At 38.2% G+C, this 144,179-nt stretch overlaps 5 protein-coding genes and 1 non-coding gene across 7 annotated transcripts; 5 read left to right on the top strand and 1 right to left on the bottom strand.

Moving 5' to 3' along the window:
- The first annotated feature begins 45,932 nt into the window (after positions 1 to 45,932).
- Positions 45,933 to 48,755, top strand: marcksl1a (MARCKS-like 1a). The gene is made up of 2 exons (XM_044141958.1): positions 45,933 to 46,270; positions 47,339 to 48,755. The coding sequence occupies exons 1-2, from the start codon at positions 46,187 to 46,189 to the stop codon at positions 47,873 to 47,875; spliced, it is 621 nt and encodes a 206-aa protein (XP_043997893.1). The 5' UTR covers positions 45,933 to 46,186; the 3' UTR covers positions 47,876 to 48,755.
- Positions 48,756 to 50,292: 1,537 nt separating this feature from the next.
- Positions 50,293 to 50,374, top strand: trnas-gcu. The gene has a single exon. It is a non-coding gene; the product is annotated as a tRNA-Ser (tRNA).
- Positions 50,375 to 52,122: 1,748 nt separating this feature from the next.
- Positions 52,123 to 60,885, top strand: LOC122845645 (kelch-like protein 10). Of its 2 annotated transcripts, XM_044141955.1 has the most exons (6): positions 52,296 to 52,384; positions 54,681 to 54,777; positions 55,100 to 55,583; positions 56,950 to 57,552; positions 58,341 to 58,490; positions 60,409 to 60,885. In XM_044141955.1, the coding sequence occupies exons 3-6, from the start codon at positions 55,167 to 55,169 to the stop codon at positions 60,802 to 60,804; spliced, it is 1,566 nt and encodes a 521-aa protein (XP_043997890.1). In that variant the 5' UTR covers positions 52,296 to 52,384; positions 54,681 to 54,777; positions 55,100 to 55,166; the 3' UTR covers positions 60,805 to 60,885. The 2 variants fall into 2 exon arrangements, with proteins under 2 accessions (XP_043997889.1, XP_043997890.1); XM_044141954.1 differs by lacking the exon at positions 54,681 to 54,777 and having other exon boundaries at positions 52,123 to 52,384.
- A 580-nt stretch (positions 60,886 to 61,465) lies between these two features.
- adi1 (acireductone dioxygenase 1) lies at positions 61,466 to 63,974 on the top strand. Its single transcript, XM_044141957.1, has 4 exons — positions 61,466 to 61,715; positions 61,868 to 61,987; positions 63,065 to 63,244; positions 63,625 to 63,974. The coding sequence occupies exons 1-4, from the start codon at positions 61,593 to 61,595 to the stop codon at positions 63,739 to 63,741; spliced, it is 540 nt and encodes a 179-aa protein (XP_043997892.1). The 5' UTR covers positions 61,466 to 61,592; the 3' UTR covers positions 63,742 to 63,974.
- A 33-nt stretch (positions 63,975 to 64,007) lies between these two features.
- trappc12 (trafficking protein particle complex subunit 12) lies at positions 64,008 to 93,099 on the bottom strand. Its single transcript, XM_044141953.1, has 12 exons — positions 93,019 to 93,099; positions 90,655 to 91,939; positions 90,087 to 90,203; positions 76,411 to 76,524; positions 75,898 to 76,036; positions 72,424 to 72,536; positions 70,635 to 70,707; positions 69,659 to 69,732; positions 68,213 to 68,311; positions 67,099 to 67,202; positions 65,941 to 66,028; positions 64,008 to 65,750 (listed from the first exon to the last, which is right to left on the bottom strand). The coding sequence occupies exons 1-12, from the start codon at positions 93,075 to 93,077 to the stop codon at positions 65,508 to 65,510; spliced, it is 2,508 nt and encodes an 835-aa protein (XP_043997888.1). The 5' UTR covers positions 93,078 to 93,099; the 3' UTR covers positions 64,008 to 65,507.
- An 82-nt stretch (positions 93,100 to 93,181) lies between these two features.
- eipr1 (EARP complex and GARP complex interacting protein 1) lies at positions 93,182 to 143,674 on the top strand. The gene is made up of 9 exons (XM_044141956.1): positions 93,182 to 93,349; positions 93,424 to 93,507; positions 101,587 to 101,719; positions 103,240 to 103,396; positions 114,576 to 114,675; positions 122,305 to 122,441; positions 137,295 to 137,462; positions 140,086 to 140,253; positions 143,364 to 143,674. Exons 1-9 carry the CDS (start codon positions 93,308 to 93,310, stop codon positions 143,536 to 143,538), a joined length of 1,164 nt encoding a protein of 387 aa, XP_043997891.1. The 5' UTR covers positions 93,182 to 93,307; the 3' UTR covers positions 143,539 to 143,674.
- The last annotated feature ends 505 nt before the right edge of the window (positions 143,675 to 144,179 follow it).

Genomic DNA, 144,179 nt, shown 5'->3' with positions numbered 1-144,179 from the left:
TGAAGTTTATCCTCATATTTTCAAAAATAATTACTTAGGAAATGCTTACAACAAGCATCTTTTTCCCAAATATGTGCTTTGAAATAGGTTTACATACATCATATTAAAAGTCTTCGATTAAAATTTGATTTTAACTGAATTCGATGAAACGTTTCCTGTTTTGTGTCAGTTAGAATCACCAACTTTATTTACAAATGCTAAATATCAGAATAATAATCGAGTTTTTGGATAATTGTTTGCTACTTGCTTCAAATTCAGAAGTTTCCACACATTACATTAGTATCTGTGAGCTTTGCCTTTGAACTGTATCATTTGGGTCAAATGATTCAGGTATTTTTCCAGAAGCTCTTTTGGAATTTAGGCCCATTCCTACTGACAGAATGCCTAACCATGGCATTGACTTCAAATATTAATTATTTCACTTTTCTTAGAAAATGTTCATGTTGAAACTGACATCATTACAGTTTCATTACAGTTTTTATTTCCGTAAATTGAGTAAAAACAAACGTGATGTTTCTGAATGATGGTCATTACATACATTTTGAAATTTTGTACAAGTTCATTAAACCACACCTATAAAGTTTAAAATGGTTCAAGCAGAGAATGGACAATATGCATAAGCAAACAAAAATCCCCAGAAAATAATCCAACATTTATATGAGACATATCCTAGGTATTCATCTCCTCACCCTTGATAGGCTCCAGCCTCCTGCGACCCTGCAAGGATAAGCTGATATCACCTAGGAATGGATGGACGTTTATATGTATAATTCAAATTTTAATTAGCTTCACCAATTTAATTAATATATTGAATAATAAATTAGACACTTTGAAATATTTTAAGAAGAATATTTATCTGTTTGATATTTTATTCAACTAATCACATACATCACTGCTAGTTTTCAATGGATGGAAAGTAATTTAGAATCTGTTCTAAGAAGAAACTTTTAAAAACTGAAATCTGGAGCAGGTAGGAGGGTGAATAATGGAAGAGAAGAGTAAGGGAAAAGATTAATCAAGTCGTTGAATGGTAAAAATTAAAACATTTTCTACTAGTTGTGGAACTAGGCCCAAACAAAGTAGGATTGGGTGAGCACAAATGGTGGGAATGCAGAGGTGAAAAATTGTTCTAATTGATTTCAGGGTATGAAATGTTGATTGGAAGACCCAAAGGCAGCACATGGGATTAAAAATGGGGTGAATTGACCTGAGGTCTTACTGACCAACAAGTTAGTCTGGTCTTAGATGTGCAACATTTTCAGATCTTTTCTTCTCAAAATTGTAAAACTCTTTCACAGAAAATCCCAGAAAAAAAATTCTATCAGAAGTGTTTCATAATTAGAGTGAAAGGTCTTTGTAGCTACACTGTGAATAATTTAAGAGCAGCTCGGACAATCAACACATTACTTTGTATCTGTGGAGTTTAAGTTGAACTGGTGCCGCACCAGCCTACACTGTGATTTCAAGAAGGCAACAGTGTTTCAAAAGTGTTTGACTGTGATGGAGAAGAGGGAAACAGGATTGAATGAGAGTAAAATGAGTGTTAAGGGGGGAGGTAAAAAGGAGTTAGGGGAGGCAGGTGGGTGTGGCAAGGATGAAGGAATCCTCTGCTGCTCAATGTCAAAGCAGGGAGGACTGCAGGGGAAGTAAGAGGATGGGGGAGGTTCGAAGGACAAGCTTATCAGTGTGTTTGTGATGATAGAGGGGAGCAAGCTGGATGTCTGAGCCACAACAGGACAGAAAAGCAATCCAAAGGGCAGGATTTCACGGAGACATTTAATGTGCGTCGCGCCTCCTGCCTCTCGAGTAGCACTGCAGAAAAGGCTCAGGGTGTATGGATATTTAATGAAACACCCCCACTCTCATCCTCCACCAAATCTGCTCACTAGCACCGGAGTCCAAAGGAGGAGGAAGAAGAAAGTAGGGCACGTCTGCAGATTTAATGAAGCAAGAAAAAGCTGCATGACAAGCTTATGTTTTCTCCTCCAGCAGAGCTACTCTTCTCAAAAGACAGTCTCCATTCTGGCCTGACATGCAGCCACAGAAATGCAGTATTATTAAGACCATCCCGTATGATTTCCTTCAATTGTGTAACATGGTGGATTTTGTGGGATACTTAACGGCGGGATGAAAGCCAGAGAAATGAGTCCCGTCCACAGCATGTCAACGCAATCACGTTTGATCGTTTTTAGAATGTAATCCCATTGAGAAGGCTTACGCTGCATTAAATCTCAAACCTCCCCTTCTCATTTCCGAACTGTACTGGGTCAAGTCACAATGCAATTTTCTTCAAAAATTATTCAGCTACTATTAATTCAAAAATGTATCTCTTATTTTTGGATAGCAAACAGGCAAAATGATATTATTATAATACATTTGTATGTAATGGAAGATATTTTAGATAAAGGCTAAGCTTGGGGAGAGATGAGCTTTAGGATTCTTAAATGGCTCTCTTTGATGGCTGGTATTTCTATTGATGCCTACTTCTCTTGAAGTGATTGCAGTAGTCTTTTTTATCTCACAGTGTGGATAAGATATCTTTTATCTCTAAGCTTTTTCAATACAATACAACCAGAATGAGACCTCGGTTTGACGGTATAGTATGCAGAGTTGCAGCGTGTCAACATGTGTAATTTCACAATATCAGAATACGGCTTGGGTGTGATAGTTGGTCCATTTCAATGGACATGCACTAATGCTCTACTTCTCCACATTAAAAAAATGCCATTTGAGGTTGAATGGGATTGCGAGAAGGACGTCTTCTGTTCATCTTCAGAAGAAACTACTTTTGACACAGGCTCCACTGGCCTTTCAGCAGACAGAACTGGCTGCAGAGATTTTGGCTTGCATAAGGCTCAGGAGCACCTTTGTGGTTTGAACTTTGAAAGATTAAGTGGGAGAGGAAAATGTAATTTTAAAAGTGTTATTTTGACTTTATTATCAGCAATATTTCCTTTTCCTGAAGAAGGTAATTTCACATTTTAGTGAGTTTGGAGGAAGATTGGGAGATGGTCAGTCAAAGCGAGCATTTAGCAATTTAAAACAACTCAAATGGGAAATGTTTACATTCACGGGATAAAATGCTAGACTTTCAAAAGAGACCTTTGCTATGTTTGTTTCCATTTACTCATCCCAGCAACATCTTTGTTACTATGATAAAGTTATATTAGCATTTTAATACAGTTAAAGCAACTTTAACCCTTCTGTGAAGTATTTCAACAAGGCTTAGGATTGTTTTTAAGATCATTTTTTTAAAATGTTTTTGATTCTAGAGTGCATTTGTGAGGTCAAACACTGGTGATGGGCAAGAAAGTTTCTGTTGTAATTCATCCCAAAACTCTTCTTCTGAGTTGGGGCATCTCAAAAACTGTTCGTTCAAAGCTGGGAACATAAAGGTCCAGCATGTTTTTTTTGTTGTTTTTTTTTTAATGCAGGAACATCAAGAGTTCATTTTAGAGGAAATAAGGGGTTGACCACAGCTCCAGAAAAAGAGTTCCACACAATAAATGCCTCTGCACACTGAATGGAGTCAGGCAAGTACTGTGCCTCTGGTAACTGCCAGAACAAAACACAATTATTGGATTTCAAAACAAATAGGGATGATTCATAATGCTAAACAAGTAGCATCTGCTCTAGAGTCCAGTGGTGGTCGTGTTAGATTTGCAAGAAGCTACTTGTCTATAGAAACCCATTATGTTGAAGCTTTTATATGCATGTCTGGTGACGTTTTCGCATTAGCATCTATTGACACAGGTCTTTGATTTCACGCGGCCTGCCACTGTGTAGTTGTGTTGCAGTCATTCCAAATATTTTCCATGAAACTGTTGAAGATTTAAAGATGAGGACGTTTCATGAATCGACTTACTGTAAAAGTCGTACCTTTACACAATACTACACTAGATTTCACTGAGCTCCTGGGAGTGAGTCATTCAATGTCTGTAGAAGCAGCTTGCTTGCCTGTGTATTGGATTCCATACAACTGTAAGGAAGGACATGACTTAAACACCCAAATTCAACACCTAAATTTGAATAAATTCAGTTATTGGAATGGGTGAGTGAATACTTATTGTAATATTATATATATTTCTCTATAGCTTTGCTATCTTTTTTTCTTTTCAAAATAAATTACAACTAATTTTTGGCTCAATTTGTCTTTTCTCAGGTATTTCTTTCTTTCCATTGATTTCATTCAGTTGTGCAAATTGCACAATCCTGAATATGCATCTATAGTTGGGCCAGAATGAAGACATATTACAATGTAACCAGATAGATGTTGTAACACTGTATGTAACACTGAGAAACATCTCAGTTTGAGGGAATAATTAAATCTGACGAAGATTCCTTACATTTGGGAGCAGATTCAATATTTTTGCTGGTGTTACACTAGTTTATTTTGTGTGTAATTGAGGAGATACTGTTTTGACAAGGGTTTAGTGAGTGACAACCCCAGTGAGCAGCAATGTGATTTGAAGTTTTCCCAAGAGGTTGACGAACTTTTGCAAACATTCTTGTGGCAGACTGAAGCGTATAACATTGTGGTTTGTGGTCAGTAACATTGGTTTAAAAAAGGAAGAGCAAGAAACATTTAGGCTGCTTTTAATTGTTTTTTCACAAAGAAATCTCATTGTCTGCCTCAGTTCCTACTTTAAATCAGTAGGTAAAATTGAACCTATTATAGTTTTACCTCCAACATGCTTGAAATTTAAGAGCAATGATTGTGTGTTCTCTCTCCAGCAGAGTCAGAAATAACTTTGATGAGAAAATGAAAGGTCTGACTCTTCAAAAGTTTGATGTTTAAGAAATTGGCTCTTCACAGAGTGTTGTTTCCAGGAATATTAATTAAAACAAAGGGAAAACTGTGGCTTTAAAAAAAATAGTAATGAATGGAGATACTTCTCAGTAAGATATTACTGAAAATTCTTCTCATTGTCATTTTGGCCTAAAACATGCAAAGCAGGTGAAAGAGGTGAAGAAAAGGAAAGGTGTGAATGAGGCTAAGCCCAAGGCCAAGCAATCTTCATGCTGCATTTAAAGGAAGGACATGCCACATTATCCCTAAGGGACCCCTTTGAAGTTACAGACTGTTTGTGGCTGCAGCCAACAGCTCACTACAATCACTAAAGGGCCATTGTAACAATATAACCTTACTCTGATCCAAATTACTGTCAGTTTTTGGTTGGCTAGTATGCAGTCATATCAATAGAAAGCCATTCCTCCTTCTTATGTATGCTTCTCACTTCTTATTCTTTTGCTCCTTTTGCAAACTCTAATGTTGCGTCCTTACTGTCTGCTTTATGACACATTCAGTGGGGGGTTAATGAGAGAGCGAAGATGATATCATTAAATTAATTTGATGTTGCGACAAGTCTGTAACGCTGGACAAGGTGAGAGTGAAACAAAAGTACAAAAATAAAAGGCTCAAGGTAAAAGCATTTACTTTGATCTTTATTTTTTGCCCCCTGAGTCATACCAGGACTCTTTGTTGCTTCCTGTGGTGCAAAAACTCTAGTACTGATGTTTTAATTTATCTCCTCACTGCTAGAGGGAATGAAATAGGTAAGGGCTGTCCCACACGGGTGCCCTTGGTTTTATGTCTGTGATTAAAAATTGGCCACACAGATAGGAAATGAGTACACTCAGTAGTGGTGTGGATATATTGATTTTCTGTCTGTTTCTCCATTCCTTTCTTTCCTCCACCTCCACTTCTTAATGAAGGAAGCCTCGACTGGGTCTGAGTCTGCACAAGTAGACAGGAGATGCCCAGTTGCTCTGCTCCACACAAGGAAAGTCAGACTGCCACTACTTGATATAAGTCACTGCCCAAAGTCTGTGTGCAAAGCTTTAAAGTGTATAGGCACAGTCACGGGAAAAATAGGAAATCCTTACAATTGTTGTTCAACAAAAAAAAAAAATCTTTGTTGGTGTCTCATCTTATTTTGTATCCAACTCTCAAAAGCAAGTGATTCAATTGCACTCATTAAACAAACAAAAAACAAAAAATATTAATAAAAATGTGTTTCATAGTGCAGGAAGTAGTCAAATAAGCTTAGGCTATAATAACTAGTGTTATCACTTTTGAATAATATAACTTGGTGAGATATTTCTTGTATCGCTCCACCAGTCTTTGACACCAATCTAAGGAAGATTTACCCACTTTTAACATCAGGTATAAGATGATTGAGGGGTTGCTTGCATGCACAGCTGGTTTCAAGTCAGCCCACAGTATCTGAAAAGGATAAATATCTTTGATTTGACTATGCTTAGAACTTTCCATTTTATTAGCTTTTAGTCAGTTCTTGGAGAATGTACTGGTATGTTTTGGGTCACTGTTACATAAGTTTCAGTTCTGCTTCAGATTTATTTCAAATTTATTTTTTATTTTTTACAATTTTCTCTCAACGAAGATGCTGGATTCCAAAAGAGTGAGTTGGTTAGATCCGGCTACTTTAAAACATTCCTAAACATCCCCAAACCCATGTGGGATGTTGTGGTATGAGATTGTTTTCTAGGAATAGTATATGTGGTTTATGCTAAACATGTCCTCTGTTGTGGTGTCCACATAACTCAGTTGTAGACTCATCTGTCCAAAGAACATTGTACCAGGATTATACTTAACTTTGCCTATATTCATGGATTTGTTTATAAGATTTTTAACTAAGGCTACCTCCTTCCACACTTCCAAATGTTAAACATGTGCAGTCAGATTTTACAGACATGTACTTTTACATTAACTGGAGACATACCCTATTATAGATCCTGCAATGACATTTAGGGCTTTTAGAGATTTTCTGTAGCATCTTGCATTCTCCTCTTGTGGTGAAACTGTGTAGGCATCCGCACCTGGCCATGTAGGCAGCTGTTTTGAATATACTCACATATTGGCTGTTTTCCACACAAGAAATATCTGAATTAAAATTCTTTAGAGACTCCTGATTTCAGCAATTTGAAAGGAAAATAAATTTGAGGATGTACAAATTTATTCCTCACAAGAAATTATGTTGTTTTTGTTAAATAACATTTTAGAAAGCAGTTTCTTCATTTTGATTTGCTTGGTTTCATTGGTGATATATATTGCTTAAATTTATATTAGAAAATTTATTAAACACACAATATCTTATAGGGTGTCCAGACTTTTTTCTCTGACTGTATGATATTGGCCAAAAGTGATCAAGACCACTTTCATAGATTATAACATCTGACTCGTTTAAATTTATATATAAATAAATTAAGTCTGGTTCAAAAGTTCAGTAGAGTATAGCTGTTGTCATATCAGTTTGGTTTCTACTGAATATGTTGTTCATAATGTTAGAACTTTTTGGTGATTGCAGAGATACAGGGATGTTGGGTCTACATGTATAAATTCCTTGTAGTCTTCCCCGAAAATACCAGCTTCTGATTTCTCAGAAGTACACTTCTTCCTCCATCAACCAAACAGCAGACGGTAGAAAGTGGACAGCATGTGTGGTGCTCTACTGCTTCGTCTTGCCTGCTTGTGAAGAGCATCTACTTAAATAGAATGATTGCTGTCAGCACTCTGGAAAAGCAGTCAACATGGCTAGCACTCAATCCGTACTTTGTTGATTTATCACAGGGCTCTTCTCATGCTGTCACCCAGCTTGTATGTCATCAAGGCCACGTGGCCACAGGACGGCTTTTAGCCCAGTCCAGAAGTCTGTATGAGGACTAGGTCACCTTTATTTCTCTAAACATCCTGTCTTTCTCATTTCATTCCACTGGTTTTGACATTTTAATGCCTCATAAAGGACTGGGACAACTTCTGCTGAGTGTCAGATTGGATAGGTGGTCCCAATGCTCAAGAAAAAAGACTGGAAAGTGTGGTGACTATTGAGGGATCACACTTTAAGACTCTAAGGGAAAGCACACCGTTTGTGTTTTGCTCAGAGGTTCTGGCAGCCTGTTGAACCTCAGACTTAGAAAGAGCAATGTGGCTGTTGATCTTAAACTTGACAGAGTTTAGTTGTGTTTTGTAGATGTGGAGAAGGCTTAAAAAGACGTCACTGGAAACTCAGGAGAAGCTGAAAAGATCCACAGCTTGGGTGTGACAAAAGACAACCTAAACATAAAGGCTGACCAACAAGGGAATAGTTTAGATTAAATCATATTCATCAGTTATTGTGTCTCAAAGTCTTGATCTGGACTTCAACCTTTCACTTTTAGTTGAAAAACTCTGAAAACCATGCAACTTCTTTCTTCCTCTTTGCCATCATGTACTTTGGATATATTATTCAAATGAAAAAAAACAAACAAACATTTGAACACAAATAAATCTGAAAGGGTTTAAGGTTCATGAATATTTTTAAGTCATGCTGCAGTTATTACTAGGTCAGTGAACCAGAAGTTATTGTTGTTTTCACAGACCTGACTTAACTTCCTGGATAAAGAAGAATCACACCTAAACAAAGCCTTGCAATGGCTGTACCTGAACAGTTTTTATATCTTAACTTTCTTACTGTAAAATGTATGTATATTGAAATAAATATTGTGCCAAAGCAGTAACTCCAAAAACAGCTAACATAAATATCCTCCACCCCTCCAGTTTCTCCCATACCACTACATATCCCTGTAGTTCCCAGGACTCCAGCCTAAATGGATTCACACAGCGATTGTCTCTTTGTGCCAGTAAATCATCTCAACGGGGTGGTTGTGACTCACTGGGTTTTCCCTAATACTGATGCAAGCCTGACAGTTACATTAGTTGGTATGAAAACAGATGAGAGGGCAGATAGTGGAGTTAAAGAAGATGTGATGGTACCAGAGAGCCCAGGAGGGGGCATAAAACAAGACAGTTGAAGGTCTTGAAGATTTCCACAGTAGGCCAAGATAAAACAAATAACAGCTAACACATGAGTAGATGTGGGGCTATGCAAGAACAATTTAAAGGTACAAATAATTCAGAAATACTTATTTGGATGAAAAACAAAATGTGGTGGTAAAAAAGGGGAAAAACTGAGCAAAAAGAGAGAAAAAGCCAAGGGGCTAATGGGCTTGTGGCTAATCAATCCTGACTGATGGCCACTTTAGAGTGGGCCCGGCTGACAGATGGAGACCATCCCTCTACTTTAGCTTTCCCCTGACTCCGAACTCACCACACCAGAAACACATCAACACCCAGCCCATCAACCCTCACCCCAACTCTCTGGAGAAAATCAGACATCATGCTCAGACAGGCTGGACCCAGTCAGCGCCTGTCAGATGAATCTTTCCATTTATCATGCTAGGAGAGCCACATCATACGTTTGTCCTGTCATCCCCGACACGGATGGGATTTAGTGAGTGCTGCATCAGTTGTAGATTGATTCTCTATAAGTACTGATTGGACTAAATGAGCATGAGTTCGATTGCACAGTGAATGAGTTACAACTCACTCAACCACGTGTTCTTTTCTACACTTTCTCTCAGCGGACAGAAAAAGCAAACAGTGGTGACTCTATTCTCCATAACTGTTTAAGTTAGTTAAGTGCCATCACTGCAAGGGAGAGACCCATTTTCCAAATTTGTGTACAAATCTGTAGAGGGTCACAAGCTTTTTACACAAAGTCATAGCATTTTGTTACTCAGTTGTACAAGTTATAAGTTGTAAAAATTAACAAAGAATTAGTAGTGGGACTTCTACATGAAAACGTGGGAGGTTTCTAAACACTTTTTAACTCAAAATCCAATATGGAAACCTTTCATTTAAAACTTTGTGATAAGTGAAGGAATGTTGACGATAAGTATCTTGCTAAATAACTCACAACTACACTTCTATGCTGTCATCTTTAGCTAAAAAAAAATTACCCAAGATCTAAGTTTGGACTTCAGAAGTATGTGGAACAAAGCAGCAGTGGTAGGAGGCAAATGTTCCATCTCTAGATTCGCCTGGTAAATCTCAGTATAAGTGTCACTGACACAATACAACCACTTACGTGATTTAAAAAGAGGATCTACTATGCTTTCATTCTGTGTACACAAATGTTTTTAATAAATATTTCTCACACAATACTATAATTGCAGTGTCGCTGTTTTCATCTGTAGTAACCGGTGTCAAATGCCAGCACCATCTTGTGATGTAATCAGAGAAGCCTAAACCTAGTTTACTTTGAAAATAAGTGAAACAAGCATTTATTCTGAGTACCACTAAAGGCAGCTAGAACCAAGGATCTATTAAAATATTTTTATTACAAATCCTGAAATTACAAAAGTTCATGCCATTGGTAGGAGTGAAAAACACAAATAAAAGCAGCCCATATCCAAAAAGGACTCACACATATAAATGCTTTTGTCTGCCTTGATACAGTGAGATCTGCGCAGCATACCAATTTGCATTTTCAAGAAGCCATCAGTTTTTCCAGTGAAGCAGGACCTGAACTTAATAGTAAACCAAAATGTTGTAGTAAACATTTTTAGATACATTTCTAGTTGCTCGGATGTGAAGCATAAACAATAGAGGGATGACTCAAGGCTCTTGTTTGTTTTGCCTCTTTAGTTTCTTCAGGAATGGCCATGAATTAAAGGATATGGTGAGCAACAATACTCGGCTATGGGTGGCACATTTAGTGATCAGTTGGTACTGAGGGGACAAATGGTTTTCAAAATATCATCCACACTATTATGTCACCATCCTGACCTGTTGATACATAAGCTGCAGGGATTTATGTTCTCATTCTGCTTATTACAATTTCAGACGATCTGAATGTGCTGCAGAAACTGAGACTCAGAGGGAAATGTTTTACAATCTCTTATTGTTAAGTTCTGGGAAATATGTGGCCTTAGTTACCTGCTCTTAGCTGACACGAGTGGCACTTGATGTGGTCTTCTGCTGTTGTAGTTCATCTGCTTCCCTGGTTGATGTGTTGTACATTTAGAGATGGTATTCCACAAACTCAGCGGAACATTTTCACTCACACAACCTGCAGGATTATTTTTTGGACCCTTTCTCAGTAAACTCAAGAGATGTTTGTGGCTAAAAGTACCAGCAGATCAGCAGTTTCTGAAATAATAAGAGCAGCCAGTCTGGCACCAAGTATGCTACATTCAAAGTCACTTAAATCCCCGTTCTGGTCCAGCAGTTTGTCTTTATCACGTATAGATGCACCTAATAAATTGCACTCAGGTGGACCTTTTAAACAGGATTAAGCAGAAGAAAGTATAATCCAGTGATGGTTTGCTTAGACAAGAGCAATTTACAATACCACAAGAGGGAGGAACGAAGGATAGAGAAAAGGTATTTGCTGGAAGATTTTCAGCAGACAGTCTTATTCTGAAGGAACACTGCCACTGGGTTATATTTGCAGACACACAAGCTTCTTATGCAGCAGTGTCAACAGCTGCAAACTCCAGCTGCTACTGTGTGCATACATACATTTGTCACCCTTATTTCTTTCTGCTCAGTAAATCAGCACAGGCTACAATCCTCTGCATTGTCCGTCCTGTCCTGTACCAATGCATTCGCAGGGAAATGACTCTGTTTTCCTCACCCAGCTGTCCGCTCAACAGCCAGTGTAGGTCAGCCAGTAAGGCAACGATGCAGTCCTTGCCCGAGACCTCAACAGAGTTTTGATTTTTCACTTCCTGAGCCACGGAAAAGGGTCAAAGCACAAGGCACAGATGGCAGAAGCCAGCCTGAGCTGCGGAGAAATCCAACTCTGCTGAGGGGTGGAGAGCTGAGGGGTCGAAAAGGCAGACAAAGAGAGAAAGAGGGAGAAAGGGACAAAGAGTGAGAGAAAGAGAGAGAGAGAGGGGAAAAAGAAATGGATCTGTTTGGAAATGGGAGTGAAAAATGCACAGAGCCAGGCTATTTCTCTCCACAATGCACTGGAACACATCCGTTGAGTTTTTCAGGGTTGGTGCTGCTTTACCGATTACAAACCATTCCTTCAAAACCAATTCCTTTTAAAACTTGTCCACAGACTTCAGGCTGAAACTCAAATATGGTTTTCTCTGAAACAATGGCTGGCACCATCATAAGTCTTCTGCAAGCATTCCATTGTTGTTAATAGGCAGTTCAATCGACTGACATTTATAAAGCGACTCACAGCCTCTTGAAGCTGGCTGAAAAATCATCTTCAGAGATTTGTAATTAAAATGGGCTTTCTGCTGATATTAACTCCCTTGAGAGGCTGATACAATTATTACTGAAATCTTTGGCAATCATGTTAGCAGATTAGGAAGCTGAGTCATAATTTACACCCCAAGAAATAATGTGAGGTTAGTCTTAATTTCTCTATAAACCTTTCTGAAATTGAAGTATTGATTAAGGTCTTGGGTGCGCTGACGAAACATGTTAAATACCGATATGCTTTGGTTTGGAGGAAGTATGTAGAAGTTTATGTTCTTGTGGGAAAAAGTAACTCTTTTAAGCTTCAGAAAGTATTTTTCTTTTGTTTCATTGTTGATATTCACCAAAAAACCTTAATCTTGGGGACGTGGAACATGTTTTCTTTCTGAGTGGTATGATGGCTAAACATTCTCATGATGAATGAGTTGATTTGCTGATTAACGTGGCCCCTGCAGGAATCTGGGAATTGTACCCAAAGATGAACCAGATTTGAGGTCCAAATTCTTTTCAAATATTCTGCCTGATTTCTTTTGTCCTTTTACTTTGACCCAAGATGTTGCTGTTAGTAACTCAAATGAATGGATTTTAACCCAGATAGAAGCCTATAAAGTCATTACATCACCTGGACTTCCCTAAGTAGTTTCACTGAATTTATATTTAAAAATAATAAAAGTTATCAGAAAACATTTCTCGTCATTCTGGCATTAGCAAATAGAAATAACATTGACAATCCTACAACAACTGGCCTGAAACACGACACATTTATTCTGATTTTGTGTAAGAATGTAGTGAAAAAGGTTTGCAATATTCTCTATTATGTGTCTCTGTTTAAGTTTAAAGATAGATGTTTGAGTAATGATAAACTCAATTCCGTTTATGGGTTAATAACTATTAACCACTCATTTTAGTGTAATTGTCCGGGAGGAAAAGAAATATTAATTACACATTTATGATAGATGACATGCTGAAGTTTTATTACATTTACCTTAAGGCTGACTGGATCAGAGACTATCGCTTCAATCTGACTTCATGCAGCAGCATTTTGCTCTTCAACTAAACTAATTACTTAATTTGCGAGAGCACTGCGAGACATAAGGTGGTCATTAAGGCTGCAGAAATCCGATAACTGGAGTGCTAATGTTTGACAAACATCCTTTTCGTCACACTCTCCACGTCGATCCGAGTGGAACGTCCAGTGAAAAACGATTTGAGTCGGCAGAAGGCGGTGTGCTGAACAGGTGACAACGCAGCCTCGTCCCACCCTGAGACAGCCACCCAGGCTCAGTTTACTGTAGAAAGTCTCACAGCAGATGGTGTCCAAGGAAGTGAATTAGCTACGTGTGGCCGTGTCCACACACACACACACACGCACGCACACAACAGATGGGGGTAGAAGACGAGACAAAGAAAGTGGGGGAGAAAAACAATACCATGAAGGCAGAACAGCCGAGGTGAAGAGGAGGGTGGGGTCTGGGTTAGTAGGGGCTTTGTTACTGGCTCATTAGTTTGTTTGCTTGTGCCTTTGTTTGGCTGTTGCAGAACCTTGGCCAAGTTCATGAGCTTGTCATCTGTGATTAAATGTGTTCAGGGAGTCACTTACCCTACAGATCTAAAGCATGAAACTCTTTTTTGAGGGAAATGTCATACAAAGCAAAGATGGACAAACATGCAAACTTGTGTTGTGTTTTGCATTTTTTAAGGAGGCGACATCACTTGCAAAATATGTGAAAGAAGGTGTCTAAGCTGCTGAAAAACTAGTAGGAAAACAAAGTCTCTTTAATCCAAAATTTGTCACCCAACATGTTTCTAATTGTTCTCCTTTTGGTGCCGTTCCAGAAACTCTCTTGTCCTCTGAGGGTAGTTTTGTAGATCTGTAATGGAGCTCTGACACTTGATAGGTATACACAATATGGGTGACAAATCACTCTATCAAAAACAGAAATTACTCGTCCACTTTGTGTAGGAGCTAGAAGGGAAAGAGCCAAGCTCTGGTCCAAGTAATCGCCCAGTGTCAGCGGTTCAAGAATGGGCTCTGGAATTTTAATAAGTCTGGGGAAAAAGGGCAACACAACTTAAATGCCACACAGATGTGGCCTATCAGTGACGCAATCTTACAAGAAAATGAGTTGTAGCACTTTCCAGCAGATTACTTTGTTGGAAGCTGTTACATATGGGCCATGTGCAAAGCTGCGAGTGGAAATGTAAAAATAAAGGTGCGCTGATACCTGACGCTGAAAGTGCTCCACTCTATCTCGTTTTTCCATCTCCTCATAACCCTGCCCATTTGGTTGTGATTAGTAGATGTAGTCTAATTCAGCACCCTCTCCCTTTTTGACACCTGTCAGTTTGTTGTTTTCCCTCATTGCCTTGTTTTTCTTTTGTCGCCTCTTGCTCTGAATTATATATTCTCTTTCAATTTTAGCTTCTTTGCCTTCTTGCTTGAGTGCTCCTGCATCTGTCATTGGTCGAACACTGAGAGTCTGTGTGGCACTCTGCCAACACTGACAGCTGGCAGAGAGAAAGATGGAGAAAAAAAATATGTGGCAGAGCAGCAAGGGCAGAGAGAAAGGCGGGGGCGAGGAGCGAGTGGTCGATAAATATCAGGTCGAGTCAGAAATCCTAATATCACCTTTGTGACAGCAACTAACATTGCAGAAGTTGTAAAGGAAATCAATAACAGTGTGGCGGGTAACAACATAATGCGGTGCAATATTAATAAGATAAAACTTGCATAAGAAAACAGGTGGAAGGGTTCTTTTTACCTGCCAGCCTTCATTCTCTTTGTGTGCCTACTTCTGAAATTGATAAGTCTTTCTTTGCTTTTGGTCAAATTGACAGTGATTTAAAGACTTTTCCAACCTCTTTGACTACTTTTCCATGTTTTTTTTCAGAAAATCCCTCTATAAAAACCTAACTTTATAGTGTTTTGTGGTGTTTGCTGTTGTTTTCCTATACTTATCTTGTTCTTATGCTTTATTTTAAGGTTTATATATTTAGTCTTTGTCATTTCTAGCCATCTCCTACTATGTGTTTCAGTTTATGCCCCCTTCACAGCTGCAGCTCATTCAGCTAATTAGACTCACCTGTTCATTGTTCAGATAATTGCTCCTCATAGAATACATTGACAAAGTATCTCAGTTGGTAACAATGGTTCAGCTTCCAAAACGTGGAAAGAAACATTGCAAAATAAGAGCGAGATTTTCTATCGAGAGTTTTTTCCCATCTGAACTTGCAACTTCTGCAGATGTACTTTGGGCTTCTTGACTGCCTCACTCTCCTTGAGCAGTCTGTCTGCTCAGGTGGACGGCCATATCTGGGCAGGTTTGTGATCGTGCCAAGAAGTGAAAAGTACAGGTTTGATTTCTTCTGAGGCCTGAAAAGGAGAAGTTTATGCGGTACTGGAGCAGGTCATGTCAGTATGAATCACACGTCAAAATGTAAGATGATACACTGCGTCCTGCTGAAAGACAGACCACAGCTGACCTTACTGGGCTTTCAGCACTTTAGGGTGGTCTGCAGTAAAGTATCAAGTTAAACACCCTTTTAACAAGCCATGCTTTGATGATGCTGAGTCCTAATGTGTTTACATTGGCTAATGCTCACAAAGAGAGAGTTGGTATTAAATTTTAACAAGTGTGAGAAAAAAAAGCCCCACTTCATACAAACTTGCAGCTCTGAAAAAGCAAAAGGCCCAGCATGCCAGCCCTTCAAAGGCGTTAGATTAGCAAATCGCCTACTCTCCCGATGCAGCATTATCATTCTTGAGATCCTGTTCAATCCTTGGTGCGATATCAAGCTGAAAGGCTGGATGACGCCATCTTATATTTTCTGGGTGTTTATTTGGCTGCACAACAATCGCCTGTGCTCACAGCGTTAAAACAACCACTCTATGTTTTTAGTGTAGACATGCTGATATATGAAAAACCCCAGTGGAAAAATATTCCTGTGTTTTCCAAGCTGGAATCTTAGGAATCACCAGGGTCCTTCCTGTAACAACATAGAGGAGGACTGAAGAGAGGATTTAGAGCAGAGAGAGAGAGAGAGAGAGAAACCAAAAAATCAGCATTCCAGCAATGAAAAAGGCTTGTTTCACTATTTTTTTTTCTTTTTTACAGTGTTTGATGGTAGAATGTGTTACAGTGAAAATAAATGAGCTGCTTCGAAAGAATAAAGAAGATTTATTAGAAAGATAGCCTCTGGGAAACAGTCATGGCTTGATTCTCCTGTACTTCTTCTGCAATGACTTAAACCGTTGGAAAAATGAAGCTTTTACTCTGAGCAGAATACAAAACAGTTCGCTCACGTTTAGGAATGAGCTGGCTCTACTAAGTCTGATTAAATGGTGGGGGAGGTGGGCAGGGAGAGAGTAAGAGAGAGAAAGGGGGGGGGGAGAGGACCGGAGTAAATCTCCAATTTTCCATCTGGAGAATGTATGTCAATGGGTTGCCCTACCCGCCTGCTCCACATCTAACTTTGTCAGTCTGATTCGTTGCAGCGCGGTACAGTAGTGTGTTGCCAATGTGGGCAATTTAAATTCAGAGCGCACGCTCTGCACTGTTGCAAGCTGCACTTTGCCATTGACTGGTTAATGGATGAATTGAAGAGCTGCATCGAGGCAGAGCATACTTTCATTATTACAGCTGTTCTACTGGATGAGCTATTTTTCATGCACTTGAGCAGTAGATATGCAGCAAATGTAAAGTAAATCAATAATATAAGCAACAATAAATGCAAAATGTTTTGATTTCTAGATTTTCATCCATACATTAATTGCTCTCCATTTGAGTTGAGCTTTTTTGCTGCAATCCTTGACTCACAAAATCTACAGCAAGCAAGAATCCGTGCTTTCACATGGCTTCCATTGTGTGTTCTTTGTTTTGGGAGGATTTCTTACTTTATTCTCGTTCTTTGCAGGTAAAAAAAAATGCAGCAGTCTAAACATTGTCCACGCAAGTCTACGACTCAATTCATTTTAATGTCACCCAGATTCCGTTAAATGTTTTAAAGATTCTGTAAATGTAAAGAAAAATGTCTCGTCGGTTAATAATTTTAGAGAAGGTTCTATATGAGTTGGCAGGAAAAACAGATCAACAAAAGTGAATATATGCACAATTTTCCAGGAGTTCCTAAATGTCTAGTAATTTCAACTGAAAGGGACTTAGGTAATGGAAAACTTAATTGTGCTTAACTATTGAGAGGGCACAACATGTACACAGGAGCTTTTCACCCTAAGTGTAAAAAATCCAGATGGCCTCGTTTCAGCAATTACTCTTTGGTAATTTGGTTTTGACCATGTGACTGCGGAAGCTTTCACCAGCCTAAACAGTCCTTTGTTGAAGGGTGAACTTCCTTAAATGTGGTGCTGCAAGAGGAAGTCAGAGGAAAATCATAGCATTATCTCTTGCAGCATTGAATATTGGCTTCCAAATGTATTTATGATGTATTTTCCTTTGACCTAGGAATTTACAAGAAAACTTTGAATAGAGCTGCCCTCCGAAAATGTTAAAATATTACCTGAGAAGACACAAGTACTGTCTCAATTCTAATAAACTATGAAATATTGTTTCTTTTTTTAAAACTTTGACTTTAGTTCTCATTGTACTAATCTACTTCTATCTCTTATCATATGGTATTTTAAATTAGAAAACTGTTCCAATGCTTCATTTGCTCAGTGAGGAAAATTATCTTGTTTTTTACAATTCATCACAAACAAGCCAAAAAAAAAAGCATAAACAATTTGAAATGTCTTAAAGAGTCTTCAGCAACAATTTATACCTGAAACTATGTGCCCCTGTCAGTACAAAGGTACCACAATATCTTTATGTGCTGCAATTGGCAGTCAGAAACATCTTGGAGAGCTTTGCTTTTACATGTATATGCTTTTGGCCTAAACAGAGAGCCTCTGAAAATTAGGAATCCAGGAACTAACAATTTAAACACAAATGATATTAGTGATATATAAACATTTCTTTGCACATGAGCTCTTTTCAACAAGAATGCTTAAAAGAAAACCTAAATGTTCATTGCAGTCACAGAGGAATCAATCTGCCTTTATCACATCCTGCTGAGCGATGGCACGCCATTCCTAGTTAACTTTAACCATCGTGGCGTCTGCCTAATCAATAAGGACCTGGAATGCATTTCCTAAGGAGGTAATGATATTACAAACTTTTTAGATTATCAGCAGCATGTGGGGAAGCATCCCCTCCACCAAAAACTCAATTATACCCATGAACTAGTTGCACCTGAACTTCTCTGCCTCTGTTTCTCAAATGGAATAGCAGCTTTAATGAAGAGGATGTTCAGCTCACAAAGTCTAACCCAGAGCACAAGGGCAAAGACGGTTCGATAGAAAGGAGCCACCTCTGCTTATTCCCTCAGCACAACATCAACTACATACATTTGCTACTCTGGTTCCTGTGTGCGCAGGTTAAACAGAGTGAAAAGTGTTCGCTCTCATTTGTTGTGACTCATGTGCCAACAGCTGCAAGGGAAGTAAGAGGGTGTTTGTGGGTTCAGTGCTTGTGAGTGGTGTGTTTGTGCACCGAATGTGTGTGAATGTGCATGGGCTCTTCCTCCGCACTCTGCTGGGACTGCTCTATTTCCTGGTTGCAGGTGCTGTAATGAGATCATTTCCTGCCGGCTCCCCCTGCTACGTTTCTGTCCCTGTGTTCCGGCCTTTTCCTGTCAATGGGGAAGAGGAACATATAGGAAACAGGATGAGTATCCCGGGCAGGAGTGGTCACTGAAGGTTGGGAGAGGTGAAAGGAGGGTGAGATGACCCTGGAAATGGAGGAAAGGACCATGGATACACAGATATTGTTTTTTGCACTTTGTTTTAGACGAACTGGACCCACTTGTGATATTATTTATTCACAATAAGAAGTGTCAATGTGGGTGGAGCGTCTATCATGTCATTTTACATACTGTCCCTTATATTGCAACATGACAATATGAAAATAATGTAGGAAACTCAATTGGTTCAAGACATTGGCTGTGAACTGGCACTACAGAAACTATATAGATTTGAATGTGTGTGTCCTTCCCTGAATATTTTTGAAAACCTTAACGGCATGCCACGCTGTCAAAGATGATTTTACTTTTGGCCAGTTTGATAAAGAACTATTTGTCACATTAATATCGGGCTAAAACACAGTAAAGAATCTAAATCATGGGCAATGTAACCCACACCTCCAAAATCTTAGTATTAGAGCCACTCAAAGCTATATTATCTCCAGCTAGCAGCATGCACACAATTTTCCAAGCAAGTAGGAGTCATGGTTTAACTATCCTGCATAATCACAGCATCTGGCTTTACCACAAAAGAAGAGGGCATGGAAAAAGGCTGACCATTGCAATGATAAGAAAATCCAACCCTCATTGGAAGGTCCATAAATGAGAGGCATGCTGCAGCAGCACAGCCCTCTGATAATGCAGCCAGGATGACTGCAGGTCAAAGGTTACAATGACGACCTACCAAACCCCTCCTGTTTGCTTTCGGTCAGATTCTCTGAAACGTCCCTTTGTACCTTGCTGTCGCACACGAAATCTGCCAGATGTTACTCACATATGCTCCCATGTAGTCATACACATCGTACACACTAAATCATTCATCAGCAAACTCCACAGGCTGTGCAAACGACAAGTCCGGGCAGATGAGTCGCTCTGACGTTTCCGTTATGCTCCTTAATGTTGACTTATCTATTCTCCCTTTAAGGGAAAAGTGGTCTCCTGTGGAAAATATTTTGCAACCTCACTTCTCAGTGCTTTGTGAAATAAGTTTTAGAATGGATGTGTCTTCACTATGTTATTGCGTCCTTTTATGATGTCTTTTGATGGCTGTCCAGATAAAATAGATTAAGAGTTCTTGAATGTGCAGTAACTTTAAAAAGGCCCTTATGGCAGGAATCCTTTTAATGTTATGATGAACTGCTTTCTGCGCACTTTGAAATTAGTTTCGTCTTCTGGGTCACCTTAGGCATTAACTCTGAGTGTGTGTGTCTGAGTAGGAGAGAGAGAGACTGAAAAACTGAGTGATCTCCATCTTTCCAGGAAATTCCTCTCCACTTTACAGCTTTTTCATCTAAGGACAATGGGGGTTCATCTGAAATCACATTTCAGATCTCATTCCAGTATTTGCCAGTTCCTAAAACCAGTCCAAAATAAACCCAGCCTCCTTATTACACATGTGAATCATTTTCCTCTAATTTACTGAGAACGAGTTGGTTGATATTTCTTCATAAACCGTGGGGTTTAACCCCTGGCAGAGCTTCCTGCCTTGTTGATGTATGTGGAGTTTCCTGTTAAAAGATGTGCGACTTCCCATGCTCACACAGCTGGGCTGGGAAGAGCTGAGGGGAAACATCCTTGGCAAAAAGAATACCCAAACCAAATCCCAGCTTGAACACAGACTTGGCTACATAAATAAGCATTTGTAATTTTCGGAGACAGGTTTGTTTTTTCCCCTAACTGTTAATGGTCTGGAGGTCTTTAACACAGACAGTGTTCTCACAAACACATGTGAGCCATGTGAGCCATCTGTTTAAGAATGCCAGGAATGTATATATTAAAAAAAAAGGCTGAAGGGAAGTGACAGGATAAGGGACAGAGGTGGTTTAGACATGTCAGGTTTCGACTTGAAGCCACAAAATGTTCTGTTTTGAAATTCTACATTTCTTGGAAATTTAGTCAGATCATGGACACAAGCAAGTCAGCTGACCTTTCACCTTTTACTCCGGGAATCACTGCAGATCCCACCACGAGAATTTTGGAGGAATGTAGAAAAAGTATCTGGCTACGGTAATTATCCCCTCCTTGAGTGGACTTCATGAAAGAATGTAGGCCAGTCGTTTTGACAGACAGAAGATAGCTGAGACTCTTAAACAGCAAAGATTAGATTAACATCTTTATGTATAACTACTTTTGAACCAGTGGTGGCCAGCTGACATACAGTGTTGATCACTTTCATCTTTTTTCAAGCACTGACAGCTCAATTATCTATCTGGTTTCTCCATAAAGTCCTACGTGACGCAGGAATTTCTTCAGGAGGCAGCCGGAGCGGGGCCACTGTCATAAAATCAACTCCTCTGATCTCCCCAGTAGGCATTGTTAATTTAATTTTTATAGCCATCTGCCTTGGGGAAGTTAGCTGAAAGAAATAGTGTTTTGGGTATGATGAATGGATCGTTAGGATTATTGTCTGGTGTTCTGTAAAATACCCATCAGTGATTAGTGTCTCACCAGCAGCAGATAGCAGTATAAGAAGTCGGAGGGAATGTGTAGTTAAGATCAGTTATCCATGTCTCATTTGTGTTTGGTGCAATTTTTATTATTATTATTATTATTATTATTATTATTATTATTATTATTATTATTATTATTATTATTATTATTATTATTATTATTATTATTATTATTTTACCTACATGTTTCTTCTTATTTGAAATAATAATAGCATTTTAGTCTGACCCAGCCTGAGTTGTGACTTGAATATGTGGAGAGAGCTAAAGATTCGGGTGATGTCAGGAAGGCCTTCCGACTTTAAATGTACAATATTAGTGATAATATGAAAAATGTTATCCAGCAATTTAAAAAATTGATTTTTACTTTTTATTGAAAAGGGTGTAAATATTTCTTGACATGCTAGTTCTAAAGAATTGTTAATAAAAACTGGATTCTCCATTTTTGTTATCTTATCTTATTTTCTATCAGAAGCAAATGTCTTATTAAATAGAAAATAAATTCTCATTTGAATCTGGCAGCGGGATGAATAACTATAGGCTCGACAGTTCAGTTTAGCTAAACATCACTAAACCCCTACTGCAAATTAGGATTATAACAGCTGTTGTAATAATAATTTTAAAAAACGCCAAAAAAGAGCAGTTGAAAGAACTTAACACAACAAACATTATGAATAGTTTCTTCATACTTTACTTTGACTGTAAACTGCCCGGCTGGAAAGTGAAGTGATAATTTATATAAAGAGAAGGAAACGTGAAGCGCTCTAAAACTTCCTTGTAGAGGATTGTGTTAACTGTTGTCTTCAGAAAACACACTGGACCAACACCAGCATATGACATGGGACCTCAAACCATCACTGACTGTGGAAACTTCACACTGACATCACTCAAAAGGGATTTTGTAACCTTCTATTCTTCCTCCATGACTCTGGAAACTTGATTTCCAAATGAAATGAGAACTTTACTTTGCGCTGAAAAGAGGATGTTGGACCACAAAGAAACAGTCCAGTTCTTTTTCTCGTTAACCCAAATCAGATGTTTCTGGTGTCTACGTGATTTGACATGAGGAATGCAACATTAGCAGCTCATCTGTTCTAGTTGTTTGCGCGTTGTGGCTGTTATTTATCTGACTCCAGAATTCTTGAATGGATTTTGTCTGACAATCCTCTACCCACAGGATCTTCTCAATCCTGTGGGTACCCTTGTTTTTTGTTCACTTTTTCCTTTCACTCAACTCTATATGAATATAATATTTGACTTTTTGCATTATTATACCTAACACTTTAGACACAAATTTTTGGATTTTCATTGTCTGTAAACCATTATCATCAAAATCACATAAAATAAAGTCTTGACATGTTTCACTCTGTGTAAAGAATCCATTGAAAAAAACAAAACAAAACAATTTTTCACAATATTCCAAGTTTTTGAGCTGTATTTGTAAATCAGAAAACTAGAATATACAGAGGCCTCTTACCTCGTTATCGATATTAAACTGAAATTGTTATTCTCAAGTGGAAGGTCACAGGTTATGAAAGGATTTCCTGTTTCCTCTGAGTAGGCGCACCCAGTAACACTAAATTTTCATGAGTCTTACTTTATTGACTCCACCCATCTGAGTGGTTCATCCCTTTTATTACAAACAACAAATGGTTTGCTATCAGTGTTTGCTCTATGGAGTCTTATTAATGTGTGACTCAGCCATTGGGTAGACATTGTTACCCAATATCCTTTTTCATATGCTCTAACGTGTATTGTACATTCTTTGAAGATTTATCAGCCTCAAACTGTGACCCATCTCCTTGTCTCTTTCTGACAGCATGTCACATATTTGCCACTCCCACTCATCCCGGGGGAAAACACGTCAGGGAACTTCCTCTTCCTGTTGGATGGAGGCCAGGCATCCTGCATACGCTCTGCTGCCCAAGGGGAGAGCAATCACTTCCTGTGCACCTCGGGAGGTAAGAGAGGGGGCAGATAGGGAGGTCGGGGCAAAAGGAACTAAATGGCTGAGAGAATGAAATCAACATTTAATAGGCAGTCTAGGTACTCATCCAAATAACAAGCATTCCAAGTTCCCTTGTCATCTTGAAACAGATTTTTTATCACAACATGATGTTGCAATTGCTGTGAGATTATTGAGTTTAATCTCTCTCATAAAATAAAGTGGTATCTTTATTTCATTCATGCCAGGGTTTCTGTAGGTTTCTGTTCAGGAGCGGTAACAAAGTATAAATAATATTCGTAGATAAAACTAAACATCATGTCCCCCGCAGCGTCACATTACCACCGCCATGTTTTATGGTGCTGTGTTACAGGTGACATGTTCTTCAGCTTTGTGATTCTGTTTGCTCTCCAATGCTCTCTAGGAAACATCTGAGGCCTTTACAGACTTCATCAGTACTTCAAGACGTGGCATGAGTAAACTATGTTTAATACAACATTTATATGTTGGTTGCGATGCACTGCCATGTTGAGAAACGTTTCATTTGAATTATCAAGTTCTGTGGAAACAGGAAACCAGGTATTAAAAACACCAAACAGAGGAGGAAACAACAGGGTGGAAAAACATTTCAACATTTCACATGATTCTTGTGGCATGTGGAGACAAATTAAAGGAGTGGTGTTACATATTTTCCAGGCAGATATTTCCACTTTATAGCACAATCAAGTAACTGTGTTGTCTCCTGTTATAAAAATGCTACAGTATATATTTCAAAACATGATTTAAGTAGTTCGTTTGATAAGCTCAGCAGACTCCACCAGGTGTTTGCGAGTTGTTGCTGCCACTAGTCTTGTGGGGCAGAGTGGGGAAAGCACGAGGAAGAGCTGCTCTCTGGGGAAAAAGTTTGACTGAAGACAAAATGTCAACTGGGAAGCTGGGCGACATAAACAACCATCCTAAATGCAGGTGTGCCACAAGGTTGTGTGCTTTACCCTCTTCACACACAAAAGGATCCTTCCAACAACATCATCAAATTTCTTGATGAAACCATCAGTCCTTCCAGATTTAAGCCATGTTAAGAGCCAATATTGAGATAATTAAATTAAACACTTTTAAATCTTTGACAAGTTGTGGACCTTTATTAGCCCAGTTTATGTCCTTATAAATACAACCTCATTTTGCCCCCATGAACATATCATTAATAAGCAGAAATACTGTGTATTATAATACAGAACAAGAGGGTGCTTAGATACTGACAACATTCACACTTATCAAATACTTGCATCACAATGTGACTTCTATACACAGCTTCATATCTTGTAGTTTCAGGCACATTTTATAATAAACAGTCATACAAAGAAAGAGTATCACTTAAAGAGCAGTAAAATTACAACATTTAGTCAACAAGCATTCCCTAAGCATGACAGAAAACCCCAGAGTGGTCAAGATTACAAATATCCAGTCTGTATGAGGAAGAGCCACAAAAATGATACTTATTCTGACACAAACAAGAAAAGGAATGTGGCCAGGCATGCACATGCCCTCTGAAAAAAAAAAAAAAGAAACATCAAAAAGTGTCAGATTATTTGGAAAACAATGCTATCTGTTTGTGCATTTTGCAGACCAGCTGTGACTTGCATTTTGCAAGCATGTGTGGGCAATATTTGTAAAACTAAATTGATCAGGGGTGGGGGAAGGAGGAACTCCTGAAAGAAAACTAATTAAAGGGTGTAAATGTCTAGAGACTGGGGTGTTTTTTGTGGTTGTCCTTGCAGAATATCAACTATGAATTTGGATACAGATATTACATATATCAAATTGTAACTGTATCTTAACTGTAACGCTAAGAAAATGAACAAAGTCCATTCTTGTTTTTTCAATATTTCTTTTAACAACTTTGTTGTTAAAAGAAATATGCTTTATTTCAACAAAAACAAGGAAGTCTTGTGGTATTGTTTTTCTCATAAAACACCTTTAAAATGCTGTTTTAGAACAAACTGTTTTTTTGACTCATGTGGGTTACTTTTGAACAAAAAGGATACATTTTTTGAAGATTGATACTTTCCAATTGCAACAAGCCTTTGTTGACCATGTGTTTGTCCTTCACTTTGTGCACTGAAGTTATCTCTGCATGATTGCTGCAGTTTACAGAAGGAACAAATAGAAATAAAGAATATAAATGATAAATAATATAAAATAAATAAAGAAATAAATTTTGCAATAAAGTTAAAGCTTGCTGATCAGATAACGAATCAGAATTCCACAGAATGCCAGGCACTGATAAAGTGTGTCTAACATAATCTACAACAGGGATCTTCAAATCCAGGTGAGTCACTGGCCCAACACTCCTGAATTAAATGGCTGAATCACCTCCTCAGTATGGAGTCAGGTTTTCCTGAGTCCTGCTCATCCAAAGATTTGCAGGACACTGGTCTTCAAGGACTGGAGTTGAAGACCCACCTACCCACCTTCTTAGCTGATATTTAGCAGATCACTTCTTCTTTGATGTGGCTGCACAATTGATGCGAAATTTACTCCATTATTGTTGGAACTAAAATAGGCTGGCAGGTCACAGCTGGTCTGGCAGATTGATACAGTTCATTAGATACACCAGTGCAACTTCACAAACACACTGCTTGGATAAACAAAACAGCACCTAACATATCTGTTGAGAAATTTCATACTTTTAAATACCACAGTTAAATTAATCTTTCTACTAAAGGTACGGCATCTGCTGCCAGTAATAAATCATCTGAAACTGACTGTTTCAATTGATTGCCAGATTGTTGTTCCTGAAAAAGTAGGTTAGGAAACACGCAAGAAACAAAGGTAATGCTGAGGGGATGAAATGGAACTAAGAGAACAAATTTAAAAAAAGCAACTATGAGCACTGTGAAACACAAAAAGACATAATTAACAACAACAACAAAAATCAACAATACTACTTGGGTTTAAGGGATCACTCTGATCTAAAGATAGTTGGTGTTGGCAGTGAGTGCCACTGGACATTGACTCTCTGGTAGCCATGTTGATGAAACATGTTCTGCAGCTTGTGGTGTTTAAGTGTTTGCTCTGTTTATGAGGAAGCGTTTGGCTCCCCTGTGGGTGTTGACAAACCCAGCTCACTTAAAGGCCAAGCAGAGGCCAAAAGTGAACCCCAGGGGGCTTTGGATACAGGTGGCGGTGTCTGGGCTTATTAACAGGATTGTATTCTCCATTAAACACACGAAGGAGCAGACAACTTCCTGTGGTCATGTGGCAAGCACTAAACTACGTAAAGACAAACCCAGACAGACGGACCAGGCAGCATTTCCTCTAAACTCAGATTAATTTCCAGCCATCGCTCAAATCTTATGTGCCCTTTTTTCATCAAGTTCATTTGCTTTATTCATCACTCATGGCCTCCTCTCTTTGCTTTCATTCCTGTCTACCTCAGCAATATTTCTCTTTAAAGTTCAAGTCTCATTTTGTTTGAGCAGCCTCCAACTTCATCTACGCTCCACCAAAAGACAGTGCTCGTTCCAGCGCTGCGCAGCCTGGTGTCTTCCGTACCCCAACCGAGGCAGTTATGGGAGCGATGTGTCAGATACTCAACTATGAACATCTGGAGAATGTTAATGTAATCATTGCAAATCAGATTCCTTTAACAGTTACTGGCAGGAGTTCACGGCTCAAGAGGGAGAGAGGGGCTCGGGAGAAATGAAGCAAGAAGTGAAATGAGGAGAGAGCCAGAGAGGCAGTGAGAGATGAATGAACGGCTCGTTTGTGCCGCAGAGATTTAAGCAGACATTAAGGCACAAAGGTGTCACACTCTTTCTTTTCTGCCCGATAGCTTTGTGTACAGATTATAGAGGAAACCATTTGAATGATGAGGTAATTAAAAGCTTTGGCCCAATGAGGAAGGAGAAAGCAGTTCAGGTTCACTTAAAAAAGTGTGAAAAAGTTCAAAACTTCATTTATTTACTTTTTTTTTTTCAATTTTAATTTAAATGAGGTATACAGACTTTTAAGATCTCTTGCAATGTTTGATATTGAATCTGACCAAAACGTAGTTTGGTTTGCCGAAAGCCTTGAAAAGATTCTTCCTTTGGGATCAAAGTGCAACCTAAATTCGAGTTGCACTTAAGTTGTTAAAACATAAAATTAAGACTGGGCTCCAGCTCTTTGGGACTTGAAAGTGGCAGTGTCTGGGCTTATTGGCAGGATCATATTCAAGGACTGATACTCGAATATCTTTATCTATTATGAGTAAGTCAGCCTTGTCAGGGTGCACTGTATACAAATGACTGAGTGGCATGGCAAAATTTTACATGCATGGTTGTATGTGTTCTATGCCAGCAAAACAGGTTAACAACAACCTTCAAGTTCATCTGTACTTGTTTAATGCTATCATCAAATGGGTTTTTACCACAAGATTTACATATTTACTGATTAAATGGAGCGCTCTATTTATTAATCCAGAATCTCTATGGACTGTTGTCTAACAACCTTTCCATGCTCAAAATAAAACCCACATGGATGTTCCTCAAACTAAGCTTTGTATTAAATAAGCTTGTGTCATTTCAAAACAAAGCAAAGCAAAAAAAATGATCTAACTTATCCTCTTGCTTCATAGACACTTCTATTTCTTTAAAATAAAAGAAATTCCTTATTGGTTTATTCAGAAATTTTACTGGTGCTTTATGTCTTTTTAAAAGATTAATGCATTTTTAAATTTTCTGTGGGATGAGTGTTTTCACAGTAGAAAACATTTTTGCTACATGCCAGACTGAACATTGTGCAAAAGATACACAAAAAATGATGTTATTGTGTCAAATTAGGTTTTTAGTCTTGACTCAAAACTTTAGAATTTTGTGTGTGTGGGATTAGTTTGTCTGCTGGATGGTTTGAACGTGAGACTGGGCCATTTGTAATTGTAACCTTTGCCCTCTAAGTTCAGGACTGTTGCAGCTCCATTTCCTTTTCCCTGGATAAATAAGCACATGCGTATGTGAACATATTTACTGTTTAAGGAGGGGAGCCGGGCGGGGAATCGGATGTACTTCCTGGTTCTGATTCTGCCCAAATCCTGGGGTATGGAGACGTGAGGGAGAAAATAATAAAATAATGAGTGCAATAGCAATGAGGTCATGCAGTTGAAGGACGGTCTGGTTGTCTTTCAGCCTCTGATTGACCCAGATTATAACAACCGCCAAATCAGATCATATATGCCAACCCTCTACCCTTCCATTCAGAGAATAGCCTGTGGGTCTGCATGCGCTTTTCTGACCCTCACTTAGACAGTCCATCACTGTGAAGTTGTCACACTGAACAGCAGACACTAATGACTTTCTCACATGTTGCTATGTTTTTGAAAGCTAATTCTGTCTTGTTCTTCCCATGTTGATGTACTCACTCGAACCTGCTGTGTAGCAAATTTATATATATATTTCCTGATAGTTATCTTAGGCCCAACCTCCAACTTGAACAAATAGACATGATCGGAAGGAAAGCAGACAGAAAAGGAATCGAGCTACAGGAAGGATGTGAAGGACAGGATGAAGCATAAGAAGACTGTTGGATGGAGGCCCATTGAAGGTATTTGCACCCCCTAATTTGAGACAAATAACAGTCAATGGACAAGAGAAATAAAGCATAAGATCAAAAGATAGTATGAGGCATTTTTAGATGGCTTTAAGCAAAACCAGACATTACAGGCACATGAAGTCTGTCAATGTCTGGAAGGGGTGGTTCTCCAACAATTTCAGTCATCTTATTTTTGTATTTCAGTTATGTGAAATTATATGTATATACTATTCAAGAGAAATGATTTATAATTACGGCCAAAACAGTAGAGGTGCAGAAATTGTTAGAGCAAAACTGCTTTTTGATGTGGACCTTTGGACAAATTAGACGTAACTTAATTGCCATGTTTCCTGCTGAGTCATTGCCATGTTTCAGCAGGAAACATTTCAGGAGAAGAAGTCTGAACCATTAATGGAGGCTTTATGGCCCAAACATTGACCAGAACCTGTGATTACTGACTGGAGTTACTCTTTGGCTTGGCAGTTAGATTTAGGAACTATGTTTTCCTTAAACCCAAGCACTATTGGAAAAAACAATTAACTTCCAAAGCAACAGGAATGATACAAAAGCTAGTTCAACACTTGGCACATGTTTTTCTTATAATACTCGTCATGCTCTCTTACCTTTTCTCCAAGTAAAGCTTCACAAACATTACAGAAATATTTGTAGAAGCAGATCCAGAGCTTTGGATCTGTCAGCTGATGTTAAATATATAAGAAAGAGACCAGATCTGTTGTCTCTTCTCTAAACTAATCTCAACTACCTTTCAAGGATGGGCCATAAATAGGTTTTATAATATATGAAATTAAAAACATGTATATTTAACTTGTTAAAATATATTTTTTGTTTAATTAAGTTCTCTGTACACATTCACTAAAGAGAGTTTTGAAAAAGATTGTAGTGATGGCAGTAGTAATTTATTTTTTATTTTTTAATGGAGGCCAAATTGAAGAGAAAAAGATGCTGTTTCAAATATGTCTCTCAGAGTGATATGGTTTTGGCTAAGCTTTGAGATGGGGCAAAGGGCATTAGGGGGAAGAGATCACCTTTCTGCCCTGCAGCTCTCCCACAGCTGCCACCTCCATCCCAGACAATTACTGTCAAACTGCCCTGCTACATATTACACTCTCTTTTCTCTGCCCTGCACATGCACACAGATTAAACACACACAGACCAACAGCAAATCCACGAGGGACTGAAAGATGTTGCTGTTTCTTGGAAACAACCACATTTTTTTTCCTCTTCTTTTTATTTTATTTTTTTTTAGAAACTGCTGACTTTTAAAACTCCCTTTCTCTCCGTTGTCGAGGAGAGTTTCGGAAAACTTCAGCGATTCACAGAGGAGCTCTTGTGTGGCACTTGTGGTGGTCTCCATTAGCGCCAGATTGCTGTGTGGCAACATGCTGGCATGAAGCACTTACCCTACTTCCAGAAAAGCATTAAAGCCTAGTCATGGCAACTGTGTGAGCTATGGGCCAAAAAAATAGCTGGTCAGATAGCTGGTCACTTGAGTCAAGCTCCTGTGGTCACATGGTATTGTATAAAAAGTCTTGGATCATTTCTCACTTCCATATATTTTCCTTCCAAACTGTCTGTAATTTCTTTTGCAGACTTAACCAGTAGCTCACTAAGCTTCCATCATATTATTTTTTTCACATTTTGCTCCATTTTGAATCTGGTACCTAATCAGTTTTAGATGAGTTAAGAGTTCGGTGGCAAATGAGTAGACTATCACATAATCCAAAAACACTGAAGGAGATACAGAAAGCCTGAAAAACTTATCATCATTTCATTAAATTAATTTATTGGGGTTTTTTTAATAGTCCATTTCTTAGTAGTATCTTAGATATATTATTTATAAAAGCCCATCTAAGCACAAGTGCAGCAAATTAGATCATGCTTTAAGCACCACAATGCAGTCATGGGACTTCTCTATTATTCAGTGTGTCCATGTTATTGTGTGTCTGTCCCTATCAAATAAACTTAATAAATGAATAAAATAAATCAATACCACTGTTTAAATTTACAAGCCTACATCTGGCTTTTAAGACAAGAGTTCCTAAAAAGTTTCCATTAAAAAAATACTTTTCTTCTCTCAAAATGAAAAAAAAAAAAAAAAAAAAAACATTTTGCAGTTTTTGAACAAAAAATTCTAACTATTTTGGGGTTTTAATTTCCACACATCTAACAACACACACTAACGGGAGCATCACCTCTTTATCTGACATCCAAATCAGACCTAGTTCAAAGAACTTCAGGTACTAAGAGAGACTAGATGCCAGGTTTAAAAAGTAAAAAAAAAACTAGAAATGGCTTAAGGTTGAACAAAATTAAATTTCTGAGGTGGCAAATAAAAACAAAAGTAACTCATCTCAAAATAGATGTACATAAAATCAAATGCTTTGACACATTTTAATTTTATTTTTAAGTACTGTACTAAGGAGTAAAATCAAACATTTTCCCAATTCAAATATTTTTCTTTCTTGCTTACCCTGACATGAAAAAATGCTAAACTTAAATTTTATGCTTCTCTAGACTTTTCTTAGACGCAAAGAAATGATTTTGGTTTACTTGAAAGCATGGTTTTCTCTTACGAAGAAGACTGAATAGTGCAGTAGGACTTGACAAAATGAGCAGAGGCTGGTAGTAATCCCCAAATTACCACAAAGAAGCATAATCAGTGCAGAAGTTAGCAAAAACTCCTGGCGGTAAAAGCCACAGAGCGTTATGAAATAAAGAGCTCAAAGCCGCCTCTAACACGGTAATGTTATTGAGTTATCCCATAACTGGCTCAGCCAAATCCGCCTGCTGCACTTTGCTTAATGTACAACAGCTGGTAGCAGCTGGGGCCTGCGGCAGCCATGATGGATCCAATGTGATATTGCTGTTCCCGCCCACTCTGACCTCGCAGTGATTGTTTATCCACAGGAGGCTCCAGAAGAATGGCGAGTGAGGAGATTTTCAAAACTTTTCAATGCCACAGCTTTTTCCTAGATATTATACAAGCTAGCTATCAAATGTGAAGCCACTTTTGCTCTTGTTTAGCTTGCAAAGAAAAAAATATATTCATTTTATAACTTATTGTAAGGATTTTTCTTCTTATTTGTCTTATTTTCAAGACAAATAAATGATGTTGAACTGAGGAAATATGATAAATGGCTGATAGCATACACATGAAACATGTGAAACAAGGAAACAGAAATGTAACAAAATCAGACAGAAAGAAATGAGACAACCCAACTGGAGAAATGATCAAGATTCAATCCCAAAAGGTGACAAGAGAACACAGAAGCAACTGGGAACAAGCAAAGAATAAAAAACAAGTTCTCAAAATAAGTCATAATATACCGAGAATTTTAAACAAAGACATAATAGGAGAAGTAATAGGAAATGAATTTGTCAAACAAAAACAAAAACAAGGTTTATGATAACCACTGGCTTCCTTAATGGATTAAAATTTTAAAAGTTTACATTTTATTCCATCCTCCAAATTTTCTTAAAATATTTGTAAATTTGAGAATTTTAGTGTATTTATTCAAACCTCTGAATTTATAAACATTTATAACATATTGTCATAAAAATTGCCATTACTGTCATTATTTTTGGCATTTTGCAAATAGAAGTAATTGTGTTAATATTAGCTAAACTAAAACCACTACAGCTTAGCCTAACTTACTTTTAGATAATACATTTTAAAGTGGATGTAAATATATGGTGTCAACTGGATATTTTCACCTTCTCCAGCCACACTAGGATTGAAAGTATAAAGTTATTCAGATTCAAGTTCCCTCCTTTATATTTGCTTTATCACAGAAGAATTTTGTCACCAAGATTCCTTCTAACAATGCAGCTGCATTATCAGCAGGGAAAGCTAGAGTGAAGTTAAACATTAAAACATGGTAAGAACAGATCAAACAAAGAAAATCAAAAGTCAAAAATGCTTTGGAGGAAATGTTTCACTAAATATCACCAATATTTTCTTTTTCCTCATTCATATGGCTGTAACTATCCTCTTCTATGTCTATCCTGCAGGGATATTGAGGAAAAAGCTGGGACACACAGCAGGTACATGGTTAATTAATGGATCTGACTCTATTTCGAGCCTCTTTGCAGACAACATTTGACAGGGCAGAAGTTATTCCAATCACAGATTTGATCTGAAGCTGACGACATGAAAGCTTGACTCTTCTTTTTAGTTTTGTCGTGACACAGTGTGGTAAACACATTAAAAATGAAGCATATTTCTTCATCAGAAAATCACGCTAAGTTTATACTCCTCACATCGTCATACACCCACTTCTCTTTTTCATTTATTTTCCCTCTTTCACACCCTATGTCAAATCCGGGTACACAAACACACACATGCATATTTCACCGCGCCATGATCCAAACACACCACTTTAACCTCCCCTCAGACTCTGAGCTACAAGACTAATGCATTTGCACGACAGGGCAGGCAAGAAAGGAGCAGCAGGAGGGACCAACAAGAGAAATAAAGATTTAACACCTAAAGGCAAGCAAGGGCAACGAGAATGTTAAAAAATGTTTAGCCTGTTGCGGATGTTTTGTGTTATGCCTTTTTTGTTAGATTTATTTTTGAGATCATAGAGAAACTTTGATATCAGACAAATGTAGCCTGGGTAAATAGGACAGTTTTCAAGTTGTGACTTAATTCAAGGGGTAAAAATACACAAACCAACCCGGGACTACATGAATGACTTGGATATTTATTTTTCTTCTTTTGTCTTTCAGGGGTGGACTTGTTTAATATACTTCAGAAAATTAAACAATTGTTGTACTTCAAGAGCCAAGTGTGCTTGAGCTAACAGTTACAAGCTCATAGCCTGACATCCTTCTTTTATGTTGGAGTCCTGAAGTCATGGATCCATCAAGCTAGTTCTCTTTCTTAAATGCTGTTAATTTTACACCAGATATAAATAATTTTTTTTGATCAGCAATGTCTTTTGTCTATTGGTCAGTTGTCTGGTCAACTAAACAATAGGTACAAACTTACTCTCTATCTTGTTCTTGAATTATGAACACCAACCTTTGCTGATTATATGCTGTTCTTGGTTTCAGTGAGGTTTCATTGTGGTGCATTTAGATCAGTTCTGGATGCTGATTCTGGAAAGCATCTCCACTATCCAATGTTTTCTCGATTTGTAGAAAACACGGCTGTTTGCTGAAGTTTCATAGCCATTAGAAATCCTTTCAGGCTGAATTACGTCAATGATTTTGTTTCTGTTGTTACCTGTTCTCAGGTGTTGCTTTTCAAGATCTTTAGGCCTTGAAAACCTCAAAAGGTGAATCTGAGACAGCTCTTAGTCTGGTCCCAATCCTCAGCAGCATCACTAACACGGCTGCTTTAAACACATAACGTTTGAACTCCAACAGCGCCTGTGCTGGCCTTCAGCGCTGTTATCACATTGTCGTCCTTGTAATTGCAGTGGAGGCCTGGGCCAAAGCAAAGACAGGTATCTTTCCATTACAGTGCCCTCCTCTCATACGTTTTCCTCATCTGAAAGATGCGTCTTCCTATTGATTTTCTCCACCTGCCAAAAGCTTGGTGAACAGCCGCTCGCTCTGACAGTCACATTATTCTTCCAGGACGCTTAGAAGATATCAATAATTGTCCGTTTCCTTCTCCTGTATTTGGAATAACAAGGCCATACATCAGGAAAAACACATGCTGCCTTAACGCAAAACTGTGTGAAGCTTTCAGACCTTATTAGGTAGTTCAGTTCATCCTGGTTGGATGAGAACAGAAAGAGATGAGTGTATAGTATAGGACATATGAAATTCCTGTTTGTGTTCAGGTCTGAGTGGCTCTACATTCTCCTCATTAGGCTTTGCTTCAGCACACAGCCAAGCCATTACTTTTCTGAAAGACTCCTGTTAGCCCGTGACACAGCAACTTTGGGAACATTCACACATGTGACATGCCCATCGATCAAGCTGAGGACAACCTTGACTTCAGGGGTTGTGTGGCTGGTGCATGGACAGGTGTGTAGTGTGCTGTTGTGTTGACTCAGAACAGTGCCAGACTATCTGAAGGTTTAAGTGCCTTAATGATAGCGCTGAGGCCACGATAAAGAAGCCGGTCAAAGCACTTCGTCTCTGCTCGTTAATTACTCAAATCATGGTAACCTTGAGGGGTCCAGCTGGGGTCACACAACCAATTAGGAGGAACAACCTGAATCCAGCCAGCCAACTTTCCCCTGACGTCCCCATAAATCTGCCTCAAAGATCAACTGAAAACTTGCAGAGAGCATCCAAACATCTAGTAATGTTTAGTGGGACTGGAACTTGGAACTGAAGATAGTGGGAATTCTGAGACCATCTTAATTTTCAATCCACTTCCAAAACAGCTTCTTTTTTGTTGTTTTTTGCTAAATATTAGCTGAGTCATTGCCTTCCTATACAATTCCGCTTGATCCTCATCTCCTTTCTGTGCTCCATCTTGGATTTCTCTCATTGAGCTTGATTTCAACCAATCAACAAACAGAAGGAGTTTTGAACAATGTTGTCCAATTTCTATGCTGTTTTAGAGCTGTGATCTGTAGTTTCAGCAAGCACAGAGGTGGAAGTGAACAAAGCTGCTCTGTCTGTGTTGCCTTCTCATTAGGCTCAGTACTTCTTTCTTCGCAGTGAAGGATGGCTGTTTACACTGTAGGAAATTTCCGGCTAGCTTTATAGCGTGGAACTGATGCATTACATCATGGGCAAATGTTAGAAAGGAGGGGCTTCTCAATAGATAAGGATTCAGACCCTTTTTATGACTTCTTTTATGTATGCCCCAGAGTCTAATACATGACAACAGATCAACCACTATCTGCTCATCAGGGTGAAACTTCAGAAAGCAAAAAATGCCCCCAAACCTGAAACATGGCAACAGTGTCCAGTAATCAAATTGCTTCAGCGATTTGGTCATCTCCGTCACTGAGTGCTATATGTTGCACATCTATACGCTTAAATCCCACTCTAACATTAATAAAGCGCTGACAATCTCATCAAATGATGGGCTTTCATCTATGTATCTAAACCATTATTCTTGATTTCAAGCAGATTATCTCCCACATAGACCTGAATGGTGCCTGATCGGCTTACATGTGGGGTATTTGAGGATGTTACGCTGGAGCACCAGATCATATGGTTAAACAACCTTTTGAGAACTACTCCATCCTTGGCCCAAATACCAACTCTGCAATCACATAATAATGGTAGAGAATCCTTCTGGCACATACAAGGAATCCTCATCAGCATCTCCCAAATCAGGAAATTATTACTGTGTGAAAAATGCAAGTCTATAAAGAAGGCTGCAATTACAAGATTTTTGGAGGGGGAAGAGGACACTATATTTTACACATTACAAAGACCTGACTGCTCTAAAATATCTTGCTTCTGCTGTTTAATACAGAGAATGATGAAGACCAAGAGGAGAAACAAAAATAGGAGTTGAAACGGTTCATTCTATTTTAGGAAACCAATTTGTAATACCAAAGTCATTTCTGTGGAACTACTACGTCTGAAAGGGGGGACACTTAAAGAGAACGACTATATTTAATGTTCTGCTTAAAGACTTTTCAAGTGAGTTTGTCATAAACTTGGACGATAAAAATTTATAGGCGAAATTAATATTATCCCACAGTACATAACACTCTAGGTGCCTTCATTCTAGCTTATAAGTAATCTGGGGTGATGAAGCTAGCTGTCACTCTGAGAGAAGCCCCTTCTGCAGTGGATCTTTACCCCGTTAAAAAAAAACTCACACCATTTTCTGAACTTTGAAACCATAGTCATGTTTACATTGTGGATTATTTACTGATAAACTGATTATTATTATTTTCTTGACAAATGAACCCCCATATGGTGCAGTTAGAGAATCTGACATATCCTTTGAATCCTAAAAATGTCTTTTCCTGGTGCTTGTTGTCTTTGTCTTTGACATGGAGTGAATGCATGGGGAAATAAAAAAAATAAAAACAGGCAGAAATGTTCATCTTTGCCAAACCTGACTGTGCTCATTTCCCAATGAAACACAGATGTAAGTAACTGCCCACAGACACCACACTCTAACTCCATGACACCTCCCTCCCAATCTCCCTGTTTTGACCAATCAATTCCTAATCAATCACTTCCCATCACTGTCAGACTGCAGCCAGACATGTTAAACTGGATCCAAGCTGGATGGAGGGTAAAGCAGATGGTACAGGTTAAATCATTGTTAGTAAAATCACTTGAAATTTATAGTTTCCTGACGGTTGTATGGAAAGAGATGCAAAAGTCAGAAACTTAAATAAACCTAGATTCCTTTCCTGCCACTCCAGAGCTAAAAATATCACTCTGGAGTGGAATTTAAATAATACAGATACAACACATAGCCTCACCTTGTGAATAATTCAGCCGTTTTTATGTAACTGTTGTGATAAACCTGAGAAGGACCAAAGAGGGAATTGGGGCCAGCAGATAGGAGGGAATGGGTTATAAATAGGTCAAACTACAGTGATGCTCCATGACAACCCATCTGCAGAGGCAGATGGATGAATTGGAAAAATAGAGCAAAATGACAATCCAATAATAAAACCCCACCAAAGCAGTGCAAGCTGAACAAACCTCCAGACGAAGGGATTTTGAATCACTTACACTTGCACATGATGCTGCACATTATTGATTAATTATTGCATTTATCACATTTCTGCCTGCACATTCAGAGTTCTAATTGGACTGCATTGTGCTTATCTGCTGCCAGCATAAATCAAACACTGAGTAAGAATTCAACAACTAAGAATAAGAAATGCAAAGCCCACACGCAGAATATGTAGGATACACAACACTGTATCCTACATGTTTCATTTATGTTGTTGCAGGCCTTTTCTCTGCTTCTCTGTCCTGCATTTCAGTGTGTCTGTGTACTTGTGAGCCTGTTGGGTAAGAGGCATGCAGGCATGTACAAGTTTGACTTGTTGTCTTTGAGCCAGCCAAGGAGGATGCAGTCCAAGCTACAGAACAAAAAACAGCTAACACCCCAAAAGCATATATTCAGAATGAGGTGACATACGCCCGGGACAATTAATAAATAAATATCCAGCAATAATTCATGATGCACAATGTATCAAGAGTTTCTAAGGGCATTTTATTGAGATCCAAATAATTCATTAAAGAGAATGAAGCTGTTTGTAAGTGATGCTTGTCCAGTTTGTTGAATGTAGTATTAGTCTATAAATGAGAGAACAACAACATGACCTGAATGACATTAAGCTCATTATGTCTAGACAGCAACACACCATAGAACATCTTATTTTTTCTGCCTTCCAACCCTGGGTGAGATTACTGCTGTATGAGGACCTAGAGGGGGATTTGGGGGGAGGGGGTGGAGCAGGGTCTGCCATCTTTTGTCAAAATGAGACTGACATGATGATGATATCTGATGTCTGAGTCATGTAAACAGGCTCAAGGATAACCCTGAAAGCCCTCTCTTTCACTCAGGCTCCCCTCCCCCCCTCTGTCTACGCCGGACCGCCTGCCGGGACACAGCAGGCCAGCCGGGTCATACTCAACACCAACCACAGCTTTTCTACAAACCAACTCACTCCCCGTCCCCTCCCCCCCTGTTTCCATCCCCCATCCGATCTCTAAATCTGCATTACAATGATGATTAGAGAGGAGGTGCAGGAGGCTGAGCGATTCAAGGAGCCAGTGGAAAGGAAAAACAAAACTGAAGCGGGCTTAGAGAGAGTGATTTCACAGACTGGCCAAAAAAAAATAAAACCATAAGGTACATTTGCATGTGCTTGCACGAGAGTAGTCATTATTTATCAGTCTGAATAAATAACAGAAATAAACTTTAGTGAAAAAAACAATATGTAACTACAGACTATCCGAAGTATAATGCTTATTATTATTATTTATGTTTTTCAATAACAGCTGATAAGTTTCCTCTTTCTCTACTTGGACCCTCTTAAGCTGAAGTCTTGTTTTGGACATAATGCATCTACTACAGGATGTTTCATACCAAACATGCATCCAGGGAAATGTTTCATATCTGATTTGTCAGTTGCCAATTTTCTGTATTCTGATTAAGGTTTTGTATAAATTTAAATTGATTTATTGGACTCCTAATAGGAACATCTATCATTCGGAAGTAATTCAGTTTGATCTGAGGTCATGATTTAGCATATTTTGTCCACTGGTCAGAACAAGATTATAAAATAAATGGTAATAGAGTGTAATACAACATTTTTAGATAGCTAATAATGTCCAATTGAATTAAATTATGTATGACATTTGAATACCTTTACGAACCTATAATTTAAGGAAATTGTTAGCACCAAGAACAAATCAATGTGTGCATTGTGCTATAAGAGCTTGAGTACACAATGGTTTCTGTTTAAGTATTAAATAGCTGTGGGGAAGGGAGAAATAGGGATGCTGCTGCTGGTAACAGATTGTCTGCCGGTACAAATTGTCAAAAGGACAAATTGCTGTGGACAACAGGGGTTCAACTGACAAAATACCATGAACATTGGTTGCCAAAATTAAATGATAAATTGAAAAGTTTTATCAACTCATTTTCACAATTTAAACCCATTAATGAGACGTCAAAGAAAAAGCTGGTATGATCGATGCTTTTTCCACCTGTGTGGCGCATAAAGTAACGGAGCTTCTCCTCCCCCATCCATCCAATGCTACTTTACCAGGCAGAAACTCCCAAAGCAGTAAACTAACAAGAGAAAATGCATTGCACAAATTGACCAAAGGAATTTGCTTGTAATAAAAACAACAACAAAAAAAACAACAACCTTGAATCAATTAATAAAGCAGCCCACCTCTAAAAACTGGACTCAGTGACTCAGTGACTCTGGGTTCCTGGTCTTAATCAAGCACTAAGTTTGGAATAAACTCAAGTCCAGTCAGTTTAAAACAATGGCATGAATAGTTCCTCTTTTTTCAATCTCTTGACATCCTACTTTGGTTTTATTTATAGGATGTTATTATTTGACACATCTGTTGTCAAGTGTGTGTGTGTATAAATGTTCAGTGTAGTGCTACATTGAGTGTGAGTGATAGAGACAGAGAGGGAGAGTAGACTATGGTAATGATGAGTGAGATGATGGCACACTGACCCACTAACGCTGCAGTGCTGTTGCCAGTGGGGATGAGCTGGCCTACTACTATGCACCTCTGTATGAAACATACACACACACACACACACACACACACGCATGGCATATATCCCGCGCTGCTTCTTTGGCTTTACTCTTCCTCCCTCCACTCCTGAAACTGCTCACCTTTTCCTCATATGTGTATCGCCTCTAATCCCTTGCTGCCTTCATACCTGATCTGCAAGTTATGACAACAGAGAGAAACAAAGTCGCTGCTTGCACAAGCCCTGATTGAAAGATAGGCAAAGAAGTTTTCCAAAAGTTTTAAACCAGAATCAAATTTCTTCATTTCTTCACATTTTTCTTCCAAAGCAGCAAGACGTGAGACAATTCTGCATGCTTTCTTGGAGTCTTCTATGGTTTTTCTTTGAGCTTTGGTTCCAGGCCAGTGATTTATTGAACACAGCAGCATATTGCCCGGAAAAGAAAAGCTATGAATTTATGAAACAGTAAGAATTCAGCAAAGCTCCAACAATGCAAGAGAGATTTTTAATCCCTCTGTTGATTATTATGAAACATTTTCATAGTAGTTCTTTGAGAAATCTCCTTATTGCTGCAAAAATGTTTTTCGGCCTAGATGATTTATAGGTTAGGGCTCATGCATGAAAAATACCAAACAAGCAAAAAGAACATTACTCTGCCATATGGTCAGGCACTTCACTAAAAATGAGCAAGAAAAAAGAAAAAAACTTTACAATTCCCAGTGAGACTACAAAATATGTATATTCATTTCACAAAAACAAGATGAGTCAAACCCTCTTTTTTCCTGCTAGTACCTAGCATCGCAATAAAACCATGGTTTCTCTGTAACCATTACCCTTATACAGGTTGAGAGATGAGGTAGTTGCTATGGTAACTGGCTCTGTAGCATGTCTGCATGCTCACAGAAATGTCTGGTGTTGGTGGGAGGGGGGGACAGTTGTCGCGACATGTCTGCCACCTGAGGAGACACGTCAAGAAGAGCGAGTCTATGCATTTTGGACGATTGCTGATCACTCACAGCTCCTGTGATGTGAGTGATTCTTTTTTTATCAATGAGATGAGTCTAAATATGCAGCTTGAGTCACAGATGTGTGAGTTTGCATCCCTCATCGTCTACCTTTGGGAACTGTTGTCAGACCCCGACAAAAAGATACGTCTGCCCTCCCAGCCAAGATGTCTGCCGTGTGCAGCTTTGTGGTCGCCTGCTGGTGAGGGCCTTTTTGCAGTCAATAAGGCAGTTGATCGAATTAATTAGCATTACAAAAGGCTTTCTTTTAAGTCCACACTCCCCACTTCATGGTAGTGAAGAGGACTCTGCACCTAATTTTTCTTGTAATTAGGTGCTTGGCAATGCAAATGTTGTGCTTAGGCCTAACTAGATCAGACACATACAATCAGATTTACATCTTGAAGTGCAAATAGAGCTGCTTTCAAGTTTTGCTGACCCAAAATACAACAACCACAGAGGCTCATTTCAAGGCTGTTTAAAATACTTGAAATGGACCTCTATTAGTTTTTAAAATTGTTTACCATTTTTGATCAATAATTAATGTTTTAGTGTATATAGCTTGTAGCCTAGGTTCAAGTAAAAAAAATTATAATTGGTGTAATGCAGCATGGAGAACTGTGGAATTATATTCCTCGTAGTCTGTATTGTGGAATAGGGACTAAAGCTAGGTTAATATTTTATAGAAAGGGTTTTCAGCTATTGAGGAATCACCCTTCTCAGGATTCCTAGGAATTTTTAGTGTATTGGAGGGGATTTCTAGCTTTAGAAAGAACTGTGAAGACAATGTCTCACATCTTTACCTTCAGGGAATTCCAGAGGGTGTTTGTAGATGTGCAGAAGACCTCTTAAAAGATATAATATGAGGGATGCTCCTGTAGGGTTGGGTGCCGGGGTCGGTTTTTAGGGCTATCTGGTTCTTTAAAATCAAAAGCAAGAGCATTATTTGCATATAAACACGTATTCTGTTTATGAGGCCAGAAAAGATGTCTAAGAATAGTTGAAGAAAGATAGATGGCTGGTTTAGGAACCTCAGGGTCTCCTCTTTGCTTTGTGGTTCACAGCAGAGTATGCTGTGGAGAAGTCTGGCTTCTCCAAGTCAGACTTTTGACTGGATCTCAACTGAAAGAAACAATAGATTTCTCCCTTTGGGCACCATTTTGTTCATATATGACAAAAGAAAAGCTCTTGATTTAAGGTTTTCTAGGCTAGCTCGACTCAGAGGATACAGCAGTTTGGCCGGGAAAAAAAAGTATAAAGTAGTGTTATTGGTGTAACTTGCCGGGTAATACTGACATACCTCAGGATTTTATGGGCTTTTTTTCCACTAAGCTGTGAAACAAATGTACCACTTTTTGACTTTTTGTGTCATTTAAAAGCACACAGGAAACATCTTGCACTTTTTTTTTAGTGATTATACGCATGATCTGCTTCCAAACAGAGCAAACTTGGGAAATTAACATAATCATCACACTGGTGCACTTTTGCAATCTGCTCAAGGTGACTGTGTGAACATTTATCCTTGCTGTGTCAAAAGGAACCTCGAAGACACGTTTCTGATTCCCTCATTCCACTTCTCTTTGCTCTTAACCCCCCTACTTCTCTTCTACTTGGGATGCTCATCAGTGGGCTCCTTGAGACTTGGACAATGGAGGCTTTTTACTGAGCGTTTGAGGGCTCATCCTGTGTAAGAGCATGAAAAATGGGCAACTGCACAAATGGGGGCATTGAGTTGCTCAGAAGGAAGGGGAAAGAAGAGTGTGAGGAGGAGAAGCAGCATCATGTTCAATATGAAAGAAATTAACGAGCAAGAGAACACAGGAAGTTCCACAGCAAGTATTTGAGTTATTTCTTATTCCATTCTGCACTTGAAATATTCATAATGTTTGTGCCAAAAAAGTACGTAATTAAAAAAATGGTATATTGGATAAACTTTTTTGTAAAAGTACATATACACTATAGTCAAACCCTTTGAATTCACAAATAAGTCTCACTGTAATTTTCTTGTGATTTAAAATGGTGAAGTGGCACATAGTTGTGAAATAATGAGAAAATTATGTATGGTGTTGCTAATTATTTACAACTCAAAAACTGAACTTTTTTGCATGTATTTGTATCTAACAGAAATGGTGTTGTTAAATAAAGTTCACCTGTGCATAAATCATTCTCTGTGCAAAAAAACCCTCAATAAAGTCTGTCCTTCTACAGCAAAAACACCCACACAGCATGATGCTGCCACCCCCATGCTATGTAGTTGGGAAGGTGTTGTCAGCTTTTCAAAGTATGTCTTTTCACAGAACATAACCTCTTCTCTTTTTGGAAATATTTCCTTAACAAGTTCATTTGAAGACAGGAGATCCCCTTCATAAAATATTTTATGTCTTCAATGCTATAAATGCACAATGTTGTTGTATTCTTTTTATAAGTACACTGGCTTTATTAACACAGGCCTCAAACAGTCATTGCGGTTTGTTGTGTACTATTTACCTGTCAACCATGACAACACATTTGTGAATGATGTAAGATGTTTCTTGGTCGAAGGAAAGTTACTGTGGGCAAGTTAAATGCTTCAAATTGAAACGGTAAGTCTTTTTGCTTGCTCAAGATGGACATCACACTTGTGTGGTGCACTGATCTGGTTTTACAGTAAAATATTTTCTCTTAGATTGTTTTCATATAATCACGCTTTTTCCCTTGATATTTCTTGACCACCTTTCAGGTATGTTATTGGATTGTAATAATTGCTCTGAAATAAAATTGCTGCCCTAGTCATCCAAAGTTCTACTATCACGAAATTGTAATAAACTTATATGTGTTTTTTTCTTTAGCTGCATTTATTACTGCAATAAGTCCGCCTAAAAAAATCAATCAGACAGTTGCAACTGATTCCAAACCCTGCTGCTCATGTTCTCACCAAAACCAGGATGATCTTCTGGTTCTGCTCTGCTCTCCCAGAACCAAACATGGTTCTCTGGAGAAAGAGCATTCAATTTCTATGCACCTCAAATCTGGAACAAACTTACAGAAAACTGCAACACATCTGAAACACTGAGGTTCTTCAAACCCACCTGCTTAGAGTTGCTGTTGAACCATAATAAATGGAGCATCAACCAACATATTACATGCTCTTTGATGATTTTAGCAACGGCACTTGACAAAATGCAATAATGTCTGTTGCGGGTTTTCACAATTGTTGACAGTCAGATGTGTTTATGATGTTTTCTTGACTTTAACCTGCCTTGTTGCTTAAATGTGCTAAACAAATAAGATTGATTGATTGATTGATATAGTAGTATTTCCGCAAGTGTCTGTGTAGCACAGACTTGTGAACTTAACTCTGATCAGCTTGGGTTGAATCCCTTGAAACTAGAGCACCTTGACATACAGACATCCCCAGAGTCAACCCAGGAGTCCTCATCTCAGACCTGCAAAGAATGTCAAACCAAGCTTGAGACGGTGAGAATGGGGCTTCCAAAATGCTTGATGTGATTCTTTTTTAGTGACTCAGTTCGGGGGGAATGCATGTAGTGATAGTGGTGGGAGCGTCAAATTTAAAGCCCTCGGGGTACAGTCAACCGCCGAATGGGCTGGAGACTGTTCTCTGGGTGGCTTTGCATGCCTCACATACCATGGCTGTGACATGCTGATGTGAGCATGTGGTGGGAGATGTGAATGCTGTCAGGGACGAAGGGACGAGAGATGGAGAGAGATGGATGTACCAAAAATATGACTCCGAAGAAAGGGGAAATTAGGAGGTCTTGCAAGACAATGCAACATTCCCATTTTTATTTGTGGGATAAATTTGGTTCTTGTTGGGTAAAGAGCAAAGTGGAGAATGACAAGCTCTTAAAGCTTGAAGCATGGTGTGACGAGGAAGACTACATCAAAATGTGGGCTCCCCACAAAACAGGCAAACACAATCTACTGTTCTGGTATTTGGCTGGCTGAGAAGATGTTGTTACTGTCTGACAGTCTGTCTCCCCGTCTGTGTCTGTGACAAAAGGAGTTTCACTGCCATCTCCAAGTGCTTGATGTTATGTAACCAGTTTACTCTCAGAAAGCCGATCCTGTCACTTAAAATCTGGTGAAGGCCGTTAAGATGATTCTTTCTCATAGAATATGCGTATTCTTTTACTACAGCGTAAAGAAAATTAATGTAGTGTTAGCTATTAGTAAAAGGTTAATCTGTGTTTGCAATGAAATTAAAAAAGGCATTATAATACATCATTGATTACACAGCAATATACCTAAATCACTTTGTGTTTATTAATTTGCATTAGTATTACTTTAAGCTCATACAAAACATCTGTACATTATTTCACAGAAAATAAAAATATAAAAAATAAATAAAAATAATACAAATATGACTATAAAAAAAACCACATTTATTTTACACTGTTTGTATGCCAACTGAAACGTCTCTCTGCACTGCATAATAACAATATCATGGTAGCAATATTACATATTGGTCTTATATAATATTAAAATGTTCAGAGAAATTGATTGGGAGTTTCATTAAATGTAAAACACAATCATCTAAATTACATGAATGAAAATACAACAGTGTGAAATCAATCAACTTTTGAATATTTTTTCTTTAATTTGTATTCTATATGCTTAGAGAACATTTCCAATGAAAGTGTTTGAAATAGATACTAAGCAGGAATAAGTGTATTTTATTTAAGCAAAAGCAAGGATCCCAAATAAAATGGTAGAACTTAGATTTGTGTTATCTCCTGTCAAGTTTCTCAATGGGTCTATTGATTTTTCTTTTCAAAGGTCTTTGGCACCAAGCATTTCTAAGTTTGCGAATGTCTTCAGCAGTCCAAAACAAAGTCTTGCAGGTCCTCTGGTGGAGCAGCTGTTATCAGGCCCGTCCTCTCGCTGCAGATTGGACAACGCTCGGCTGCCACGCCCGGAGGAGGAGACTCCGGTCGATTTTTGAGGCGCGGTTGAAGTACACACAGGCTGCCTGCCTGCCATCCTTTAATTTGAGCTCAGCCGCCGTGGGCTTCGCACTCAAACACACAGAGAGGGGTGTCTTCTAATTCTGCATCTTCTGAGGGGGGAAAAAAGGAGATCCGATAGGATTTTTTTACAGCACCCCGGGGCCTGACCTTTTTTTTTTACCCATCCCGGAGTTGGATTTCCTTTTATCTCTAAAAGCCTCCTCGGGTTTTTTTCTTTTTCGAGTTTTCTTTTTCATTTTTGTTGCGAAGGAAAAAGACAATGGGAGCCCAGTTGTCCAAGGGTGGAGTGGAGGTGGAGGGGAAGGCCGCCGCCGACCCAGCTGCTGCCAAAGCCAACGGCCAGGTGAGTGAAAGAGGCCCAGATGGAGGCGCATCAGCGGGGAGCCACATGGCAACCCAACGCCCACTGGCAGCATGGGTGCCACCGTGGGGCTCAGAGCCACTCCTGCGCCCCCTGTCCCGTTCAAACTAAACCCCACTTAGAATTCTGTTTGGGGAAACAAATGATACCTAATTTGAAATTAATCGCAACAGATAAACTGTCGAGTAAGTCTCGCGCGTCCCCGCTTAGCGCGCACCCAGCTAAAGTCTTTGTTAATTCTGTCTGCGGGTGTGTGTGTGTGGGGAGGGGGGCTTTAGAACAGCAAACTGACTTTAAACGTCTTCGATTCTTGTCGAAATTGGCGTTTGCTGCGTGTTCTCTCTCATGACTCGGTGGTTTTGGGTCAGACTGCGGCTTTTAGTGTCGAACAAAGGATGCGAGGCGCAGCGGTGCAAAGGATGCAAATGCGCTCTGCTGGAGGCGCATTTTGCGGACTTGCAAACAAAGCGCGAAGAGGCGCCAGATCAAACTCCCTTTCCCCCAAAGCCGCATACTTTCAAGCATGTCTCAAACCCGTAGTTTATATAGTTTTATTCGAAAACTTTATCGAAAGCAACTGTTCAGTTATGATTAAAATGACAAGATTCAGCACCAGATTAGATTCTACATTTTAAAATCATTTCCCGGTTATGCTATGCGGTGGCCCCCTCTCTCTTTATATATATTTAAATATATTGCTTAATAAAAGGTTTCATCTGCTGCAACTATCTGGGCTAGGAGCTCACGGAGTCGATTCAGTTTTTGGATGAGAGCAGCAACCAGCTTTGGTGGGAATTCCTTTGTTCCCAAACTTGCGCTCCATGGTGACGTTTTCATGACGCACTGCTGCCCCCCTGTGTCCGTTCAGAGTCTTGCATGCAACAGCAAAGCCCTCCATCACCAACGTGACAGGCTGTCTTCCTCTATTTGCAGCGTAACATTTAGCGCTGCATATTTTTATGTTCTGGTCAAGAAATATTCTCAGCCGTTCATCTGTTTTGAACTTAATCATTTTATGACTCATGCAGTTTGGGTTTTGTCGCTCTGCAGGAGAACGGCCACGTGAAGACCAACGGCGATGTTTCTGCCAAACCCGATGGTGAAGTGGCCACTGCCGATGGAAATGGAACTGCCGAACCAGCCAAGGAGGGTGAGGCCGGCGCAGGGGACGCCATTGAGGCAGCTCCAGCCACCGAGGGCGAGGCTTCCAAGGCGGAGGGTGAGGCCAGCAAGGATGCCAAGAAGAAGAAGAAGTTCTCTCTTAAGAATTCCTTCAAGTTCAAGGGCATCTCTCTGAAGAAGAACAAGAAGGGCAGCGAGGAGGGCAAGGAGGAGGCCACCTCTCCCACAACCGAGGACAAGCCAGAGGAGAACGGCCACACGGCCAAGGAGACCAAAGAGGAGACGCCGGCTGAAGAGGCCAAAGAGGGCGAGGCCGCCGCTGCCGCTGCCCCTGCAGCTGAGGGTGAGGCAACCAAGGCTGCAGAAGAGGCCCCACCAACAGATGCTGCCCCTGCTGAGGAGGCAGCTGCCCCCGCTGAGGGCACAACACCTGCAGCCTCTGAGGGCGAGGCCAAAGCAGAGTGACTGTACCAAAACTGATTTTCCAAGATTAAAGTATATAAATATATATATATGAGAGACTTGTGCCACGTTCTCAAAGTTATAAACAAAACTACAAAAGAAGACGACAAAGGATATATCACGTTTGCTGATTCAACCACCAGTTCACTGCCTTTTATTAGTTCTTCGACAGACGGAATCTCACCGGGCCCTCTCATGATGAACGCGTCGGCTTGCGTCTCTCCACCCTCCCCCTCATGGTACACACAGGGACTGGCGTGTGGCAAAGATAACGGCTTGGACGCAGAGCGAATTAGGAATACTGACTTATTTTTCCCAATTCATGGAAAAAACATCTCTTTTGTTTGTTTTTTTTCAACAGCGTGGCTACCCTATAACATCAATTTCTTTCTTTCTTTTGGGATCTAAAAAAATTTTTCCACTGTTTGCAGAGCTGGAGCAGACCATCTCTCTCACTCTAAAAGACTTATATGGACACATAAATCTTTCAAATGATCTAATTAATTTTTAGATTTTACATTCCTATGCTTTACCCCCTCCCTCTGAATTCCAAGTATTTTGTCATGTATAGAAAAGTGATAATCCAGGAGGGGAGATTGGAAATGAGCTATGTCTTTGTTCGTGCATTTTTTTTTTTTGGGCTAAAACCACGTTCAAGCTTCTGAGCATTGCAGTGTTCACATTTCAGAGTTTATAATGCAAAGGGTGGGGGGGGGGGTAGGATTGTGTACAAATGTGAGCTTTTTATCTGCAAACTGTCTCTGTAAATATGTTTTGGCCAACATTCTTGGTTCTCTTTATTTTGCTATTGTTTGAAGATGTTAATGGTTTTATTGTAACTTTTAATAAGGGTAAAAATAAATGTTCAATCCCCTCTCTCTGACTTCTGCCTTGTGATTTAACCCTCTAAACACACACACACACACACTGATTAGGATGGTTGCTAAAATCTTTCCAGGATATAAAGACATATCCTGGAGTATGTTGCACAATACATTCTAAAGATGAATCTCTTGAGTGAATATCAGCACAGAGAATTGCTATAATTCAACAAAATTTATACTCATAAGATGGCAAATTTAAAGTGTAGGTAAGACTGCTGACTCGATACTTTTCTAACACCCTGAAAGAAGAGGGTAAGCCACAAATAGACTTAAAGAAGCTTTTTGTTCAGTGTGGTCTAAAAGCATATTGATGGAAAGTTATATGGAAGAAAAAAGTGGTAGAAAATAATCTAAAGGGATAATAGCAGCCTCTCAAGCAATTCTTACAGAAGATTGTGAGGCAAAGCCCATTCATAAGTTTGAGTGGTGGGTTCAAAAGGCGTGGACCGGAAGTCTTCAAGAGCGCCATCACACAGACCTGCACAGACCTGTTCTCTCAGATTGCTTGTGTGAAGCCATTTCTGAACCAGAGAGAATAACAAACATTTTACTGAAGCCAAGGAGAAAATTGGGAGGACAGCGTTTCTCTGTGGTCCACTGTCCCAGTTTTCAGATGAATGTAGTTTTCCATTACTTTCGCAAAACAGAGTCCCAGAGTATGGAGATAAAGTGGAGATGTACACAATCTACTGTAAGTTGCTTGAGGCTGTGAAGTTTCCAGAGTCAGATTATTTTGAGGAACCATGCCAACTGCTTGGTTTCCTCTTGTAGTTTATGAGGACCTTACAGTACCACATCCTTGTCTCTTTGAACCGTGTGTCTTGGAAACTACATACACTGTCAAAATATCAACACTTGGTTTAATGACCACAGTATTTGTAAGGGGCTAGAAAAGTCACCTGCAATCCAGCAATGCAGATGAAGGCTGCTGACAAAGAAACAGGGGGTTCCTCAATGCATCAGTCAGAGGTGGACCGACTCTTTCCCAGGCTGCATTAATACAGTAATTCATGTAAAAGAAGGCCCAATCAAGTATTGAGAGCATAAAATGGACATACTTTTCAGAAGCCTGAAATTTTTGTTCAAATAAAATTGTTTTTATTAATCTTATACAATTTCTAAATTTTCCGAAACAAAATTTTGTTATGTATGAGCACTTTTATAAAAATGAAAGGCTTGAAACATACACTAATTCCTGTAAATGAAACCATTCACTCCTAATGTGAATAGCTTCGAGAATAGAGCTGGACTGGATTGATTAGTTTTGCTTCTTAAACTGACTAAATGAAATAAATTTACAAGTCATGGGTAAACATCCCTGATGCTCGCAAAAGAGTCAGTCTTTGGCTCCACCTAGTGGAGAAAAACAAGAGCTGCAACGTAACGTCCACTTTGTTTTGCAATTTCCCGCGAATGGCGCGGAGCTATGCAAAACACCTCACGTGTTTAATGAAGCCATTATATGCACAAATAGTGGTTATTCAACTCTGTTGTGGTCTGGAAAAATGTGGACACGTTACAGATGTGTTTTCGTCGGACGAGGTGGCCGAGTGGTTAAGGCGATGGACTGCTAATCCATTGTGCTCTGCACGCGTGGGTTCGAATCCCATCCTCGTCGAAACGTTTTCTAGATTCTTTAAATTTCCTGATGCGTTTCTTATCGAACTCCTAACACGTGATCACATTAGTAAACCAATTACCACTCTGGAAAATACTTTGGCTCAGAATTAGCTTGCTCAGAGTTAGCTTTCTCAGTCATACCAATCTTAACCAATATTAGGTAGCATAGACAAAATTAGTTTCAATAATACAAAAATGGCAACAGCTTTTTGTGCTTGTTTTAGTAATTAAACCCAAAACGTTTAAAAAGAGAACTTAATCTTCATCTTATGATGCAAAAGATTTTTCTTTTTTGTGGTGCAAAATATAAGAGGAAAATGACCCTCAATATGATTTTATTATCATGGTTAAAAATGACAATTTTAACAATTTTTAATTCATAGTTTAATTTAACTATAAATTAGAAATCTTAGCCATAAGATTTTTAATGTATCTTATGGTTAATATAAATTAGAAATGACTATTCCTTGACTGACAACTGTCTAGCATTGAACTTTACTTTATTTATTTATCTACAGATATTGCACATGGAATTAATGCATGTTCAATTCTTGCATAACAAAGTTTGTATTTGGTGTGATGCACCCTAATCTCCAACTAGACTTTTTAAGAAAATGTTTTGCAGAAAGATTTCTGAGGAAGGATAAGAATACACTCAGATGTCAGTTAAGTAATTAATTCTTGTTTCTCCAGTGTAAATGATTGTCCACTTTTGTAAATCTGAACTGTGACATTTAAGTTGCTCTTGTGTGGCCCCTGTTGGTGTGGAGGGATCCAAGCAGATGGAGGTTAAAGTGTAACTGACCCCCCTTTGAAACCATAACCACAATCCTAAAATTTTTAAATATATTCCAGCAAAGCAGGCAGAGCCAAGAGACACTCCTCTCATCTAGTTTGGTGGTAAATGGGGCTGTGGTCAGGAAGAAATAAGCACTGTTGCTTACAAACTTTTTAGTAATGTTTTATCAAAAAACTCAACTTGCGACTTTTTTTCTTGTTATTGGAGACATTCATGTTGACAATGCTTTGGAGCCCTGCTGTGTCCTGAATAAGCACTAACGGTTGCTCATCCTGCAGCATACCATCACCAATAGTGAGAGGAGAGGAGACCCATTGTCAACATTGTGAATAAATCACACGTTTGTAAAGTTAAGAGTAACGGTTTAAATCAATGCTCGTTATGCCACGCTCAGCTCACTATTCCAACTCTGGGCGTGGCCGTGTGTCTGAGTGAAATTGTTTTATATCTGAGACAAGGCCGAGTGATGAAAAGCTGTACCATGTGATGTGAAGTCGTTCCGCTTTAAACAAACAGGATGGTGAAACGGTTTTAGGCAAGATAGTGCAGCACTCAATAAATTTACATGACAAAATGTCCAAATTTGCTCAGAAATATAAGATAGAACCATAAATTATTAGACAGTTTATCAGGAAAAAAAATTGATTTCGGGCCAGTTACACATGTGAATTTTAGGCACATTCACCTTTAACCCTACCCCCACCCCTACCCCCCATCAAAATAGTAAGAAAAGTGCAAAATCTATTCTCTCCACCATTAACTCCAAGGCAGTATTGTTATTATCGTTATGGTTTTTCTCTGTGGAACAGAAATATAATTAGATTTGATATAAGGAATTAGCACATTTGTAGCAAGCACCTATTACAAGCTAAATACATTTTAAAAGTAAACAATGGAATTAGCAGTTTCTGAGTTATTGTGATGCATGTAGATACCGTTCTAAAGAGTTTGTGATAACAGAGCAATATGTCCAGAATTCCACTCTACCTAAGCTCAGTGAGTGGAAGCAAAAACAAAGTCAGAGCAAACAAATAATTTTTTTTTTTCAAAGTTAAAAATGAATGAACAAGTCCAGACTACAGAAAAGCCACGCAGCTTGAGTGACCAACTCCGCCTGGAGGGGAAATTAACTGACGCCGTAATCATAGCTGAGGGAGTGGAGTTTCCAGTTCACAAGATTATCCTCTGTAACTGCACCCCATATTTTTGGTGAGTTGGTCAAACTGGATTACTTTCTGTGTTTTTATTAATAGGTAAAGATACTATATTTTGTTTTTAGTTGAGGATTTAAGGTGATAATCAGTAGTCATAATGAGTGAACTGAAAGGTATTGTTGAATTGTGTGAAAGGCGAAAGAGAGTGAACAAAAGGGCAGGTTTAGAGGTATGAATGGGTGAATGAATTAATATACTTTATTAATCCCAGAGGAAAAATCACAGAATTTAATTGTAAAACAAATATTAGAGTTTTGCGACTATCTCCTGTTTAGCATAAATGTTTTTCATAACATCACTAAAAGCAATCACAGTAATGCTAATTTCCTTTGGATGTTAGTTCATGAACTCGTTTTGACTTCAAATGTTTTACTCGCATTCACATTAACTAGTAATCATTGACTGAAGCTCTAAAATCACAACATTAAAACCACAAGCCTAGTATTTAATAGTTTTAAGTGAAAGCGGCACTAATTTAACAGCACATGAAGCATTTCATCCGAGTCTGGCTGATGAGGCCTCACTTGACTGAACATATTTCTGTGACGCTTGATTTGAACAATTTGATATTAGTTGGAGGATGCTGGCATTGGAGAAAGAAGAAGACATTGGTAGGAACGGAGAGAGACAAGAGGTTTGGTACACAGCATTTTCAAGAAGTCCTGTACAGTCCTGGGTGGTACTGTGCCTATAAAAAGTATTCACAGCCTTGCTTCTGTCCCAGGACAGCCTCACTTTTAGCCAACGACCAATTGCTACCATTAGCTACCAATTGATGGTAACTAACTACCAACTGATGGTAACTAACGACCAATTGACATCGTTAGCTACCAACTGATGTTTGCTAACAACCAACTGATGTCATTAGCTACCAATTGATGGTAGCTAATACTAATTGATGGTAGTTAATGACATCAATTGGTTGTTAGCTACCATCAGTTGGTAGCTAACAACATCAGTTGGTCATTAGCTACCAACTGATGGTCGCTAACTACTAATTGATGGTAGCTAATGACATCAATTGGTTGATGTCATTAGCTAACAACCATCAACTGTGGGTTTCTGAGTGAATGACTGAAGTATGGAGTACTTCTGGTTTTGTTAAAGTGTTATACAAGTACTGAACACTTGGTGTTTAATCCTCCAGATTGCTTTTTTTTTTACCTTCTACCTTTAAGAGCTTCCCAGGATTTGCTGTAGAGAAGCATCCCCACAACATAATTCTGCCACTACCAAGTTTCACAGTAGAGGTGATGTGTGGTTTTTTGGTGTCCTCCAAACATAGCATCTTGTCTGATGGCCAAAAAGCTCAGTTTTGGTCCTGTCAGAACAAAAGACTTTCTTCCACTTGACCATTAAGTCTCCTAAAATGCCTTTTGGTAAATTTTATATGAGCCTTGATATGAGTTTTTTTCAACAGTGGCTTTTTCATTCAACAGTTTAAGCAGAGTCTCTCACATCTCAGCTGATAAACTCCTTCATTGTTATCAGATGTGTCTTGGGGGCCTTTCTCTCTAGTTTCCTTCTTGCACGGTCACTCAGTTTTTGAGAGGATGGCCCAATATGGATGTACCATATTGCTTCCATTTCTTAATGATGGAACTAAACTGACTTATATTTTTCAATAACCTTTTCTGTGATTTTCTTGGAGTTTACTTTTGTCTTCATGTTTTAATGGAAGTAATGGTTATTGATTAATCATTAAACAAACATCCAGAAACAAGTGTCTTTATGCTAAAATCTCCTGCGACAGTCACAGTTTTCTCCATTCCACTCACTGTGAGACAATTAGCACCAAATGGCTGGACCTATTTTGAATTAGGTCAGTCATTTTAAATTGAGCTAATATTTATACAATAACATATTTTATGTTGCTTTTTAACTTGTCATTATTTTGTAGAACTCATTTTTCACTTTGACAATGGGGCGGGGTTGTAATTGTTACAAAATTACAAAAAGGGAGTTAATGCTTTTTATCTTATATACTTAGAGGATATAAATACTTATATCAGCATTTGTAAATGCAGCTCTTTGTGAAAAGTGAAATAGTTCAAGGATGATCATGGCATTATATATCTTATATATCTTGGTGTATATATCTATAATGGAGCCATTCAGAAACTGAGTGGCTCTATTAAGCTAACCATTTTCAGATCGATTCCCTGTCATAAATTTGGTTTATCAAACCTTTTACTCCATACCTTTTTAATACAAGTGGTCTTACAGTTAAACAGAGCTATATTGTTCCCAAAGTTTACAGTTTCTTTCTTTATTTTTTTATGTGTCTTCAGACATATCTAACATGTTTCGACGTTGTACTTCCGTCTTCAACAAAAGCTGTGACACCTGCTCTGACTAAGACAGAAGTAAAACGTCGAAACATGCCAGGTATGTCTGAAGAGACATAAAGAATATTTTGCTTTTGTCTAAAAGCAAAATAAATGTAAATACTTTATCACATACAAACACAATTAGTTTCATTAACAGATTGTTACCATATTGTACTTAAGAGAAGATAATTACAATCAGCTCAATAGCTCTATTTTATGTTTTAGAAATTTTTACTGCAGACTTTACAGTAAGTGAGAAGTAGGTAAACTCTAATCAGTTCTTAATCATTTTACAAAAGTTATGGAGTGGAACATATGTATAATATTAACTAAAACATGGTTGTGTCTTAATGAAATTCTATGATGTGCTTCCTCCTCAGTGCTCTCTTCACACGATGGTCCAGCCCAGACCAAAAGGTGTTTCGCATACCAGGAATATCATCTCCAATGATGCGGCTCATCCTCGACTATGCATACACAAACTCTCTCACTGTCACTGAGGCTAATGTGCAAGAGCTCCTTCAAGCAGCAGATCAGCTGAATGTGCATGAGGTTGTGCGTGTCTGCTGCATGTTCCTCGAGCGTCTCATGAGGCCAGACAACTGCATCGGCATCTGGAGGTACGCAACAATCCGTGTGCACCCTGAGCTGCGTTGGAATGCCTTCGCCTACATCTTGCAACACTTTGAGGAGATTGCTTTGTGTGATGAGTTCCTGCAGCTCTCTGCAAACGAGCTAGCTGAGATCATAGAAAAAGATGACCTGAATGTGACAAAGGAAAATAAGGTGTATGAGGCCCTTTTGAGGTGGACTTCTCATGATCTTCCAGAGCGAGAGTCATACTTCCAACTTCTCATGACTAAGGTGTAGTCATTAGATTGAGTTTAAATACTCGCAGGTTTATGATTTCATTATTTCTTTGCCAATGTTACTCAGGCGAAAAAGCATTATTAGGAAGTTTGCTGAGTTTACTGGAGCACATTTAACAGTACATTGCTGCGTGTTTTTTTTTTTTTTGGCAGAAATTGACTATAGCAAGTTTTAGTAAACAATTTTAACTCAAAGTGTGTACAGTACCTTCCCCAAGGTGGGAAGACAAAGTTTGAATAAAGCTCCTCAAGATATACAGCTAGTTTTGGTACTGCAAAAGAAAAAATAATGTCAGCAGAAAAAAAGAACACCCTCAAGACAGCAAATATTATAATTTAACTAAATAAAACATTATTTGAAGATAATAATCTTCAGATATTTAAAAAAGCAACAACAATTAACTTGTATAATGATCAAAAACCATGAATCACACTTTATTCATATAAAATATACAGGAAACTTGTTGAAAAAAAGTACAGTGTTTATTTGCATTACATATCTAAAGCAGTAAAAAAGTTAATTTTAGTAAAAAAAAAAATACATTTTTCGTTGGATTCCCATGATAGTTGTTATTTGTACGTGTTTCAATTTAAACTTTAAAAACGAACCTCTTAACTATTAGTATTATTTTCTTCATACTGGTTATGTTGTAAATCAATGATATTTTATAGTAAGACATTAAGAATTTAAAATAATACATTTTCTATATTTAAACATACAGTCTACATTAAGAAAACAAATAAATCAAAAGCAAACAACATAAAACAAATGCAATGGTAACAAATTTCTTTAACAGCATCACCAAGCAGCAGTCTTACATGTGGGCAATTTATTTTTACTTTGTAAGCACAGCATAAATGTGTGACAAAAGTCAAATTAGCAAGCAACTTGATGGCACTTCCTGAAGCACGCTTCCCTTAGACAAGAACTACTCTTTGGATTCAAGACTGCCCTATTTATCATAGTGGATTCACAGAACTCGAAGTCCATTTGAAAGACAGAATCAAACAGTTTTTCACATGCAACTGCAGAAACTACTACCATTGACATTGACATAGAATTGGGCCATTTTTTTTTCAAGTTTGCTTTAAGTGATAAAAACAACAAAAATAGTTCAATTAAAATAATACATTTTGTCATAAGGATGCCATTTAACTATGCCTGAAATTTATACATGTAAATTTAAATAAATGTATACATTTCCTTTTGAGGATTTTTTTGTGTGAAGGATTGGTAGTTTTTCACACACTGTGAAAAGCAAAACACAGCACTGAAAACCCTTTGGTGAACATGTTGCAACCATTTAGAAGATTCAAACAAAATGCAGAGAAATAAATTTTCTCCTGTCATCTCTGTCTAGATCCGACTGGCCCTGTTCAATATAGACTATTTCAAAGACAAGCTGCTGCCAAATGTGCTGGTGAAAAAACATTGTGTGGGCCTCCTGTCTGAAGCGATGGGAACCATGAGTCAACTTATATTATTTAGAACCCATTTGACCAGCAACTTTGGTCGCCCTCGTCTGCCTAATGCTATCCTACTAGCCATCGGTGGGTGGAGTGGTGGAGATCCAACCAATGCCATTGAGGCATATGATGTTCGTTATGACCGCTGGACCAATGTTGGCAACAACCTTGAGCGGCCTTGTGCCTATCATGGTGCCGCCTTCCTCAATGGCTACGTCTATTGCATCGGAGGTTTCAATAGGGTGGAGCATTTTAACAGCGTTCGCAAGTTTGACCCCGTTGCATACACCTGGCATGAGGTGGCTCCCATGCACCACCGGCGCTGCTACGTGAGTGTGACTGTGCTGAGTGGGTGTATTTACGCCATGGGAGGTTATAATGGACACGGGCGACTGAACACAGCAGAGTTCTATAAGCCGGAGACAAACCAGTGGAGTTTGATTGCTCCCATGCACGAGCAAAGGAGTGATGCAAGCTGCACCACTCTTAATAATAAGGTGGGTCAACTGAGTTTTGTGCTATTTTTAAACTACTGTGGTAATTAAAGGCTTGAAATCATAAATGGAACCAAACTGTCAAGGGAATTTCAGAATTCAAATTGAACTGGTTAATATAACTTAGCTATTTGTCATCTATTCCCTGAGAACAAAGCAAAATTGAAAGAAAAAAAAAACAAAAACTTTTTGGCCAGTACAAAAAAATGCCATAATTGGCAGAAAATGTACACAGCTTTCCAAGCAAAAATATCCAAACTGTAAAATACTGTGGTGGCAGCATTATTCTGTGGGGATGCTTTCCTTCAGCAGGTTACAGAAAATATGATCAGAGTTGGCGGGAAGATGAATAAAGCTGAATATTTTACATATTTCTACTTTGGCAAAGGCACTATAAAGAGGTCACAGTTTTTATGCTGTGAAGATGGAGTTAAAGTATTTTCTTGTGTTGAAAGTTGCAACAATGTTTCACTTACCTCCTAGAAAAATTCCTTTCAAAAGATGATTTGATTGTTCTGCTGATACGGCAGCCCTTGTAGCTGGTTTGTAAACAGGTGTAAGAGCTGAAGGAAAGGGAGACAGAACTAGTCATTCATGTCATTGCTATATGACCAAGTATCCTTATGTCCAAAAAATTACAATCAATTACTATCCTGTCATTTAAAAAGAAAAAGTAAAAAGCAAAAGCCCAACTTGTGACTTATTTTTAAAGAAATTTCACAACATACGTTTATGATGTCCGTGATATAAACAGTTAAATCACTTAAGACTTTTAAAATTATTTTTTTTAGATTTATATTTGTGGGGGTTTCAATGGAACAGAGTGCCTGCAGACAGCTGAATTTTACACCCCGGAGACCAACCAGTGGACACTGATTACCCCCATGAACAGCCGGCGCAGTGGAATAGGAGTCATTGCTTATGCAGGTCATGTTTTTGCAGTAAGTACAGGAAACAGTGCTGAAGCACAGGTAGATGTTGAAACCTCACTTATAATGTGTGAGGGCTTCCATCAATGCTTGTTCCTAATCTGATCAGATGCAGGGAGGGTAAGTAAGTAAGTAAAACTTTACTTATGCAGTGCTTTTCAAGATAAAAATCAACAAACAGAATAAAAAATACACAAAGTAAATTTGAACAAAGTCAGGTTTTAAAAAATTAAGTTTTTAGCTGACCTGAAAGTCAGAGAAGTGAGGTCCAGAGTCTTGGAGCCACTGAAATTATCTCCTTTAGTTTTGAACTGGGATCAATAATGAGCGTGTCTCAATCACAGGACCTCAAGACTTTGATGGGAATAAAGCGATATAAATGTTCTGGGATGTAGATCGCTGTCTGTGTGTGCACTGCTTGTTGAGTCAAAGCCAACCAACATGTAGAATTGCACTCAATAATGAAGTTACCTTTTCTCCAAGCAGTCAAAGTAATATGTTTGTTGTTAAAATCAGATATTTTTTTCATCACAACTAGTACTTTAATTAACTAGTGGTGTTGTGGTAACATTTGGTATTTACCACCTGCATGAGACGTTGTCTTCTGGATTTAGTGTTTGGGTGAAATATTATGTCATTAAGTTCACAATTAAAAATTTAAAAACATTACAAAAGTATGTCAGGAACGTTGTTCACTTCAGCATCTGAAGTGAACAACAGGAGAGAAATAAATTTTGTAGTGTTGGTTTATCATCTCATGCTGTGTACAAAAACTTAAGGGGTAAAATTTGAACTTCCATTTTAGATTCTTCAAGTCTATGTCAATTAAATTGTACTTTTATATGCAAAAATGTTTTAATCTTTTGGACAAAAGGTAATTATAAAATTATGTTAATATAATAAACAATGTTTTCAATTGTTTTGCAGCTGTGACTGAAATCTAAAATAGAAAATAACTAAAATATTTCTTGCCTATGTTTTGCACTGCTTTTTTTAGGTGTTTGTTTTTCTGACATTAGTTGTGTCCTGTGCAAATAAAACACTATGGCACCCCTGTAAAAAGTTGTACAGCGCAATCGTATAAAACTGATATACACTCCTCATTAAAATTTTAAGGACTAGCAGGAAAAAACCCTGGTACAATTAAAGAACAAAAGAATTTAAAGAAAGAAACAGGAGCAAAAGACAAACTAATATATAGATTTAGGGAGTTTGAAAAATAGAGAATGAGAATAAATGGGTTAAAAAGGAGTCAGCGTTGAGTAGACCCAATTTTCTTGCTCATCACTTTAAAAACTTTTTTGAGGAACTGATGTCTGTTTATGTAAACCTAGACCTCAAAATGTTTTTAGTGGGATTTGAGTCAGGAGAACAGCTAGGTGGCTTAAAAAAGGGAATTCTCCTGGAAGAAGTAACGTTTCTGATGGATGTGGTAACCTGCCTTGCTGCCTTGTTAAAGTGGTGAACACAGAAAACACTGTGACCCTCAGTTAAAAGGGACAATGACGGTCTGTGTTATCCGTGGTGTGATGACCATGCACAAATTGAAGCTCCCTTAAAGGACAAAAGTCCCAGATCATAATTCATCCTCTCTCTCACTGTGCCACCTCCTGTGGGATTACTGTATCATGCCAGTAATCTTGGAAAAGTCCAATCTCCCAAAGTTATTTCATTCTTCCATTGCTAAATGATGGTTAATCCTTTTAAAGATATGTCCTTGAATTTATCGACAAAATCCAGACCCAAACCAATGACCATGGCAAGGTAATTATTTAGTTGAGTTGCTCATTTTAATATCAAAACTTACTAAATTTAGAACTTTAGATTGTGTGTATTTTTGGTCTTAGTTGTTCCTTGTGTATCCTGGTGCTTAATGAGGTACTGACTTGCTTGAACACCTGAACCAGCACACTTTCCCTCTCTCTAACAGGTTGGTGGCTTTGATGGCAACAGACGTCTGCGCACTGCTGAGGCCTACAACCCTGAGACTAATCTCTGGACGAATGTGGGATCCATGATTACCACCCGTAGCAACTTTGGCATTGAAGTGGTTGAAGATAGGCTCTTTGTTGTTGGGGGCTTCAATGGCTATACCACTTGCTACAACGTTGAGTGTTACAACAACACAACAGATGTGTGGACTGAGGTCTGCGACATGGAAATCTTCCGTAGCGCCCTTAGCTGCTGCGTGATAACTGGACTCCCCAACATGGCCGATTACATGGTCTCTCGTGATGCTCTGCTGGAGGATGAGGAGGAGGAGGGAGAAGAGGAGGAGGAGGATGAGGAGGAGGATGAGGAGGAAGAGATGGAAGCTGGACATTGATTCATCATTTCCAGTGCCATTAACTAAGACAGGCACAAATACATTACTCAATTAATAAACCACTCAGAGCATTAAACTACAGTTGTGTAGTATTGGTGATTTCTTTTTACATAAATATTTGTATAAGTGTGTTTGTTTCAAAAGGTCTTTAAAACAGGCCATTTTTTTCCTCTGTGTTATTGTTAATTCATTCATAAGTAAGTATATCTTGTTTTTATTTTGTATATCATGTGGTTGTACTTGTAACATCTTAATCAGACTAAGTTCATAAATGCAATTGAGGTTAGAGGTTTACATATACTGATGATATCAATACCCTTAGTTCGTGGGTTTTTTATTTTGAACCATAGCACATTGATTTCGCATGCTGCTTTATGTTCCGCCCCTTAAACATACGCTCCTACGCTTAGAAGTGACGTTTTGAATAAAATTAATATTAAATTGACCAAATGTCTGAAATACAACATTTTAATTATGTAGTGAATATGGAAATAGTACATGTTCACATCTGAAGATAAATTCAGTTATATTGCTCCTTATCAGTTATATAATTTTCACTTTTCAGATATAATTGAACGCAGCATTTGTTCGCTCTGTCATTGGATCGATCAAAGACAACTGGGCGGGACATCTCACTGTGATTGGTTTAATCCGTGACAATAAGACGTACTGCGTCAGTCACATGAGTTTTAGTCCTAAATGCACGTTTGTCAGATGTCAAGGATTTATCGCAGATCTCCTTAGTTTTTAATTGTTTGCGAGTGAAAACCGAGCCGGAAGTGTTTAGTATGGGTTTAGAAGCCTGGTACATGGACGGCTCAGACGAGGACCAGAGGAAGCCCCATAGACTGAACCCGAATCAGTCCGTCTCCCTGGACGAATTGAGGAAGCTCGGAGTTTTCTACTGGAAAGTAAATACACAGATTCCTCAGCTGCTGCTCGACACCAGTAGACAGAAGTATATTCCTCATAATCATGTAGCCACTTTAACTCTTACAGCGTCTTAATTATACAAATCAAACCGTTCTGAGCAGCTCTGCTTTTGCTTATTGTGTCCCTGCAGCTGAATGCTGATACCTATGAAACAGATCCAGAGTTGGAAAAGATCCGAAAAGAGCAAGGATACTCCTACATGGACATTATTACAATTGAAAGGGACAGACTACCCAACTACGAGGAAAAGGTAACTCTTTTACTTCCACTTGTCTAAAAATATTTTGGAAGTTGTGCAATTTCTTGAGTACAAGTTTTGAGTACTCCAAAGTGGGCAATGGGCAATTAGGAGATGTAATAAAAGCAGGATTAGCAAGATTTGTTGTAATAAGGACAAAAATATTGCTAAAAAAACATTGCAGTCAGCATCGTAAACAGAAGAAATCAACTTATTAATCATACCTAACTACACTAGTAAACTGCAGTTAATTTTATTTTTAATATCATATTTATGCTCTCTCTTAATGCGTGAGTTATGACCACATTCCAGATTTATTTTTCAAAGTTTAATTAATCTTTACGGATACAAAAAAATTAAATATTCTTTTTAGACATGAGTTGGCAACATAAGTTGTTAAAATAAGTATGTTATAAACATTTGATGTTAAAATCCTTAAAAGCCTAACCAGAGATTGGGGTTTAAATGATATTTGGCTCAAAACTTCTATGCATTACAACTATCTATATATTTTATAGATTTGAAGTAGTATTTACTGTATTTGCTTCTGTTAAATGAAAAACAAAATAAAGAAATAAATATACAGTATATTCAGAAAAATAAATCTGAATATTAAATTGACCACATATTTAATGTCTTTCTAACATTATTCATTAATGGGAGAACAGGTGATCCAGCGTTCTTAGCTTAATATTTCCTTATGCTCCTGTTTCATCAATCCATAATCTCGACTCTTTTAATAATCCCAAACCCGCTGCTGAAAGTGGTACTTCAACAATGCAAAATTATGAAAAGACCTGCATCAGTATCTTCATGGAACCAAACAAACAAACAAAAAATCAATAGAAGCTGTAAAGAAATTCGACAGTATTACTAAGGAACACAAAGACAAACTTGCATATTGAAACAAGTTATTTTAAAGCTTGCAGGCTTTATATGTTCTTTAGTAATGAGTTTAGATGGGTGACAAACCCTCAGGTACATTATACATACCGCAATTCTTACTGATATAGACATATGCAGGCAGCATCATTAGCAGCACTACTATTGTCTCAGATACTAATTTCACTACTGTACCTTATACTTCAGCTGAAGATGTTCTATGAGGAACATTTACATTTGGATGATGAGATCCGCTACATCCTGGAAGGACAGGCCTACTTTGATGTCCGGGACAGTGAGGACCGATGGATCCGAATCGCCATGAAAAAGGGAGACTTGATCACCCTGCCGGCCGGCATCTACCACCGCTTCACCCTGGATGAGACGGTACACCGCAGATTTGACGCACCCGATAATTCAATAATTTAGCAATATACAAAGCGGGTAAAAGTATTAAATAAGTTAGAAATTTACTGAAAGAACTAAACCTTAGTTTGTAGAAGAGGTCTACAAAACCGTCAGGGTTTGAAGAATGGACCAAAACGATGCCTGAAGGAGGCGTCTTCAAGCCACAGCCAACAGAGGCGTTTGTCCAAAGTTCTAAGTACATTTTTGCGAGCGAGTTTTTGACGATTTCCCTTAATCATCACACCGAACCGAATTAATGTTTGTGAACTGGATAGGTTGTTAGTGACATGCAGTTTTGTTTACGTAGAGGATGAACTGGGACGTCAGTCAGGTTTTTCTGAGAGTGTTTTTTTCTGCAGAACTTCACCAAAGCCATGCGGCTGTTTGTCGGGGAGCCGGTGTGGAAGGCCTACAACCGGCCGGCAGATGACTTCGACATCCGGCAGAAATATGTGGCCTCGCTGCAGGGATCCTGAAAGGCTGCAGATACTTAAGCTTTTGATTTTACCTGGGTTTGAGGTGAAGAAGTTTGAAGTTATTTGACTAAAAGGTAACTTCTTTGCCAGCAACAAAAGACGAGTGCCTTCATTTGTAACAAATAAAGCATTAGTCTAATTTCTAATTCCAAGCTCAGGAAAGAAACAAAATAGTGTTCATGACAGATCAATGTACATTTTTAATACGCTAGTAATAAATCTGCTACTATTAATTTGTCTTTTATTCTATTATTAATTCCAGCATGTTACTGCGACACAATAGATTTATTCAGGATAAAACAGCTCTTTATATACATACATAATGATAAACATAAAGACAACAGCAGAAGAAAAAGCAAAACGAATCAATAAGATAATCAAGATGACGTTTCAGATATGTACAACTTTGGGTTTTGAATATTTTTCCATTTCTGTTCAGTGGGAATGAAACCGATGCAATCTGAGGGGCTTGTTAATTTTCACTGCAGGAGTGACGAAATCTAGTGGTAATCCTGTAGAAGCTGCATTAAAAAGTTTAAGGAGTCTGAAGCTCAAGATAATGCCCAGGCCTGGTCTCACTGTGAGCCAGCAGCTCCTGTAGTGTAACAACACGTCCTCCTGACTAAAAGTTTCTGAAAACTGCTCATATACATCATTATTTTTTTGGGGGGGATTTTGAATTTCTCAGTTGTAATATATTTACTGAGAGGAATGTTTAGGAAACATGTTTATTGATTTTAAAGAGCAGCCTATCTTGTCTTTTTGAAGTGACTACAGAAGATGGGGCTGTTTTTATGGTTGGTCTCGCTGTAATGATCTTTGAACAGAGGGTCATGTGACAGCTTAAATAGACGGGCCTAAAAAGAACCACATTCCAGCTTGGAGGGAGAGAGAGAGAGAAATCACTGATGTGGATCAAGCTTTATCCCAGATTTACTTAAATTTTTAACGCAGATCCATCCAGAAGATTTTGAGTAGTGTTGCACACATGCAACTTGATGGTTGGAGCAGAGCTAAAGAAAACCTAACATTACTGTATCCAGGTAATAATGAACCATTAAAGAAACAACTTTTAGTTGATAAAACTGAGGGTTCTGTCTGATCAGCGTCTGGATGTAGAAAAGCTTCTTGCACACAGTTCCTAAGCAGTCTGGAAAACTGCTGAATTTTATTTAAGAGGCTTTTTATGTTTGGGTGAGGAGAGAACATTAATATTACCATATTACCAGACTCATTCCTTATCCTGTTCACTAAGAGCCTGTTCCTTCCATCTGTTAAACCATACATTCATTCTTCCATCGTTTTGCCAGTATATTGGCTCCATCATTATGCATTTCCATCCCTCTTTCAGTGTTTCATCTTGTTGTCAGATATGTCACGTGTTGCATATTTGGATTATTATTATTATTTTTTTTTTGCCTTGGAGCCAGGCATTCACTCCCTCAGTATTTATGCAGAGCTGCAGCACAAACAACAGAACAAATAAGCACATTCACCACAAATTCCTTAAGTCTCAAAATGCTATAAGTGAGGACTGTTCCTGGGTCGCTGCTCACATGGCAGGAGTGCTAGATCGCGTTAGTGCGATAAAAGCCGATCTCAAACATCCCCTTTTATCATCTCTGAAACCGAACAGTAAGCATTGGTTTTACTGTCCCACAGGAGTCCGGCTTAGTCCCTCTCTGAACACAGAGCTGTAGTACCCGTCGTTAACACGGGGCAGCAGCAGCAGCAGCACAGTTTTTTCCCAGTTGTCCTTCTTTCTCTCAGACCAATTTGAGGCACTGCGCATTGAAGCTGTCTCCCTCCCGGCAGGACACAGCGTCCAGCAGCGCCTGCTTCTTCTGGGTGCTGCGCGACGACTCCAGTTCATACATGGTGGTCAGGTTGAAGAGGACGCTCTCGTGGAGGTACTGGGTGGGGTCCTGCTGAACCAGGCCCTCCAGCTGGCCCAATGACTCCTTTAGGCGGCCCAGGTAGAGGAGACACACTGCAGCGTTGTTATTTGCCTGTAAAAACAAATAAACAAACAAAAAAAAACACAAATAAAAGGCCGTTCCATAGAAATTAGTTGGACATTTCAAAGATATTTGAAATAATTGTTGTATATTCCCTTGGGTAAAAAAACCCCAGAAAATCCAACCACACTAATTAAAGCTTTTAATGTGTAGACTCTAATACTTATATAGTTATACTTACAACTGGATGTTTTGGGTCAATTTTTAAAACCTCAAGGAAAGTTGCGTGTGCTTCAGCGTAATTATTCTGACTGAGGTAGACGAAGGCCCTGAAAAACAGGTAGAAATATGTTACACTCAGATATTATACTCACAAGTTTAGAAACAGGAAAGTCAATCGTTTTATTCATCCACTGCCCATGTCCACTTTGTTGCTGCACACACATCAGATCAGCTGGCTAAAGACAAACTAAAGACAGCGCCATCTATCTCTCTTTTACAGGTAGTGCTGTTTTACAATTATGCTTCTGTATTATATAATAATAATAATAATACTGATTAATTAATTTAACTTGAAGGCACTTAGATCACGTGATCTGAGTAGTTTTTTAAAAAAAATGTCTAAATACACACACCCACACACACTCAAGTTCTTATCACAATTTCATGTTGACCAATTCATAATAATTATATTCAGGTAAAACATGAAATGTCAAGTTTTTCCAACATAGGATTTTTTTTAGTTCCGCTGTAAAGGATTGAGTCACAGAACAGTTGTTGTCCTGCATTTCTCTTATATGTTGGCATTTGTTAACATACTTCCATTAGTATTTCAGGGTACATAAAATGCATAACAGCCATTGGCATGAAAAAACAAATCACTGTATTTCAAATAAATTCCTGTAAAAATTAATCTGTAATTTTGTGCATCTTACTTCAGTTTCATTCTAGTTAACAACCAATTCTGTTTAACTTGCAACATGATCCACACTGCCACCTACTGGTCACACTGCACAGACCAGTTTTTTTCCCCACTGTAATCCAGAGGATGAATTAGCATTTTTATTTTTTACTTTAATATTTTTTAAAAAATACTTCAGATTATTTCTGTAGTTTGCCTTGGATGATATGAACCTTCCTCCCAACTCAAAAATAGCAGCAAATCCACAACAGAACACTAAAAAAAGGGGAAAAACGTTGTTGCAATCACCCAAAGTTCAGACCTTTTACTGAAGTAATCATTAACATATGCCAGTGTTATTTAATACTCTCCACCACCTCAGGCCAGAGAGCAGAAATGCTACTTCCTGTTTAGAAAATCAGGCATAAATAGGTGTATTCTTTCCCAGATGAGCACAAATTTTACCCCATAAGTGCAAAACCCTTAATCTGCATGTACCTGTTCATTAGAACACATGTAGCGTGACTGAAGTTACTCCCTTTTGTCTCGTAGACTTTCTCCACATCCTGGAAGTATCTTTCTGCAGTTTTCACATCTCCGATCTGGGAAATTATAAAGAAGCTGTACATTAACTGCTGATCTCTGTCTTTGCCTGGAAAAAAACCGAAAAAAAAAAAAAAAACGGGGAAGGAAGAAAAATCTGCAAGGAAGAAAAATCCTTGCAGAAAAAAAAAAAATCTGAACACTGTTGTGGAATAGAAACCCATTCATTCTCTAAGTTATTCAATCTGCTCCCAGCAGCAAGTTCTTACATCTGTGACTTCCTCTCCAACACACATGGAAGTAATGACTGGTGTTTATAACAAACCACAATATTATATAAAAACCCAAAAGAACATTTTTGCTAAAGTAGTTGCAAGTTATAAGTGTTTAGCAGTGTTTTATATGTACATAAAACATCTGTTATATAAAAGACAAATGAAAGTTGCATCTGGAACAAAATGCTCTTTATAACTTTACTCTCACAAATTGTTAGTAATCACAATACCACTCAGCCTGGAATGCAATAGGTGTTTGCTAATTTTCCAAGTACCATGCATTCAAGCTCTCCATGCCTGTAATATATGTGGAGGCACTTGTTTAATGCAGCACAAACATTCAAAAGGTGTCAATATGGTCAAGCAGTTAAGAAACTACAACTAAATTGCTTGACTGCCAAAAATAGCAGGGTCAACGTTTTTTAATAAAATGTTGTTGCTGAGAAAGAGCTGCATAGACTTCTTGTTTTCAGGGGGTTTTGTTTAGCATGAACCCAAAGCTGAAAGACATTAACACTTTAAAAGAATATATGTATTGCATGTCAAAAGAAAAATAATCCTCTAAAATACAAACTAAGTCAAACCATTCCTGCCTTTAAAAAGACCAAATATGAATTGCTGGTTTACAGTCTTTGCATTTGCACGACATTAATCAAAACCTCTTTAACAGAAAATAAAGGTGTTTTTTTTATTTTTGGTCTATTGGAGCATAAGGCATACTGTGCAAAGCTGGATAATTAACTCTGTGTCCAGGGAGTCTTATAGTCCATTCGTCCATCTGGTGATGCACAGACCTGCAAGAAGATGCGTCCGATTCCACTGAGCAGCTGCACTCTCTGCTGGGGTTCATACTGGATGATGGAGTGATAGGTCTCCACTGCCAGAACGTAGTCCTGAGGACAAATGGGTTCCAAGATTGCATTCGGTGAGTGGGAACAATGAGTGGAAAAGGAGTGAAGCAAAACACAAGGGTGGAGAGAGATAAACAGAGCGGAGTTTGGAGAGAGCATAGTCAAACAGTTGGAGTATTAGCAGGACATTGAGACCCTCCACCCATGCCGACGATGTGCTGCGATGCATCGCTCACTTGGTGACTTGAAAGCTGAGCAACAGGATGCAAAGAGGTCAGACAGGGGTGTGTGTGGACTCTTTGTGTACCGAGCTGAGAGAGGGGGCACAGGAGGAGTGTACTGAACATGCATGTGCATATGAATGCACTCAAACCTTTGACTTTGCCTTTAAACCGAGTTTAATGTGGACAGAACCTTCATTTCTTTAGGGTTTGATTCCAAAAAATGCAGAATTTACTTTACGAGGTTCTTGAGCTAAAATTCGTCAGGCTTTCTGAAAGGTCCTTTAAATGCTATTTGCATACTTTGGCTATTTTTCACAAATTTTCTTACTTTTTCTTTTCTTCTTGAACAGTTTTTTGTATGTTTCACCCATCTCTGAGCCATGGGTCTTGCATAAAAAGCATTCTAAACTCAAGGGATAAATCCATAAAATATCAACACAGCAAAGTAGTAAAAAAATAAATTTTATTAAAAATATTCTGTTGGATTTACAGGATGTTTGTTTGTTTAAAAACTATTTCTACATTATCATTATTATTACTTTTATTATAATTATAATCTTCTTCAGAAGGCCTGGAGAACTGATCATCAGGAAAACCTAGTAGGACTCTTAACTGTTTTGAAGCAAAGAAAGAGCAAAATTATGGAAAAAAAAAATCCCTCATATAAATCTTAAATTGCAAAAAAAAAAAAGCAGAATTTTGTGTGGGTCTTTGTGATCGTTTGAAGGAGAAGTATTTACATTTCGATTCCAAATAATGTAGAATTTACTTTACGAGGTTCTTGATCTAAAATTCTTACGTGTTTCTTAAAGGTCCTTAAAATGCTATCTGCATATTTTGGCTATTTTTCACAAAGTTTTAGGATTTTGCAATCCTAAAATGCAAAACCGGGATGCTGTGGATCGGAATCCAAGCCCAGAACGAAACCGCGTTGACTGTAATCTCATGTCTCTGCAGTAGATGGCACTGTGTTTCTCTCTACTGCCTGATCTTAACCCACACCACCATCACCTCCCCCCCTCTTTGCTCTCCGCTCCTTCTTTCTCTGACCAAGAATCCAATTAGTGGTCAGTCTGTGGGGATTTCACTGTGAATCCACCACTAGCCTGGCATCAGAGATCTCTGAGACTCACACCCACAGTGACACACAAACACACGCACCCACCTTCATCAGCAGCAGGCAGTTGGCCATGGAGTACATGACCCGACTGAGACGAGACCTCCACAGCTTTAGGGATGCTATAAACAGGAAAGAGACACGGTGAAAAAGGGAGGGGTTCAATGACTTTCTATTTTCACTCCTATCGCTTTTTGGGTATTCCTGAGATATCCTAGTTTTCTGAAAAGCCTCCACACTCTTCGCTCCTCCATCCCTCTCATTACAACCAGCTGTAACACCTGGGTTATTTTAAGGCGAGGTGCTGAGGAAGACACTGCGGCACATTTCCTCTTTGTCTGCTGTGGGAAGAGCCTGTTACTATTCATCACTGTGTTTGTGGGAGACGGAGCTGAGGGAAGAGCTAATCACTCAGTGGGGTTCTGATGTGTGAAGGCAAGGCCCTGCGTTATCGACTGTCTGTGTGGGTAGGAGAGAAAGAGGACACAGCCATTACGCTGCTTTTGTTAGGAGAAACTGGCTGAACCGAGGCGCCCTCACGGATACAGTCATACATGCGTCACCCAGCTAATTTTCCAGTATTTAGCTCAGCTGAAGCTATCGGAGGGCACATTTTCAAACTGATAAACAGATGCTGAAGAAGTATTTAGAAGCTACATGGCCCCGATTCTGGGTCAGATTCAAGTTGCGTGGAGGCGGATCTGGGTAAATTTCCCTCGCACACTCCAGTGCAGATGTGAGTGGATTGGCAGGATTGATCCGTATTGATCCAAATGGCGTGAAGAGCTGTAGAGAACATTTAACATTCAGTGAGAGCAGCGGAGTTGTGAGGGGCTAAACACTTTTACTGCATAGGTGTGTGCTTGAGACTGGGTGGTTGTATGTGTGGCTGAAGTATGCTGCAGTCCTGCGCCAGGTGTGCATCTGGATTAACTGTTCAGGCCCGTGACCTGACTTTCCTCCCACGATGCGATGCAGTCTGGGAACGCAGCCAGGTCGGATTCTCTGCGGTGTGTTTGCTTACCTTGCCTGTTCTCCTGTGCTAGGGTGATCATGCTGCCATCCTCTGCCAAGCCTTTCTCCAGGTTTTCCAGTATCTGTGCAGGCAGGGGATTTAAATTTTAAATATCACAAGCATGTTAAAAAATAAAATGAGTTCTCAGATAATATTTTGGGCTTTTTTATTTTTTATTTTTTTAAATCAGGGTTTCTGCAAGTCTTCACAAATAATAATAATAAAAAAACTTCAACACCATTACTGTATAAATTTAATTTTCAACAATAATTATAAAGAATAAGCTACAAATCGAATCAAATTATTTTGGGCTGAGTGGAACTTTTACACCTTTACAACCTAACTTTTACACCTTCTATCATTCAGCACGCTTCATAACAATTACTGACAACAGATTTAAGTCAAATACGGGAATCTTCATTTCAAGCCAAATCTTGTTTAATGTATACTTTTACAGAAAATAATGCATTTACATTTTAACTGCTAAAACATTCAAAAAGTGTGTTTGAGTAGCAGAAACTGGATTATAACAAGAAAAGCAATAATAAAATTAAGGTTTAACTAAATGTAGTCTAAAAAATGTAACACACACATATTTTATTTTATAATACTCATTCAATGCCACACTTACTGGTGTAAGTACTGGTGTAAAATGAATTTTAATTCATTTTAACAATTCATGTAAAATGAATTACATCGATATTGATATTTTCAGTTCATCAGTGTCTTCACCGATTTCTCCCTATTTCTGTTTTCTGGACAAAAAACTAATTTTAACTGGCTGTAACTTTAGTTTTTAAGACTTTTTAATTTCTTTACCTGTAGTGGCCAAAAAACATAATTTTTCTCTCTCTATATATATGTGTATTAAATATATAAATGTATATATTTCAAGGTTTACGTTCGTTAGTTCAAAAACCTTTAGTATAATATTTAATATAGTTAATTTTACTTTATTATTATCTTTGGAAAATTTCTAACTTCTTTGTATATAAATCCAGTGAACATATGTATTCTATACTTAAGAAAGATATGTGGTTGTATAGCATCGTCTAAGTAGCTAAAAAAAAATTTCAGTTAATTAAAGCTGAAGTTATTTTTTAAGGTTTTCGTCTTTCAAAAGTTAAATAATTAAAGTAATCTTAATTAAATTAAAGTATCTTTTCTATCCAAATCCAACTCTGTCAGAACATTTACATAGCCAGGTTTAGGACCAGGAATATTTAAGGCACAATTATATTTTATTATTATTTTCAAAATCCAGCGTTAAATAGAATTTAATGTGCATTAATGTTATGTTACCTTGAAACTTCATAAAATATTAAGTCTGCTATTGTTAAACACAAAATGTCGTAATCTTAAAATCTTTAAGAAAATCCCTTTTTCATTCTAGAATTTCCAACAGTGTAAAGACTTATTTAATCACTCAGGAATGTTACACAATTATGCTACTTTTATAAATGTTTGAATGAATGTCAATAAGTAAAATAGAAACTTGAAATCCATAAATGATTGTGTCAGATACTCAATTATTTTCCTTGCAGAAATTAATCTTGCTTTTGAAAGAAAAAAAAAAGTTTTATATGCATCATGTTTCTTATTCCTGTACTTGTTCAGACCTAAAACATATTTTTCAAGACACAGTGTACATTCCAGATTAATTAAAATATCAACATTTTAGGGGAGTTTAGGGACTTCGAAAATTGTTAGGAGACTAAAAACTTTGTCTTGAGACTGTGTGTGTGTGTGTGTGTGTGTGTGTGTGTGGGCGTGTGTGTGTGTGTGTGTGTTCACTAACAGCAAGGCAGACAGTTTTGAGGTTGTGCAGGCGGTCCAGAGCCTCCTGGGGTTTGGACAGGTACTGGGGAAGCTCGGCGTGCAGCAGCCGCATGGAGAAAGGCACCATTGAGCCTGGATGGAAAAACAACAACAAAAAAGGGGTGGAGATGGGTGGAGGGAAGACAGGAACGGGAGGGAGAGAATGTGTGAGGAAGAGGGGACAATATGGAACGGGGTGGGATGGGAACGAAGCAGGAGAGTGAAGACAGAAAGATGAGAATATAAAGCCATCCACCCACACACAGACTGTACACAGCCCTGGAGGCAGGAACCTACAGATGGCACCGAGCTACGTATGGCTGCTTATTAAAGCCTCTCATCTCTCCATCTCTGTGTGCCGCACAGCTCCATCACTCATCTGCCTGCCTCATCCCTCTGCCTGCCTCTACATCATTCACACTCTTGCACACACACACCGATAGGCAGACAGACACACACACCCCTGAGCAAAAGCCTGTGTTCAGGTGAGTCCCCAGGCTTTGATCAGGGTCTCTTTGATACCGTCATCTGATCTGAAACTCTGCGAGCTACTCCATCTTTGGCTGCTGCTTCTGCCAGTGTGTATCTCAATTTCTATCTATATTCTCTATCCGCTGGTGTTCGGCATCTAAAAATGGAAGCCATGATAACTCTTGTTTTCCCCCATAACACATACCGGCTGCGATTCTGTCCCGTTTTACACAGTTTTATCTCCTGAAGTGATTCATTACTCAGTCTTTTTGGGCTTTAGTCGTTGGAATCAGATTAAAATTTAATTTTTACTTCTCGGCCAGAACTTTTTTAGTTAGAATTTGGTGTTTTTTGAAAGTTTCTTTGGCAGTATGGATAGATATTTCTTTAAAATAAAAGGATCTAGGCATGCTTCTTTTGTGAATGAATAGCTGCTGTAACTAGAACATGTCTTAACTCTGTAGTCCTCATAACTCCAGGGATCCTGTCTTTTCAACACTTACGAGCAGCTCACTGTGGTTGTTGCTTATTATGTGCTTGCCAGTTCTTTATACAGCTAAAGAAACAGGTTGGCAGACTCTCCCATCAACCTTCCTTACTGAAACCACATTACTGCGTTGGAAAAAGTTCTAGTTTTAGTCTCAGTCGCACAGCTTTCTATGTCGGCTAGTTATCAGAATCAGAAATATTTTCATTGCGATTCTGTACAATGACAATAGAGTGATTCTGACAGTTAGGTTGACAGAAAGACAGGTTACAAGCTTTTCTATAAAAATATTTTTTGTCCTTTAGATTCTTCAGCATTTTGTACTTATGGAGTCTTCTCATTCTAGGCTTTAGAGGACACAAAAAAGAATTACGGAAAATTTCATACCAACCATATGTCAACAATTCCCCATCTAAATGATGATTTATACCTGACTTTCTAAGGTACTAAACAGTGGTTGTTTTTATCGGTGGACCACTGTATCCCGCTTGAAGGTTAGTAGCTTTGCTTTTATTAATGTTGATTTTTTTCTGTAGTTAGTGAGAACTGGCATGTGTAAACCAAAATATATTTATTTCTACCAACAACCATGTTTAATTGCTACTATAAAAATGCATAAAAGTTCCTGCAAACAGTTTTGTACCGATTACTGACAGTAAAAAAAGACATTTGTATGCTGAGGCATCAATATAATGTCATCTTCCAGTGTAGAAATGTGAATTCTATGCTAAAAATTACGTCATTAATATTGACCGAGGGTAATCGTGGATCATTTTCACATGTAAACCGCCTTGTAACTGATGATTGATAAATATAGTAGTAAGTAATGTCGTCCAATTTTCATTGCTGCATGGTCTAAAATTTGATTCAATTTCTTCCATTTTTTATTTTTTTACATGTGTTAAAGATGTGAGAGAGAAACCAGCATGTGAAAGCATGTGAAGCATGTGAAAGGCAGAAAGACAGCAGAAAAGCAATAGAATGATGATGTGAAGTTTTGGATAATATTTTTCTTTAGTGCCACCTCACAGTGTCACCTACAGTTACAATTCTGTTCATTCAATTTCTGAGTACAATGAATGTTAACAAAAACACAACACCAAGGCAAAAAAAGCTTCTTCTTAGAAACTTTAGCAGGGCAAAGGTAATTTTGTCCTTGCTTGCTGGTTTGTGACATATCTGAAAAAAAATACCAAAAAAACATTGTACACAAAATCCATTTGGGTGAGTCAAAATAAATGGTAAAGACGATCTATTTCAAAGAACTAAGATTTTTATTTGTGATAAAAGGCTTGGAGTAAACCAAAGGCGCAGAACTTTTGAGGAGTAAAGAGTGTCTGAGTAGGTCGGGAACAACATGAAACTGCTACTGCGGATGTTACTCATTAGGCTTTTGCTAGTTTATTTAAGAGTGATTGTTGATCACATCAACCTCGTTGACTGACTGTTCCTTTTCTCTCTGCCTACATCTCCCAAAATGCAAGATGTTTAATGCTTCATTAAACATTGGAGTTTAATAAAATTATACATCCTACTGGACATATTTTCTATTAATATTGATCACAAGTCTACTGCGACAGATATCGTTATCGTTTTATTGCCCACCCCTTAACCTAAGTGCTTCCTCTGAAAGAGTGAAGTTACCACAGTCTCCAAGTTTTCACTTTATAAACAAAATAATAACAAACAAACATCGACTTTTTTTATTTGAGGGCTTGGTCGATCTCAATCCTTTAGAAGAGAGATACATGGGGCAGTCGTGTCTTAAGGCATACACAGAATGTGATCGCGGGTAATAGATATTCGATGCAAGAGCCGGAGTAAAGACATGTTCGAATTCTGATGCCAGGCAACAACTCACGCCAGTTTGTCTCTGAACACCTAGTAGGGCATAAAGCGTTTAATATTGAGCAATGGAAAGTCAATCGGTGCTCTCTTTAGAAAACTGTGCAGTGTATCTTCAAATGTTGTGTATGTGCAGCTGTGTCTCTGCTGCTGCCTTCACTGTGGTAGCCCGAGGGGCGAAGCAGATCCAAAGTAATGGGAATACATTAGAGAGCAATTCATGCAGAGGAAAAAAGAGGAAAAACAAAACCAAAGAACTGCTGGAGACAAGTAGAGCTGTTGGAGCTTCTCAATGATACAGTCTAATATCAAGCTTGTGGTAGAACTTTTCTTTGAATATTTAATAGGACAGTGGTGGTGTGCTTGAGTTTCCAAAGAACTTGGTTAAAATGCAGAATCTTGTTTGAGAGCATGCTTTCAGTTTTTCAGAGCTCTTATTAAAAATATTATTAAGCTTCAAGTTCTCTGTAAGCAATTTTCATGGAAAAGCTTTTGGACGAATAAAATCGAAAAGTAATTCTGAAAAAAGAAAAGAAAAATCATGGTTGTTTGGCTGAGGAGTACTTAACTTTGAGCATCTGACCTGTGGTCAAAACCAAAAGTACTGTAGAATGCTAATGCCAGAAAATAATGTGGTGAATATGCTCGTACCTCTCCTCCCAGGGTAAACAGTTGGATAGTACTCATAGTACAGATCTGGTTGGTCGAGGTTGCCAAAGGGTTCAATCTCCATTTCAGCATTTTGGAAAAGGTTCAACTTGGTGAGAAGAGACAGCCGCACAAACCAGAGCTGGAACACACGCATGAAACAAACAAATTTATCAAACTAATGTGATTTAACAGATAAAATAACTCTTTTATCAACCTAAAGCAATGTTTTTATCTTTTCATTTGAGATCAATTATTATACACTTCATTCTGAGCAGTGCCACTTAAACATTATCTGTAATAAAATGCAATTCAACATTTGCAGATGTACATCAGAAGACGAAATCTAACATTAACAGCACTAATGCTAAATACTAAATGAGTTTTATTTGCTGCTAAAGACTAATTTGATTGCAGTGACTTAGAAGACTTTTCCCCATCATCTCTGCAACCAACAGAAACACAATAATCGATGGGTACAAACAGAGAAATGAATGAATGAAGAGAAGTCACTACCTGCAGTGAGTCAGTGGTGTGAGAGGTTGGCTGGCCGGCCTTTCCGTATCCCTGACCGTGAGCTGTCAACAACCGTCCTGTCAGATCCACGGCAGCCCGCCAGTTCTTAGTGCTCTGCGGGGAAGTAGAGTCGCAACATGTCAGAGGGACGCCATAATGATTGACTGACTCTGTTATGAATCATGCATTTTGTCTGAAGCAACATTTCTGCTTTCCTCTAATGACAGCTCTCTAGTTCAATAATTCTGTATTGCAATCTGATCGTTTTTTAAGGCTCTTTCTCTCATTCACACATGCATTTGCAAAGTTCTAGAAATATGAATCCAGAATGAAAAACTTCAACCCTTGTTTCTACTCCTTACTTGTTATGGAAAAGACCAACAGGAGCTCCAGAGCTTTTAGATGTTGAAATATTGGACAAATAGAGGAAAAGATCTATGCAAGTAGTGCTAATACAGTAGAGATGAGAAACAACCTGGACTTTTAGCTCAAAGTCATCCTGGAGTTTGTTAGCTAAGGCTAATTATACAGCTGACATTTGGAGATTTATCACAATATGTGGGTTTATGTCTGTATGAATAAAGAAAATCAAGTTGATTGTATTAAAGAAAGAGCAAAAACAGCATGCTGAATCCAATTTTGATTTAAAAAGAGGCAAAAGTGGAGCTCAATTCTTAGTTTTATTTCTTGAAAATTGATTTGACTAATTTGATGTTTTACCCCTTTGGTCTAGTCAATAAAAAAATATTTATCATATGGTGGTATTAAGAAAAGGTCTAATCAATCAAATATTCAGAAATAAAAAAGAAGGAAACACTGAAGGAAGGAAGAAAGCAAGTGTATAATCTAGGAGGGATAAAACATTGGGGTGCAAAATAAAGCCTGGATAACCAATTTTTTTCAAAAGTCTTTTTTTCATTTTCACACTTATCCAAATATTTTTGTTTCTCAAAAAATCTTACTATTACTTTATGAACTTGGAGCTCTTATCTATTTATATTCTCATATAAGTTTATTTGGTGATGTCATTCCAGCTAAAAACTGCTGTTTCTTTGTGTCTAGGTAATAAAAGGTGAAAATGAATTACAAAGCTTAAAATATCCTAAATTGTGTCCTGTGATGAAGATGGTAATCGTGGTACTAATAAAAATGTAAGTAAACCCCAATCTTATTTACATTAGATAGATAAACCAAAGTACCTGGGTTACTTTCAGACACTTGGTGTGAAATTTACATTTCATTATTCCACACCAAGAATGATTAAAGAAGGCAAACTGAAAAATTAACATCAAAATAATATTCAAAGTTCAATTTATTTTTTGTGGACCGGATTGCAGCAAGCTACAGAAGAGAGCAGCAGTATTATAAATTTCTTTTTCTTTTGTTGCACCTAGAGCAGATTATCACAATAACCACATGTGCTGATAGGAATAGAGTCATTTCTGAGACTCACAGGAATTCGCTGATTTTTGAGGATATACTTGTGTAGATATATGCTAACGTCAATGACAATATCACTACATCTCAGCCTGAAATATAGAAAACACAGCACATTAAACAAAGGCTGCGTTTTCATGTATGCTGATGTACAAGACATATGAGCGCATTAAAACCCAGAGAAGGAGTGAATATGCACACAAACACACACAGACCCAGATATTAGCAGCATCTGCTTCCACAGGAGGTGGTACAATACAGAGAAGGGGAAAGAGGAGGCGGAGGTGTGAGAGTCACCCCACCCCATCAGCACACATGACAAGGTCGGCTTGCCGATTGGGTCCTAAGTGCCGCGCCATTCATCACAGCCAGAGAGCTAATTAGGAGACAGCGAAAGAGAGAGGGTAACTTTCGTTCTAGTCATCTTTATCGGAAAACTCATCAGCGTTCTCTTTGTCCCTCTCTGTTGTAGATGCTCTCTTTCAACTGTATCCTTTCTTCCTTTCTTTTTCCATGTTTCTTCTACCTTTGTTTTCCCTCCATCTCCCCACTTCCTCTCCCTTTCATCGCGGTCTAATTTTTCCCTCCCTCATCCTGCTGTCATTTCCTCGTGCTTTGCTCTTTCCTCGTCCCGCCCTCCTCCGCTCAGTTCTCCTGCCCTGCGCCAGTAGCTGCACTGCCTCTGAATCTTCATTAGGGGGGGAAATGAAGCTGAAAACGAGGAGGCAGCGTGGATGGCCAAAAGCAGCTGCACTCACTCACACACAAGCACATCCTGCTACAGTACACCACTGCCCTGCCACAGGGCATAAAAACAAGACAGGTGTGCAAGCGTTTGTCTCTAAGTGTCTTCGTGAGGTTGGGATTTAGGTTGATTGTTGTGCGATAACCGCATTCCTCAACATACACACACAGACACACAGTGGAGATGGGACAAAAAGGGATAAGGGCTTCAGAGGAGCACGTACGGGATATGGATGAAAGAAATCTGGCCGACATTAATAGAGGAACAATAAAGGCTTTAAAGCTGGCTGCAGGAGGGAAACAAGCAAAACTATAAAAACTGAAACAGGATCTCAGAGTCTAGAGACATTGGCCTGTGGAGCAGACAGCAAGATGTGGAGGAGACAGTATGCAAAGCGGATAGTCAAAAAAAGAAAAAAAGTGCCAAAGCCTCAATAAGTGAACTTCAGCTCAGTCCTTATGCAACGATGCAGCATCATACCCTTGCATAACTCACTGCTCTGATATTATCTTACACCACCCTGTAATTTTAGGTCTTGAACCAAACCAAACATCACAGCCGAAAAAGGAGGTGGTGATTTGAGAAGCAAGCTAACGGCCTGCATTGTTCGAGTGGCAAGGTGACAGGGTCAGGACTCCGCTGAAGATGTAATGTGAGCGCCCTTCGAGTGGGATAATAACAGACATCTGAGGCTCACTGTGATTTAAATTTGAGCAGACCGAGGTCTGACCTCACTGATGAAAAGAAACTATACGAACAACCACAGGCGGCACTGAATCCAGATGCTAATCTAACATTTAGAACATAAAGGGTCTTTGCTCATGCTGCCAGTATTCATTACAATGTCAGATATAACATGTTTTATCTTTTCAATTTCTCAAGGCCAATTTGGTCAGCTAGCCTTATTCTAGCTGCCTGACACAGCCCGTTTTATCTTTGAGGTCACTCACTGAAACTCAGCCAGAGAGCAGGGTTTAAGCAACACTGACTTTCTCTATTAGAACACAATTTGTCTTTATTGATTATAGAAGATTGTCCAATCTGAGAAATCATTTGTGTAACACTAAGAATAAAATTAAAAGAACAAATCTTGATAGAGTTACAAAGAAAAAAATATTTAGAGAGTACTTTTATTTCCTGAGATTGTGCATCTTTTTTTTTTTGCTACGGACTAAAGGATGAATGAGGTCCATTAGTCTGTGAACCTGCTGCTGGAGGCCTTATGAGGAGCTGTTCTAAGCTGCAGAATTTCTTTTATATTTCCAATTTAATCTTTGTTTAGCCAACTGAAGAAAAAGAAACCGTTCTGGGTCTTTACAAACAGTAGCATATATTTTAGAGTCATTTAAGATGTCCCCCACTGCTCTTCTGCAATCTGAATAAGTCAGGCTGCCCTATATATTACAAATACATTGACAACATGAGCATGCAAAACATTCATATTGCAAAACACTGTTAGGAGTGCTATAACTGTTTCCTAAAACCTTCCAAGTGTTATGAACATATATTTTACATGCTAATGTAATGCTTAGCCAGTTAAGAGTCTCATGGCAACCGATGCTCACCCTGGAGACAGATGAGATTACCCAAAATGCTAAAGGTCAAAATTTGAAGGATACAAAGATGAGAAAGAGTGAAAAGGAGAATAAAAGGCACATATCATATTGTATCAGATATCATCACAATGTTTACCAATATTATTGCTATCAGAGGATTTCCTGATGCTGTGCAGCCCCATGAACATGAGGGGGGGAATATGAGCTACTGTACAGGTGAATTTGTACATTTTTAAATGATTCCAGCTACAGCTTTATACGAACTTACAAACAGAGCAAAATGTAGTTTGTAAGGTAATTTAACCAAAATTCCTTCAGGTAAGAATCATCAACAAAACATTATTAGCAGCAATAAAGTTACAACTGTCAACAGGCAACACAAACAAGCTGGAAGTTAGATAAGGAATTTGGGTTGTGCAAAAATGCAATGATGAGCAGCAAACAAGAATTGGAAACACATTGTGTTACCCCATGTTTATGCATGGGCTGCATATTTATAGCAGACTCTGTAACAAGAGAGTGGCAGATGACTGATAACATTACACATAGAGAGTGCATTGAACACTAGAAGAGTGAATGAAGGAGGTCAAAAAATGATCACAAGAAACTGCCTTTAGTGTCAAAAAGATGGTCCAAACATATTTCTATTAAGTAAAAAGAACAGAGAGCCATCTGTAGAGGTATTGAAGTTTCAATAATCAGTATTTTCTTCTCAGAAATGTAACCAATATTATTAATATTTATAGAAGATAATGCTGAGCCAAGGATTGAGCCCTAAGGAACACTCCTAAAAGGGTAAATAATACAGCAACAGACAATGATCCAGCTTCAGTTGAACAAATTCTGAATGTAATATCCCTCCATTCACAATACTGTCAGATGTCAGGCAAAAAGATGTAAACAAGACTCCAACAGTGTCCCAAGCAGAAATATAGACTGATGCAAAATGTTCTCAAATTAAAATACCACCCTGATAGTTTGTTAATCTGTGATCCTTACAGATGAAATATACATTGTAGTACTTACTGGTAATATACATTCACCTATGAAGTGAAAATCTCAAAAACCCCTGTAGGATAGTTTAAGGACTCCCAGAAGCAGACATGACCAAGTGTTGACTCAATTTCATTTGGGAAAAAAAAAAAAAAGAAGAAGAAAGAATTCCTTGTCCCGTCACTTCCCTCTTTGTTTTGACCTTTGTGAATTAAAGGCTTGAATAATTTCAATTAACACAAAATCAGTGGCGGAATAAAAAAAATAAAAAATCTAAGCAATAGACTGATGGTGATTAATAATTTAGCACAGCTTAAATGACTTAGCAATAATTTATAATCAGCTCTACCCAAAAAGAAATAAGGAGGCATTACCAAGGTGATTTATTGCGAGTCTCATCAAATAAGAAGCTCAATGTGTGTGTTGGGATTCTTTTTGTCATGTCTCAGACAGTGCAGGAAAGGGACATTTTTCATCTTGTTTTAATGGCTGATATATGTTTGCATTAGTTTAAAACACTTCAAAAGATGAAGGACATGAAGAAAGGCTATTAAGGAATTGAAAAGTAGCATAGCTACTTAAAATAATATCTTGCAGAGTAAATGCATTCAGTATGTTTAAAGCTACACAAAACAAGCCAATTAGTAATTAACAAGTCTGACTAAAAATGGGTCACCCAAACTCTGACACACAAGAGTTTGGGTGGCACACGCAAATGTGTGCAATACAAATGTGCACAGATAATGGCCTCCTTCACTCCCTCAGACATACAAACACACATAATTAGTTTCTTTGCCAGTTAAAAGGAGTGATGCTTCTTAATTGTGTTGAAGATCGGAAGTTCATTGTGTCTATCCTTTGGTGAGTTTGAAAAAAGCCTCTGCATAACAAAGCCTGATGAACAAACGAACGCCCACTTGCTCTCTCTCACAAGACCAGGGGCCTCCAGGCGAATCACACTTAAAAGGGCTTCCTCACACCAGCCCTGGTTAACACTGGGAGCTCCAGAGCTACTTCAATTAAGCTTCTGCATTTTGGATTACACTGAGGCTGTAGGAAAATATAGTAATATCCTAAAAGTGTATGCCAGTCATTGGCTAGCTCCACTTTGATGCCTCTGTTGTTGGCCTGCGGACACTTGAACCAGGGGACAGATATTGCCCCCCAGCTGAGGGATGGTTACTGTGCTGATATGCAGTTCACAAAGCAGTCGTTTTGTCTCCCACAGGCAATCACTCTGACTCTTCAAACAATATCACAGAGAGATGGTGAGACACAAGGCAACATAAAACACCACGTTTATACACTGTACTTGCACATAGCTTGCAAGAAAACTCCCAATAATACTCCCCAAGTTGGCTCAACACTGCTTCATGTTGTAAGTGAGGTTCCTCTGGGTAACATCAACCACTGATTGAGTTGTGGGCAACTGGATAGTGCCTGATGGTTTGCTTGTCAACAGTAACGGCATTTCTTATTCCCCTCAGAGAGTGCTACGGAGGACAGCTTTCAGAGCTGTGTGCCCACCCTGATCTGCAATCAACGGCTCCCAAAGTAGGCAAGTCTTTATCCGTAGCACATAACACAGAGGTGAAGTTGACATGGAAACTAAAACTGAAAATCTAGTGAGAGAAAGTTATTTATAACTGTTGAACCTCTTTTTTTCCTTTCACATTTTTATCACATTAAGGCTTCAGACTTCAATGAGTTTCAAAGTATTCTACATAATCAACCAAAACACAGTAAATTACTCTCAATTAAAAAAAAAAAAATCACAAAAAATTTATGTATGCTGGAAAAGCATACATAAATTAAACAAGCTTCTGTTTATTAACCTTTGGAATACATGCAAGCCTTGGTGTCTTTGTGAAGAAAACTATGTATTTTCTTTTTTACCTTTGTAAATGGATATTTACAAATGAACTCAATCCAATCAGGCAAAGCTTGAGTTGTTATAAGTAGCAGAATGTGCAGTCTCCTTCAAAATGAGCAAAAAAAAAAAAAAAAATTCCATTTATACTAGAACTTGCTTAAATATTATGATTTCTGTCAACATTTTGTAACATGTAATTTCAAGGTGTGCACAAAGCCTACTTGATAATAGGATGCAAATATTATATGGTATAAACCATAAGAATGTTAAAAATGTTGTACAACTTGAAACAAAATCTAATCATTATTAAATTTGAGTTGTTGGTTTGATCATGCACTACCTAAAAGGTAAAAAAACCCAGCTTAAATTATTTTACAAAAGACTGATTTAAATGCACAGCCTTGCTTTGCTAAAATGAGTGATAAAAATAGCTGAAATGTGCAGCTACATACAAAACAGACGTGATTTGTAGTGGCATGATGCAAATGCATCATAGAAATAAATAACTATCATCATTCTTCATTCTAGTAAAAGGGGCCATTTATCACTAAATTGAAATTAATGTGAGGAAGATGTTAGATGTTAAAATCCAGTAACAGGCCGACTTAAAATTTGGCACCATATTATTGAGGCTGCAGACTTCTCTGTCAGTCATCTCAACCAATGTACTATTGCAGTAGTCTGTGCCAGGGGGACTAAATGTGAAGCACTGACTGTAAGTCCCATACACCGGCATAGTGGCAGTGACATACTGCCATGAAGTGTCGTATTCTACTTCAACATTTCCATTTCTGTCCGTGTCACTCCTGAGATGTCAGAAGGCACTATGTTGGTAAGCAACAGGGTGAAGTTTACCTGCACTTTGCAACAAGGATCATATGGCCACAGCCACTGTACGTAGAGCAAGGTGAGAACAACTTCTGCTAAGGTTTAAACATGCCCTTCAGCGCAACAAAAGCTGACAGTGCGTTTCTCAGACCCCAGTCTGTGAGAGTAACTAGTGGTGGAAATGACAGCTATGTAGAAAGGTTATGATAATGACAAGTAAAGGTTAGGGCAATGATATCAAAGTGCAATGCAGCAGCTGGGTCGTTGGAGTCATTATGAGGAGGCTGTCTGAACGAGCCGAGGTGGGTCTCTTTCTTTCTCTCTCTCTCTCTCTTCTTGCACACGCAATGACACACACAAACATACATGCTGGCCTCCGGCCCAGACGGCGTCAAACTGTGGGAGGAAGGAGAGGTTAGATTCTCTGGCGGGCAGCAAAGAGGAAAGAAGGAGAGAGACAAAGACGTAGGAGAAAGAGGGGATGAGAAAGAGAAGAGGTGGGTGATTGCTAATGAAGGGGACAGATGAGGCCAGCCCTGGGTGGTGCTGAGCCAGAGACAAGCTTACTGCTGACCACGCCACAGTCGGGACAAGAGAGGAGACTGAGGTCACTGGAGGACAATGAGAGATGGCTAGAGAAGCAGTCCCGAACTATGCATAGATTACCCAGTGTCATCAACAGCTATAGTTCCTTTAAGGACCAAATAACATGCACTTAAGAGTTCTCTTTTTTTAATCACTTGCTGGTCAGAGAGTTAGATAATTTGGGTTATATAAACTTTGTTTAATGATTTCTTATAGACATTAAACAATTGAGTGCATAGTTTTGTATTCACAGTTCTAATATTTGTATTATACATTAAGGACCAAATGCATATAAGGGTTCCAACATAAATGCTTCATGTAAAAGTTTCCTGATTCAGTTTTTTGAATCTCACTACAGACCATGAACACTGACTACAAATTAAAGATATACATTTCTACAGTGGGCAAAGTGTGCAATTGGATGCAAAGGAAGAAAGATGGAAGGCAGGAATGAAACATAAAGAAAGACGATAGGAAGCTAGGAAAAAATGGAGACGGGGCACAAAGGAAAGATAGAAGGTTAACAAAGGCATAGAGGAAGTACAGGCACAAGAAATGAAGAAAATAAAAAAGGAAAAATTAAAGGATGGAAAAGTGGAGAGGAAAAATTAAACAAAGAAGACATGAGAAGGAAAAAGAACAAAGAGAGGAAATGAGAAAGAAAAAAGGAAAAGGTTGAGAGGAAGAAGTACAGAAATGTGGTGTAGGACACAAGGAAGGTCAGAAGGAAAATAGGTAGGACATAAAGAAAAGATGTATGGAAGGAGATCAGGAAATACAAAAAGGAAGGAAGGAAAGAGAGAAATACATTTCTTTGCTTCCTTTTAATAAGGAAGCAAAGAAAGAGAGTAGGACATAAGAAAGAAGGACATGAGAAAGAAAAAGGAAGGAATACAACAAGAATGAAAAAAAGGGTCACAAAGAAAAGAAAGCAAGCAAGTCAGAAAGAAATTCTTTGATACATCTTCTGAGTTAAACAGTAGACAGTAGTGATATTTTAAGCTTTTTTTAGTCCTAAGGAAGTTATTTTTCTTTAAGCAGTTGGATCAAAGACATCTCATCAGATCTGTAAAGTAGTGGTAAAGTTTTTCTCCAGTGTAAATTTTATCTGCAAGAAAACTAACTGTGTGTGTCTATAAAATCAGAGCTCTAGATTTTTCCAAAGAGGAGAAAACTGACGATTCTTTACAGATTTTTTATATTTGGCTGTTTTTAGAACATCTTTGTGTGTGCTATAAACGTGTGAGTGCATATATGAATAAAGGGAGCATTGATGGTGCCATAGGGTGCAGTCACTCCAAGACTCTGCAGCATGACTCATTCTGCCAGCTCATAGCGGGGCTCTGCAACGAACACACATGAAAGCAGCCCTATTAAAGGAGCACTAATGTCACCCGAGCAAAATGCCATAAACTAAGAAGGATCACAGCTGACAGCAAACATCACATAATGTATAATGTCATGAAGTAAATACAGGTCAGACACAGGAATGTAGATGTCCAATCAGGCATCTGAAGAGCAGGTAGAAGGTACAAGAAGGGGTGTTTCCGCGCTATATGATTGATTGGATGTCTTGACCCATAATCTGCTTTTAACGGCCAGCAGCATTCTGACATGTTCATTTCCCTGTCTGCATATGAGTAATGGTGTGTGTGGGTGCATGTTCTGCTTGCTTGTGCACGTCCTCTCATATTCTCATTTTTAACCTTCCCTCCCAGCTCTTTGAGATACATCACCTTCGGCAGCTTTGATCTACGAGCTTGTTTGATCCCAGAAGTTTAAAAATTTCATAATTTATTAGTAAGTAAATCAGTAGAATTCAAAAAGAGAAGGCAGGAAACGGAGAAGAGGCTGTCTGATCCAAACATCAGTAAAAGTGATTTTGATTAGTGGATCGACAACAAAACTATGTATATGTGTTTTATACAGACCCTTTTCCTGTGCATTTCAAAAAATATATGTCAGTAAAAGCCATGGGTGCATGATCATGTTACAAAATGAGGGCGAGAAGCAGGGAAGATAAATAATTGCACAAAACCACGTTAATCAAAGGCTTTCAAGTTACGTTCAACAGTCAGAGTGGTAAGTATGCACAACTCTAGGGTGAAAAAAGGTAGAGTAGATCAATGCATGGTGCTGAAGAAACTAAAAAGAAAAAAAAAATGAAGACAAAAATGGAACACCAGCACTCCATGGTGTTTCCAAGTTTTGTTATTTCGGCAAAATGGATGAAATTTGGCTACATGCCACAGTGAGCTTGTTACAGATTCAAGACCAATCAATGTGTGTGTATATATAGAGACCAGGAAACATCTAAGCCAATCAGAAGCAGATCGGGCAATCAGCCCAAAAAGGAAACATCCATGAGGAACACAGTCTAATCAGTGACAATCAATAAAAACACACGTTTTGAGGTTCAACAGTTTACAATTTAAAAACGGTAAACAGTAAAAACTAATCAACATCAAATATCTGGACTTTATTTTTATTTTTTCTACGGGCATCAGCCATAGAAATTGGTCAAAAGCCAGTTTGACTCATAATTAATTTAATAACTTTCAAACTTTAAACTTTCAAAGTTTCAAGCTCATTTTCTCAGTTTTATTTCTGTGGTTTTTACTAATACTAAAATTTCTACTGAAAACATAGAATTCCCTTGTTTTTAGAAAACAGAATTCTCTCCAGAATACTGCTTTTTTAATTAATGTGTCGAGCTTAGAGGGAAATAAGGGTAAAAAGCCTGCCACAAAGCAATGCTGAATCAAATTAGTAGCCTAAAACACAACATGATTTATATTTGATGTTTAAAGGTAAAGTTAAGACCAAAACTGAAAGAAACGTTTCACACTCGGAATCAACTATTAGCTAGTAGCAAATCCTATGCCATAGTTCAACACCAACAGATTCAATTTAAAAAACTAGTAGTATCAAGTAGTTGAGATTTTTCACTAATGTATTGGTCAATTTTTATAAACATTTAGAAAACACTATTTTTTCATCTATGTAGGCTGCAAAGTACCATTAAATCATACATTAGATGTTAAACCTGACAAAACAAGTTGTGACAACTTGAAGTGTCTTGCAAAAAATATTCATGTTTCTTTCAACATGACTTTGTCTCGTTGACAACCACAATTATAATTGGATTTCATATGATAGGTTATTTCCAAGTGGTGCATAATTGTTAAGCCGAAGGAGAATGATACATGTTTTACGTTACATTTTTATTCAGACCTTTAGGATGAAAGCCCAGCATAAAATCTAACACAACCTATTATCTTCAGAAATACTAAATAAAGTCAACCTGCATGTCTTTTAAAATCAGTACCAGTAAGGCCTCAGAGTTTCAAGCAGTCCCCAGTTACATTGAGATTTTGCTAGTGATACATTTTCCAGTTCCAACAGCTGCCGTAGTTTTTTAAAACTGCAAACTTTCATCAGTTTCTTTTAGGATAAAGTAGTATCAAAGTGTCCAATAAGCTCTACACATATAATGTCGGGTACAACCTTTGTTTATGCTTAAGGCCAGGTGAAGCGCTCCTCCGTCTCTATACATCTCACTCTCACACACACCACTACTTTCTTTCACCTTCCTTGCCATCTCTGCTGTAGGGCTGCATTACCTTACCGGCTCCCCAGTTTTCCCCTTTCGCTCAGACGGTGCTCCAGGGAGCCACCCACACCAATCAGCAGACGGCATATGATCTTCTCACACATACACTCAAACACATGCACTCACCTACACCATATAGTGCAGTGGAAGGGAAACTGAAAGTACCAGCTTGTGTGTGTTTATATATACACCGAGTCCAGAAGGCCCTTGAAATATGCACAGCAGTCCCATGCATAATACATGGGCACAGCAGGAGAAAAGAACTTGTGAGCCGAGTGGATCTCTGCCTCTCCATCTCCTCACTCCACCCCTCCCTTCCCAGTCTATAACACTGTCTGCTGAAGCTGCTGTGCATATGTCTTAAATAACAACTGTCTCTAAGGGTCATGTGTGGGTCATGAATTGTGATGGAGGGAACGCATTAAGGCTGGGGTGGCGGTGGGAAAAAGGATAGACGGCAGCAGGAAAAAGGAATGAGGTGAGACTGCACGGTCACACAGAAAGTCACGCATTTTTATGCTCAGCAGATGAAGAACTATAATCTGAACTGAAAGGAGGTGAATGATTCACTGTTTTCAGTCAGCTGAGACCAAACCTGGTGGCAGTTTCAGCAGGATCACTGACGTTTACAGGCTGAGTGTCCAAAGGTCAGACAGTCTGTAGATGCCAGAGAATGCCAAGCTGTGGTAACTTACTGCAGCTTTGTCATTTACCTCCAGAAAGTGAAGTGCAGCCCGATGACAGGGCCTGTGCTTGAGTAATGATGTTTAGCACCGGGACTCATTGAGGAGCCTTACGCAAGACTTGCATATTCTCCAAATCAAACATCTGAAGTCTGCAGCATGGAACAAAACTTTTCTAAGTCCAATCTAGGTTTGTCTCTTTGGCTAACAATTTATATGATGGATGAGGTGGGCAGCTCATTACATCATTAAAATTCAAGGTGCCCTTCAAATAAAAACGAGATCCTATAGAATATTTTTGCATTCTGGAACATAAATACTTTGGAGGATAATAATATTGTCACTGTCTGTTAAAATAATTAGACTTCAGCCTCAAAATTAGTTCTAAATAAAATGCTAAATATGTTTACTTTCCAGACCATCAGGTATACCTGCAGAATAGAGAGTTGATAAAATGTTAATATTTTTTATTTTTATCTGAATTTTTTTTTTTCTGATCAACCAACACAAGGCTTGTGAAGCTTACCTTCACAAGCTTATCTTGTGAAGGTAAGCTAGCTCAAGTCAATACTTTTAGAGCCCCTTTCAATGAAATTATAGCTTTAAGTCTTTTGGGGTTTGTCTCTACCTGATCCATCTAGAAACTGGCAGTTTTGCAAAACAGAATGCGAGCAGATTTAACAGAAGCATCTGTGAACATAATTTTTTCAGTCTTGCCACTGAATCTCAATTTGGGTCAAGAGTTTGACAGCACCTTTTCATCATATGTACGTACTTTGAGCAAAACCATTCCGTCTTTTTCTAGCTGCACATTTAGAAGATGTTGCTCTGCTTCCGTCTAAAATATTTAAAGCCACCAAACGTCCAATCAACTCTGACACAATTGTCTATCCTGACTGACAAAAAGCATGCCCACAGTATGATGCTGCCACCACCTTTCTGCATCTTGGCAAAAGTGTGTTTGGTGTGATGTGGAGTTTTGTTTAGAAAATCAGGGCACCTTCTTCCTTGTGTTTGTCCCTTATGTGACTTGTGGTAAAACAACAAGCTTTTTTCCCCAACAGCACCATTTTGTCTTGTACAACACTTTGAAGACACCTTATAAATGAGAATATTTTTGAAAGATTTTCTCTTTCCACTTTACTATTATACACTGCTTTGTGTTTTTTTTTTTAATCACAATTCAAGGGGTATACATACTTTTGCAAGGCACTGTATGTTTAAATTATTTCAAGCAAAGGAAAGGTGCAAAACTCTATTTTACGACTTGAAACCTTTTCACAATGTTCAGCTTTTTTAGATTTGAACATAACAAAAGCAAAAATAATCAAAAAAATAAACAAAAATATTGTAAAACTCTTACAATGAGCTGCTTGAGGCCGATGAAAGACTGCTCCACAGAGTTGGCGGTGAGGACCTGACGCCTCATGGCTGCCTGCTCTCCCAAGAAACGAAGCATGAGGTCTTTTACAGCATCTCCCTGCATCAAAAAACATTACTGATTACAGTTAACCCACAATGTCTTATTTTTACCATTACATTATGTCCCCAACACGCCGAGCATTAATGTCTCAGCTACTAAAAATATCTACTGTGGGCATTAAGGGCATCTAGAGTCCATCTGTTTGCAAAAAAAGTTCCATGGTTCTACTACTTGTTCAGGTTTTTGACTTGACAATGCATGAATCCATATCAGTCAAGCAGTTATTACAATAATTGTCTTAATCGTATATCCAATGCATAAAAACTACCAGCAGTAGAATGTCTGGCTACTTTCTAAATCCATTGTATTTGGTTCAATACATGGATGAGATCTGTCCTTCTCTAGGTGTCAGCAGGTAAAATAAGGATCAGAACCACAATGAATGAAACTGGTGTAATAAAATGTTTTAGAAAAGATTAAACAATTACATAAAATTATATGCCTTTACCTGCAGGTTGTCAAATTTCAGCCCAGGCATTGTGAGTTTGTTGCTCTCTACATATGCAGGGCTGTACTGCTGGGTGGCAACAGATATCAAGACTTTTCTCGTCTCCTCACAAGGCAGCCAGGCATCATGTCGCCTGTCCACCTCACTCAAGCTCAGCGCAATCGCAAACGGGTCATCGCTCCCTGAGAACACAGCTTGGAGCTGGTTGAAGGGCTGTGCCTGTGTGGCTGAAATGGGGACTGGAGCTGGGACAGTCTGGGGTGGAAGCGGTTGGGAGTTAGCGTTTGGTTCAGTGGAAGCAGGGCCAAACACTGGGCTCGGCGTCGGAGATGCAGAGTCTAAAAGTGCTCCTGGGGTGGAGATGGAGGAGGCTGAAGAGAGCTGGTGCTCTGGGGTAAGAGGCATGGGTGGCGAGCCAGCCCCAGGAGAAAGGTCAGCGTTCAGGTTAGAAACAGAAATAAAGGATGATGTAGCAGTAAAAGAATCAAAGAAGTCAGAGGCTGGATTGGCTTGTCCATTGTCAGCAAAGAACTTACTGAGGCTAGGGCTGGGCTGACAAACTAGGGGAGCAGTTAACTTACTGGGGGTCACAGCTTCGTCACTTCCACCTGCACTTCCCATGGTAAAGCTGGGGGACTTGATCAGGGTAGGCTGGAAGCCATCGGGCACCAACGACTTCGGCAGGGTGCTCTGGCTGAATATGGTGCACACTGGCACTGGCTCATCTTTAGGACTAATCCCTCTGACTGGAACATCATCAGTATTAGCAGCTGGACTCAAAGTATCGTCTTGAGGTGAGACAGAAGCTGGGACTTGCTGTTGTGTGGCCTCCTCCTCTGTTATTTCCTCTTCAGAGCATTCCTGTTCCCGTTGGTCCACTGAAACTTTAATTTCTGTCATGTTCTGTCCAATTTCACTGTCCTCCTCTAAGTTTCCAAGAGTTGCATTCTCCGGCTCCCCACCATCCAGATAGGAGTCGATTGGAGCCATGTCGTCCTCCTCACTGTTGTTAGGTGAGTCAGAAATCATGACGCTCTCCATCATCTGATCATTTAGTCTGTCCATCAAGCTCTCAGTGGGTGTGATGCTGCTGTCTCCTGGGGGTGTGACAAAGTCTGTGCCGCCCAGATCGATGCTGTCTTCTTGGGGAAGGATGCTATCTATGGAGGGAATCTGACTGGGGGCTTCAGCAGCGGGCTCTGAAACTGCAGCTTCATCATCAACCGTGATGCCCAAAGACACGGGCCGCTGGGCATGAGGTTCCCCTGTGTCCATCTTAATGCTCCTGAAGAAACACAAACTTATTACAATTTTAAATTTAGCTTGTCCCTATATCACAACATCTATGTTTAAATATGTTTTTATCCAGTTTATTAAAAATACAAAAAATAAAGTTTTAACTCTGCACAGTTTAAGAACCACATAACCAATTTGAAATATTGATCCGTTTGATTCTAAAGGCAAGGAAATAATAGTAAGAAACAAACCTATAAGGATGTCTTTTTCTAAATCTTAAATGGCTGTTCATCTAATAATCATGGAGGAAGCACAGGGTGACAAGCTTGCTTCTTTCAAAACAACTGTGGTCTAACCTCCTTGTCATTGATTGTTCACTACACAACTGTACAGTCGACAGTCTTTTCAATGACTGTGTATGTTGACATTTCTTAATAAAAATTGTCCTTTTTGTATTGGTCTTATAATGTTCTAATTTTCTGAAAAACAATACATGGAAGTTTTCATTTGCTTTTAACCACAATCATAATAAAAATAAATAAATAAATAAATAAATAAATAAATAAATAAATAAATAAATAAATAAATAAATAAATAAATAAATGTTTGAAATGTATCACTCTGTATGTGAGATATGCAATATGTGTTTTTCCAATTTTACAGAAATATGCTTTCTGACAATCTTTGAATTTACTGAGAAGTACATGGAATATGTCTAGTTTCTAGATTATTAATGATGTGGGTAGGAAACCTAAGGCTTCCTTGTCTTATGTTCCCTATTTTCCTTTCAGGAAGCTGAAAACCTGGACTTCCTGTCAGTACAAATTCTGATAGCTACAAAATATATCATTGCCACTGATATACAGATACAGAAGTAAAATCAGTGTACGTTGTTTTATGTTGTTATGCGGGTATGATTCAAAGTGTTTCTCTCTGGACATAGCAATTGGGCTAATGCTACATTAGCCGGCTATTCACCATATTTTACCCTCACTCAACGGCTACCTGGTGCCTAGCTGACGGCCACCGACGCCTTTTCAATTAACGCAACAAATTGCACTTGTAGTCCGACAAGACTAAATTACAGAAAAATAAACCGAAAGCTAAAACACATTGCTATATTCTTACCTCACTGCCCCTGGCGGATGAAAACGTAATGCGCATGTGCCGCGCAAAAAAAGCGTCATCACAGATGACACAGTACTATTCTTGAAATTGTTCTACGTAAAATGAAAAGCGCGGAGCGACCTTGTCAGGCTGTTTTTACGAAATGTAACTATAAGCTTGTCTTAAGTCACGGAAGTGATGCTACTGTCATTTGTTTTTAGCTGCACCGCTCAAATGCAGTTATTTTCAAGGTAATTATTAATTGAATCGGTTTTCAAAGGATAAGAAACAATTGGCGACAAGGTGAAAGATGGAAGACGATGCCCCTGTCATATATGGTCTCGAGTTTCAGGTAGGTAATACCTGATTTCTGTCGCCTAATTCTACTCGTCTCTATTCATTGACACATGATTATTGTTTTTGCAGGCTCGTGCACTTACGGCCCAAACAGCTGAGACTGATGCTATTCGCTTCCTCGTGGGGACACAGTCTCTAAAATTTGACAATCAAGTAAGAATATAATCTAACATTTTTATGGAAAGCTTGGTATAAAGTAAATTTTCTCCAATGGAAAATAAATGTATTTCTGATACACGCAGCACTTAGAAGACGTATACACTGCTTTATGTATTTGGACAAAGTAATTTGGCGTCATCTTAGGTCTTAAAGTCGAGTCGTATGCCTTGTTTTTGACCCCATAAATTGTTCTTGTATTTATGGAATGATTTTTCTCTTCTGTCTGTTTCTCAGAGTTATTCTCCTAGTTTATTAGATACTAGGAGATACTGTTTAGTAAAAGGTTGAACAGTCATTTTCCCTTAATTCTTACTTCCATAACGCTGCTTTACTTCTTTGTGAGATAGTCAACAAGATGTTTGAAACAGATGTTGATCTGTACTGGAATAGCAGTATCCCATTACTACAAGTTTGTCAGCTGCATATCCAAAGGTGCTCTTTTTGATTAAGAGATAGTGACTGTTGAAGCATGTTCAAGAAACAAGTTTGAGATGGTCTGAGCTCTGATGAGGCATTATCTTGGTTAGCATGGCCATCAGAAAATGGGCTGTCAATGTAAGTCAGTAAGCATCTAAGGAACCCTAACAATGACAAAAGCATATTCTCCACACCATTAAACTACCATCATCAACCTTGCCCATTCATACAAGACAGGATTGTTGCATGGTTTTGTTTAAATTAAAAAAATATCCGTGAAGTTTTTATAAATTTTGATTTTAATTATGATATAATCTTCATTCCTCTCTTTTCCAATGCATACCTCAACTTCTCTAGCTGTTCCTCTTTTTCTGTAGATCACAATGTCATCTGGAAACATCAAAATCATCGAGACTCTTGTTTAACCTCATCTGTTAGTCTGTCCATGACATAAGTAGACAAGAACGAACATAGAGCAGGTCCTTGATAAAGTCCCACTTCCTCCTTGAACACCTCTGTCACTCCTCCAGCACACCTCACTGGTGTCTCAGAGTTCTCATACATGTCCTGCACCACTTTAATGGCCCGTTTCCACTTAGAATGAGAGGTACTCTTGTAGTTTACACATTGCCATATTCTGCATTTTTCACAACAGCAAGTATTTCCAAACAGACATATTTCTTGTATGCTGGTTTTCAGGCAGGCCGCTGACCGGCAGTTTGCAACACTAAGTAGGGCACAGGTAGTGCTACATGACTCAGTGTTCCACGCAGCCAGTGAAAACAGGTTTTCCTGTAGGGAAAGGTATAATGGAACAACAAACTAATACAGCAGATGTGAATTTAGGCTAATTTCACTCTTAATATAGCACAACATTACATTGTTAAAATCCAGTTTACGTCAAATTGTGTATAAATAATTTATTCACAGGGACAAAACAGGAGGAAAGTACAATTGACAAGAAAACCAAATATTTAGAGCTTCTACAGTTATTAATGATCTTTTTGGGAAGCAATTTGATTAGAAATTTATGCCCATCTAGATATGTAATCAATAAATTATTCCTGGATTGATTTGAAATCAATGCCATTTATTTAAATCATTTATTTCAGTTTGTCTTCATATGTGCACCCAATATTTCAGATGTGATGTCTACATTAAAAGACGATCTAAAGGATCCTTTGTGTTCATTCATCTGCTTTTTTTTCCTTTCTGTCTGACTGTTGGGGCTGTAAACCCGTTGGTGTGTCTAAAAGCGTGTAAAGGAAACAGAATGAAAGGGTGCATGTGCGTAAATGCACATCTTGCAGAGGTCATTACGGAGACAGATGACAGTAACAGTTGGCTCTAAACAGGAGAAGAAATAATTAGCTCTCTGAGTAAGAGGAAGCGTTATGTGTGCCTTAAAAAGAGGGAGCCTATTTTCTGGCCGACTTCAGTGTGAAAACAGTCTGGCACTGAATGCCTTCATGGTTCAGTCCAAGTTCTGTGTAGCGACGCTAATACGGAGCCTTTCGGGAATGGTGACAATGTGTTCTAGTCTCACTGTGTGATTTTCTGTTACACATTGTTGGTAGCTTCATATATTTCCTATCAGTGTCTTCCTTAAGCTCAAATCAGTAAGTTCTTCTTAGTCAAAATCCTGCAAACTATTCAACAAGTGAGACATAACTAAGGCTTTAACTGGTTAACAGCGGATTATTAGCATGCAACAATGCCTAGTATAGAACAGAAATTGATGAGAAAATAAAAACTGTTATTAGCTGTCTCTGTTCTGAGCTAGCATTGGTCACGGGAAGACGTCTTGAAACTGAGAACTATGTGTAAGAAGACTTTAAAGAAGACTACTATTTTTGTTTGATCTGTAGTAATTGTTAGATGAGTTCCTAAAAAAATGCATATAATTTTTTTTTTTATTTACATTAAATGTGTTACTACTTAAAGTTACTACTAATTTTGGCCTACAGTAAGTAGCATAGAGTAATGTCCTTACTTTATTCAGCATTCCTAATTCCTTTGTCGCATTGACAAGCCAACAAATAGTCTGTGACATTTCTCAAATTCTGCCACGGGCTAAAACTAAGGTACTGGTAGTCTAATGCAAACAACGATCAACATTTCATTACCTCTATGATGAAGAAATTTTAAAGAGTGATGTTACTTGATGCTCTGTTTTCTCCCATCTACAATGTGTTGTTTTGCAGAAACCCACCAATCGTTAATATGTATTTAAATGTGTCTGATGTCAAAGGGCATCGTGAGCTTGAAAAGCTGAGGGGGATCATTATTCATCCTTGAGGTCATCTTCTCTCAGATGACCCTACAGCTGAATCGTGGGCCCAGTCTGTGCAGCTTGTTTTATTCATGAAGCTCATTTTCTTTTCCATTCTGCATAAGTTTTCTGGCCAACACTGGTTAGCTCACTTAGGTGAGTTTGAACTCGCATGAAAAATGTTTTTTCAATTGGCATTTCAGCCCTGATAGCTTCTACTGCATCCATAAGCCTTCTGGCCTCTCCACCTCCCATTAAGCGTAATGCAGGGTGGAAATGTCTCTCTTAACTCGCTGAGCACCTCTCAAATCCCTCAGAGACCAATAGTCGAAAATGACAGATCGGAGGGCGCCTCGGCATGGCATTTAAGGCTGCTAACGAGATAAAGCGGCCGAGCTTGGCACCTCTCACCCGCTCGCTACTCCTCTGTCCTGCTTACTGTCATCTGTGCGGCTAAAGAGCTTTAGTGGTGAAGCCCGTGAAGTGGGAGCCACAAGCCGACTTGGCTTCATCCCTCTATTGCCCCCTCCTCTTACAAATCTCCCTTCTCTCCTTCTCCTTGCTTTAATTCCTCCCACCACTGCCACATAATTAAAAAGTGCTGGGCTCAGTGCCCAAGTGGCTGAAGGCTATGAGTCACTCCCCAGGCTTGGAAGAATGAGGATAAATCACCTGGGGGAGGAGGACTGGAACTTCTCTCCTCTTACACCTAGGTTCATTTGGGGGGGACCCTATTACCAGGCCCTCCAATTACCCTGTCCCACCGGCCTGAATTTATTTGTGCTTCTCCCCCACAACCATAAAATTATAACTTGCCGTAATAATTTCTTGCTTGATGCCGTCCAATCCAAGGTTAATAGCTGCCTAGCTGACTTTGAGGAGGCTGAAGGATGCCGGTGCTCCAGTGCTCTTGTCCTCCCTTCTTACTCCCCATCTACTTCCTCTTGTTTAGCCCGTAAAAGTAGCACCGATATTGGGGAGTGGAAGTGCCTGCAAGGAGTTATTGTCCACTGAAACCCTATTAATGGTCCCCCAAAGTGTTGTAAGTGTCATTCTCATAGGCGAGACTGTCATTAAGTCTCTGATCAAACCTTGAGACCCTCACTGTTTTACTGCATTTTGGGCCCTGAACCGTATACAATCTTGAGGGACCTCACAGAATAGATTTGCATCTAATGAAAACAGCTCAGTAAAGAAGAGTTCCCATTAACCGCTTATAAATAAAAGTTTAGTTTGTGGAGCTTGTGCAGCTAAGCCCCTCAGGCCAAGGAAACTCTTGATCAAGGAGAGACCTCAGTTCATGTATGCTGTTTTGGATTATAAGGTAGAAAATTATTAATTTGCAAAAGTACTGCTTTTTTGTTTTACAGTTAAAGTAACTTAGGCATATAAACTAAAGCTGAAAAAAAAATCCATGTAAGAACTAACATAGTCCTGCACGCTAGCCACAATAGACATATTGATATAATAAGAATAAATAACTTTCGAGGATTTCATATATCCCAGCGAGAAGGGCAAAAAGAACAATGTCACAACAAAATACCAGTAGAACTTAAGTGAATTTCCTAACAAATTATTTGGAAAATCTCACTTTTTGCAATCATCAGAACAAAATTAAAACATTAATCTAAGTATACTCTTAGATTTTTAAAAGGCAAAGTTGCAGCTAGATGCAGGTGATCAAACTGAGCGGTCTTGCATTGACTCAATGCCCATGAAGATCTTTAAGAAACTGCGTTTGCTGTTCATTAACATCTGAAAGGTTATCAGATCACATTTGAATGTTTTTAGGTCCACCATCCTATAGAGCGGTATATTATTCATGAAGCATTTAAGACCGCTGCCAATCTTCCCAGAGCTGGTATGATGTATTTTGGTTGTGCGTTTAATTGCATTGTCAGATAAATTTTTAATAAAGCCCGATGATTAGATCACAGAATGTATAGGTCTCAGTTATTAGAAAGACTGAGCAAATATGGCTTGTCTAGGACAGCCCAGTGTAAAATCAATATGACTGTTAAGCATGATGACAAAGGGCTGATGACATTTCCTTCATATGTAGCCACAGCTTGCTGTCTCTGCGTTGAACATGAACTCATCTGAACATCAAGGTTGAAATCTACAATAAAATGGCTGAAAAAGAAAAAAATAGCACAGAACTCTATTTCCCCTTGATCATCTTCAATTGCTTATTGGCAAAGCTGAAAGATTTTAATTTACATTTTCCAATATTGTCAATAAATGCCTCCAAAATAAGACTTTCCTCTGTCTTTGTCAATGACATAGATCAGCTAGGGCAGCATGAGATTGAAAACTCTTACATGTTATTAGTAAACAAAATAGCGACAATGTCAGTTGCAGACATGGTCCTATCTTCTTCTTCCTCTCTGTTTCTCTGTGCTTCCAACACTTTGTGACCTTTAGCCTTATGGGCAATGTCATTTGTGTCCAGGCTGAATATCTGCTTCCAAGAAACTCTGTCCAACTGGCTAAATATTAGATCAGCTAGTAATATATTCTAAGTTCATAAGACTTAGAATATATTACTAGCTGACAATATTTCACTCCAGATTGTTCTTTGTGATATAAAAAATGCAAACACTGATACTGTGATGATGATTTATTCGAGAGATATTACTCACCCTTCACATCAGCATTTAATTTGATGTACTTTTTTGAATTAATTAAAAATTAGATGTAGTATGGATATATGCTTTAATATATTGCATTGTAATTTTTATCATAAAATCTAATGTTTCTAAATGTTTTACTAGTTAAAAAAATATAATGAAATATTCATCTTTCCTTAAATGTTTTGTGGAATTGTCTTTGTGTTTGCAAAACAGTTACACAGCCTAAAGCTAATTCTGTATTGAGGGGCCGTGGCTTGAAAAAGTTTGCAGTCCCCTACTATAGACCACCTGACTGAAATGATGTGGTGGGACTTTAAGATATTTTGACAGGAACAAATGTCTGCAAACTTCAATGAACTGAAGCAACGTAGTACATAAAAGTGGACCAAAATTTCCTCTACAATAATGTGAGAGACTGAAAAAGTCACACCGAAAAGGATTACTTAAAAGTTATTGCTGCTAAAGGTTGTTCTACTAGCTACTGAGTCATTAGCTTTTCTCATGACTGGATGAGTTTATGGGAGTTCTTCCATGCGAGTAACATTGCAGGGCTCATAAAGGATGGAGTGAAGTGTCCCATTCAGAATGGCTTGATCTGTTAAACCCTCTGAAGTGGAGCTGAGTTTTATATTGGTCATAGTTTTGGTGGAGAGGATTTTGTGGGATGCTTCAGGCTGCTTCTCCAGGGTAATTATACAAGGAGCATTCTAATCTCTCTTCAAGGAGAGATCTGAGGTCAGAAGCTCTTAATTAGGATGTTTACAGAAAGTTTGTAAAATATTCTAATTATTTTGTCCGCTTTAGGTTTTGGAAATATATGTAAATATGTTGTTATGGTTAGAAGGGAAAAACAGAAGTTCTCAAACTACCCAGAAATTATTACTAAGTTATTAAAATGTTAATCCATTAAAACAATATAGAAGCAAATAACAAAATGTGCCCACCCACATGTCCTTCTAAGCCAGTGGGATTTTAGGAAACACTTTTTTTTATAGAAATATCTGGTCATTGTCTTAGCTATATTTGTTAAATAATGCAAGCAAGTAGTCTGTTAGTGATAACAACATAACTGGAAGATATATGCATTCCTTTGAAATGTGTAATAGTTACACATCCTTTTAGATTTAAAAATTGACTCAAAAGATATTTGGTCAAACTTTTATATAAACTATTTGGTCCTCATTTGGTTTTAGTGAAATCACACAGACGTTTCTTTTTAAACATAGTTCATATCAATATCAAACTCCAGTCCAACTGGCATTATGGACTGGATTCAATTGTTTTGTATTTAGATTTGAATTTCACTGTTATGTAGAATGTAATCTGCTTATGTAATTTAATTATGTTGACATGATTTTGACTTATAGCATGGTTTTAGCATGTTTCTGTGCATAACTGGAAATTAGTTGGATGTTGATGTTGTAAATTGTCCTTTTGTAAATACGCTGAATTGAACAGAATTTGGCATTGAATCATAAAGCCGAAAATCATCATATCACTTGCCTTTAAGGACAGTAGTTAAGCAAAGGAAATTGGAGAACAATAAATTTTCAGTTGGGAATTTTATCAAGTTTGATTAATTAGCAGCAGTTGTCAATCTCAAGTGAGAAAAAATAACAGAATTTTGGTGATGTCATTAACTGGCTTGGAGGACCTTCTGAAGGAGAAGTTATCCCATATTGATGGAGTAGATGGTGATTTCAGAAACATTAAAAAATTGTTTATCCTTCTTTTAAATTGGAGTTACTCATACAATTGAAGAGTTTATGAAGATCTGTAATATAAAAACTACCATTTGGATTTACTGATGTTAGCAGAACAGCATGAGTACAATGCCACAATTATACACACCCAATAAAGAACATGGTTTAGGAGGAGGGAATTGCATTCCAAGAAACATGTGTAATATTTAGTCAAAAGTTCAAAATTATCTTATCATATTTTTGTGGTGTCATTAAGCAAGGTTGCATTTATAAAACAGCACCATAAAATACCAAGTTCAAATTTGCTGTTTTTGTAAATCAATGATGAAAAGAATACTAGACCAACCAACCAATAATTAATGTATATTTGTTCAACTAAATGCTGTGGCTGTCAGTGTTTCACTGGTGCCAGTTCAGAAACTGCCCTCTTGGAGATCCTAAAGCCTACTAGAGTAATCACAGTTATGTTTTGTTGTTGCTTGCCTTTGTGGTTCTGAGTCAGGTTGGAGTGTGGGCTCGGTGTCTGAAATGATAAAAGGAAATTACCATAAGATGGTTTTCTTAATGACATAAATGACCAGATAAATAAAAGCTTTGCTACAAAACAGAGCAAATTAGAAGCATAAGATTATGGTGCCATTAAAGCTAAATCATCATCTGCTCTTGAGGTTTAATTACAATACATGTCCTAATCCAAATGTACATTTAAAGACCTCATACAGAGAAGTTGTTTTGAATTATAGCAGCCCATTTAAATAACATATTATGGCATTAAGCTAACAACTAATGACTTTTTGCAAATTTCTTTTTTGGTGGACCTTCATTCTGTAACATCAAAAGCATGCATATTACTGTCTCAAATGCAGCATTGCTTCGAAAATGTATTAGGGGAAAAAAAACTAATAAGATGACAAATGACGTGTCCTGTTGCATCAAACAGGACATTTTTTGGAATTCTACATGGTGAATGACATTTAGTGGATTGTGAACCCAATGTTTTTTGTCACTCTGAGACCATCTCTCACCTCTGCCTCTGCCTCTGTTTCAGATCCACATCATTGATTTTGATGATGAGAATAACATCATCAATAAGAATGTCCTCCTGCACCAAGCTGGAGAGATATGGCACATTGCTGCTAGTCCTGCTGATAAGGCTGTACTTACCACCTGCTATAACAAAAGTGAGTTCTACGGTTTCAATCTGTTACGATTTGCTTCATTCATGCTCTTCTTATTGTGTTAATCTTATATTGCATGATCTCAGTTATTTGTAATACATGTGTGTTGTAGCCAAGTTGCTCTTTTAGCTGTGTTATGAGTCGAGCTAGCAGCAACTCAACAATAAACAGGGCCTATTCAAGTGCAGGAGATGTTCCATGCCTTTAAACCTAAAGTTTTTTCTTAAAGCTGCTGTCGCAATGTTTCTTGTCTTTCCATGTATGGCATTTTGAAAACAACATGGATCTATATATCTATATAGATAGATAGATAGATAGATAGATCTATATATAAGATTTAGTGGAACTTATATTGCCTTAAAATCTATCTGTCCAGTCTCTCTTTTCTATGGGTTCTTAATTAAAAGGGACATAGACTAAGAATATCTGATAATATTCCTTATGTTTTACCTTAAGACTGCTTTTAAAATGACTGGGAACAATGTAAATGTGAATAAATAAATAATAGTTTGAACTGTTTTATTTCTGTCAATTAACAGCTTATTTAAGCAATTTTTACTTAATTCATTCAAGTGGAACAGTGGTACAAATGTAGTTTCCATCATCAGTAATTATAGTTTAAACATGATGATGACACGTATCCTAGTTTTTTTTTTTTTTTACGTTTTTTTAAAGGGTAATGTAAAACTAAGCTAATAGTTTTAGATTCAGAAAATAAACATGTCAATTACTGCCTTTTCAAGGCTAAACACAGAGTCTCTGTGCAAGCATCATATTGAAGAAGACAGCCGTGTCAAACAGGGACATGGGGTAAAAGAAGGTGGGACACGGGGTGGGTACCTCTGGGAAGGAGAGTCGTCTTTCACTCTGTCAGCCGGGTTCGACACGCTTCAGCTCACAGGGTGACAGCCGCTCTGGACAGCCAAACACGCGCTGCTGCACACACCACCCACTCACATAAAATATATTTAATCATGAACTCGCATACACATGAGCGTCACTGTACCATTTCCATACAGCCTTTCAGCGGCAACCAAAAAATGTGTGAGCAGGCCTTTCTCTGTAATGATCGCTTGGCCCATTACTCCAAAAGCAAGGTTGTCTAAAACCACTCAAGAGCATCAGCCACGTGTTTCTTTTTAATTTGACAAATAGGCTTAATGCCAGTGTTTTTAGCCCAGAAGCCGCCTACACACTGTCAATATCTACACCAAAAAGAAATTAGGCTGGTTCGCTCTCTGTCTGTGCTGTGATTGGTTTTTACACTCCAGCTTGAAACTTTTACTCCAATTACTGCACCAGTTCTACATTTACTCTCCTGCTTCCAATTAGCAGCTCCAGCACCGGCATGGATGTGCCAAAATAACTCATTTCAGATGTGTGATTAGCAGGAAAGCATGTCCACATCACAGCATATTAACAGCAGTCTGTCTCCCTTTCTGACCCTTACATTCAGGTGTGTTTTTGACACATGAGCTTTTATATCGGGTTCAGATCTGTGTCTCTGTGTTGTCTTCCTGTAGCCAGTGACAGCAGGGTGGTGTCCTGTGCTGCAGTTTGGCGGATGCCCTGCGACTGGGACTCGGGAAGCCACGAGTCACCTGATGACTCTGCCCACAACCCTCAAACTCTGGAGCTGCTCTGTCATCTAGACGATAGTGCCCATAGAAATACTGCCTGGTAGGTCTCACCTTGAAACAGAGAAAGTTCTTTAGATCACATTCTTCTTGTGATTGAAGGGTAAACTATATATGCTCTCATTCGTTACTTAATGACTTTTATTCATATATCTTTGTATTTGCCAGTCTGGTAAATATAAGATTATTTGTATCTTTTTCAAGTTTGTTGATCTTCAGCCAGTGCTTAACATCACTTGTTTTTATTATTGCGCCTAAGAAACTGTGTGGTAACAATCCACAATGATCAGCAGAATATTGCAAGAGAACATCTTAAACATCCTTTCTTTGTAATTGTCTGTCTAGTGCCCATTTATATAATCACATATTCCGCTTTATGATAAACATGTGAACATATATTTTAAAGTTTCTTAAAGAAGGTTTCCAAAATGCTTTTAAACATGTTTTTTGTAAGTAATGTAATAGTTACTTCTTTTTGTAATTATACAATACAGTAACTATCTTACTCATTCTATTACGTTTTTGATAAAGTAACTGATAACTGTAACTAATTACTTTTTAAAGTTGCTTGCCCAACACTGAGGACAGATAGACTATCTCCTATCAAGCACTCAGAAGTCCCTCTTAAAGATTTTTATATAGAAATAAATATACAGATATTACAAATCAATGTATTACGTTCATAGGAGAAATATAGATTGTCAAATGTAAACTGATTGCAAAGATTATCTCCTTTTTTAAGGCATAAAGTATTTTCTACCACAATTTGGCAGACTTTCCTTAGTCTTTCTAAAAAGACTACATTTCTAAAAAGATATTGGTCTCAATGCTTGTTCTTTACTATCGACAGAGCTCATTTATTCTTTTAGTAGAGTAGTTAGAAAGTCGTTCCTTCTCTTCAACACGGTTTGTCTTTTTTTCAGATATTGCACATACAATTTACAACCAAAAATCATGTGAAACTAGGATCGTATTCTCAGAAATCCCATTAATCCAGATAGTTATATACAAGGAAGTAGTGCTGAGTGTGTTGCAGCACCCATTTGTGGATAACAAGTCATAGACATATTGGAAAACTTGCAAAAAGAAAAAAAAAAAAATTCCACAAATAAAACTAAAAAAGTTTGCCCCTCAAAAATGTGATCACTGCCTACAGTGAGTCATATTGAAAAAGCTTTGGGTCCTTTCTCTATAGGTTTTCTTTGTTTTTTTAACTAGCAAGTAAATATAAATATTCAGAAGCATTGCTAAATTTAATCAGTTTTTCATCTACCTCAGAATTGGTTTGTTCTCCTCATTGTGTCTGCTACAGTCTGATTCATGAAGAGTTGGCTCATTTCAACGCGATACCATCAGTCGGATAGTTTACTGCAGTGGAAGAAGAATGTCAAATTAATCTGAAACAGCTTTTTGTGTGTTATAACGACGCTCCAACTGTCTCACTCACTGTAAAACATATACAATGCATTGCAGAGCCCTCTGCAGCAATGGTGCAACACATCCAGTTCTGCTGTTATCAGATGCTGTGAAACTTGCGTATTATTCATTGAAACACAATCCCGGAAGATATTTTCGAACTATGTCAGCCTGTAAATTATATAAATAAACTTAACCAATAGGGAAACACTGAAACAGCCTTGTTTTCAATGAGGTTCAAGTTTGAGATGTCCTGCACCAAAGGTAAGTGTCACTGAATGTTGAGGAGCCAGATGTTATGCTCTTCTTCACTGTCGCGAAAGACATTGACATACACATCAGATATTTTTGTGTCATTGATCTAAAGTTTTCTCCAAGGGAAGGGTTACTTTTCCAATGTCAAGGGTGAATCTTTCGAAATTTGGTTCCTATTTAATCACATGAAGTCAAAATGGATGTGTTACTGTTGTACCCCCTGGAAGAAATGCTCAACGTTTAACCTCTATAGCTCATGGCTCACACAGTAAAACAGGCTCATCGGTTTATTAGGAAAACATTCAACATTCTTAAATACATTTTTCTCATTTGCTGTTTGGACGTAACTGGTTCATAAGTCAATTTTTAACCACAATCTCCTCTTATTCTGTGAGTGTCGGTTATGTGTTGAGCTGTCCTAGTTGAATAAATCTCAAAGCAAAGTCATCACTGAGCTCTAATCATAACTAATGTGCAGGAAGCAGCTGATCCCCATTTATTGGATGGAACAGAGCTCCTGAGCAGGAGCAAAAATTATGGTTAACTGCATCAAGTGCAGAAACACATTAGACACAAAGATGTTTCCTTGATTCAAGTCATATGACAATACTATTGAGCATAAATCATTTGAATGTATATTTTTGCTTTTTTATGTATTTGTATATATTACTCTTAAGTTCTGGATCAAACTTGTTTAAAATTTCAGAGGCCAAAAGTGTTTCCAACATAGACATTGTCTCTTTCCAGTTTGATTTCATGTTAGGAGAAATTTGTTTTCTTACTCTGTTCACTTTCAAGTAGTAGGCCCATGCTTGCAGTGTAATTAAACTTTGTTGCAAAACTGATCACTCTACTTCTTTCTTGTCACTAATAATTTTCTACACATCTATATGAAATTTTACCACTAAAAAGTTATTTTCTATCAAGAAATCTATCCATTTGGATTGATGTATTTTTCTGGTGATGCAGCATCGTACACAATGTCTTCAACTAAATATGTAAGTTCATGTCTGATTTTGAAGGAGGGACTTTAAGAAAGGTGTCTTTTTAAAATAATAATAAAAAAAAAACCCATTAGAAACGAAGAAAATGCCCATTTTGACATATTTATGTTTTAAACCTTTTAGATTTTTAGGCTCTAAAATATGACATTTGGCCCTTAGGTTTAGAGGAACTTAGGAGACAGATTGACAAGCCTTCAGCTCCTCAGAAAGTGAACCAGCCACATACTCCATTATACTCTGAAATGCATTTCGTCTTCATCTCGGCTGCTTTTGTGCGTGTGTGTTATTATTTTTCTCTGGATCTAACTATTGACTGGCCCACATCTTGGATTTTAGTCACGGCTTGATCCTTTTGTCTTACAGTCAAAGCTGTTCGCCATAACTCACTGCCTATGAGAATGAAAATCGATGGTCATTCTACTTTTTACGCCGCCGTTCATCGTCTGCCTCATGATTGCTATCATTTTTAGACACGCCAATCAGTTAGCGTACTGTAGCAGGTGTCTGCAAGGTAGAGATAAAGATTGGGAGGGAGGGAGGAGAAGCCGAGAGAAAAATGCAGAGATGTAAAATTTTTGCCTTTTGCTTGTTTTGTTGAGCTTGTTTCTTAATCATTCCTTTTAAAGTTCTATTTCTGGGTAAAGACTTGTGTTTTTAGGGTTAAAATTAAATTTACAAATATTTCACTTTTGCTCCGGATCAAAAAAGGTAATTATCTGTGTGTTTATGTGTGAGAGACCAGGTCAGACGATGCTGTGGGGGTAAAGATTGATGGTTGTGGGCACCACCATCTCAGTGCCCTTAGAGCTATAACCCTCACAAGGGCATCACACTGTGCACATGCGGTCTATATGTGTGTGGTTCTGTTTTGTTTAGCTGTGAATTGGATGCTGTGAAGCCTGCACCCTATGCTGTGCACTATTGGCTTCCCTAGATGGATGGCTTTGGTGTGCCGCCCGCCTCCTCCATTTCTCTACAACATGCACACATCCTCCCTTGTTCTGATGATACTGGTAGCTCGCACCAATCTGTGCATGCTTGTGTGTGAAGAGACAAAGAGTTGTGTTTTAGGGGGTTTTATTTTTACTTTATTTTTGCGTGCATGTTTGTCCACCTGCTCCATGTGTGTTTGCATCCACTGTAGCGTGTCTGCCTGTTTAGCTCACGCGTGCTGTCCCTTCACTCCCGCTAACAATAACCCTTTCTCCTTCCTCAAAAATCCCCTCATTGTTTGGGCAAGCAAACATTTGAGCCTGTGCTCCGTTGTGAAGCATGCGCTGAATAAAAATGCTGGCCAAATTTTTGTGTGTGTGTGTGTGTTTATGTGTTCTCCATGGCCGTTTTTGCCCTCTTATTCCTCCTTGTGCACTTAGTTTCGATTGGGAGCCTTGCCAGTTGACTAAATTGATTCATGTGGAGCCATTTGAGCCAATCAGCACGCTAGGAGGGTATGGCAAAAAAAAAAAATTCTAAAGATGGAAAAAGATGGCTATGGTACAACTGTGTATTTGGCCATAGAAACATGTTTTCTCGTTTTTGAGCAAAAGTTATTTCTCTTTGCTTGTTCTTGTCTTGGGCTTCTTTTATTACTTTTTTGCAAAAAGATCACAAGTTTTGGTCTGTCTTTATTACTGCATAAAGTAGGATGCATTATTATATTAACAAAACCAGAGTTTTCTTAACAATATCCAAATACTGCTGTTGTGTAGAGAACACAGGCTGGTTTAACCAGGTTAATTCACCTTGTCATAATTTTTTTTTTAAATTGGTTACTATTTTTGACTTATCTTGAACTTTGTAAACTACTAAAGTTAAATTGGGACAAATATTATATTAGTTTTCCATTAACCTTTATAGTTTTGTAAGAAACACTGAAAGTCAGTTGAAGTTCTAGAGCAGTGTATGGCATGAGCATCTGCTACCTTGAGACTATGTCCAATTGGCTAAATATTACATTAACATAAAAAATTTAAGTTTATAACACTCCATATATATTGACCAACAAGCTTTTCCCTCTAAGTAGCTCTTTGCGATATGAATATAACACACATTGTTACAACAATGATGACACTTTTGCGATATATTGTGCAGCCCTAGTATTTGGTGCTTTTAAGACCACATCTTTTCCATAATTAATACCCATTCATGTTTAAAGAATGCATTCTAATGGTTGCATTTTAATGACATGACTCACAAAGATGAGGTTAAAACTACTGGATTCTGATTTTAGAAGCTGATGAGGTTATTGGACTCCTTATTATGTGTTTTCATGTAAAATGGGACAAAATAACTCCTCAATCTTTTGATTTCCTGTTATTCTTGATGCCAGAGAGATTTTTTCTTTTTTTGTACAATTGGAGAAGTGTTGCATGTATTTGCATCCACCTGATTCAGTCCACAAAACATGTGAAAAACTTTTCTTCACATATTCCTTATTTGTGTCAGTGTGCCTTGTTTAGTGGTGGTCGGGTTTCAGCTTTTCTTACCTTTGCCATTTCTATGAAAGAGTTCAGAACATCTTTTTTTATATGTACTACAGATATGTTGTAGTTATGGCAGAATTGGAATATTATGGGTTCCTGGTAGCTCTTCTGACATTTAGTATTTTTTTTTTAATTTTCAGACTCAGTTAAACCTTTGTTTAGACCTATCTTGCCTTAAGGCAGTGTTTCTCAATTCTGGTCCTCAGGCCCCCCTGCCCTGCATGTTTTAGGTGTTTCCCTTCTACCTGCCACACACCTGGCTTGAATATTTGGGTGATTAACAGGCTTCTGCAGTACTTGGTGGCTGCAGAAGACGTCATGCAACCATTTGAATCAGCTGTTCTGGTATAGAGGCACATCTAAAACATGCAGAGCAGGGGGGCCTGAGGACTGGAATTGAGAAGCACTGCCTTAAGGAAAGAATCTACCTAATAACTATGAACACCTTTATATAAGGTGTTGACTTCCTTAGGCAACACTGGAATTGTCACTGAAGAAATTATCATCCAAGCTCTGTTAATAGGAGCCATAACTGTTTAAATAAGCTCAATTATTTATTTCTTAAAGTATAAAATTCTTGCAATAATTCTGACTTTTCCACCATACAAAGAGCTCAGCAGTGCTGCCAAAATCCAAATTCTTCAGTGTTTCTGAATGAACACAATGAACTTGTTTATATTTGACCTTCTCATGAGATAGAAAATGTTCTGTCTGATAACCTTCAAACTCTGCTACAATAATGCAATTTTATTTTTCAGGAAATTGAGTCACAAAATCTTGAGAGAAGGAAATTAAGAATTTCTTTGTTTCAATTGGAAACTTCTCATCAAAGAGTTCAAATGTCACATGTGGGGTACCCCAAGGTTCTATCCTAGAACGCCTCTTATTCAATATTTATAAGCTCCCACTAGCTCAGGTTATAACAGGAAATAATATTAGCTACCATAACTATGCAGATGACACACAGCTCTACATTACGATGTCACCAGGTGACTCTGAACCCATCTAATCACTGAACAGATGCTTAGAACAGATAAATGTGTGGATGTGCCAAAACTTTCTCCAGCTGAACAGAAACAAAACTGAGGTTATTATCTTTGGACCTAAAGAGGAACGATCTAGAGTCAGTGCACAGCTTCAGTTATTACAACTAAAACCCAGCGATCAGGCCCGAAACCTGGGAGTAGTGATGGACTCTGACCTGAACATTCAGAGCCACATAAAGACAGTTACAAAGTTGGCCTTCTATCACCTGAAGAATATTTCCAGGATTAAAGGACTAATGTCTCAGCCAGATCTAGAGAAACTCATCCATTCGTTTACCTTCAGTCGCATTGATTATTGCAACAGCGTCTTCACAGGTCTGTCCAACAAATCAATCAAATAGCTGCAGCTGATCCAGAATGCTGCTGCTCGCGTTCTCACTAAAACCAGGAAGATAGAGCACATAACACCAGTTTTAAAGTTCCTACACTGGCTCCCTATAGCTCAAAGAATAGACTTTAAAATACTGTTGTTGGTTTACAAATCACTGAACAGCTTAGCATGACAATACATTAAAGATCTGCTGTTGTTGTATCAACCTTCCAGACCTCTCACGTCTTCCGGTTCTGGTCTGCTCTGCATCCCCAGAACCAGAACCAAACGAGGAGAAGCAGCATTCAGCATCTATGCACCACAAATTTGGAATAAACTTCCAGAAAACTGTAGAACAGCTGAAACACTGACTTTTTTAAATCTCGACTAAAAACCCACCTGTTTAGAATTGTATTTGAAACGTAATCAATTACAAATTTATTGACGAAACCTGACTTAGTGTTCTGTTTTGATTGTTGATTCTATGTTACGTTGTGTTTCTGTGTTTGTTATGATGTAAAGCACTTTGCTGCTGAAATGTGCTATACAAATAAATTTGATTGATTGATTGATTGAAGAAAATAAGAGCCACACAGTTTTTATGAACTTCATCTACATACTTGCAAAAGGTGTCAGTTAGTTTATCATTTTTTACTTGGTGTGCCTATTAAATCCTGTCCAGAAGGAGGAGAGCCACACCTGATGTGTTTGTCTTGTACATACTGGGATTTAACTTGTATACATGCAAAGCACAGCATAAAAGGAGAGCAATCTGGAGAGCAAGAGACATATAGAAAGACAAAGAGAGAGAGAAAACGGCATCCCTTCCCTCGACTTAGATGTATAGGGCAGTGAAACCCCCACAGCTCTCCCTGACAGTATTTACATACTGCTTCAGAAGCTAGTTTGTTGCAACTCTCAAGGTCAAATGCATGTAACTTACAGTGTTTGATAAGAAAGAAAGCCGATATTAGACACTGCTCAGTAATTGTCTCCGACTCTCTGCTGTTGCATAAGATAATTGATACTTTGGGGAAAAATGTGATGTGCAAATCCCAAAGTGGTGAGTATGTTTTAATTGGCCCTATGGTGTCCTGATGAATGTGTGTTTTTGTATCAGTGTCAGGGAGAAGATAGCAATCTGTTGTCTTATTTTAAGGTTTCTGTGTTAGCAGTTGTTTGCACATAGGCTCATTCCTCACGTGTTTGGCTCCTGCTGTTCAGTTTTTAAGATAGGGCTGTAGGTGTTGAGCTTGTGCTATTCTTGGTCCAATGTTCACCTTCAGTGAATTATAGTAAGAACCCATTTTACCAGAAGAACCTTAAAAACTTAACAAATTTCTCTGTACTAATTGCCAGTCACATATATACAGAACCCATATCTGTCTTTTTGGATTTTATTTTTTAGACCACCACAAAGTGCTGCATGACTATAATGTGTAGTGGAAAGAAAACCAAGCTTTCTTTTCTTTATCAAATAAAACCATAAAAAAGTCTGGGTGTTACTGATAAAGGTAAATCAATCTGTGAGTAATTTATTCTCAGTATACATGTATTTGTTCTTCAAACATAATGAAAAAAAAAATACATTAATAACTTTATTTTAACAATGAATGTCTGTGTCCATCTTTAACCAGTCTGTTTCCCAAACAAACCCCTTCTTTGAAATATGCAGGTTTGACCCCACCAGTTCAGGCTCCTGAAATCCTAGTTTTAAAACTAATATTAACTACTGGTTTTTGCTAATAAAATATTTTTGGGGTTGAGTCTTGGCATAAATATTCCTTTGTCTTCTGAAAATGAATTAAAGTAAATGTTATGCTGCCCTAAAGGCGAATAAGTTTGCATGCTGGGTGTGTTTACGTCTGTGTTTTTGCATCCAGAGTCCATGACTGTTTGCTCCTCAGGAGGGCAGTAAAAGCCGTCCCTCTGCAGCCTTAGATTTACAGCCCTAATAAACACAGCTCCGTTGCCCCTCCTCTACTTCTCCCAATCCCTCCAGCGCTCTGCTTCGCCTCTTCTAATGGCGCTATCTATATTTGAAACTTGGATTCAGTCCAACACCAAACTCTAACTTGGTCATTTGTTTTATCTCTCTCAAACACTCTCTTCGTCTCAGACATAAGCATTGTTGTGGCTTCTCCAGGTTGACAAATGAGTTCAAGAAAATGAAGTGTCTAATTGATGAACTTCCCATGATGAACTATCATATAATTAATTTGTTATTCTTAAATTCCTTTACAACACTGGGTCCTAGTTTTATAGCTTACAGAATTAAGACGATGTCACTTTGTCTGTTGAGTTCTTCTGTCTTGTCACTGTTTCCATCTTTATTTAGCTATCTGAACTAAGAGAAACGAAGAAAAGTACAGATGTGATCCAGTCGCCAACAAGGGAGCAAGGAAAATCTCAGCAACTGGCCCTGTGCTCATAATATATGCTTTAAGTAGAGCACAGTGAGGACTCGCGGCTCCACGAGGCATGCAATAAAGAATCAATACTCTGCAGACGGTTGTATGCAGGGAGCGATCAAAGTAAAGTATGCAGTAAAAACTATTTTTTAGCTACGGTGAAGCAGCCATGTGTCCCACTCTTGTGGCATTAGATTGACAGAATTGGGCTGCAGGATTTGCCAATGAGTAGTCTCTCATTTATACAAGGTTGTCACTTTTATTGGCAATGAATTTACTTCTCCTACAGTATAATCAGTGGACACTGCAGCAAAAGGCTGAAGACTGCAGCAGGTGAGATGCATAATAGCCAGCAACACAAATCTGATCTGAACTGTTCTACTTTGAACTGGGCAATATATACATAGGCCCCAGGTCAGTCAGCCTCATCCCCCTTTCACTAATTTGAACTCCCATTTTAGGCTTTGCTGTAGAAAGAAACTGTAGCCCTGCAGAGAGCAATGAGGAGGTTGGGAGCAGAGGGTTGATTGACGGTGCTAAGACCCTCCTTCTGGGTCTAATTGGTTGTTTCTGACCATGTGGTATATACTTGTACACGTGGCAGTAGGACCACAGGGTTATATATTTTTATAAAACCTACCTACTTTGACATTTAACTGTGGGAGAGTGGGTGTGCCATCCATTCCCCTGCGCATGACTAGACTTATGTGTTAGTCATGCATTTCGGAATTTTTATAACTCACCATGGATTATGCACATCATCTTTCACTCAAAATGGGCGATTTTGAAGGATCACCTCCGCCTGGCACAACTCCCTACAGCTTTGTGCCATCTGTTGAAGATGTCAAAAGTTTTCATGTCTGCAGCTACATGTTAAGTTTTATGTGATACAGAGTGTTCACATTTGTAAAATTCACAAGATTTTTTTTTAAGGGTGACAAATCACTGCAATGGTCTTTTAGAAGCAGAATCTATTTCTATTTTGCCTGGCCATAAAAATTTTACTGGAATAGCATGACATTGCATGCAATCAAAATGGTTTGTAATTGTGACCAAAATGGGTAGAAACGATCATATTTCTTTTACCCTTTTCACAATAGACATGACTTCCATTTTATAGGAAAATTTACAGTTTTAGGAAAACCCTCAGCATCCTTGCCCGCAATGGATTAGTTTGTCTAAATAGAGAGACTTACCACATTTCATTAAGAGCAGATGATCTCACCATAACAAAATTGTTTGAAATATTCTAAGTAATTAACATCTGGCCTCTGAAATTTGGGGCATTTTTCTCATTATTTCACTCACTGACTTGTAACACATTTGGGTCATTGTATCCCATTCACTAATCAGTTTGTTAGCATAACTTATTTGATCACTCTGTGGTAAACAGTTGTTTGCTGACAACATGCTAGCTAATCATAAAACAGCGAGATAACAGCAGGTAGCAAGCGTTTACGGTTTAAAGTCATGGGTCATGTGGACCCTTCATGTTTACAAATAATTCTTCCATAGTTAGTGCTTAAGTATTCTCAATAATGTCTGCCAATATCATATAATTAATTTGTTATTCTTAAATTCCTTGTCAACTTTTATTATTTTTTACACAAAAACACAGTGGGCTGTTGGCCTAGTGACCCTACAACCGGGCTTACCAAGATTTCCAGGGGAACGATGTCACTCTTTTTTTTCTCCAGGGGGTCTTTTGTGGGCTCTAGTGTCCCTTATTTAAAAGTAGTCTGACAAGAAAGGGGGAAGGAGAAGGGGGACGACATGCGGTAAATGTTAACGGGTCCAGGAATAAAACCCGCGACAGCCTCGTCAAGGGCTCACGGCCTCCAAACTCTCATCCTGTGAATTGATGAGAGACTAAAAAGCAAATAAGGCACCTCAAATGGGATTTTAAAGTGTTCTTTTCATGATCTGGTTGAAACATAATTTATAGCTAATAAATGAGACAGTCTTTACGGAAAACTCCTTTTTTATACTGTTACTATGATTTCATTAGTAATAAAACTGTTGACCCCCAGTTGCAAATGTTGCAAAAGCAGTCTATTTATGGATTAATTTGAATGGTTCTATTGTGTAATTTAGAAATTTATGAAGTGCTAATAATAATGTGCGTTCAGTAGGCCACTGTGTGCGTAGTAGGCCATTACTTCAATATGGTAGATCACATCTTTCTGTTACACTACGTGGATTACCTGTAAATATAACCAAACTCTGTGCTCTTATTGACCATGACTCAGGTCTTCTGAGTGTTTATAAGCTCCATGTGTGTCCTTCTGCATTTACAGCGTGTTGTGGGAGCCCATGGGCGATGGTAATCGTGTGATTTCATTGGCTGATAACCATGCGCTGCTCTGGGACCTCCAGGAGAGCTCCACACAAGCCACGGTATGAGACGCACACAAATTGAAACTCACATTCACACACACAGATTACACAGTAGCAGACCCCTTACAAAAAATCCCATGAAAATCACATGTGATCACATGTGGTTCACACAAATTTTACATGTGAATGATGTGAATCACATGTGAAAGCACATGAATACGTGTGATTTTGGAACGTTTTGTGGTAAAATCACATGTGGTTCACATGTGGTTTTCACATGTGATCACACGTGATTTTCATGTCATCACATGTGATCACATGTGGAAATGTATGAATCACATGTGAATCACATGTGATTTTACCACGAAACGTTCCAAAATCACACATAGTCATGTGCTTCACATCATTCACATGTAAAATTTGTGTGAACCACATGTGATTTTCATGGGATTTTTTTGTAAGGGACTTATTATTTGAGAACCAAATTTTTATTTATTTTTCTTGGTTTTAACAGAAACATACTTTCACTGGCAAAACAGATTCTCAGACTATTCACACATGTTCATAAAAAGTATTTGCAAAGATCTACATGAGAGCTCCTGTAATAGCCACACTTCTTCCCCATGCTGATAGCAGGTGTCTTGTCACAACTGAGAAATCAGTACATCTCTGCATCATTCACCGGAAGCGTGGTTCGTTAAATTGTACAATGTTTTTCTCATTTAAAACATACAGAAACTTCTTGTGATATTTTTATAAGAATAATGTGCTGTCTGACTCTATTGCATACAAAGTGGTGAAATCATGCTGGGCAACAGAAATAATTGTCCTCGTAAGACATGGTGATGAACAGGACGCAGTCATGTGGCTTGAACAAAACGAGTTATGAACTTTGCCTCTCTCTGTGCACAGCTGTATTCATGTTCTGTTTAAAATGTGTGAGAAGAAAGAAACTTAAAAAAGGAATATAATTCAAATTGTATGGTGATAAAAGGGTGTTCACGAATGAAACTGATCTTACTGAACCTGAAGCCAGCATGTCTAAATTGAAGTCACTCTAGTTTCACATGTTAGGACCTCACAGAGGTTCCTGCATTTTTATTAAATTTTAACCGAATGCTTTGTTGAAATACCTTTCACTACAATGAAAGCTGCAAGTCTTTTCAGGTGTGTCTATATGCTTGGCATGTCTTAAAACTAAAATGTCTATTCAATCTTTGAAAAATAGCTGCAGGTTAATCAAACAAGAAAGAGAAAATCTGTGAACAATACATTTTAATTTAGATCTGGACTTTGACTGGGCCGTTTTAACATGAATATGCTTTATAAAAATACCCCCCCACCCAGCCCCGCTGGCCCCCCCGGCCAAAAAACAACAAAAACAAAAACATAGCTTTGGTTGCATGCTATTCACATGCTGGACTGTGAACTTCTGCTCCATTTAGCAACTTCTGACAGGTTTTAAGTCAAAATGCTTATTTTTGATGTCATCTGAGCACAAAACACAGCTATTATTCCACATTACCGGTGTGTTCCCTTCATGAGTAAATGAAACCGCAAACAAATGGTCCTATAGCCTTTTTTTGAACAACTCCATTCTCAGGCTTTCTGTGTAGGCAAGACAGATGCAGCTAACATAGTCAGTAGCTGACCAGTCGATAGACTCTCCTGCCGTTTTATGTTACTCCTTTAGATTTACAGTGTCCCTTTACGCCCTTATGGCTGCTTCTCTTGGTGGTAATTAGCTCTTCCAATTGTTAGAGGGACAAAATGGTCTAACGTGACATAACCTTCATGACATGAAGGTCATGTTCTTCATGACATGACCAAAGCTTTAAATATTGTTTTATAACTTCAGTTATAAACTTCTCCACAGCTTTATGCCTTCATCATGCAGTTTATTGCGGTATATCATCTTACAAACCTCTCAGCCCTTCACGGAAAAGCTGCATTTGCACTTAGAAATTTTTTTTCCACTTGTGGGCTATAATACTTGATTGAGTGACATTTAAAGACATTCAAATGACTTTTATTTTGGGGTATCAAAGTTTGAAGGAGTTATTTCAAATGCATGTTACACTTATCAGATTTCTATTTATAAAAATAATTCAAAACCATCCTGTCCTTTCACTATTTAAACCCCTTTTATATCAATAAGAACATAACATCCAAATTAAATATTTAGAAAATTAGGATTTATTTTACCATGGTAGCAAAATGTACAGAAGGTAAGCCATGGGAATACATTTGCAATGGACTGTGTTTTGTCTAAAAATGAACAGAAAAAAATTATGTTGGCCAAATACTAAATTGAGGGCTGTAGAAAGTTCTCTATGAAAGTATTAAGAGATTGAAATAAGAGTGGGACAAACCCCAAATATTGCTCAACACTGCCTGTCAGAGTCGCCCCTCGCTGGCAGAAATACACATTAATGACTCTTAATACAGAGAAAAAGCTATGTAACTAAATTGAGTGTAAATACTTGTGGTCAATTTGCCTGTGGTTGTGTCCTTCGTAATGCAAGGTGAAGAGGCTCTTCACTGTAAATTCACCGTCTCCAACTTGCCAGCTTTGCACTTAGAAAGGCCATTATGTGTATTCAAAGCCACAAAATAATGGCGTGTGTCATGTGTAAATGCATTTGGGGAAGAACTAATCGAGTTGTGATGTTTCAGCCGGCTTTTGTGGATATGTGTGTGTGCGTGGGTGTGTGTTTGTGTGTGTGTGGGGATCCATTAGAAGCCAGATGTGATGAGAAATATGAAGTGTATGACTCATTAGTGGTTTATGTAGATTCACATAAAGGGCAACAAGCTCACATGCAAGCACAAGTCAGTCTTGGAGTCTAAAAGTCTGTTGGACTCTTTCTTATTGTTGTTCAGATAAATGGAAGGCCAAGACCTCTCACTCTGTCCGGATATTTGTCAGGATTATTTATGTTGAGTTCTAGGTCAATTTATTATTACAAAGGAAAGGGGAAAACAAGGTTGATATTTTATATAACCTGCTCATCTTCAGTTTGTGTCCTAAAACTAATATATAAATATATTAGTTCAATAATAGCAGCAGAGGAAGTGAACAAAGCCATTCAGTCAGCAGAGGAAGTGAACAAAGCCATTCAGTCCATGTTGGCCACACTTCCAAATATTGAGCTATTGAAGTGCTGTAATTGCAACAAAGTGTGTTTAAACATGGGGTTGGCCCAAGGGAGCTGGGCACAAATACACACTGCAGTTTTCAGTGAAGGTTGCGTATTATTTTTCCTTCGATTCTACAATAATTAGTGACCTTGAGTTGTTTTGGCACATAAAATCCAACTAAAATACATCAAGTGTGGCTGTAGTGTGACAATGTGGGAAAGTTAGTAATAATTTGCACAAAACTGTGTAGGTCAACCCAGCATGTAAGCGAGTGGACCACAGAGGTGATCCACTGAACAGAACAATTGATATTCATGCTTTGAGGCTAACAGGGATGCATGGGTATGCATGTGAATGGAAGAAATGTGATGAGGAGGAAGGAAAACGTGTCAATACAGGATCCCGCTGATTTAAAAAATAAATATAAGAATGGAGGAAGACTGAGCCGGGATAAAGAAAGAGTGTGGAGCTGATGAGGAGAACGGGAATGTAAAAAAGGAGGGAGAGCTAGGCAGCCAAGACGAATTCCTCCACTGCTGATGAGAATGCTAATCTTCTTACCTCCCTCTCTGCTTCCTTTTTTTCATCCCACTCTGCTCTCCTCTTCAGTCTGTCAGAGGGTGATGTGTTCATCGCTAGTCATGTCCAGCACAGCATGGATCTCTCTCTCTCTTTTCTTTCTTTCTGTCTCTCTCGCTCTCTTTTTCTCTCTCTTTCTCTCTCTTTGTCTCTCTCTTTCTCTTTGTCCCTCTTCACCCTCTCTCTTTCTCTATCTTTCTTTCTCTCTCTCCCTCTCTCTCAGGTCTGGCCTGGATTAGTGGCTCTATGAGTTGGATGTGGTAGTGTGTATGCATTTATAAGAGAGGATTGTGGGTTTAAGCATGCCAGTGTGCATTGTTTTTGTGCCCATGATGTGTGTTTGCAGCACCCATCAGTTGGATTCGCTGGTGGAATTGAGGACACCTACACACCTTGTCCCGCACATCTGCTCTCACACAAACTAATGTGCACACACTGAACCATTGGGGTGTGAAGAAAGCATGACTGCATGGTGATTTGATAGAAAGCTCTGCATTAGAGCTGCTTGCCTCCTAAATGAATGTGTCCCCTAGTGTTGTGTGTACTGCCTTGTTAGGGCCCCTAATTTGGTTAGCGCACTAATAAAGCTGGGAAGCTGGGATGCACGAAGCTCCAGCTTTGCTGTTGAACCATTAGTGGAGCAGGATTCCTGCAGAAGTTTTCTTACTGGTGCTTAAGAAAGCTCATGTTCTCTGAGGAGGGGAGGGGAGCTCCTACTTCTCTATCGAATACAGGCTGTGTCTATCCTTAAGTTGCATAAAAAGACATTTATATATATGTGTGTGCACATATCCTTTGATACCTTAAAACCATATTTATAGATGATAAACCTAATCTGGTTTATCTTTTGAATGGACCCTTTGGTAATTCCTAGACTAGCTATCCAGCATTTATTGCCCTCATTTTAAGTGGTTAAAACATCTTCAAAAACAGTTAAGTTGCAAAAAATCTAATTAAAGTTAAATAAGAAGAGGAGTATTGAATTAAAGCTGCGTAAGTAGTTTTGAAATGATGACTCACTAAAGATTAAATTTAATATTATGTTTAGGTTAGAAAGCCTATCTCTGTCTCTAGTGAGTGGGTTTTATGGATCTCCATGTTGTTTTCCTACATTTATTGAAATCTGTAAGACATTTTTTGAATACAGAACCGTAAAATAAATGAAATGTCCTAAAAATTTGGGGAATTTGGGTGGATAGGGTTACAATAAACATTTTTGAGCTTTACATAATGTTATAATGTTATAACCTCATCACAAACATACCTGGAGCAATTCTTTGATTCTTTCATTACATATTTGAGAAATCCTTTAAGCTCCTGTTGCTGTCATTCAGCTGTGCAAAACCTCAGTGGACCAACACTGATTTATATTTTACTGATTTTTTTTTTTTGTTTTGTCTGAAACATTACTAAATGTAGCAAGAAAGTTGCTGTGTTGACAACAGGAGGGTGACTATTAATAACTGCATACATGAAGACATGACCTTGTGTGCCAGTCAAACCTTTCTCAAAGCAGAGCGAAAGAGGACAGTTGTTGATTTTTAGACCTTTGCTAAGGTAGATAAGATCGGTGCATAAGATCGGGTTCACATGTAAGTATCGGCCGATCACCAATCTCCCAAATTTAAGGAAATCGGGGTTGATTTATCGGTGCATCCTACTATAAATACCTGGTAAACGTAGATATTTATGCTTGACACTGAAACCAGAACATTTGACTCTGGAAAAGTGTGCAATTTTAGTGTTTTATCTTGAAACCTTGCAGTCCAACTTAACAACTGACAAATACCTACCATTTCCTTGTTTTCTGCACCTGTAAAATTCTTATTCCTTTAATCCCTCTTGCTTTATTTCCTTCCTTTTCTCCTCTCTCCTTCTCCATGGGCCGCTCACCGTCTCCCCCCTCTGTCCTCCCTAGCTGAAATAATGAGAATGTACCAGGGAACAGTGTGGTGACGGACCGATCGATGATCTTTGCTCCAGCAGCCAGAAATGGGAGAGAAAGAGGGAGGGCTGGAGAAATGGGATAGGGAGAAGGAAGAGGATAAAAACCTGCAGATAGTCAGGGAGCAAAGAAAAATGGAGCAGTGTGGTTCTGCTTTTTGGAATTGTTAGATGCATCATGTTTTAGGGAAAGATATTATCCATAGCTGGTCTGCTGCATTAATTGGATTCTATTTTTCAAGAAAAGCCCTATGAAGAAATTTACTTTATGAATTAGAGGGCTTGAAGCATTTTGGCTTTCATTAAATTCACCATCATTGTTTTTATGTGAAATCTATCTGGAAAAATATCCAGAGACAAGCATGTCATCCGGTTTGAGAAACCTCAAATGCTCCAGTTTAATCGGCCTTCACTGTATTACTTAATTTCTACACCAAGTGACGTTTGAAAAATGAATGATATGATACATTCCAGTGATCCTCAACCAACCTGCACAGCTTTGATTCAATACTTCACACTAATCAATTTTAAACGTTCTCAGAGCTCAGCAGATCTTTTCCAAAATAAATGATCTTGTGTGTAAATCACCTCCAGCAAAGCAAAACACTACCTCAATCATGTTAACTCTTATAAATTTAGAGGAAACTGTTGATTAATGAAAATTTCCTGCAGCGCTAATCTCCACCTACCACACATCATTTATTTGAAAGACCAATGGAAATCCATTGAAGGTTTGACAAAAGGTAACTAAATCATTACTAAACCAAGAGGAATAAAATCAGTCTCTTCACTACTAACATTAAACTTTTTGTCTCTTTCATAACCAATACCAACTCTACTCTCAAGCACATTGAAGTAGCAAAAACCTTTCAAAGTGTTCTTGAGTCTTGAATTCGGATTATAGGTCACAGAATACAGAATAAAAAACCTAGCCTGAGTAAGAGCTTTTCGCAAACTGCACAGGCTTAACTTAAAAAAGCCTGAAAAAAATCACTAAGAAAACACCGAAAAACTTGCTGGATGTCCTCAAGTATTCAGTTCATCATCTGCCTGGAAGGTGGAAGCTTTCAAAGGGAAGGTCTTCTGAAAAGGGTCAATGCTTCAAAAAGTGTGTTATTCAAAGTCAAGGGTGTAAATGTATACATAGAAGAACTACAAAAGTGAAGAGGAATCCCCTGCAAGTTTACTAAAATTGAAGAGCTTTATAGATAAACTATGAGTGAAAGATAAGCCATAGCAAAAACATAATTGAAGAGGTTCTGCTTTAAATTTGTTGTAAAATAGTTATATAGTAAAATACTTTAGAGTCTAAGTAAGTTACCTTTGCTGGTTAATTACTTGAGCTGTGTGGTCTGGTAACTGTCCTAAAATCAGCTACCTTACAAAGGTCGATGTTTTTGATGTTCATTTTTCTAGGAAAGTATAATATCACACAAGACTAAGAAATAAAGGGATTTTTTGTATTAATATGTTAATTGTGGGTTACTCCTTACACTTCATTAGTTACTCTAAGCTTTTGTCCGTCAAAAAGTATTTGGCTCAATAATAGGAATGGTATCACTCTTTTAGTTTACCTTCAGAGACTTTATAAACAGCCGATGCTTGATTTCTTGCGAGAAAAGTGTGAGGTAGTGATGAGCAGGTGACCGATGTGGTTCTGAAGCATCTCAGCTCCTTACAGCTGGAGAAATCTTCTGTTTCTAAGGTGTGTAATTGGAAAAGTTTTAAACTAACAATTGTATGACAATTAAAGCAGTTTTGAAACCACATACCTCAATACTATAAACAAATCTTTTGCTTTTATTAGCATCGGCTAAACAATGAAATACAGCGTCCAAAAGTAAACCCTAAAATGGTTCCTTTTTGAATATATTTGAATCTTGATTAAGGCAGAGAGAAAAAGCTTCTTAATGTGATTATTATTCTGACTGAATGCACCGTTCTTGCTGAACTTGTCACATGTATTTAAGTGAAACTTCCATGGATGTTCTGACAAGTTAATAAAGATCTTCCGGCGTGCTGTAGGTCTCCAGCACTGCCACCCTGGAAGGTAAAGGTCAGCTGAAGTTCACCTCTGGCAAATGGAGCCCCCACCACAACTGCAGCCAGCTCGCCACGGCTAATGACACGACCATCCGAGGCTGGGATCTTCGCACTATGAGGTGAGCTCCCTTACCAGAGGCAGGTCTGAAAATGTAAAATTCCTATAAAACCTTTTGCCTTACATGTATTTATTTTATTTGTTTCAAATACTTCAATTGTTTATTGTTTAGGGAAAGACGAGTTGCTGTATTTTATTTTTTTAAAAATCACACGGCTTTTACGGTTTCATTATATGAACTGTTTCACTATAAAGTTTATGGAATTTGCTCGATTTACCAAATAAAACATCAAAGTTTGATTTAGAGACCTTGATGTTGAAACTCTCACAGCATAACACTTTTAATTCCTTGCCACTCAGTGTTGAGCCATGATTTCTTACACAGGAGCTGCCTGCTATCACCTGACTTAAAGCCAGTTGGATGTTTGAGTGGGATACTTTTAAATCTGACAGAAATGAGTCATTTGAGTGTCATGTAAGTTAAATTGTCAGAGCTTAATGGTCTCAGAAGGTATTTACATGGCTTTACAAGATGTTTCAGTGCTGCACACAGAAATGTGTTTTTAATTACACTCGTCATGCTGAGCATGTTTTAGAACAACTTTCTTTTCAAATAATTAGAATTTCTCAAGCAAACAGAAGTGCTTAATTTTACGTCTGTATACTATGTTTGACATTTTTGTCCCAATTTTAGTCAACAATCAGTAATAACCTGAGAAGTACTTTAATAATTTTGCTACATACTAGTTTAGGTTTAATCAAGGTATTTTGATTGTCTCTTCATATTTTCTAAATGAAGAATGAAACTGTGTTTAAGTTGGCCAGAAGTCCATGGGAAAATTGCAAAAATATCCAAAAATACAATCAGTATTGCAATCTACAATGAGTTAAAAAAATATATACAATTGAATATATTGATAGGGGCTTATTTTGCTGAAAATTCAAAAAAATATTCAAATAAAACTATACAAAACTATCATAGATACATAGTAAACAATTAACAGACTTGGATAAATCTATTATTTAGCTAAAATAATACATTAAGGTAGGAATGAAATCAGTACTGTTGACCAAAACAGCAGTTTTAAAGACATTTTTACTTTCTGCATGTTACAATGTTTAGGAGTGGTATTGACTGTGGGAAGAAAGCCTTCATAAATGTTAAGAACTTCAAATTTCCCTGGTGTGAAAATATGACATGATCTATGACTGCTCGATAATGGAAAAAAATATGCTCACAATTATTATGTTCTGTCCTAAAATCATTATTATTTAAAACCATTACTCAATGAGTTTGGAAGACAAATGAGACAAATATCTGTTGTAATTTAATAACAGTAAATTGCATTGAAAAGGTTCTTCTGTCTTGACGGTTTTCATGCCTGATGTTGGCAACAACAGAGACTGAAACACAGTCTTAAAGATCTCTGATTAGACCACATTTATGTATTTTGTTCAGACATTTGGTTTTAGCTCTGCTCATCTCTGCCATCTATTTCACTGTTTTTCTTAGCATCACATTCAGCATGTATGATGTAAATATGTCTGTATTATTTTACAACCTCTAAACATTTTTGTTCCGATGAAATTTGGAAAGTTAACCATAAATAAGTACTTTAAATTACACTAAATGAACACATCCTTTCTCATGACTGCAACAAAAGACTTTTGGAACGAAGACGTTTTGTTAATTTTTTTTAAAAAAACAGAGATTTTTATATATGTCTTTGCAGCTGTCTTGTGGAAACTTTTTTAGAGATTGAAACTATAAAGGAAAAGATGGTGACTGGACAGATTTTTCTAATATTCTATAAATGCTTTTTATAGAACATTATAAGTGCAGAAATTTCACTCAAGCTTATGAATATCGTTTTGATAGTCAGGATAGCTGTTAAAGGAAAAAAAACTTTTTAACTTCTTGCATGCTACACTGACAACAATCTTCTTTGGTGTGGAAGTTGTTACTAGCCATAGCAAAAACAAAATTGAAGAGGTTCTGCTTTAAAATAGTTATAAAGTAAAATAGTTAGGAAAAAAAATACATATTCTGTAACAGAAAAAAGTGATCATGAAGGCTAAAGTTTCTATTCTTTCAAATAGAAATCCTTTTTATATGAAAAATCAATTAACTTTATGTGTTAGCGAGCATTTTTTCCCAGTAAGCATATGGTCTTATTTGCTAGTGGGCCTGGTGAATTATGTGAGTAAAATAAAGTACACATATCTGCTACCCATTGTGGGCGCACGGTTTCTATAGTTCTTAATTAAATCCACTTATTACTGGTAACTTTTAAAAGACCGAGGTGGCGAATGAGCTTCTGCTAGTACGACATTTTCACAATATGAAATTTGTGAGCAAAAATACCACACTGACAACAATCTTCTTTCGTGTGGAAATTGTTACTAGAAACAGATCACTTCATTGTTTAAAATTAGGTCTGAAGAAATCTAAAATGCATATGAAGCTAGAAAAGAAAACGACTGCTTTAGTTTTGTGCTTTTAGTTTATGTATTTATGTGTAATGTTTTATTTAAATGCATTCTTATATACTCTTATTGATATTGATGTTCTCAGTCAGTTTTAGAACACTTTTCTGTCTACTTGTGACATTTTGCTTAAAATCCATTGTTCACAAGCAGAAGAAAGTGCTTTTTTTCACCTCTACACATAATGAAGTGGGAGTGGTGGAACCGTAATGTTCCTGCTTGACATGGAGCATGTGTAGTACCACACATTAACCTTGTAACTGCAGGTTATCAGCAGCACACCTCACAACCCCTCGTTGTGTGTCTGCATTGCAAGTGTATGCTTTGTTTGTGTGCTCTGTGTTTCTTAGCTACTTGATGAGGGAGGTCAGCGTTTGTGTACGTGTGGGCTGTGCTAGAAGAATAATAATCACCTCGCTATTGATCGCCGTGATAACAGCAAAGTGCCAAAGAGATTGAGAGGGGAGCTTCGTGAGGGAGTAAAGGGTGGGGGGGGGTTGCGAGAAAGTGAGAATGTATTTACAAGATACGTATCACATGGCTAGATAAGATAGTTGAATCATTGATTTCACTCCACTCCCTATAACAAATTGAAGAGTTCCTGCATACTCTGTTTATGCTGCTTTCTCCAGCTGATTTAACCATTTTCACAAAGGGAAGGAATAGGTGAAGTGGAAGGCTTAGACCCTGGACTCATATTTGGGATCATAAAGAACTTTGAAAACATATATTTTCCTATGGAACATCTTCAACCAGTAGAGGGAGCAACATCTGCTTCCACCTTTTTTTAACAGTACAGTTATTGGAAGAAAGTGCATGCATGAACTATTAAAAATCTGATTTTATACACATATGGACATTCCTAAATATTAAACTAAATATATATATACTGGATAATATGTATATATATTATCATTAAGTTGTAGTAGATTTTTTTTTCTCGGTGTCTCAGCCAAATGAAGTAGAGAACATTTGACTGGAGATGCTGTCTAATTTAACTTATTTTTCTATCACTAGCATTATCTTGAAGGTACCAGGACCAACCAATAGTGGTCTTGTGACAAAACTACAGATGGTGTCTTCAGAAAGTTGATGGCCTCTTCTCTCTAAACAGAGCATGATTTAGGTTTGGAAATTTACATTTGAATGAACCATTATTCAGACAGAAATTAATGTGTAGCCAGCAGTGCATTTAGAGAAAAAGTAAAACAAATGCATCAGGTATCACTGAGAAACAGCAGTAATAAGCACATAGTGGTTGTAATCATGAACGAATTAAAAAACCGGTCAAAACAAATTTAGCTATAGTCTTTTAAATGTAAAAATCTAAACTTTCTTTCATAATAAATCCTGAAATTAAGTAATTTAGCTGATATTGGTGGAGAATATTTGAAATTTTCCTGAAAGAAAATAAAAAGTTTTGAAAAGCTAAAACCACGAAATCTCCAAATATTTGAGTAGCTTTAGGTGATGTTTGGGTTCTGAATTAAAGGTCTGTGGTTTCTATGGTTTCCTTCCCATTTGTTTGTGAGAAAGATTAACTGATTAAATCTCTGTAGCTGTTTGACTCTCTTAGTCCAAGGTTTTAGACAAACACAGATTGCAACCAAGGGCACCACATCATATGTGTGTGTGTGTTCACGCATGCACACTGGTGCACAAGTGTGAAGTGGTTGCAAGAGTAAAGCTTGCAAGTGTGAATGAGTAGCGAGACGCGTTTGCCTGTCTGAGTGAGTGACCTGCTTGTGACAAGTGTTTGCTCTTTGCTGTAGGTACCTCCCTGTATGTGTGTGCGCTTGGTTTTAGCAACCTGGTTGTCAGCGTGGGAGTCGGTGTGGTATTGTGTGTGTTTGGTGCCCAGTTGGCGTGGCAGCTGTACGATGGCAGGCTCTCAGCACGCTCCAATGCCTCCTCAGATGACCTTTGAGGTGTTCCTTCACACCTGCAAATGCAACAAAAAAACAGATATAGGAGAACACACACACACACATGCCTCTACAGTTGGACACACTCCGACCTGTGGCTTGTCACTGACTTTGCCAGCCCAAATCTGGCTGCCATGTTCAGTAACAGGCACAGCGAGTGCAGCCCAGGAGTATGAGATGCCTTATCTAAGTTATCTAACACCCTGGAGAGGAACAGACTGTCTCCCAGTCACACAAAAAAAACAAAGATAACACTTCTTATAAAACATATATAGATCCTGTTCTACTTTGTACTGATGTAATATGCAACATTATGTAAATTATGAACTACTCCGCTCCAATACTGGGGACAGAAAGTGGTGTTTAATAGAAAGCCGTGACACATTTTCACTTCTGCATGATGCCTCAGTGTACTCTGGCTGTTACATTATTCAGGGGACTGCTCCCAGTTGTAAAGAGCTGCAGTTTAGACTTTTTTTTTTTCAGTTTTTTTTATGCGCTTTTTAGACGTTATACTGGCATCTCATTAATAAAAGTTCCTTTGATATGTTCAAATTTTGATGTCACAAGTTACATATTTGTTTGTAACCAAACAAATAATTAAAAAGTAAAAAAAAAAAATCAGTGTTGAAAATCTACCCATCTTGTGACTGACATTTTACATTAAACTGGGTATTATGAAGGTTACATCATGATAAATTAATTTGATCTCAGATTTCTTTCTACATTCAAACTTTGTATGCCACTACATTTTTGCTATCTTAAATGTGTGCAGAAATTAAAGGGACAGTGTTATGTAAAATCCACTTTTCCATCATGTTATTATGTTATTCTCTTATAAAAAAATTAATAAATACCTGGAGTGGTGCTTTGATCTGTTCATGGATGTAATAATGGCCTTTTAATTTTGTCCAAAAGGTGGCGCATTTTGGATCTTGGAACAGCAGCTTTTTAATTAACATTTTTAATGGTAAATAAATGTATAGTTGTACAATTTATTCTTGTCTGATTTGATGAGGATCCTCCTCTCTAACCTACAGTCCTGAGGGTATCCACAAATGGGACGATTTCTACTCTTACTGTCTTTTCTCTCTCTTCTTTTTTCAGAAACTTAAATTGTCTCAATGGAGAAAAGTTTGGAAAATAAATTGAGCCAATAAGTGTTAATAATAGATTTCTTTGTCTTTCTGTGCTTGTGCAACAGACAGAGAAGTTTGTAGCTGGCGTTCTATTTCACCGCATTTTCCTGAGCTCCTTTTTTCTGAGTCCCCAAGTTTACAGTGAGGGGATGAAGCAGTCGCACAGACACACTGAGCTGTGTAATGGCTGTCAAGCCTGCAGCCTTGCCATGCACTGGAGCCAGAGGCATACTGAATAGCATAGCAATGTTGGAGAGAAGTATGGATTTTACTCCTGTCCTCTGCTGTGCATTTGTGTGTAACGTCACACAAATGCGGTGAAATGATTGATGGATGTGCTGTTTGTTCCCTCACAGCCCAGGTTAATCGCCAGCTTTTTGTTGGTGGAAAGACAAGGAGGTGACGTTAAAACTCCAGACAAAAAACACTTATCTTTTGTGTTATTCAACCATCCTTCCTTTTAAAAATCTCATATGTCAAAATTTAAACCAGGTCATTATGCAGAAGACACAAGCTGTTTTGTTTAGAACTGTAAATTTCCATATGCCACTGTTGATTTGAGGACGACCTTTTGAACCCAGCTGATGTCAAGCTGATCATCTGTGACCTTTTCAAGTCCCTGCTCCCTTTCAGAAGACACAGCACCATACTGCTTCTCTCAGAGCAGTGTGATCAAGACTTCATTTAGTACCTTAAAATAAGTAAATGAAATTAAAGTAAATACTTTTTGGATTTATGAACACAACATTGTTGTGTTTTGAGTATTTTCTGTTCTTATTTTCCTAATGTTATAACTAAGTGGAATATTTTAAAATAGTTGATTCTTGATTAAAAGAAAAATAGGAATTATTTGTTTTGTAAACAGCAGCAGTTTTTTTTCCTTGCTGTTTGTACGTTAACATTTTTGTCTTTTTTTTAAAGAACAAAAACTAAAAAAATATCTTTTAAAGCAGCCATATGTCATCTTGTGCCAGAAGGCAGGACTTCCACATGATTCAGGTAACCATCTGCTTATTGAACTATGAAGATGTGCTTGATGCTGTTTTTGGGCCACCTCTGTCAACACTTTCCCATGTTTTAAATTATAAATGCGGTTGTATTTTTTATTTTTTTTAGCTTTATTTCATCTTATAATGTTATTCCCTCATCAGAAACATACTTGGAATGTTGCCTTGATTCTGTCATGCATGTTTGAAAAAATCCTTGAATCTCCCATGGCAACCCTTCAGGTGGTGCCTAACTTGCTCATACTAAGCCCCCCCTTAGTTCCCTACAGACTAGTGGCAGCAGCAATGAACAACGACCCGGTCTGCTTAGCTTCTCATGCAAACTATTTTTCAGTCCAACACTCCTAAAAACAATTGTAAACAACGTAAGGAAACCGTATTATTGCGATGATGTGATGCATCACATCATCGCAATAATATGTGATAACGTGATGTATATTATCACATCATATGCATCACACTCTGCTTTTTCCGGCAGAGTGTCAGAAAAAGCACTCTGTCTTTGGCCCAATTTCTGTCTGCCTTTAAGACCACCTTTTTGCCTAATCTGTGAACATTCATAAACTCCTAGTCCAGTAAGTGGCCATAATGTTCCTTGTGGGATAATTTATTGGACTGGGAATGTTTGTCACCATGCCAATGTATCCAATTTCATTCAAAACTGCTGGTGTAAACGGAGGAAAAAATAATGATTGAAAGCTCAATATGTCCATGTGCACTGTGATTACTGTTTCCATGGATACCTTACCACATGTCATACTGATTCTACAAAGTTACATGAGAGGCAGAGCCGCCCACAGCACACCTCAAAGCATCCCTCTGTTCCAGTTTCAAACTGGTTAGTATTCATAAAAAAATGTAAAAGTAAAATAAAATCACAAGCAGAACTGAGATTGTACTTTTTTCTCCTTTATCTAACTAGTTAATGATCGTCTGTTGTTGTCCTTGAAAGGAAAACAAACGCCTGCAGTACTGTGAGATAATTAGCCAGACACAAGATTTGCCGATTGTGGCAGGTAACCTTACATTTAATCCAACAGGCTTACAGAAACACCGCCTACTAAGCATTTTGCATATAGATATTCTAAATCAAAGATCATACAAGGTGCCAAAGACGGTCTAGATTGTCTTGGAAATTTACCATAATTAATTTTTCACCATCCATCTCTCTGTGGTTTAACACAGTGTTCTCAGTATCATGATGTGGGAGTGCATTTGACAAATTAAGGACAGGGAAAATTGGTATGTTGAGATGTTGCTACATCTATGACTTCTGTAAGAAAGCTTAGAGGCTTCAAAAGAAAAATGTTCCCCTTCATTGTGTCCAGTTCAACATGACCCTTTAATTGACATATTTGATGTATATTGATGTTTTTTATGACATTTGACGAAATTTAATGTTTATTGCTTGTTTCAAAATTGGCGATCGTATGAGGCTTTTATGATGTAAAGCACTTTGAATTGCCTTATTGCTAAAATATACCATGCATGACTTGACCCTAAACATATAGCCATTGCTACGATGGAATGATTAAATTGAGGTTTATACATGTATTACCATGGCTGAGTTAATGTCCAGGTCCAATACTAAAACAGAGAATTTGTGACAATACTTGAAAATTGATTATGCACTCCATCCAATTTGCCTGAGCCTAAAACTGGGCAAATATTTGTCTCTATTGACAAATGTTTCCTAAAAAGGTGCAGGTATAGCTGTAGTTCACGTAAGTCGGTCTCATGAAATCACAATATTAAGTGATTTGGTGAAGAAGCCAAAGAAAACATTGCTCTCTACATAGTAAGGTTACAGGAACTGAATAGAAAATGAGTGAAAAATCAGCAACGTTCCAAAAAAAGTTCATTTTCTGTGTGATCTGTCATTAAGAACATGGCCAATGATGACTAAGTTTAGATTCTTGTTCATAAAATTTAATAAAATGAGTAGCAATCTAGGACTTTTTTTTTTTACTGCATATTCTGTTTGATATATGGATATCTCTCTTTAATGGGGAGACTCTCCCTATCTTGCCTTCCTTCCTTCAACCTGTCTGCCCACCTTTCTTGTTTCCATCCATCTTTCACTGCTGGCTCCATCTGAAAGCCAGGCTTTAATTTTGATCAGCGATAAAATGATTGCCCACCTCTTTCAATTCTTCTTTTCTCATACCCCCGCCCCCCATAGTTGTCATAGAAACAGAGGAGTGTGTGTGTGTGTGTGCGCGGGTGCATGTGTGTGTGTGTGTGTGTGAGAGAGAGAAAGAGTGAGAGATTTTGTGTGCTACCACAAGCATCTGTGTTCCAGTCGATTCCCTCAGTGGAGAGATTTATCACCCAGACTAAGTTAGGAGGTTGTGTGTGATGGCCAAATGTGTGCTTCCCTGTCTGCCTTTGTAGTTTCCAGTGTGCACACCTTTATCATCTTCTCTATTTACACACAGGAACAGTATGCGAGGATGTGTGTTTTCCCTATTTTATATTATATATATATATATTTTTTTTTTATCTGCTTGCGCCCAACAGTGTGTGTAATAGGTCCCCTGTCCTCTCATCAGTCCCCCATCACACACTCTCTAGCTGGCTGGATGACTTTAGATTGAGTGCTTGGTGGCTTAGGCCAACCACAACTCTAATCCTCAGCACTCAAACAAACGTAAACACACACTGGCACACATATATAAGGTCCCAGGTCTCTCCACTATTAGCCAGGGCCAAGGGAGTTTATGTGTGTTTCTGAATGACTGTGTGAGCGTGCATGTTTGGAGGGGGATTGCTCAGAGACACAAGAAGGGGGAACGAGCGAAACTAACCCAATTTCCTGCTCCATTTCCTTTTCACGCGGCGGCTGCGTCCCATTCCACAGCGGGCCGGGCTGAACACCAGCCACCCTACAGCTCGAGGTCACGCCTTTTACCTCTGAGCCACACGCCAGAGAGTAGTGATGGGGGTTGGGGGCTCAGTTTAAATAAATCATGGGGCCCCAGCTCAAAATTACACACGAAATTGCTATTTTGAGTGAAATTGAAGTTCACTAAAAGTTTCAAGTCGACTCAGATCAGAATGCTGCTATTTGATAGGAGCAACTTTGAAATATTTATATGTCCCGTGTTTTTTTCTTATCAATGAGAATTCCACCCTTAAGGACATGTAAAGTAATATACTTTATGTAAAGTTTTGATGTGCTAAATCTTAGAATGATGGGCAAACTTTTCTATTTCTTTTTTTTTACTTTTGTAGGTGAAAGTAAGAAGTAAAGATTTAACTCGAGCACTGCTGTTAATTAATTAATTAATGTATTCATTTATTTTCATTTTCTAAGAGCATTGATCTAAGAGGCGGGACTTATCGCAGTTCTCTAAACAAATACCCCTTTGTGATACAGGCCCATGCAAGTAAAACAGGACCATGGTGAGGAATATTCTACAAGCAGGTTGCGTCCAGTTCAACATGACCCTTTAAGATTCAATCTCAGCAGATTTAAAATATGTGAAAAAGCACTCAGCAGTTTGTGTTTAAAAAAAGTACTTTCTTTACAAATACATCAAACACAGTTCTTGCAATTGTCTGCTGTTACTGAGAAGGAATGCAGTGAGTCTATTCCAACTCAGTCAATATTTTTAAATGCCATTGTCAAGTTCTGATCTTATTTTTGAACAATATCCTGGCCCTCAGACTTTTTCATCAAAGGGATGTTACAGTCACCTAGGGACAAACGCATCACCTAAGCAACCAAGAAATTAAAGCATACCCTTAGAACCTTTGCTGAAGCTAAACAAGTAGCAAATTGGTACAAGACAAACAGGTACAATTAACATCAGATCATATATGTGTACAGTGATCCCTCATTTTTCGCGGGGGTTAGGTTCCAAAAAGAACCCGTGATAGGCGGAACCCGTGAAGTAGTTGCCTTTATTTTTTACAATTATACAGCATAATTAAATACTCTACATTGAAATCAAAGAGCAAAAACTGTTTTCAGGCCCAAGCATTTTTTTTAACAAATAGGACGCTTTCTTACAAATAACTGCAGTAAAATAATCATTTTAGTCATCAATACGAAGTACAGTAGGACAAATTGTGACTCACTTATTTCACTGTATGTCTTTAGATTCTACTGCCAGCATACTCAGTGTCACTAATTTTATATGCAAACCGGCCGGTGTGTGTAACAAAAATTTTTTGTTGTATATGTGATACAAACTGATCAAGTTTTCATTAATTCCTCAACTAATTTGTAGTTGCCATCAAATGTTTGATGGCAGCTGCAAAAAGCGTTCCAACCTTTATCATCTTCTGTATAGAAGATGATAAAGGTATCATCTTCACGTATGAAAAATTCTTTTTCATACGTGAAGCTTTTAATTTTTTTAAAATGTTAAAAAATTCCTTTTTTATGGTCTAATGCCTAAGAAAAAAATCAAAAACATATCAGTGGACCAAAAAACATAGATGAACTAAAAACCAAAGCCAAATAATAAAGTAGAGCCCAATGCTTTTTCAAGGCTCTGTACATACTGTAACTCTTATGTGATGTTAGTTTTACATTGGTTCATGGTCTTTGTTGTCTCCCGAAGCTTTTTTTCAGAACAGCAGAAGAAAGCAAGAACAGCAAAAACTGTTGGTCAGAGAAAAGAACAAAGTACTAGTTAATTAGATCTGGAACTCTGCCTTTACCATAAAGGCAGCGTGAGTGTGTAGAAAAATCGCTGCTTGTTTTCTTTAGCACCATTTCCTCTGCAGGCTAGCCTTGAACAGCAAAGCTCTGCATGGTTTTGCTCAGCAGAGTGGAAAGCCTCAGTGTTATGGCCCAGTTGGGTGCCAGCAGTTGCTAGCCAGCAAGCTAGTCACCCTGCTGATTGCGTTAGGCAATTAACATGCTAATTAAAAATCTCATTAAAATAAGGGAGGTATAAGAAAATGACCTGAGGCAGGCCGCTGGGCTTCATTTAGGTCAGGAAGACTCAGGGGTTTTCAGGGACTGTGTGTGTATTTAAATATGAGTGTGTTCATGCTGGCTGTACTTCTGGACCATTGCTTCACTGTTTGCCTGTTAGATAGAAAATGTCAGATAACGAGGAAAACTCAACTGGAAGCACACGTTGTTCTTTGGGCTTAGAGAGAGATCATGTCTGGGACTTAGGCTGTTCAAAAGACTGAACATCAGATTCATACTGATAAGCATTTGACAAAAGAGCCTTATGTTTTTTTTTTCCCCTTTCTTTAGAAATGCTTCTGAACACAATGTGTGGCTGAGCTGCTTAGTATTTTATTGGTGTCTGAACACGAGACATTAGGGTTGCTATTAATTACACATTTTTTTGTGGGGGTTAAATTTATTGCCTTATTATTTTTTCATTATTTATTATCCATTTGTTTATTTATTTATTTATTTTATTGTGGAAAAAAAAAACTTGTTTTTTAACCCCACAAAATAAAGTGATAAAGTTTTGCATTTGAGGTATGAAGTGTACGATGTGCTCCCTCCAAAATGACAAAAAAAAAAAGAAGCTAAAATCTAAACATATTTATACATTTACAAATAAAGTTTTCAGAATATTGGAAATTATTATTATTGTGTACTTACTATGCATTTTTAAAGAGTTTTTATTGACTAAATTCTTTGCAATGATAATCAGAATTAAACAAGAAGAAGGAAGATTAGTCTTCAGGTTAACATAGACAGGCTACATATTAGTCAAACATCCACCAAAATCCAAAAACAAAGCAGAGAGACAACGTCTAAAACCAGAACACATTTAAAAGCTTAAAAACAGCTTGCAGCTGTTTATTTCTGACTTGTCAACAACCCCCATGTTTGTCTCTGCAGCTTTTTATGGATGACACTTTGCTGCCATCCATTACAGAGCGCCAAACCTCCATTTACTGTCACCTAACTTCAAAACTTTAGAGCACTTTTAAAAGCCGCAGTGATTTTAATTATGCAGGCAGGAGTTGTTCTGCACACGTACAGATCTTTGCAGAAACACTGTTGTGATGGGGGTTTTTTTACAATGAGAAGAAAATTAACAGATCAGATCATAAAAATGGCATGGTTAATAAGGAAATTGATGCAAACAGATTTTTATACACAAGTCTACAGATAATGTCAGCAAATCCCTCCACCTTAAATGCCATTCCTCTTCATCTGAGTAGGTCATATAAATTTCTAATCCCAATCCATAAAAGTTTTGGATTTGTTGAGAAATTCAAAGTAATATGCAGTTGAAGTTACTGTCAGTTTTATTAAAGTTAAATTCAAGGGAGATTGTGTTTTGCCTTATTAGATCCATTTAATTTATTGTAAATCCAATTTAGCATTTTGCCTCATTATTTATTACATAAAAACAAAAACAAAATTGTAAAGGTTCTGTATGAAAACTAATTCCATAATTCAAATGGGTTTTAGAATCACTTTTAGCAGAAATATCTTCAGAGGGAACATTATTCCCTTAGATCATTGTAAAAATAATTGTTTTACAACTGTGACTCAAATCATTACAACATCTGCACCATGCTTCACTGCTAGCATGAAGCGTTTGTGTTGATTTGCACTTTTTGGTGTTCACCACACATGGTGGCGTACGTTAAAGCCAAGCATCTCCATTTTGGGCTCTTCTGTTTTCTCCAATAGTCCTGTGGTTAATTTAGCTTCAAATTTTAATAGATATTGCTGATGTGTTCTTTTCAGAGAGAAACAACTCATTAAGCTAATCCAAATGAATCATACTTAAAACGTCTGATCTGAAGTTCTGCGTTTATTCCAGTGTCATTCAGAATTGTACTCTGATCTTTGAGTTAATAGGTCTGTATTTAGATTTAAGTTGCTATTTCCTCTCAATACTCTTTCTCACTGAAGAATAATGTTTCAAATTGGATATTACCTTTAAGGCCTTCTCAGGTGAATTCACCGGATCCCTGCTGATGCCTTCACACATTGACATTGTACACATTTCTCTATGGAGAAGCAAATGGACAAAATTTCTTTTATGTAGGTGGTCACAATGTTGCTAATGTGTCTGATCAGCGGCATATTGCTGCCACTTACCCCTTTTCTATAAAAACCATATGGAAACAGAAAGGGTGCACTTAGATTGTCCATATGCACCTTCTCCAGTTTGGCTTTGTATTTGCTTAATTATCACTTGCATTGAATCTATTGTCATTTTTGCTCTTTAGGTTGGAATATAATACTTTTAGAATTGAGAAAAAAAGAATAGAGAAAGAGAATGTTGTTTCTTTTTGCACGATCTGCATATGCATGAATATTTCTCTACTTAAATTTTAAAGGGTGTTAGGAAGTCCCAGTGGTCACTGTTTCAAGGAAGTCGACTTGAGGTGGCAGCCAACTTATAATTGTGTGTATCTACATAAAAAATGCAGTCAAATCAACATCTCGTCACAGCAGTGACAAAGCACAAAAATGGCTACTTCTTCAGCCTTTGGAAACTGTAACAACCTGTAACCATTTGGAGTATTAACACTTTAGGAAAGTAACACATTTGTTAAGAAACATTTAATTGGAAAAATGAGCACTGAGCTGTCCAAAACCCCCAACGGGCCCATAAATGTGTTAAAATAGCTACTTCATTATTGATCCAGAGGCTTCCTTCATTTACCATTAGAGTTTTTTTTTTTTTGTTTTGTTTTGTTTATTTTTGACTTACTCTGTGCAGTCTGTTACATGGTGTAACCTTCAGTACATTTGTTTGCTGAAATCAAATCCTTGCTGAGTCTGGGAATGAGCTTGATGAGGGTCAAGCTCTTGTGCAAAAACTTAAAGAAGTTAAATCACAGAGCGGAGGTGATTCTCTGGGAAAAAAAAAAAAAGGTTTTATCAGTGCAGATTTTAAGATTAATAGTTGTTCATGTGCACTTGTTGCAGCTCTTGAAACAAATAATATACTTACAGATGCAAAGGAAGGTGAAAAGAGAGCCGAATACATAGTAGAATATTCAGAGAAAAAATATCTTTAGAAACTTACAGGGAGATAACAGTAGGACTCAGAGAGATAAATAGAACCCCATTAAGCAGAACATCTTTTTCTTATCATGTCACTCTGTCAGCTTCACTGTGTCTGAAACTCAAGGCTGTTCACTTATGAGACTTGCCTTCATCATTTACCTCTGCCCAGCGTCGGCTTCATTTTTGCGTCTGGCCTTCACTGAACAGACAGACACAGAAAAGCTTTGATTAACCTAAGGAATGCTCTCACTTGTTTGTTGTTCGCTTATATCGTCTTCTCTCTCTGTGCCAGTTCCGCTTTGTGCTTCACTTCTTCATCTTTTTTTTTTTTCCCTATGTCTTACATCTTCTGCCTCATCTCTAATCACTTCTTTTTTTTGATCTTCTTTTATCCAGTCAGATCTACTGCATAGAGAATGCCCACGGTCAGCTGGTGCGTGACCTGGACTTCAATCCCAACCGGCAGTACTACCTGGCCAGTTGCGGAGACGACTGCAAGGTCAAGTTCTGGGACGTCCGTAATGTCCAGGAGCCTGTAAAAGTCTTGGAGGATCACTCACACTGGTGGGTAGACCACAAGGGGAAATCCCTGGAGGTCCTTGAATGGGAGATAATTAATTCCTATATTGGTCGAAAGTTGCTTTGTAAGTCAATGATGCACATAGACAAATTCATTACCTTTTTAAATTAAGAGATGGAATTTAACTGTATATGCTCTGATCTTTAGCATTCTTATATAAGTTATTATGGATGTTTTTCATCTCTGTTGTCTTCTCCTGACAAGAGATTCAGAGTCTTGCAAAAACATTGTATCCTTAATGGCAGCGTATTTCACTTTCAGCGGCATTCCTTAAAGTGGGGTGCAGGTCAGTTTTCCATTGCTATTTCTATACATTTTAAGGAAATTGGGTTTTATGACTACAGTAAATATCAACAAGCAGGAGCTCATTTAGTTGTTTTGGCTTGATTATGGGTCCTAGTGGATCATATTTTATAAGAGTAAACTGAGTAAACCTTTATCAAAAGGTGCACTTAGATCAGTTAATTATTCAAATTAAAGTTTAAGATATTTTCTATCTAAGGAAACCCAGCAGATTGCACCAAGTCACTGACTTGCAGCATTTACTCCTCCTGGATGGACATGTACTGAAAACAGTCTCTTGCTTGTGTCTTTTACAACAGTCCCACATTTTGAGAATACATGTAGTGATAGTAGAGACAAAAATAAGACACCCCTTTAATAAGAAGAAACCTCCAGCATAACCTGGCTCAGTACAAGCGGCCATCTGCCACGACCGACTGGGAGTTTGAGAAGACAGAGCAGGATTCATAAAAAAGAAACAGGAGAACTGATTTTGGAGTACTTTATATGTTATTAGAAAAGCAAAGAGTTATTAGTGAAATAAAGAGAATGCTTAGTTGGTGGCATTATTTCAGCCGGTGCTGCCCCCCAGGAAGGTATCACAGAACACCAGGTGTAGCTTCTATGAAGAGAAAATCAGCTGCCATCATCCTGTGCTCACCTTGTGATTCATTTCATAAAAATTTAACTAAAGCAGGTTATTTTTTATGTGTTGTTCTCTGCCATCTTTTTTTAAAACCATAAAAAATAAATAAAGTGTATAAAATATTTACTTTAAAATTGCATTCATTCCTAAAGCAAATAGTGATTAATCTTCAGGTAAGTGTAACATTTTGATTTGGGGAACAGTGTCTGCATAAGAAGCAGAAGTAAGAGCGACAATGTGGAGGACAGATACTCAGGCACGTTGAGCAAAGCACACCCACAATAGCAATAAATAAGATAACTCATTTGCTGGACTTGTGATTGGTTTCCTGTTTCATTAATTGCTTTATCTCATAACTAATGAAATACCCTGACTTCTCTTGATGTAATAAAAGTCAGTAATAAACTTATTACTAATTAAATCCACTGCCATTCCTTTGGTTATTGAGGAGTGGAGGTGAGTCGAGCCCCGGGTTGTCTTCTACTGAGGCTTCAGGCGTCGCTCTAAGCTGAACAGCCGACTGCAGATGTGTCGGTGTAGGAGACACGCTCCGTCTCTTCTGTGAGCTGAATAGATGATCAGCATGAGCCAAACTGGGATCCAGCTGCAGCGCACACACCCACACACGCAAACAGCGGAGCAGCCACACACTTTGTCGACGTGCACACAGGAGCAGACGTTATCTCTGAAAGAGAGGCAGGCTCGGCAAACATATCCATAACTGTAGATTGCAGCAGATGGGATGTCTTCTGATGGGAGATAGGTGACGTGTGTGTGTGTGTTCACTATCATCTAATCTGTGTTTTTGCAGAGCTCTCTTTTTATCTGTGTGGCCACATGCGTATGTGTGCCCCCCCCCCTCCACCCCCCCCCCACACACACACACACATTTCAATAAAGCACATTCTCATTTGTATTCTCCTGTATGAGCACCCATCTTCTTCTGTGCGTTGCGTTTATGTGTGGGTGTTTGTCGTGCGCGCTCATTTGTCGGAGCGCAGCCAGGATATGGCCCCGGGGCTGCTGGGGGTATTAGGGACTATTTTTTAGCAGGGAAGCGGATTAGCAGAGCGCAGGGAACGGCGTGGCCGAGGCTGATTTTTCTGTCAACAGCCTCGGTTATCCCTCAATCCCTCCCTGTGAGGGAACTGGGACCGCACTCTGAGCTGCGCCTCAGGCTCACAAAGGCACACAAACACACAAAGATCGAGTGCACAAAAAAGAAAAAGAGGAAAAAAAAGGGAAGCAACTAAGGGAACGAAGGGACTAAATGGAGAGAGTTACGGAAGGGAGATGAGGAAATTGAGAAAGAAATAAAGTAAGGATTATGGAGTTTTTCATTATGATCATCAGAACATGTGAACTGAGCTCAAATATAGACTCCAGGCTTCCAAATCCTTATTACTGGCATCTAAATACTCAAACAGAGCTATTTTAACGCCTGCGTGAGAGCGCTGCATTTTCTGCATGATGTGTGTGGGTGGCTGAGAGTGTGCATGTGCGGTCTGCTCATACATACCGTCAACAAACTATCTCAGCATCCAGAGCTTGCTCCGGGGCTCTTCACCCACACACGGCTTTCTTCACAATCATTTTCGTCATATGTATAAATGTAAAAAGAAAAAGTGCTCCCCACATTGCTGCGCTGTCTAACTCTGAATGAATAATGTGTGTCCCAGGGTGTGGAGCGTCCGCTACAACCACAGCCACGACCAGCTGGTGTTGACAGCCAGCAGCGACAGCCGTCTCATCCTCTCCAATATGGTGTCCATCTCCTCGGAGCCATTCGGACACTTGGTGGACGATGAGGAGCTCAGCGAGGGGGAGGACAACCACCAGGAGGACAAGTAAGAACAACTCTGGGAGTTTTAACAACTCATTAGCACTGGCACCTAACCTGAGCTGGTGGTTGGTGGGTTTTTAGAAGGAAGGAACATGGGATTTTATTTTTAATAAGAAGGTTATTAAAGTTAACGCAAGTAACAGAAATGAAAGAAGTTGAGTGACATCAAGGAATTAATAACATCTGACACCCAAAATGAGCCTTTTTGAATGAAGCCGTAACCATTCCTTTATTGGTAGACTTGTTGATGTGCTGGGCACCATTATCAGATTTAAAGCTGATGAAATCAAATTATATTTAAGCAGTCAGCAAATACCATCATTTTTACATTTCCTTTTCAGTTCTGTTCAGTCTTGTAGCTCACAGTGGTTATATTAAAATTAATTTCCAAGACTAAGAAATATGTAAAAATGGATAAGAGGAAAAAGGAGAACACGAAGGAGCGGAGGAATGCTACCAAAAATATGAGATTATTTTCATAATGCCATATTTGTGCATCACTTTATAGCATAATGTTACCCAAGACAAAGATAATCATAGTTAAGTCTCCAGCTCCAAGTCAAGTTTAGGTAACAAAAATAAAAAATTATATTGTATCCAGGTAGGAGGAAAGTAGTGAAAATAAGTTTCTTTGAGACTTTAATCAGCCCCCTACGGAGTGATTTAAATGCACTTTGTGTTGAACCTGTGATTCACCAGACTATCAGCAGACCACTTATGACAAAATAGTTAAACTATCTAAGTATTCTAGTAGATGTTGGAGTATGTGCTCTGGTTCTGACTGGCATTATTTCTTTGATTCCTGAGGCAATTGGCTTCCCTATATTTTCTTGACACCCGTTGTATTAGAATGCTTACTCATGTAATCCAGAATCATCTAGTAGATTGTAGCCACAGCTGTAGTAGTATGACAGATGTTGCAAGGCTCTGGTCAATCTCCAGGTCTCAACTTGATCAAAATGCTGATCTGGAGCTTTGGAACCCCACAATTTCCTCTACAATGTGGAAGGTAGATAGCCATGTCAAATATAATTACTGCTGTCTGTTGTTATCAGATGTGCTTTTACAAGTCACTGAATCATCCAGTGTACTAAGTTTCTTTCTCATTTTTGGGGGGCTTGTGTGTTTGTCTTAAGCTAACAGTTTTTTTTTTCTTTCTGGTTGGTCTCCTTAATTCTCATAAGGACCCTGGGTCCTCATGGACCTGTTGGGTAACAAGTGAACATTTTGGGGTTGACAATCGAGAGGTTTAACTTTTTGGGTCTGATCTGCTCTAATCCTTCACAAAGGCTTAGAAGGGTAGTCATTGCACAGACACAAGTCTTCATCAGGATTAAGAAAAATATTTTCTCTGCTTTTCTGTCTTTAGTTGTGTAAAGGGTCTAATGAAACAAACTGAGATACTCAAGACTGTAAGGAAATATCCAGTGTATATTTGAACTGTTTCCTTTGATTATGGTCCTCCTAAGATTAAAGCTGACAGCCAGAACCCCTCTGTCTCACAACACTTTGAAACTCTCAGTGATAAAAAGGAAAATATTAAAAATGCGTTACTGTCAAAACACTTCAGGAGACCTTTTTTTTCTATCTCTGTAGAGTTAACAGAGTTGATTTGAAAAAGTCAGGAAAATCTTTTGTAATTGTTACTGTTCACTGCTGTCCAAATCTGCTGCAGTCCAACATCCATTATGGCCCCCCTCTCAGCCATAACTACCAGCTCTTACACTCAATGGCCAACTCTCATCCACAATTATCAACTCTTCTTCCCAATTACCAGCACTCAGTTTTACTTTTAACCCTTTCTCTGTAGCTGTTGTTGACCTACTGTCCAAATGTCCTTCTCAACAGTACCTTAACACAGCGTTCAATCCTCCACCTGCAGCCAGAATATCTGGGATGACAATTTTTTTAAAGGAAAGAAAAGAGGAATCGTTTTGTAGGATTCAATGATATAAGCAAATTTAAGATTTCATCACAATCAACTGTAATCAGAAAGTGTCGTATCTTTTTCTTGTAAATTTTAGGTAAATTTGCTTGAAGGGAGTTGCTCATTTATAGCTGTTCTGGATATTTGACCTCATATAAGAATCACAAGAAGTCTGAAAACCAGAAGTTTTTACTCTGGTTCCCTGGCAAGGGAGAAAGGGAGGACACTTGGAGAGAAAAATTGGAGATGGGCAGGGAATTATCTTTAAAAAATAAGCATCTTCATCAGCTTTTTTCAAGGCACGTCCTCCTCGTTGGATAAAATAAAACCTTGTTCCTTTTAACTTATAAAACTTAGATTTTATATACTAGCCCAAGACTGTTTTTTTTTTTTTTTTTTTTTTTTTATGGCTCCATAAAAATGATTTTCAATCACAAGTTTTCACCTAAAGATTCCTAAATATGTGACCCCAGCCTTGTGATCTATTGCAGTTTGTCGGTGCTTAAACTTTGCAGCCACATTATCCCTAAAAGCTCTCAATCCCTGGTGTAACTGAGACCAAGCCCAGTATTTGTTAGGATCACTCAAGAGCTCCCACTTGTGCTCTCGCTTTCTGTTCTTTCCCACTAAATGTATACAAGTGACACATTTAAGAGCGATTTTATTTTAGACCACCATCCAGAGGGAACAGCTACTGTCAGAGTAAAAACGTAAATGTGTAAAATAAATCCAAATGTTTAAATCATTGTTTTCCCCTCAGGAACACTTGCAGCCGGGGGGTTTGAGGGGAATTTGAGCTGGCAGTGATACTGGATCATATTCTTGAATTGTTATTTATTGTCACAGTATTGTAGCAGCTGCAGAAATGTGTAAGCACTGACCATGTTACTGGTTGGCAGATTTTTTATTATATTACACATAATTTAATACCCATATTTAATGTTTGATAGTCCAATTTAACTTCTGAAAGTTTTGTGGAAATAAAGTGAATAAAATAAAATAGTAAATTTGCTGTTCTTCCCCTTGCTAATGGTGCTGTTGAGACTTGGATTTTTATGAATACCATTTAATACTCAAGACATTTTCACAAACTCAATCTGCAGAATTCCGCTTTGACAGATAGCAAATCATGAAGCACTCCTTTTCAGTGTCTTAGATATTTCTGTAATGTGTCTTTTGTACTGCAGGAGTAAGGAGCCCCTAAAAGACAGCGTGGTGTCCACCTACGAGGAGCATGAGGACAGCGTATACGCAGCAGAGTGGTCGTCGGCTGACCCATGGCTGTTTGCATCACTTAGCTATGATGGACGCCTGGTCATCAACAGGGTTCCCCGAGCTCTTAAATACCGCATCCTTTTGTGAGAAAAAGAGCTACCCCACAAGTGTGACTTTAAAACTTTGATGTTCTGTAAATATCTACTGTAAGTCCGGATGTTGTATTATTGTAAAGAAGGAAATATCTTGCGAATTACCATTAAAGTAAAGTCTTTGACTCAAAGTGTGCCTAATATTTGAGCTCTTAAAGTTTAATCTGCAGACCAAAACTGTGTCCTTAACACATTCCAGTTTTGCACGTATTTCTGTTTCAATGCAACTGATTTAAAATCCCCAGCAGGACCTAACATTTGAACAAAGGGTTGCCAAATTTTCTATATTTCATTGTCACGTTTTTAAATACCTGAAAAGTTTAATTAAAACAAACAAGTACTATGCAATTCGTCAAAGTCTACCGTAGAAATACCAATTACCATAAACTGTTAACTGAATTTCTCCATCTGGCAGGGGACGACCTTCCTAAAGCACTACTGATACTCTTCTTAAATTATCACAATGTATTTGATTGATTCAAACTTGCATAACGTCAGAAAGACATAATGGTTATAATTTCGCCATAACCATTGTCTGCAGTAAATGTGAGAGGGAAAAAGGAACACTTTTACATTATTTTTTCATTGTACTGAAATATGAGAAAGTTCTGACGAGAGATAAAATTCTGGCAAATT

This window comes from Gambusia affinis, linkage group LG16 (assembly GCF_019740435.1).
Source record: "Gambusia affinis linkage group LG16, SWU_Gaff_1.0, whole genome shotgun sequence".
Classification (NCBI taxonomy): domain Eukaryota; kingdom Metazoa; phylum Chordata; class Actinopteri; order Cyprinodontiformes; family Poeciliidae; genus Gambusia; species Gambusia affinis.
The sequence above is the reverse complement of the archived record's forward strand: the minus strand, read 5'-3'. Positions and strand labels throughout refer to the sequence as shown.

What these genes read in the sequence shown, in the direction of transcription:
- adi1 (XM_044141957.1), top strand. Translation starts at nt 61,593, where the DNA reads ATGGGTTTAGAAGCCTGGTACATGGACGGCTCAGACGAGGACCAGAGG. An exon ending in TCGGAGTTTTCTACTGGAAA is followed by an intron (nt 61,716 to 61,867) that starts GTAAATACACAG and finishes GTGTCCCTGCAG; the next exon opens with CTGAATGCTGATACCTATGA. An exon ending in TACCCAACTACGAGGAAAAG is followed by an intron (nt 61,988 to 63,064) that starts GTAACTCTTTTA and finishes CTTATACTTCAG; the next exon opens with CTGAAGATGTTCTATGAGGA.
- eipr1 (XM_044141956.1), top strand. Translation starts at nt 93,308, where the DNA reads ATGGAAGACGATGCCCCTGTCATATATGGTCTCGAGTTTCAG. An exon ending in TATATGGTCTCGAGTTTCAG is followed by an intron (nt 93,350 to 93,423) that starts GTAGGTAATACC and finishes TTGTTTTTGCAG; the next exon opens with GCTCGTGCACTTACGGCCCA. An exon ending in AGAGCTCCACACAAGCCACG is followed by an intron (nt 114,676 to 122,304) that starts GTATGAGACGCA and finishes GGCGTGCTGTAG; the next exon opens with GTCTCCAGCACTGCCACCCT.
- marcksl1a (XM_044141958.1), top strand. Translation starts at nt 46,187, where the DNA reads ATGGGAGCCCAGTTGTCCAAGGGTGGAGTGGAGGTGGAGGGGAAGGCC. An exon ending in CTGCCAAAGCCAACGGCCAG is followed by an intron (nt 46,271 to 47,338) that starts GTGAGTGAAAGA and finishes GTCGCTCTGCAG; the next exon opens with GAGAACGGCCACGTGAAGAC.
- LOC122845645 (XM_044141954.1), top strand. Translation starts at nt 52,233, where the DNA reads ATGAATGAACAAGTCCAGACTACAGAAAAGCCACGCAGCTTGAGTGAC. An exon ending in AACTGCACCCCATATTTTTG is followed by an intron (nt 52,385 to 55,099) that starts GTGAGTTGGTCA and finishes CTTCCTCCTCAG; the next exon opens with TGCTCTCTTCACACGATGGT. An exon ending in TCCAACTTCTCATGACTAAG is followed by an intron (nt 55,584 to 56,949) that starts GTGTAGTCATTA and finishes ATCTCTGTCTAG; the next exon opens with ATCCGACTGGCCCTGTTCAA.
- trappc12 (XM_044141953.1), bottom strand. Translation starts at nt 93,077, where the DNA reads ATGACGCTTTTTTTGCGCGGCACATGCGCATTACGTTTTCATCCGCCA. An exon ending in CATCCGCCAGGGGCAGTGAG is followed by an intron (nt 91,940 to 93,018) that starts GTAAGAATATAG and finishes GTGTTTCTTCAG; the next exon opens with GAGCATTAAGATGGACACAG. An exon ending in ACTGCCTGCTGCTGATGAAG is followed by an intron (nt 68,312 to 69,658) that starts GTGGGTGCGTGT and finishes ATTTGTCCTCAG; the next exon opens with GACTACGTTCTGGCAGTGGA.